The sequence below is a fragment of the Bufo gargarizans genome, chromosome 6 (genome assembly GCF_014858855.1).
Source record: "Bufo gargarizans isolate SCDJY-AF-19 chromosome 6, ASM1485885v1, whole genome shotgun sequence".
Classification (NCBI taxonomy): domain Eukaryota; kingdom Metazoa; phylum Chordata; class Amphibia; order Anura; family Bufonidae; genus Bufo; species Bufo gargarizans.
The window spans coordinates 254,792,384-254,936,562 of NC_058085.1; the positions used below are offsets into that span (position 1 = coordinate 254,792,384).

The 144,179-nt window shown below is 44.7% G+C and overlaps 1 protein-coding gene across 1 annotated transcript; it reads right to left on the minus strand.

The window, feature by feature from the left end:
• Window positions 1-14,241: 14,241 nt before the first annotated feature.
• Window positions 14,242-80,963, minus strand: LOC122941843 (opsin-5-like). Its single transcript, XM_044299307.1, has 6 exons — window positions 80,909-80,963; window positions 80,534-80,621; window positions 75,684-75,846; window positions 62,491-62,618; window positions 52,273-52,607; window positions 14,242-15,030 (listed from the first exon to the last, which is right to left on the minus strand). The coding sequence occupies exons 2-6, from the start codon at window positions 80,619-80,621 to the stop codon at window positions 14,458-14,460; spliced, it is 1,287 nt and encodes a 428-aa protein (XP_044155242.1). The 5' UTR covers window positions 80,909-80,963; the 3' UTR covers window positions 14,242-14,457.
• Window positions 80,964-144,179: the final 63,216 nt, after the last annotated feature.

The following is a 144,179-nucleotide window of genomic DNA, read 5'->3' on the forward strand; positions in this document are numbered from 1 at the left end:
TAATCCTACATGGAGGGCTCTCCATTATACCGCGGACTGTATTACCGCTCTGCCAAAAGCCATCTCTCCTGCTTGTCTCATATCCAGCCTGTAGTGCTTCGCAAACGTATTGAATGAGCTCCAGGACGCTGTCTTACAGATCTAGTCTATGGCAACAGATTTCTTCTCTGCCCATGTGGGCTTAGGCACTTCCAAGCGATTCTGCTCATAACAGATAGTGATAGCTTCTCTTATCCATTTGGATATTGAAGCTTTTGTTTATTTTCTTCCCCGAATGGGATATAAACAGGTGGTCTGTCTTCCTAAACTCTTTTGTCCTTTGGACATATATTTTTTATGCTCTTCCTACATCCAGCGAGTGAAGCTTACACTCTTCCTCTGAAGACGGATCCGGGGAAAAAAATTGGCAATTCAATCTGCTGATTTAGATTAGTAAAAGAAGGAACTTCCGGTTAAAAAGAAGGTAGAGTCCTTAGTAATACTCTAACCTGAAGAAAAATTGTGTAAGGTTCAGCACATGCCAAGGCCTGGATCTCACTCACCCGCTTGGCTGACGTGATTGCTACTAGAAAACAGACCTTCATGGACAAAAATTTCATCTCTGCCTCTAGAAGAGGTTCAAAGGGAGCGTTTACATAGCTGCTCTAGAACTACGCAGAGGTCCCATTTTTGACATCTGGTCAATAACTTGCGGCTTAATCCTCTTTACGGCTTTGACAAACCTCTGTATTAGAGGCTCCTGGGATAACCTTTTGCCCAATTAAGCCGATAGGGCTGATATATGGACTTAATCGTACTAGGCGTTAAGCCCTTCTCGAACCCTTGCTGCAGGAAATTCAGGATATCCTGGATTGTAGGGGACTGGGATGCTACTCCATTACTTCCGCACCAGAGATTAAACGCCTTCTTGATTCTTAGGTATACCTTGTTTGTAGAGCGATCTCTGGATTGTAGCAGAGTTCTTACCGCCACCTCAGACAAACCCTGTTCAGTTCAAAGGGGGCAGTCAACATCCAAGCCGTCAGTTGCAGGTGGCGTAACTGCGGACAACATCTGTCACCCTGAGTTACTAAGTGCGAAATCTGTGGTAGCTTCCAGAAAGTGTTCAGCATCAGTGGGGTAAACCATGCCCTTTTAGGCCATTATGGACAGACCTGGTTCAGTTTGATCTTCTGCAAGACCTTTAGGATCATGGGAATGGGCGGAAAAATGTAGGCCAGTGTGAAGTTCCACGGAACTCAGAGCGTCTAGCATCCAGGGGTTGTCCTCCCTTAATAGGGAGCAAAATAGAGGTACTTTCGCATTGTCCCTAGTATCCATTAAATCTATCTGGGGTCGACCCCATGACCCACAAGCTGTGTGAATATTTATGGGTTCAATGACCACTCTCCCGGGAGGGGTAGATCGCTACTTAATCTGTCAGCTACTACGTTGTTCTTTCCTCTGACATGTCAAGCCGATAGCTTTAGAATATTGACCTCCACCCATACAAAGATCCGCTCTGCCTCCTCGAGGAGGGATAAGGATCTGGTACTTCCCTGACGATTCAGGTACGCAACGGTGGTTATGTTGATTTTATTCTTATGGCTTGATCCCGGACCATAGGGTGGAACTGCATTAAGGCATTGTAGACTGCTCTCATTTCTCTGAGATTTGAGGACATCAGCCTCTATAATGGAGTCCAAGTTCCTTTCGCCCTCTGCCTCTTCATGTGCGCACCCCAACCTGAGGCCGAAGCATCGGTTGTAATCTCTGTCCATATGGGAAGGGCGAACGTCCTGCCGTTGTTTAACGCCATCCATCTCCTCAGGGACTCTCTCGTCTTTCTTGAGACTATTGTCATCTGATCTAGAGAACTGTTGTCTCGGTCTCATTTCTGTAATACAGTATTTTCCACTGTAACTGCCTTGTGTGCCAGTTCGCCCACGGAATCACCTGGCTGGCAGCACTCATGAGACCGAGTGTCTTTATCATCTGACGAAGGGAAACCGGTCTGGTCTGTCTCAACAACTGTATATTCTGTCTCAAAATATTTATCCTCTTCATTGGAAGGGACATTGTCATTGTTCTGGTGACCAGGATGAATCCCAGAAACAGTTTGTGTTGTGCTGGTCTGATACTGGATTTTTCTGCATTGACCATCCAGCCATAAAGACTGAATACTGTCGAATATCAACTGGAGATGTGAGTTGAGAATCTCCACGCTCAACGCTTTCACCAGCCAGTCGTCCAAATATGGGATTATCGCTATCCCCTGTTCTCTGAGGTCGGCTACTACAGCCGCTATCACTTTCATAAACGTGAATGGGGCTGCCGAAATTCCAAATGGGAGTGCCGTAAACTGCAGGTGATTTAGTTGCTCCTGTAAAGAAATTGCAATGTGAAGGAATCTCCGGTGACCTCTGTGAATAGGAATGTGCAAATACGTGTCTTTTAGATCTATCGTAGCAAGGTAGTCTCCTGGCTCTATAAGACTTAGTGCGGACTGAACTGTCTCCATACGGAAAACTCTTCTTGCGTATGAATTTGTTCAGATATCTTAGATCTGCAATAGTCCTCCACCCCCTTTGAGGTTTTGGGACCAGAAACACCTTTGAATATGCTCCGTGAAAGACTTCTCTTTCCGGAACAGGCTCTAGAACATTCATCTGAATTAACTCTTTTATAGCCTGCTCTACTAGGCCTTGTTTCTGACCTTGTAATTTTTGTGTTCTGACATACTTGTCTGGGGGTCTGGCTTGCAACTCGATACGATTTTTTTTATGGTATCTATGACCCATAGATCTTTCACCACCTTCTCCCATTCCACATGGAAATGAGTCAGTCTCCCTCCTATAGGCATACCTCTGGCGTCAGAACTCCAGCTTGGATTTGGAGGGCGTCCCTCCTCTTCCATGGCCCCTGCATCACTGTGTAGAAGATCCTCTGGAGATACCCCTTCTTGAGCCGGATGTCTCTGCTCCGTCTGTTCTTCTGTGTTTCGTGCCTCTATTAGCTGTGCGAAAGGAAGAAAACCACTTCATAGTAGCATAAGGAAGGGACTTACCCTTTTTATCTGACAAGCTTTCCATGAGTGTGTCTAGCTCAGGTCCAAAGAGTCTTTTCGGACGGTGTTCCATGGCACACAGTGTGTTCTTGGAGTGGGCATCTGCCTCCCAAGGTTTTATCCACAGGGACCCTCTGCCTGCGGTAGACAATGCCATGGACCGTGCAGCAGACCTCGCTTGTTGCACTGACACATCACAGAGAAAATCAGAAGCCAGAGCAATCCTTTTAAAAGATGGCAAGATGTCATCTCTGGGCACACCTTTATCTATATCCTTCTCCATCTGGAGAAGCCATGATCTAAGGTTCTTAGCGACAGTATAATAAGCTAATGCTGCTTTTGATTGGCCTAAGGCTGAGAGGTAACTCCGGTGCAGGGCATTATCAATTCTTCTATCCATTGGGTCTGTAAAATTAGATCCATCTCCGCTTGGAACCAGTGTGCGCTTGAACAACTTTGAAATGGCCATATCTACTTTGGGGGGGGTTCTCCCCACTGTCTTTCTTCCTCTTGATCTATTAAGCACATGGTTTTAAACCTTTTGTTGAATAGCGGACCCTTATCTGGTGTCTTCCACTAATTGATCATGAGACTCTTCACTAAGTGGTCAACTTTAAACACCCTAGATTTTTTAGGGATATCAGCATTGCCTATTATTTCCGTCTGTACTACACACTCCCAGCGGACTTTCTTGCAGTGGAGCCTCTATCCTCAGAAGCCTGAGACATTGTTCTACAATAGAGCAGAGCAAGACTCAGATTAGTCTGTCCATTGTGACCAATACCCCTAATAGCTGCCAGCTAACGTACTAATAATAATATTTATATATTTATAACATATACTCTCAGAAGATGAGGCAAAATATAGCTAATAGTGGTAATACGAAAAAATAGCCACTAGATGGCAGCAGAATGCTGAACAAGAAACTTATTCATAGACTCATAAAGCATCGGTTGCACAGAACCAAAGCTTCAACAAGAAAGCCTGACAAAACTTGCAAAAAACTCTACAAGAGGGAGATCCCCTCATCTTAGCTGTAAACCCTTTTTACCTGTTAGGAGCTTGGCAGGACCCCGGCAGAGCGGTGTGGATGACTGACGCCGGCTGTTTTTATCCCTCCCCCAGCGAGGCGGCGTACGTGCAGTCCCATGCACGCAGCGCTGGCCGGGGAGAGGCGGAAGCACCAGAGGGATGCGTCGCCATCAGCCAAGGTAACCCCTGGTCTCCTAAAGAGACACGGGTCAAGATACCGGAGCTAATCCTGCATATTATTGTGGCTTGCTGAAGCAAGCGCCGTATAATAATATAACAAGCATGCTTAAGGCTGCTAACTCTCAGCCTCTAGTGCGAACGGAGGGAACAATATAATAGAGAAATAATAAATGAATACTTCCCAACATCTCCACCTTCACCAGAAGGAAGTCCTTTCCAAGGAAGGACAGAAAACCCCAAAATAGGAGGACCTAAGTTAGGCAGTTTTATAGGATCTGCATTGTAATTGATTAATTGACATCTCCTGTCCTATGCTTTCAGGAGGATTAGAAATCCCTGTGGGTGCTGCTGCTGTAGGACGACAAGGAAACTGTTGACACCTGACATAAAGGGGTCGTCAATTCATGCTGATTGTGCCAAATTCTAACCCTTCCATCAGTGTGACGCAGCAGAAATCTGGATTCATCTGCCCAGGCAATGTTTTTCCACTTCCCAGTGAACCAATTTTTGCACTCTTTCGCCCACTGAAGCTTTGCCTTTCTATTTCCCTGAGACAGTAATGTTGTTCAGATTGGTTATGTGCCCATCCATGCTAAGGAATGACAGGTTGTTCTTTAGGACACAGTCATTGAAGCACAAGCGTTGTATTTAGCTGTGCACCTCCTGTTCGTCAGCCTGATTCCTCTGACCCCTTCCGTCATTGAGTTGTTTATGACCACAGGATCATCTTTCGCTGGATGTTTTTCCTCGATCACATCATTCTCAGTATACTATCGAGCGAACACCACAAAGTTGGCAGTTTTTGAAATACTAGCTCACCTAATCTAGCATTGATCTTCCAATTCACACAGGCATGTCTGTTTTGCAGTCTTGGCTTTGGTTTGGCTTTAATGGGTCCGTGATCCGCAAGTTGCTGCCAAAGGTAGTACATGTCCCATTTCTTGTGGCACTACCGTAGAGATCCGGAAGCACATGGAAGCCCTTCTGCGGTTTGCAGTCCGCTAGATGGATTTGACCATGTGAATGCACCATAAGGCAGCAGTTTATAGAGCAGGAAAAGCTGAGCAGATTGATATATATATATAGTCTTGTGGGGAAAAATTCTGTATAACTTGTAATTTATTAATTAAAGGGCTGCCTCACTTCACCTAGTGGCATTTATCGTATAGATAAAGTTAATAGAAGGCACTTACTAATGTATTGTGATTGTCCATATTGCTTCCTTTGCTGGCTGGATTCATTTTTCCATCACATTTTACACTGCTCATTTCCCTGGTTACGACCACCCTGCAGTCCAGCAGCTGTGGTCGGGCTTGCACACTATAGGAAAAAGTGCCAGCCCCTCTGGTGACTGGGACCGTGGGAGCTCACATATGTCAATGCTTTTTCCTATAGTGTACAAGCACGACCACACTGATGAATTGCAGGTGGTCGTAACCCCTGGATACAGGCAACGTTTAATGCAATGAAAAAATGAATGAAGCCAGCAAAGGAGAGAATATGGACAATCACAACACATTAGTAAGTGCCTTTTATTTACTTTCTCTGTATGACAAATGCCATTTGGTGAAGTGACACAATCCCTTTATTATCCATGCTCATTTTGGGCTTGAAGTCAAGGAGGCCGTCCTATGAGTGACTGACAGCCTGCTCTCTATGACTGTGCATAGAGAAATAGCTGTCAATTACAGATGAGACCGCCTCCTTGACTTCAAAGTTTAAAATGAGCAGGAATTGCATTGAATGAAATATAAATTAGGGTGCATTCACACAATCATATGTATTTTGTGGTCTGCAAAACATAGATTTGCAAAAAATATGGATGACACCGGTGTTGCATCAGTTTTATTATATAATAATGCCTATTCTTGTCCGTAAAACGGACATCTTTTTTGTGGCACTGCGGAACAGATATTTGGATGCGGATAGCACAAAGTGTGCTGTCCGAATTTTGACACCCCATTGAAATGAATGGGTCTGCAATCAATCAGCAAAAAATGCAAATCGGATGCGGACCAAAAATACGTTCATGTAAATGGGGCCTTATACTGAATATTTTTCCACAAATCTATATATCAGTCTGCTCAGCTCCTCCTGCTCTATAACAAGCTGCCTGCAGCTTATTTCTCATTTTCACGATGACAGGTGTAAGCAACAAGGGAACTGTGCAGCATAACTGTATTGGAAGTTTCTTCAAACTGGGAAAAGGTCATGGTTTCCTAGAGTTGAGGGAGAGAAGAGCAGGTTCCCAACAGGTTTAATGGCTGAGCTCTTATTATTGAATTGGGGTAGTTTTCTACTCCACCCTCTCTGTAAAAAAATAAAAATAATATATATATATATATACAGTGGGATGCGAAAGTTTGGGCAACCTTGTTAATCGTCAGGATTTTCCTGTATAAATCGTTGGTTGTTACGATAAAAAATGTCAGTTAAATATATCATATAGGAGACACATACTGTGATATTTGAGAAGTGAAATAAAGTTTATTGGATTTACAGAAAGTGTGCTATAATTGTTTAAACAAAATTAGGCAGGTGCATAAATTTGGGCACCACAAATTTTGCTGAAATTACAGCCTCTAAACGCCTCCTTTAAGTTCCAATGAGAATCTGGATTCTGGCTAAAAGGTATTTTGGACCATTCCTCTTTACAAAACATCTTTAGTTCATTCAGGTTTGATGGCTTCCGAGCATGGACAGCTCTCTTTAAGTCACACCACAGATTTTCAATTATATTCAGGTCTGGGGACTGAGATGGCCATTCCAGAACCTTGTACTTGTTCCTCTGCATAAATGCCTTAGTGGATTTTGAGCAGTGTTTAGGGTCGTTGTCTTGTTGAAAGATCCAGCCCCGGCGCAGCTTCAGCTTTGTCACTGATTCCTGGACATTGGTCTCCAGAATCTGCTGATACTGAGTGGAATCCATGCGTCCCTCAACTTTGACAAGATTCCCAGTCCCTGCACTGGCCACACAGCCCCACAGCATGATGGAACCACCACCATATTTTACTGTAGGTAGCAGGTGTTTTTCTTGGAATGCTGTGTTCTTTTTTCTCCATGCATAACGCCCCTTGTTATGGCCAAATAACTCAATTTTAGTTTCATCAGTCCACAGCACCTTATTCCAAAATGAAGCTGGCTTGTCCAAATGTGCTTTAGCCCACCTCAAGCGGCACTTTGTGCTGTGGGTGGAGAAAAGGCTTCCTCTGCATCACTCTCGCATACAGCATCTCCTTGTGTAAAGTGCGCTGAATGGTTGAACGATGCACAGTGACTCCATCTGCAGCAAGATGATGTTGTAGGTCTCTGGTGCTGGTCTGTGGGTTGGCTCTGACTGTTCTCACCATTCGTCGCTTCTGCCTATCCGAGATTTTTCTTGGTCTGCCACTTCGAGCCTTAACTTGAACTGAGCCTGGGGTCTTCCGTTTCCTCAATATGTTCCTAACTGTGGAAACAGACAGTTGAAATCTCTGAGACAGCTTTCTGTATCCTTCCCCTAAACCATGATGGTGAACATTCTTTGTCTTCAGGTCATTTGAGAGTTGTTTTGAGACCCCCATGTTGCTACTCTTCAGAGAAAATTAAAAGAGGAGGGAAACTTACATTTGACCCCCTTAACCCCTTAAGGACTCAGCCCTATTTCACCTTAAGGACTTGGCCATTTTTTGCAAATCTGACCAGTGTCACTTTAAGTGCTCATAACTTTAAAACGCTTTGACTTACCCAGGCCGTTCTGAGATTGTTTTTTCGTCACATATTGTACTTCATGACACTGGTAAAATTGGGTCAAAAAAGTTCATTTTTTTTTGCATAAAAAAATACCATATTTACCAAAAGATTTTAAAAATTAGTAAATTTCAAAGTTTCAGTTTCTCTACTTCTGTAATACATAGTAATATCCCCCAAAATTGTGATGACTTTACATTCCCCATATGTCTACTTCATGTTTGTAGCATTTTGGGAATGATTTTTTGAGGATGTTACAAGGCTTAGAAGTTTAGAAGCAAATTTTGAAATTTTTCAGAAATCTTCAAAATCCCACTTTTTATGGACCAGTTCAGGTTTGAAGTCATATTGTGAGGCTTAGATAATAGAAACCTCCAAAAATTACCCCATTCTAGAAACTACACCCCTCAAGGTATTCAAAACAGTTTTTTAACTTTATTAACCCTTTAGGTCTTCCACAAGAGTTAATGGCAGATTGAGAAACAATTTCAAAATTTCTATTTTTGGGAAAATTTTCAAATATAATCAATATTTTCCAGGAATAAAACAAGGGTTAACTGCCAAACAAAACTTAAAATGGGTTGCCCTGATTCTGTAGTTTGTAGAAACACCCCGTATGTGGTCGTTAACTACTGTTTGGCCAAACGGGAGCACATAGGAGGGGAACACCATATGGGTTTTGGAAGGCAGATTTTGCAGGACTGGTTTTGTTTATACCATGTCCCATTTGAAGCCCCCTGTTGCACCCCTAGAATAGAAATTTCAAAAAAGTGACTCCATCTAAGAAAGTACACCCCTCAAGGTATTCAAAACTGGGTTTACAAACTTTGTTAACCCTTAAGGTGTTCCACAAGAGTTAATGGCAGATGGAGAAACAATTTAGAAATGTATATTTTTGGGAAAATCTTCCATTTTAACCCTTACTTTATTACTGGAAAAAATGGGTTAACAGCCAAACAAAATGGGTTGCCCTGATTCTGTAGTTTTCAGAAACACCCCATATGTGGTTGTAAACTACTATTTGGCTAAACGGCAGGACATAGAAGAAGGGGAACGCCATATGGTTTTTGGAAGGCAGATTTTGCTGGACTCGTTTATTTACACCATGTACCCTTTCAAGCCCCCTGATGCACCCCTAGAGTAGAAACTCCATAAAAGTGACCCCATCTAGGAAACTACGGGATAAGGTGGTTGTTGTTTTGGGACTATTTTAGGGGTAAATATGATTTTTGGTTGCTCTATATTACACTTTTTTGAGGCAAGGTAACAAAAAATGTTAATTCTAAAATTGTTTCTACATTCGCAATTTAGTTTTGTGGAACACCTAAAGGGTTAACATAGTTTGTAAAGTAACTTTTGAATACCTTGAGGGGTGTAGTTTCTTAGATGGGGTCACTTTTTTGGAGTTTCTAGTCTAGGCTACATCAGGGGGGGCTTCTAATGGGACATGGTGTAAAAAAAAAAAAACAGTCCATCAAAATCTGCCTTCCAGAAACCGTATGGAGTTCCCTTCGTTCTATGCCCTGCCGTGCGGCTATATAGCCATTTACGACCACATATGGGGTGTTTCTGCAAACTACAGAATCAGGGCAAGAAATTTTTTTGGCACCGTTTTTATTTTATTTTTTTAACACCGTTCATCCGAGCCGTTTGGTCAAAAGTTATTTATATAGCGACGACTTTTACGCACGCGACGATGCCCAATATGTATGGCTCTCAGACTTAGGAGACACTAAGCAGGCATCCTAAAACTGCGGCCCTCCAGATGTTGTAAAACTACAATTCCCACCATGCCCTGCTGATGGCTGTAGGTGGTCTGGGCATGCTGGGAGTTATAGTTTTACAACATCTGGAGGGCCGCAGTTTGAGGATGCCTGCTCTAAAACTAATATTTTTTTGGGGAAAAAAATTGTTTCCGTGTCTCCAAAGTCTGAGATCCATAGTTTTTTATGTTCTCTAGTGGACTGTTGGGGATTATACAAATTTAGTACTCCATGGAAGTGTGATACTCTCTGAAGCAATCGATAACGCAGAGGCCCGGATGATCGGGGCATGTGTCGCACTGAGTGGTGGTGTCCTTCCGTATCCCCCTCTTGTGACACACTCTGCATCTTTTTTGGGTTCGTCCCTTCTTTCCAGTATCGGGGACCACACCTGGAAAGTGTTGGCCAGGGACGATCCTGGCGCCTCCAGTTCCCGAGGTACTCCGGCCTGCTCTTTCCCGGTCTGAAAAGATCAGGGCCTTGAGGACTGCCTCATAGAACTGGAGGAATGTCCCTGTGCTGCCAGCGCTTTGGGATAGTACAAAAGAGTTGTACGTGGTAACCTGTACCAAGTAGATTGCAACTTTTTTGTACCATGCCCGGGTTTTGCGCATGGCATTATATGGCTTGAGGACTTGATCAGAGAGATCAACTGCTCCCATATACCGATTGTAGTCGACGATACAATCGGACTTGAGGACCGTTGCCGTGGTACCGTGCACAGAGACTGGGGTGGTGCTGTTACCTTGGATTGTGGACAGCTGGTGGGGGGGGGGGGGGGTAAGTTTAGGGTAAAAGTTCTTTTTTTTTTTTTTTTTCCTAACTAACTTTTCCCTTCTTTCCCTTCCTAATGGTGCCTCTCCCTCACTGACCCTAACCTACCTGGATGGCGATGGGTGCAGGAGGGGGATGGATGCCGATTTAGGGGGACGCAGGAGCTGGTGCTGAACGGTGCTGCACGGTGAGGGTGCTGGACAGGAAGAGGAAGGGAGAGAGGAGCGCAGGAAGTTTGAATCTCGCGCCTCTCTCCCCTGCACCAATCAGCACCCTGGACAGCGGTGTTCAGCACCAGGGCCAGCACCGCCTCTCCAAATCTTCGTACTGCGATTAGTGGTGTGTGATCACGCCACCGATCGCAGTCTTTTTCCGGTTCATCGGGTCACCGGAGACCCGAATGGACCAGAAATGCAGAAAACCGCAGGTCTGGATTGACCTGCGGTTTTCTGCGATCACCGATACGGGGGCGATTAACCCCCGTGGCACCGGAATCGCGAATTAAAGCCATGACGTACTGGTACGTCATGGGTCCTTAAGGACTCGGGATCCATGCCGTACTGGTACGTCATGGGTCCCTAAGGGGTTAAATACTCTTTCTCATAATTGGATTCACCTGTGTATGTAGGTCAGGGGTCACTGAGCTTACCAAGCCAATTTGAGTTCCAATAATTAGTTCTAAAGGTTTTGGAATCAATAAAATGACAACAGTGCCCAGATGTATGCACCTGCCTAATTTTGTTTAAACAATTATAGCACACTTTTTGTAAATCCAATAAACTTCATTTCACTTCTCAAATATCACTGTGTGTGTCTCCTATATGATATATTTAACTGACATTTTTTATCGTAACAACCAACGATTTATACAGGAAAATCATGACGATTAACAAGGTTGCCCAAACGTTCGCATCCCACTGTATATATAGTATTGGTCATTGTAATCCTGCCTGTGATGATAATTAGATGAATGCAGAAACATGATCTGTACAGAACAGGTAATGTCAGCTTATTATTAGGCTTAGTGGCCAGTGTGAAAATTTGAGTACGGTACTTTAGGGATTTTCTGAATATGGCAAGCGACATGAAAATAAAAAAAAATTCCCCAAAAACATATTAAACATGTGTAACATAAAAACTTAAATCTAGAGAGAGCTGTGATATGCAGGGCCAAGAAAGGTTTTTAGACTTTAAATGCAAACAAGATTGTTTTATTCACTGACAGCAAGCGGAAATCTTGAAAATGATGATGAATTGAAATAGTTAAAAATTTGCAGAGCTTTTTAGTATATGGTGATTTATTTGCATAACATCAAACCAGCCCTTAAAGGGGTTCTGCAGTTTGTTTTAACTGGATAGATCATCAGCATCTGACCGGCGGGGGTCCGACACCTGGGACCCCCGCCGATCAGCTGTTTGAGAAGGCAGCAGCGCTCCAGCAGCACTGTTTACCGCTGGCCCAGTGACGTCACGACTAGTATCAACAGGCCCGGGCGGGGCTAAGCTCCGTTCACTTGGATGGGTCCGCGATCCAGCCGTTCCGCAAAAAGATAGGACATGTTCTATCTTTTTGCAGAACGGAAGTACGGGACGAAACCCCACGGAAGCACTCCATAGTGCTTCCGTAGGGTTCCGTTCCGTGGTTCCGTTCCGCATCTCTGGATTGATGCGGAATGCACACGGAACGCCACCCGTGTATTGCGGATCCGCAAATGCGGTCCGCAATACGACAACGGGCTGCACACGCCAGTGTGAAAGAGGCCTTAACTTTAGTAACAATCTGTGCAACAATACAAACTACTGAAAAATATAATGCTGGCTATTATAGAATTGGACCAGATGGGCTAACCTTCACACGCCATACATATGGATGAGCCTTGTTGGACATGACCCTATTGCCAGTTCACTGGGTACCCTTCATTGGGCCACTTTTGCTAGGTACTAACCACTCCACAAGACCTGCTGTTTTGGAGATGCTCTGAACCAGTCGCCCAGCTATCACAGTTTGGTCCCTCTGAAAGTCACTCAGATCCTTGCACTTGCCCATGTTCCTGTTTCCCACTCATCAACTTGAAGAACTGATTGTTCACTTGCTGTTAAAAATATCATTATTTTAAGGCGCCAATAATTCCAGGATTCTGTACATATAAAATAGGTTTACATACATAACATAATATAAAAACAAGTACAATAAATACAAACTGAGTGACAAGACGGGTGCAGAGGGGGAGAGGACTCTGCACACAAGAGCAATGGCAGAAGAAAGTAGGTGAGGCAGAGTTATTCAAGGCTGTAGGCTTTACTGAAGGGGTGGGTCTTCAGGTTGCTATTAGAAGTTTTCATGGTGGGGTACACTCTGTGTATTGGGTGTGTTGGGGTAGCACTCGGTGTGTTGGGGTAGCAAGTTCTACGGTATGGGGTAGTTACAGAAGAAATCTTGGAGATGATTGTGCGAGGAGGAGACAAAGAGAGCAAAAAAAAGAGGTCTTCGGGAAGATCAGAGATGGTGTATTTTAAAGGGGTTTTCCAGGATTGTCATATTGATTGCCTATCCTCAGGATATCCAGAAGTAGAGCAGCGCATGCACAGTCAGAACCTGCAGGTTGATTTTGGCTCAACACTAGTCACACACAAATCAGCACCAAGCTCTGTTAGGCCTCTTAAGTTTTTTTTTTCCATTTCCGTTCCATTTTTTGCGTTTGGTATACGGACCGTGTACGGAACCATTCATTTCAATGGATAAGCAAAAAAACGGAAGGTACTCCATATGCCTTCTGCTTTCGTATTTCCTTTTTTCTGTTCCGTTCAAAGATAGAACATGTCCTATTATTGTCCGCATAACGAACAAGGATAGGACTGTTCTATCAGGGGCCAGCTGTTCCAATCTGCAAAAAAACTGAAGGCACACGGACAGCATCTGTATTTTATACGGATCCGTTTTTTGCGGACCGCAAAATACTGAAAAAGGCCTCCTGCACACGAACATGTGCGCCCCGTGGCCGTGCTATGGGCCGCAATGCACGAACACAGACCGTGGGCAGCCACAGCGGATCGTGGACCCATTCACTTTAATGGGTCCGCGATCCGCCCGTTCCGCAAAAAGATAGGACATGTTTTATCTTTTTGCGGAACAGAAGTACAGGACGAAACCCCACGGAAGCACTCTGTAGTTCCGCACCATTCTGCATCTCCGGATTTGCAGAGTGCCCATGGAACAGCGTCCGTGTATTGTGGATCTGCAAATGCGGTCCAGAATACGGCAACAGGCAGCACACGTTCGTGTGTAGGAGGCCTTTCTTTAAGGCCTCTTGCACACGAATGTGTTTTCTTTCCGTGTCCGTTCCACTTTTTTTGCGGACCGTATGCGGAACCGTTCACTTCAATGGGTCAGCGAAAAAAACTGAAGTTACTCCATGTGCATTGTGTTTCCGTATGTCCGTATTTCTGTTCCGCCCAAAAAAATATAGAACATGTCCTATTATTGTCCGCATCTATGAAGGGCCAGCTGTTCCATTCCGCAAAATATGGAATGCACATGGATGTCATCAGGTTTTTTTTGTGGACCGCAAAATACATACGGTCATGTGCAAGAGGCCTAAGGGTGCTTCACATGACCGTATGTGTGCTGTGGTCCGCAAAACGCCGATCTGCAAAAAATACAGATGACGTCCGTGTTGCATCCATTTTTTTTTGCGGACCCATTATAACAATGGCAAGTCCTATATTTTTTACGGGACTGTGGAACGGACATACGGATGCGGACAGCATACAGTGTGCTATCCGTTTTTTTTTTGGACCCATAGAAGTGAATTGGTCAGTGTGCAATCTGCAAAAAATGCGGATCGGATGCATACCAAAAAATGGTAGTGTGAATGGGGCCTAATATTGTGACAGCAAAACACAACAGGAACAATGAAAACTTAGAACCACGCATTAGAGAAAGTCTTTCATGCAGTCCAGCTGCTCTGCCCCAACCATGACATCCATGGACTTTGTTCTTGAGGAATAAACCACAAGATGCACTGAGGTCGGTATTTCCACGTTTACTGCAGAACTCTTTACCAGAGAGAAGTTCTCCGGTTGGTTGGCGTTTATAGGGTCCAAACTGAAGCATTGCGGGTAATTACTAAAACACTCAAAAGCGTCTACACAGCTCCGGCACATTTCCGGCCTCCCCGTGAATGGGCCAGAGAGCTTTGTCTGAGGCATTGCCCTGGCATTGTCCTGTAAACACTGCGCCCTCTTGCCCGGTGTCCTGCAGCTGCTACACACCACTGCACACACGGCCTGAAACACAGACAAGTCTTTGGTTACCACAGTCAGGAAGTTCGGCTTCAGGAGCAGATACACCATGGGGTTGTAGAAAGTAGAGGACTTGGCAAACATGGCTGCCAAGGCAAATGCTATAGGCGGCAAATCCCTGGCATTGCCAAAAGTCGCCAGCATTGCAACCACAGCATATGGTGTCCAAGCCACGAGGAACCCAATGCAGACGGCAACACTGAGCTGCAAAGACAAAGATGAATATTCCATATTATTATATATTTACTATGTCAGATGACTGTACAGTGTCTGGTATAATTTACAAATAGCAAATGCTGGCAGCTGCAGAATAGCGAGTGCAGCTCCGGAGTATAATACACGATGTAACTCAGGATCAGTACAGGATAAGGAATGTAATGTATGTAAACAGTGACTTCACCAGCAGAATAGCGAGTGCAGCTCTGGAGTATAATACACAATGTAACTCAGGATAAGTACAGGATAAGTAATGTATGTAAACAGTGACTTCACCAGCAGAATAGTGAGTGCAGCTCTGGAGTATAATACACAATGTAACTCAGGATCAGTACAGGATAAGTAATGTAATGTATGTACACAGTGAAACCACCGGCAGAATTGTGAGTGCAGCTCTGGATTTTCAAAGTTACAGTCAAAAACAGGTATTGTGATAAAAGAAGCATACTCAACATTTTAATAACCCTCTGTTTCAACCATTGGTCCTCTGGGCTTTATCTCAGCGATATAAGGCACAAGGCCACTAGTAGTCATGTGGAATATTGTATCACTGAGGGCAAGGACCTAAAACTTAACTTTTATTTATAGTCACAATAAAATAAAACCATCCAAATTGGTGCGTAGAAAGCTATCAACGAAGGGGGTAAACGAAGGGCGGTAAGAGGGTGAGAAACTGGGATACAGGGAATAACTATCCCTAAACTTTCCCTCCACAGCTGCTTAGCCCAGAGATACACCTTAATGGTAGGTGTACTCTGCCTGCGTACCTAGGACTGAACTGTCCTTGAAAAGACCCCATTACAAGATGTAATTACAAGATGTATCCCAATTTCACAGGTCCCAACACGTTTCCCCCTCTTAATGCAGAGAGCTCATCAGGGGACAATACCTTAATGGGTCAATACAGAAAAAGTGTGCGGTCTCTTAATGGACTAACAGCGCATTGATATAGGGGGCAAAGTGCACAAAAATGGAACCAGCGGGACACACATGTACTCCTAAGATACAGAGTAGATAGAAACATGTGGTATACCTCCAGGCAGGCACAGGAACTGCATTACTCACCCAACTGGTCCTTCTGTTGTTCCAGAGTTCTGGACAGGCTTGCCATCTTCTGCCAACCAGCGGTTCCACACCCAATGACCGTTACAGCAGCGATAGATTCAATTGGTTAGTACAAATTCATATTTAATTTTACCACAATTTCTGGATTTCAGCTACTTTTTGAATTGCCCATTTAAAGTTCTATACATAATATACTTTCTGTATCAATTTTTCTATTTTTAAGATCTCTGCTTGGTGTCATTCAATAGGCATTTTGATTGTTTACTTCCAATGGATAAAAAATAAGTTGGGTATGTGACAGAAATAGAGGTCTATGGCTTATCACTGAACACTAATCACACATTTCCTGAAAGTAAGGCATAAAGGATCCTATTGAATGACAGCAAGCAGAGATCTTAAAAACTGTGAGGAATTGATACAAGTACCATATTTTTCACCCTATAAGATGCACTTTTTCCCTCAAACGTGGGGGAAAATGTCAGTGTGTCTTATGCCTCCTGCACACAACCGTAGGTGTCCCCACATATGCGAATTCGCAATACATGGGCACCGTTCCGTGTGCATTCTGCAATTGATTTGAATGGGTCCGCAAATCCTGAGAGACATCAGACCCACTGGATCTTCAAGGACCAAGTGGGTCTAAGTAAAAAAAGTGAAAGAAAATAAAAAGTAAAAAAAAATCTAACTTCTTCCTATATCCACACATATAATTGGTTAAGAATGTAAAAGATAAAAAACACTAAACATGTTTGGTATCTTCGCGTCCGTATCGACATGATCTATAAAAGGTGAACGCCATAAAAAAAAGAAAAGAAAAACTATGATGGAATTGCAATTTTGCCCACCGCACTTCCCACAAAATAGTATAAAAAGTGATCAGAAGAGTCATATGTATCCCAATATGTACACCAATCAGTCATCTCATCCCCCAAAAAATGAGCCCCTACCTAAGATAATTGCCCAAAAAATAAAAACTATATGGCTTTCAGAAAATGGAAACACTAAAACATTATTGCTCTTATTGTGTGAAACCAAAATATATATATAAAAAAATACAGACATATTAGGTATCACCTCTTCCATAACAACCTGCTCTATAAAAATATCACATGCGCTAACCCGTCTGGTGAACGCCGTAAAAAATAAAAAATGTGCCAATTTTTTTTTTTTTATCATCTTACATCACAAAAAGTATAATACCAAGCGATCAAAAATTCATATGTGCCCCAAAATGGTACCAATCAAACCATCATCTCTTCAAGCAAAAAATGAGACCCTACCACAATCGCCCAAAAAATAAATATGGCTTTCAGAAAATGGAAACACAAAACATATTTTTTTTTTCAAAAAATATTTTATTGTGTAAATCCAATATTTTTTTAAAAAAATAGACATATTAGGTATCGCCGCATCGTTACGACCTGCTCTATAAAAATATCACATTATTTGCTCTGTCAGGTGAACATTGTAAATAACAAAAAATAAAAACTGCTTGAACAGCCATTTTTTGGTTACCTTGCCTCAAAGAGTAATATACTGTATATACACACACACATTGCACAACTACCTCTAGCAAAAGATTTATATTCTGCAGGACTAACCCTAATATATATATACATATATATATACATACATATATATATATATATATATATATATATATATATATAAAACAATGGCAGCACATCAGGCCAAATATCAATATGGAGGTGCAGGCCAATGGATTCAGCAACAAATCCAGGACAATATAAGAATTTAAAAAAATGGCAGCACTCTCACAAAAAATAGTGAAAAGAAAAACACTTTATTCACCCCTGTGGTCGCAACTAGGGATGAGGAAACTTGTATTTCAAGTTTGGCATACAAGGTTTGGGTTCAGTTTATGTAAGAATTCCGTCATGGATTCTGCTACTATGGACCATAACTAAGGGTCCATGCACACGTCCGTATAATGGGTTTGCATCTGTTCCAAAATTTTGCGGAAGGGGTGCGGACCCATTCATTTTCAATGGGGCAGCAAAAGATGCAGACAGTACCATGTGGTGTCCGCATCTGCACTTCCGTTCCGCGGCCTTGCAAAAAAAAATAGAGCATGTCCTATTCTTGTCCGCAGTCACGGACAAGAATAGGCATTTCTATCATAGTGCCAAGCCATGTGCGTTCTGCAAGATGCGGAACACACATGGCCGTTGTCCGTGTTTTGCGGATACGCAAAACAGTTGCGGACGTGTGAATGGACCCTTTTGGTCTGTGGTAGCGAAATCCATAACGGAATCCTTAGATAAACAAACCTTGTACGCCGAACTTGAAACACAAGTTCACTCAACACTAGTCCCAACATTTTAGCTCATAGCTTGAAAAGAGACTCTGTGAATGAGCTAAAAACAGTGCGACCACAGGGGTTAATAAAGTGTTTGAGAGTGCGGACATTTTTTTCATATATACAGTACAGACCAAAAGTTTGGACACACCTTCTCATTCAAAGAGTTTTCTTTATTTTTATGACTATGAAAATTGTAGATTCACACTGAAGGCATCAAAACTATGAATTAACACATGTGGAATTATATACATAACAAAAAATTGTGAAACAACTGAAAATATGTCATATTCTAGGTTCTTCAAAGTAGCCACCTTTTGCTTTGATTACTGCTTTGCACACTCTTGGCATTCTCTTGATGAGCTTCAAGACGTAGTCACCTGAAATGGTCTTCCAACAGTCTTGAAGGAGTTCCCAGAGATGCTTAGCACTTGTTGGCCCTTTTGCCTTCACTCTGCGGTCCAGCTCACCCTAAACCATCTCGATTGGGTTCAGGTCCGGTGACTGTGGAGGCCAGGTCATCTGGCGCAGCACCCCATCACTCTCCTTCATGGTCAAATAGCCCTTAGACAGCCTGGAGGTGTGTTTGGGGTCATTGTCCTGTTGAAAAATAAATGATGGTCCAACTAAACGCAAACCGGATGGAATAGCATGCCGCTGCAAGATGCTGTGGTAGCCATGCTGGTTCAGTATACCTTCAATTTTGAATAAATCCCCAACAGTGTCACCAGCAAAGCACCCCCACACCATCACACCTCCTCCTCCATGCTTCACAGTGGGAACCAGGCATGTAGAGTCCATCCGTTCACCTTTTATGCGTCGCACAAAGACACGGTGGTTGGAACCAACGATCTCAAATTTGGACTCATCAGACCAAAGCACAGATTTCCACTGGTCTAATGTCCATTCCTTGTGTTCTTTAGCCCAAACGAGTCTCTTCTGTTTGTTGCCTGTCCTTAGCAGTGGTTTCCTAGCAGATATTCTACCATGAAGACCTGAGTCACACAGTCTCCTCTTAACAGTTGTTCTAGAGATGTGTCTGCTGCTAGAACTCTGTGTGACATTGACCTGCTCTCTAATCTGAGCTGCTGTTAACCTGCGATTTCTGAGGCTGGTGACTCGGATGAACTTATCCTCCGCAGCAGAGGTGACTCTTGGTCTTCCTTTCCAGGGGCAGTCCGCATGTGAGCCAGTTTCTTTGGAGCGCTTGATGGTTTTTGTGACTGCACTTGGGGACACTTTGAAAGTTTTCCCAATTTTTCGGACTGACTGACCTTAATTTCTTAAAGTAATAATGGCCACTCGTTTTTCTTTACTTAGCTGCTTTTTTCTTGCCATAATACAAATTCTAACAGTCTATTCAGTAGGACTATCAGCTGTGTATCCACCTGACTTCTTCACAACGCAACTGATGGTCCCAACCCCATTTATAACGCAAGAAATCCCACTTATTAAACCTGACAGGGCACACCTGTGGAGTGAAAACCATTTCAGGTGACTACCTCTTGAAGCTCATCAAGAGAATGCCAAGAGTGTGCAAAGCAGTAATCAAAGCAAAAGGTGGCTACTTTGAAGGACCTAGAATATGACATATTTTCTGGTGTTTCACAGTTTTCTGTTACTTATATAATTCCACATGTGTTAAGTCATAGTTTTGATGCCTTCAGTGTGAATCTACAATTTTCATAGTCATGAAAATAAAGAAAACTCTTTGAATGAGAAGGTGTGTCCAAACTTTTGGTCTGTACTGTATATATATCATTTATCAGACTGGTGTAAAGTAGAACTGGCTTAGTTGCCCATAGCAACCAATCAGATTCCACCTTTCATTTTTCACAACTTCATTACACCAGTTTTGATAAATTTACCCCACTGTGTACTTATCTGTGTACATAGCATTGTGTTGTCACAGTATACTAATCTGTGTGGGACAATTGACAGTTCACTGTGCGGACTGCACACAATACTGTATTCAGAAGAGAGTGCATGTAGTGAGACCTGTCAGTAAGGAGATCTATATCCTGCTTATAACGCCATGGTTCTGACTGTAGATCGCTGCACTAAGGTTACCAGCAGAAATATCTATTGTGTCTACAAATAATGGACTTTCTACAGAATGGAAAGTGAAAAATAGATCTGCCGATTACAAGCTGTAGCATACTATAAGACTCACCATGTTGTGGATTGGAATGAAATCTTGGTAGTTCCAGCAGCCTATATGTAAGTGGCTGCTAGCTGTGCTGTGTAACAGGATGTGGGGGCAGGGCAACAGAGCTTGTGCTGGTGCATGTGAAATCCACAGGAACGCCCACAGATTCTCACAGGAGATGACAACATGTTGACAGCATGTTTTTTGCTCTCTTTAAAATCATAGTTTAATAGCGTTGCTGCAAGTTTATCACATTTTGCTAAATCTATAATTACAGTGAAATTCTTTCATTACATTTCCATGTTGTGCACGGCAGAGACATAGATTGCAGACGCTTTTGTTGGTTTAATTATTTTTTGCTGTAATTCTAATGAGATCTGAACTGTGAGCGAAACGTTATAATTACAAGTTCTGGGTCAGATGCAGGCTGTGTCTTCTCATTATAAGATATAAAAGAGTTAAGCAAACAAAACGAAAATGCAAAATAAACCTTTTTTCATTATTGCATTTTTGTTTCTGAAGCCGAATGCACACGGCAGTGGTATCCCAGCCTGGATTTCTGTTGACAGCAGGAATCCAGGCCGGGTTACTACGGACCGCTCACGGCCGTGAAACACGGCCGTGTGCATTCGGCTTAACTCCCTGTTTTCCCGGAGCCTTGCCCTTTTTTTTTCCTATAATATATAATGGCTTGTACTTTTTATTGGTGCCATTTATTATTGCATATAATGTAGTGGGAAGCTGGAAAAAATTCCAAATGGGGTGGAATTGGAAAAATAAAACGCAATTCTGCCACAGTTTTATAGGTTTTGTTTTTACATCATTCCTTACGCAGAAAAAATTACCTGTTACTAGGGGTGAGCGAATCGCGATTCAGATCCAAGATTTGTTCCTCATCATTGTTTTACTGCTGTACGGAGACCTGGCTCTGTACAGAATTAAAATGAATGTGCTGCACGGAGGCAAAATTTGTGAAGTCCGAAGTCGACTTTGGTGCAGAACTTCAGGCTACGATTCTACAACTTTAAAAACATTTTAAAACAGCATTCCGAAGTCGGCTTTGTTACCAAGGTGCCACCTTCGCATTGCTGTCTTAGGCTACTTTTACACTAGCGTTAATATTTTCAGGTATTGATATCCTTCATAGGGTCTCGATACCGGAAAAAAACGCTTCCAGAAACTGGCAGTAGGACTGGGAGTTGAGCTTGACTCCATCCTCAACCCGAAAAGGCCCCACAAGCTCATCTTTGATGATACCAGCCCAAACCAGTACTCCACCTCCACCTTGCTGGCGTCTGAGTCGGACTGGAGCTCTCTGCCCTTTACCAATCCAGCCACGGGCCCATCCATCTGGCCCATCAAGACTCACTCTCATTTCATCAGTCCATAAAACCGTAGAAAAATCAGTCTTGAGATATTTCTTGGCCCAGTCTTGACGTTTCAGCTTGTGTGTCTTGTTCAGTGGTGGTCGTCTTTCAGCCTTTCTTACCTTGGCCATGTCTCTGAGTATTGCACACCTTGTGCTTTTGGGCACTCCAGTGATGTTGCAGCTCTGAAATATGGCCAAACTGGTGGCAAGTGGCATCTTGGCAGCTGCACGCTTGACTTTTCTCAGTTCATGGGCAGTTATTTTGCGCCTTGGTTTTTCCACACGCTTCTTGCAACCCTGTTGACTATTTTGAATGAAACGCTTGATTGTTCGATGATCACGCTTCAGAAGCTTTGCAATTTTAAGAGTGCTGCATCCCTCTGCAAGATATCACACTATTTTTGACTTTTCTGAGCCTGTCAAGTCCTTCTTTTGACCCATTTTGCCAAAGGAAAGGAAGTTGCCTAATAATTATGCACACCTGATATAGGGTGTTGATGTCATTAGACCACACCCCTTCTAATTACAGAGATGCACATCACCTAATATGCTTAATTGGTAGTAGGCTTTCGAGCCTATAAAGCTTGGAGTAAGACAACATGCATAAAGAGGATGATGTGGTCAAATACTCATTTGCACTCCCTGTAGCATAAGATGCATATATGTGTCATCCACAGATCCCCCCCATAACAGTGTCACCCACAGATCCCCCATAACAATGTGTCATCCATAGATCCCCATAACAGTGTCACCTACAGATCCTCCATAACAGTGTCACCCACAGATCCCCCATAACAGTGTCACCCACAGATCCCCCATAACAGTGTCACCCACAGATCCCCCATAACAGTGTCACCCACAGATCCCCCATAACAGTGTCACCCACAGATCCCCCATAGCAGTGTCACCCACAGATCCCCCATAACAGCGTCACCCACAGATCCCCCATAACAGTGCGCCATCCACAGACCCCCATAACAGTGCGCCATCCACAGATCCCCCATAATAGTGTCATCCACAGACCACCATTAGTTCAAAACCCACCAAAAGCACACCTTTTGGTTCAAATTTTTTTATCTCTTATTTTCCTCCTCAAAATTATCTTAATCTTATGGGCCGGTGCATCTTATAGGGCGAAAAATACGGTAATTGCTCCACCTTTTAATCATGTAATCAATATACATGGTAATGTTAAAAATCACCATAATACATAATAAATTCAAGTGAAGAACAACAAAATGCGATACATGATTAGAGTCACAAAGATATAATTGCATATGAAATGAATTAACAGCGAATATACCTACAAAAATCGATGTAATCGATAAGTGAAACCAATTAGACACAGGTGCTGTGTATCATAATAATGATAATAAGATGACAGTGGGTGGGACATTGGAATTGCGATCGGCCGCCACACTCGGCGTGTGATAACTTACAATGCGCAGGCGCCAGGTTGCGTCAGGAGTATGTGACTCGCTGCCGTCAGTGGAGCATGCGTGTTGCTCGCCTTCCCCTCCTCCGGCCATAACGCAGCAAGTCACAAGAAGTAAATCATAGAGCGCATGCCCATGTGATGTCATAACAGACAGCGCCATATTGGATATTGGCAAGATTGCCCAGAGTTATTTTACAATATGATAACGACATGCAGGAGGACAAAGGTAGGGAGGGGATACTCCTTGTCAGGGCAGTACACCCTCCTCCTCAATGGGCATGCAATGTAAGCACGATCGGCACTGCCATGCAAATCGTGCAATACAAAACCGCCCCATATAAACCTCCTAATGCAGCCAGAAACAGAGATCTCCTGGAAACTCTGGGACATTATAATAGATGCACAATGACACAACCTGGAAATTAACAAAAATAAAACAATCCAATCATGATAGCATGGGAACACAATATTATTCCGCAGGGCATGCATATTCCTTTTCCATATGGCTCCACCTCATTCATCCAAAATTCTGTAAAAACAAGGAAAAAAACTAAAATATATGTTAATATGGCTTACTTGTGTTCAAAAAGCATCCACCCACTCAAGATGTAGAAAAACATATACGCATTGCCATCATGGGGTTATAGTCAATGTTAAGATCATTGGATTTAAGGCAATTCAACGTATGAATCCAAAACGGCTCCTTTTCTTTAATAGCAAAATTCTATTACCTCCTCTCCTAGGTGGGGGGATGTGATCAATAATCCAGCATTTCAACTCACTCTGAATAATAAAAATCTGAAAAATATTTGGGAATGGGCAAATCTTGAAGTTTTTTCCTGATTGTATAACGATGGTTATTGAGGCTAGTCTTCTGATCTGTAGATCTCTCGCCCACATACAGTAGTTTGCAAGGACAGGTAAAAACATAAATAACAAAGTTGGAATTGCACATAAGATAAAAAAGTATAGAATACCTAATATCTGTCACTCGATGTATGAAAAATCTGCCCTTGCAAATATGTCTACAGTTGAGACAAGGAAAACTGCCCTCACTCCGCTGGGTCAATGTGCTCTGTGTCACTCTAGGACCAGGGCCGATGTCTGTTCTCACCAATTGATCACGCAGATTTCTTGATCTGCCATAAGAAAAAAGGGGTGGGGACCTAAATTCAGGAATTTTACCAAGGCGCCCTCCCAAAATGCCCCAATGTTTCTTAATGATGCGGTTAATTAATATAGTTATGTCATTGATAGTAACATCCGTAATAAATTAAGTAAAAGGCCTCATGCACACGACCGTTGTGTGCATCCGTGGCCGTTTTCCGTTTTTTTCGCGGACCCATTGACTTTCAATGGGTCCGTGGAAAAATCGGAAAATGCACCGTTTTGCAGCCGAGACCGTGATCCGTGTATCCTGTCCGTCAAAAAAATAAGACCTGTCCTATTTTTTTGACGGACAACGGTTCACGGACCCATTCAAGTCAATGGGTCCGTGAAAGAACACGGATGCACACAAGATTGGCATCCGTGTCCGTGATCCGTAGGTTACTTTCATACAGACGGATCCAAAGATCCGTCTCATAAAAGCTTTTTCAGATCTAAGTTTTCACTTCGTGAAAACTCATATCCGACAGTATATTCTAACACAGAGGCGTTCCCATGGTGATGGGGACGCTTCTAGTTAGAATACACTACAAACTGTGTACAAGACTGCCCCCTGCTGCCTGGCAGCACCCGATCTCTTACAGGGGGCTGTGATCAGCACAATTAACTGAAGGTGTTAATTGTACTCATATCCCCCTGTAAGAGATCAGGGCTGCCAGGCAGCAGGGGGCAGACCCCTCCCCCCTCCCCTGTTTGAATATCATTGGTGGCCAGTGCGCCCCCCCCCTCCTTCCCTCTATTGTAATAATTTGCTGGTGGCACAGTGTGCACCCCCCATCGGCCCCACCCTTCCTCCCTGTATTGTAATAATTATTTGTTGGTGGCACAGTGTGCGCCCCCCATCGCCCCCCCCCCCCCCCCGATCATTGGTGGTAGCGGAGTTCCGATCGGAGTCCCAGTTTAATCGCTGGGGCTCCGATCGGTAACCATGGCAACCAGGACGCTACTGCAGCCCTGGTTTCCATGGTTACCTAGCAATAGTACAATAGTAAAAGATTCATACTTACCTGGGAGCTGTGATGTCTGTGTCCGGCCGGGAGCTCCACCTACTGGTAAGTGACAGCAATGCGCCGCACAGACCTGTCACTTACCAGTAGGAGGAGCTCCCGGCCGGACACAGACATCGTAGCTCCCAGGTAAGTATGAATCTTTTACTATTGTACTATTGCTAAATAACCATGGCAACCAGGGCTGCAGTAGGGTCCTGGTTGCCATGGTTACCGATCAGAGCCCCAGCGATTAAACTGGGACTCCGATCGGAACTCCGCTGCCACCAATGATGGGGGGGAGATGGGAGGCCGCACACTGGCCACCAATGTTGTTAATGCTATAGAGGGAGGGGGGCCGATGGGGGACGCACACTGTGCCACCAACGAATAATTATTACAATACAGGGAGGAAGGGGGGGCCGATGGGGGCGCACACTGTGCCACCAACGAATAATTATTACAATACAGGGAGGAAGGGGGGGCGATGGGGGGCGCACACTGTGCCACCAACGAATAATTATTACAATACAGGGAGGAAGGGGGGCCGATGGGGGGCGCACACTGTGCCACCAACGAATAATTATTACAATACAAGGAGGAAGGGGGGGCGATGGGGGGGCGCACACTGTTCCACCAACAAATAATTATTACAATACAGGGAGGAAGGGGGGGGCGATGGGGGGCGCACACTGTGCCACCAACGAATAATTATTACAATACAGGGAGGAAGGGGGGGCCGATGGGGGGTTCACACTGTGCCACCAACAAATAATTATTACAATACAGGGAGGAAGGGGGGCGGGCGCACACTGTGCCACCAACAAATTATTACAATAGAGGGAGGGAGGGGGGGCCGCACTGGCCACCAATGATATTCAAACTGGGGGGGGGGGTCTGCCCCCTGCTGCCTGGCAGCCCTGATCTCTTACAGGGGGATATGATAGTACAATTAACCCCTTCAGGTGCGGCACCTGAGGGGTTAATTGTGCTGATCACGGCCCCCTGTAAGAGATCGGGTGCTGCCAGGCAGCAGGGGGCAGTCATGTACACAGTTTGTAGTATATTCTAACTAGAAGCGTCCCCATCACCATAGTTTTCACGATCTAACTCATATCCGACAGTATATTCTAACATAGAGCTGTTCCCATGGTGATGGGGATGCTTCAAGTTAAAATATACCATCGGATTGGAGAAAACTCCGATCAGATGGTATAAAAGGGACTCCAGACTTTACATTGAAAGTCAATGGGGACGAATCCGTTTGAAATGGCACCATATTGTGTCAACGTCAAACGGATCCGTCCCCATTGACTTGCATTGTAATTCAGGACGGATCCGTTTGGCTCCGCACGGCCGTGGATCCTCCAAAAATCAAGGAAGACCCACGGACGAAAAAACGGTCACGGATCACGGACCTACGGACCCCGTTTTTGCGGACCGTGAAAAAATACTGTCGTGTGCATGAGGCCAAAGGCAGTCATACAATTAACAGGTTCAGGACCTTGGACGAGAATGCTAGTCCTAATTTGCAGGTACTTAACGCACTAGGATGAGCATTCTCGCCCTAGGGTTAACGCATTGCCCCACAACTGCTGCCGCGATCAGCAGCAGGGGCCCGGCTGATACTGACAGCCGGGCTCCTGCTGTATCTGCCAGCATCGGTGAAACCATGCAGACTGCAACATACAGGGGGTTTGCGGCAGCTTGTACATCCCCATCGGGTCCCTGTGCTGCGGTGACGGGGAACCGAGGGTTGCTATGGCAGCCCCGATGCCTTGATCAGGCGTCGGGACTGCCAGCTATGGAAGCCCAGGAGATCCCGCCCCAGGGCTGGGTCTCCTAGGCAACTGTTAGCGTCTTACTGTGTAAGACACTGACAGTTCAATACAGCACAATACAGATGTATTGTGCTGTATTGAAACAGGGATCAGACTCTGTCCCATTGAGGGACAAAAAATAAAGTTTAAAAAAAGTAAAAAAAAAAAAAAGTTTTACAAAAAAATGTTACGTTTCAAGTAAAAAAAAAAACAGTCATTTTCCCCAAATAAAGTAAAAAAGAATAGGGGAAAAAAAGAAAAGTAGACATATTAGGTATTGCCGCATCCGTATCGACTGGCTCTATAAACATATCACATGACCTAACCCCACATGAACACCATAAAAATAAAAAAATAAAAACTGTGCTAAACAAACCATTTCTTTTTTGTCTCCTTACATCACTAAAAGTACAACACCAAGTGATCAAAGAGGCGTATGCCCGCCAAAATAGTACCAATCTAACCGTCACCTCATCCTGCAAAAAATGAGCCCCTACCTAAGACAATCGTCCCAAAAAAAAAAAAAAAATATGGCTCAGAATATGGAGACACTAAAACATCATTTTTTTTGTTCTAAAAATGCTGTTATTGTGTAAAGCTTAAGTAAATTTCAAAAATTGGTATTGCCGCATCCGTAATAACCTGCTCTATAAAAATACCACATGACCTAACCCCTCAGGTAAACACCGTAAAAAATTTTTTTTTAATAAAAACTGTGTAAAAAAAAAGCTATTTTTTGGTCACCTTACATCACAAAAAGTGTAATAGCAAGCGATCAAAAAGTCATACGCACCCCAAATTAGTGCCAATCAATCTTAAGGCTCCATTCACACGTCCGCAATTTCGTTTGCGGAATGGAATTGCGGACCCATTCATTCCTATGGGGCAGCATGATGTGCTGCCTGGACACGGAATTGCGGACCCGCACTTCCGGGTCCGCAATTCCGTTCCCGAAAAAAATAGAACATGTCCTATTCTTGTCCGCAATTGTGGACAAGAATAGGCATATTCTATAGTGCCGGCAATGTGCGGTCCGCAAAATGCTGAACACACATTGCCGCTGTCAGTGTTTTGCGGATCCACGGCTGCATGGATCCGCAAAACACGTTGCGGACGTGTGAATGGAGCCTAACCCTGCAAAAATCATACCCTACCTATGACATTCTCCCAAAAACTGAAAAAACTATGGCTTTCAGACTATGGAGACACTAAAGCATGATTTTTTCCATTTCATCCACCATGACGGCCCACAATGAGATTGACCCTTGATCTCTGTAGGGGCAGGAACACATAGAGAGTTTAAATTCCCCCCACCCCTCCACCTCCTCAGTGCTTTCCTGCCCCTACAGGGGCTAACATGTGGAGAGAGCCCTCCTATCAGGGGGGTAGTAACTTTATTGTTTTACAGGAATCTCCTGCTGTCCTCCCGCGGCATGGGCTAAGGCTGGACAGCATGGAGCAACAAGGACCCTCGTCTCGGCTCATGCTGAGGCCTGCGGTCCTTCCTTACCTTTGGACCTCCTTCCTTCCTTCAGGAAGCCATCTGGGGTGCCGGCTTCACGAGGTGTCTCGCGCGCTGCGCTTGGCGTCCTCCTTCACTGTGGAGCAGGTGACCGGCCAGGGGAGTAGGTGTGGCGCATGGAGCGTATTAGGAGGCGGGCCATGCGGCGCACATACCTTTTTAAAAGGGCTGGTGCGGCGCAGGCACACGCCGTCAACCCGGGGCGCTGCTGGATGATGTCAGACGCTGGGGTAGATTCAAAAAGAATCGCAGTTCCAGTCAGCTCTCGCCTGCAAGCACCACGATGTCTGAGACACCTACTTCCCGCCAGGAAGGCTCCGATCCTTCGGCCATCAGTACCGTGAGTCCCCTCCAGGGGGGTTGTATTTCAGATTTTATATTCTTAAAGTTTGGGTACTAATTGCGCTATATCTGCTTGCTTCCTCCCTTCCAGGGCAGTAAAGAGCCTAAAACTAAAGTAAAACTCTTAAAATGCAGTGCGTGCTCCAAAAGGCTCCCGAAAATTACAGGAAAAGGCTGTGCAGATCCTGCACGGCAGAAATCTGGAAAGAAGAGCAACCAGATATTCTTTCAGAAATGAAATCTTTCATTGTGGACGAGATCAAAACTTTGGCCACTATGTCAGCTCCCGCCAGTAACCCTCCCAAGAAACGCACACTATCCGTCATCTCCTCCTCTGATGCCGAGGATGTAGAAGAAGCCTCCGTCACATCTAGACAGATACCTAACGAAGATCCCTTGTCAGAAGGGGAGATTATTGAGGAAGATAAAAAATACTTTTTCTCCTGAGATGAAATGGAGGAATTACTAAGAGCTGTCAGGTCCACAATGGGAATTGAGGATACCCCTAAGCCCTGTACTGTCCAAGATGAAATGTTCAGGGGTCTTAGATCAAAAACTTCCATTGTCTTTCCCATAAACAAAAACATACGGGATATGATCATGGAGGAATGGTCGGATCCAGAGAAGAGGCTAGGGGTCCCCAAAGAGTATAGGAATAGACTCTGCTTTGATCCAACTGAATGTAAATTATATAATGAGACCCCTAAGGTGGACATACAGGTAGCCAAGGTGGTAAAGAAAACCGCTCTACCTTTTGAGGACTCCTCTCAGTTGGGTGATCCAATTGATCAAAAAGCGGACAGGCTCCTGAAAAGATCCTGGGAGTCAGCGATGTTCGGAGTTAAAACAAATATTGCAGCAACATCCGTAGCCAGGGCTATGTATATATGGCTAGGGCAACTCGACGAACACCTAAAAAATAAAACTGCCAGAGAAGAGATCAGGGATTCTATCCCACTCCTTTGATCTGCCACAGGATTCTTAGCAGATGCTTCTGCGGAATCCATCCGGTTTTCAGCCAAAGACGCTGCTCTCTCTAATGCAGCCCGGCGAGCACTATGGATGAAAGCCTGGTCAGGGGACAAAGCATCCAAAGCCAAACTCTGCTCTATCCCATTTTCAGGGGAATTTGTTTTCGGACCCATTCTAGATAAAATTCTAGAAAGAGCAGCGGATAAAAAGAAAGGGTTTCCGGAAGACAGGGAAACTAAAAAGAAGCCCTTTTGTCAGTTTCAACCCCAGCAAAGATCTTACAGGGGTAAATGAAAAACCGGCAGAGGGAGCTACCCTAAAGGGGGAAGAGGAAGAGGCTTCAGCCTCAATCCCCAAAACAGACATAATAATAAACAATGACACCAGAGTAGGGGGCAGACTGATAGGTTTTTTATCTTCATGGGAACAAATCGCCTCAAATCCCTGGGTTCTAAACGTAATCTCCCAAGGTTACAAGATAGAATTCACATCAGTCCCCCCAGAACAGAACAGAACTTCCAAAGATATGGCAGGGCGTCCGAGATCTTCTAGATCTAGACGTAATTCAAAAGGTCCCAGTACTAGAAGAGAGGAGAGGATTCTATTCCAACCTCTTTTTGGTAAAAAAAAAAACAGACCAGTCCCTTCGAACAATTATAAGCTTAAAAGCTTTAAACAGATCCATTCTATACAGAAAATTCAGGATGGAAACCATCCCATCCACAATTCCTCTGATCCAGAAAGGGGCGTTTATGTCATCAATCGACCTCAAAGACGCATATTACCATATCCCTATTCATCATATCTCTCAAAAGTACTTAAAGAGGACCTTTCACTAGTATACAAGCTAAAAACTAACTCTATCTGTGGGCAGAGCGGCGCCCAGGGGTCCCCCTGCACTTACTAGTATGCCTGGGCGCCGCTCCGTTCGCCCGGTATAGGCTCCGGTGTCTCAGCTCCGTCTGTTGTACTGTACAGATTTTTTTGTAGGAGGCGTGTCCCTTGCTGCAGTGCTGGCTAATCGCAGCGCACAGCTCATAGCCTGGCTATGAGCTGTGCGCTGCGATTGGCCAACTTGGGACTTAACCCCTTAAGGACTCAGCCCTATTTCACCTTAAGGACTTGGCCATTTTCTGCAAATCTGACCAGTGTCACTTTAAGTGCTGATAACTTTAAAACACTTTGACTTATCCAGGCTATTCTGAGATTGTTTTTTCATCACATATTGTACTTCATGACACTGGTAAAATTAATACAATATCTAATTTACCAAAATTTGGAAAAATTTGCAAATTTCAAAGTTTCAGTTTCTCTACTTCTGTAATACATAGTAATACCCCCAAAAATTGTGATGACTTAACATTCCCCATATGTCTACTTCATGTTTGAATTGTTTTGGGAATGATATTTTATTTTTTGGGGATGTTACAAGGCTTAGAAGTTTAGAAGCAAATCTTGAAATTTTTCAGAAATTTACAAAAAAACAATTTTTAGGGACCACTACAGGTCTGAAGTCACTTTGCAAAGCTTACATAAGAAGAAACCACCCAAAAATAACCCCATTCTATAAACTACACCCCTCAAGGTATTCAAAACTGATTTTTACAAACCTAGTTAACCCTTTAGGTGTTGCACAAGAGTTATTGGAAAATGGGGATGAAATTTGAGAATTTCATTTTTTTGCCTAATTTTCCATTTTAACCCATTTTCTCCACTAACAAAGCAAGGGTTAACAGCCAAACAAGACTGTATCTTTATTGCCCTGACTCTGCCGTTTACAGAAACACCCCATATGTGGCTGTAAACTACTGTACGGCCACACAGCGGGGCGTAGAGTGAAAGGTGCGCCGTATGGTTTTTGGAAGCCAGATTTTGCTGGACTGTTTTTTTGACACCATGTCCCATTTGAAGCCCCCTGATGCACCCCTAGAGTAGAAACTCCATAAAAGTGACCCCATCTAAGAAACTACACCCCTCAAGGTATTCAAAACTGATTTTACAAACTTTGTTAACCGTTTAGGCGTTGCACAAGATTTAATGGAAAATCGAGATACAATTTCAAAATTTCACTTTTTTGGCAGATTTTCCATTTTAATATTTTTTTTCCAGTTACAAAGCAAGGGTTAACAGCCAAACAAAACTCATAATTTATGGCCCTGATTCTGTAGTTTACAGAAACACCCCATATGTGGTCGTAAACTGCTGTACGGGCACACGGCAGGGCGCAGAAGGAAAGGAATGCCATACGGTTTTTGAAAGGCAGATTTTGCTGGACTAATTTTTTTTTACACCATGTCCCATTTGAAGCCCCCCTGTTGCACCCCTAGAGTAGAAACTCCCAAAAAGTGACCCCATTTTAGAAAGTACGGAATAGGGTGGCAGTATTGTTGGTACTAGTTTAGGGTACATATGATTTTTGGTTGCTCTATATTACACTTTTTGTGCGGCAAGGTAACAAGAAATAGTTTTTTTGGCATTTTTGTTGTTGTTATTTACAACATTCATCTGACAGGTTATATCAGGTGGTAATTTTATAGAGAAGGTTGTCACGAACGCGGCGATACCTAATATGTATACCATTTTTTTTATTTATGTAAGTTTTATACAATAACTTCATTTTTAAAACCAAAAAAATGTTTTAGTGTCTCCATAGTCTAAGAGCATAGTTTTTTCAGTTTTTGGGCGATTATCTTGAGTAGGGTCTCATTTTTTGCGGGATGAGATGATGGTTTGATTGGCACTATTTTGGGGTGCATATGACTTTTTGATCGCTTGCTATTACACTTTTTGTGACGTAAGATGACAAACATTTGCTTTTTTTACACCGTTTTTATTTTTATATTTTTACGGCGGTCACCTGAGGGATTAGGTCATGTGATATTTTTATAGAGCCGGTCGATACGGACGCAGTGATACCTAATATGTATACTTTATTTTTATTTATGTAAGTTTTACACAATGATGGATGAAATAGAAAACTCTTTGAATGAGAAGGTGTGTCCAAACTTTTGGTCTGTGCTGTATATATATATATATATATATATATATATATATATGTGTATATAAAAATTTAAAAAACTGAGGCGTGTGTGTATATAATATCACACGGGAAAAAATAAATAAAAAATATATGTGTTAAGGGGTATGAATCAATATCCTTTTAAATTTTGTTCCACCTTTCGGGTAATTTGTAAAGCACTGAGGAGGTGGAGGGGTGGGGGGAATTTATACTCTATGTGTTCCTGCCCCTACAGAGGTCAAGGGTCAATCTCATTGTGGGCCGTCATGGTGGATTCAAGGAAAGTGAATTACTGGTAAGTCTAATTGCGTTTTTTTTGTTTAAAAAAAAGAAATCATTGTGTAAAACTTACATAAATAAAAAAAGTTGTCATATTTGGTATTGTCGCGTCCGTGACAACCTGCTCTATAAAAATACCACATGATCTAACCTGTCAGATGAATGTTGTAAATAACAAAATTAAGAACGGTGCCAAAACAGCTATTTCTTGTTACCTTGCCTCACAAAAAGTGTAATACAGAGCAACCAAAAATCATATGTACCCTAAAACAGTACCAACAAAACTGCCACCTTATCCTGTTGTTTTTCAAAAATTGGGTAACTTTTTTGGAGTTTCTACTAGCGGGGCTTCAAATGGGACATGGTGTCAAAAAACCAGTCCAGCAAAATCTGCCTTCCAAAAACCATATGGCATTCTTTTCCTTCTGCGCCCTGCCGTGTGCCCGTACAGCAGTTTACGACCACATATGGGGTGTTTCTGTAAACTACAGAATCATGGCCATAAATATTGAGCTTTGTTTGGCTGTTAATCCTTGATTTGTAACTGGAAAAATTTGATTCAAATGGAAAATTTGCCAAAAAAGTGAAATTTTATATCTATTTTCCATTAATTGTTGTGGAACACCTAAAGGGTTACCAAAGTTTGTAAAATCAGTTTTTAATACCTTGAGGGGTGTCGTTTGTAAAATGGGGTCATTTTTGGGTGGTTTCTATTTTGTAAGCCTCACAGAGTGACTTCAGACCTGAACTGGTCCTGAAAAAGTGGGTTTTAGAAATTTTCTGAAAAATTTCAAGATTTGCTTCTAAACTTTTAAGCCTTCTAACGTGCCCAAAAAATAAATGGCATTCACAAAATGAAGTGGACAAATGGGAAATGTAAAGTAATAACTATTTTTGGAGGTATTACTACCTATTATAAAAGTAGAGAAATTGAAATTTGGAAATTTGCTAATTTTTCTATTTATTTTGTAAATTTTGATTTTTTTATAAATAAAAATTCATTTTTTAAAATAAATTTTATCACTGTCATGAAGTACAATATGTGACGAGAAAGCAATCTCAGAATGGCCTGGATAAGTAAAAGCGTTTTAGCGTTATCACCACATAAAGTGACACATGTCAGATTTGGTAAAAATGGCCTGGTCCTTAAGGTGAAAAATGGCAGGGTCCTTAAGGGGTTAATAATATATAAGCCGATAATCTGATAATACAAATATAATATAACTAGTAGATGGCCTGTCCTAGGACAGTGACTGTACTAGAAAATTCAACCACCTAAGGGCAGAGTTCTTGTTCCAGAATGAATGCAATCAATATATAGAAATATCCATGCTACCAAAAATTAGGAATAATAATTGTAATGCAAAAGCATCAGCTATTTCCAATACATAAAATACCCAGGACAAACCAACCTGGAGGTCCCTTCGTGTGTTTTGCCCACTGGCCTACTTTCGTAGACAAGTGGTGGAATGAATAAACCTGTACATTCCTGTACAGTGCTTTTGGGTGCTGACTGTGAGTGTAGCAGGAGACTGTCTTTAATACACTGGTTAGGGGGTGGTGCGGCATCATTCTCCCTCAACCCCCCCCCCCCCCAACTGGTGAATGTGGGCCACAGTGTCCTCTACAGTAGTGTTCCTCATCTCCAGTCCTCAGGGCCTACCTGCTGGTTACATTTTCAGGATTGCCTTAGTATTGGGCAGGTGATATAATTAGTGTCAGTGCATCGGGACTTACCACAGTTATTCATTCTGTGGGATCTTTTCAAATCATGACTATCAGGTGGGCCCTGAGGACTGGAGTTGAGAAACACTACGCTACAGTATAAACAATTATGTGTCAAGTCCTTCTCTGTGGACCCATATATATCTTATTTTCCAGACTGTAAGATGAACTTAAGTCCTCTTGCACACGAAAGTGTGCGCCCCGTGGCCGTGCTGCACGAACACCCACCGTGGGGCAGCCGCAGCGGATCGCGAACCCATTCACTTTAATAGATCCGCGATCCGGCCGTTCTGCAAAAAGATAGGACATGTTCTATCTTTTTGCGGAACAGAAGTACGGGACAAAACCCCATGTAAGCACCCCGCAGTGCTTCCGCAGGGTTCCGTTCCGTGCTTCCGTTCCGCACCATTCTGCATCTCCGGATTTGTGGACCCATCGAAGTGAATGCACACTGAACGGTGCCCGTGTATTGCGGATCCACAAATGCGGTCCACAATACGGCCTTGGAGCGCACACGTTCGTGTGCAATAAGCCTAACTAATGTGCACCTCAGGTTTAGGCCTCTTGCACACAAGTTTTTTTTTTTTTTTTAGTTTTTTTCGTTCCGTATACGGAACCATTCATGTCAATGGATCCGCAAAAAAAGCGGAAGGTACTCCATATGCCTTCCATTTCCGTATTTTCATATTTACATTCCGCTCAAACATAGAACATGTCCTATTATTGTCCGCATAACAGACAAGGATAGTACTGTTCTGTTAGGGGCCAGATGCACACGGATGTCATCCTGTCTACTACACAGCTGACATTAACATACTACATTTGATAATGGAGCCCATAAAGTGCTATTATTGAAAAAAGAAATGACAGTGACAAAAGGTGAAAATAATATAATTATTAAAGTGCAAGTGATAAAGTGCATAAATTACAGAAAAGTCCACATAAAGTATATAAAATTAACAAGCTATGTGAGATTGCCTACTGAGACTAAGAATTAATAAATAATTCATAATTTATGTATGTGAATATAGTAAATTAAATATTGATTTGCGATTATAAAAAATGCACAAAAAACAAATAATAATATAAACACGATAAAAAATATACAAATCATAAAAAAGACAATAATAAATTTTGCTTTGTGCTACTGGACTCTGGACAATTGAAGCAAAGGAGGGGACCTACATGCTGTGCCATGGTGTATCTTCTTTTATAAAAGTGTGGGATTACAAAATCTATTAGAAGTTACTGCTGCATTAGATTTCACGCCACTTTGGGGGAATGTTCACTTGGGTGAGTTTTTTATTATTACAAGATAAGTTTTGGACAAAGTCGGGTATTAATTAAATTTCTCAACTTTTCAGGGAGTGGGTTATTCTTACATTAGATGCGATTTCCTATTCAGAAGGTATTAGGCCTAGTTCACACGAACGTTTTTTTTGCGGGTGTACGGGCCGTTTTTTTGTGTTCCGTATACGGTCCGTATACGGAACCATTCATTTCAATGGTTCCGCAAAAAAACGGAATGTGTTCCGTATGCATTCCGTTTCCGTATTTCCGTTTTTCCGTTCCGTTGAAAGATAGAGCTTGTCCTATATTTGGCCGTAAATCACGGGTCGTGGCTCCATTCAAGTCAATGGGTCCGCAAAAAAAACGGAACACATACGGAAATGCATCCGTATGTCTTCCGTTTCCGTTCCGTTTTTTCTGAATCATCTATTGAAAATGTTATGCCCAGCCCAATTTTTTCTATGTAATTACTGTATACTGTATATGCCATACGGAAAAACGGAATGGAAAAACGGAAAGGAAACGGAAACACAACGGAACTTAAAAACGGAACAACGGATCCGTGAAAAACGGACCGCAAAAAACAATAAAAGCCATACGGTCGTGTGAACTAGGCCTTAGTAAGATTAATTGGTTTAGATATAGACAATTTCACACTGCTTATACTCTCACAGGCCAATGTTTATTATTTACAGTAGAATATAATAGTTTAACAGAAATATTGACCAAAACACAGGGGGTGAAGATTAAACTATCACATACATATAGGGCATTGATCCATGGCATGGCAGGTAGGGTGTCATTTCCTAGTAGGGCGAGATGGAGACGTGAGGCCCCTGGACTAGCACAGACAGATTGTGACAGGATTTATAGGAATATGAGCAGAAGTTCAATAAACACTAATTATACTGTAATACAGTTTCATTTCGTACACTGGCTATATCTGTCCCCCGCTCGAATAGCAAGGATGCATGGGGGGCCCAACTCGGGTTGCCCTAGGGTGAACCACGAGTTCGCCGACTTCATGCATCTTTGCTGGTATTGTAGACATGTTCAGGTATTTTGGCAGGGAGTGCATGGAATTGTCGAAAATAGGATGGGGGTACAATTGCCTTTTACTGTTCAAGTGGCTATATTAGGGGATATAGAGAAAGAACAGGGTTCAGTCCATAGTTTCAAGCTTATCTCCTTGGTGTTTATGTTGGCCAGAGTGATTATAGCATGAGGGTGGATGGCCAGAGCTGCTCCTGATATTAACAATTGGCTCAGCTTGGTGAAGGCATATGAAAAGATCAGATATACTTCCCAAAAATAAACCAGAAGTATGGTCTAAAGTGTGGTCTTTATGGTAGGTGGTTGCAGGAGTTGTTTTTTGTGTGTACTTTGCTCCACTAGGGGTACTATGGGGTTTATGTTTTATGTTGTGGTTTTACTTGACAGGGGTTTATATTGAGTAATCAAAAATCAGATGTTTATTGCAATTGATATGGTTGTCATTTTTGTTGTTATAAATAAAAAGATTATAAAAAAATGTTTTTGTGATTTGTAGGCAAATTATTACTATCAACAGAATGTTATGTTATTGATAATAGTGTATTTTGTCTCAAAATTAATATAATGTTATGTTATTGTTAGTAATATGATAATGTGGCTAAAAAGAAAAGTTAATTATTAATGTATTTTATATGATATGTATTTTTTATTTGTTGTTTTTGTACACATTTTTTATGATCGTATATAGGTATTTAATACATCATATTCACATATATGAATTATTTATCAATCGCTACTAGACAATTATATATATATATATATATATATATATACACCCACCTAAAGAATTATTAGGAACACCATACTAATACGGTGTTGGACTCCCTTTTGCCTTCAGAACTGCCTTAATTCTACGTGGCATTGATTCAACAAGGTGCTGATAGCATTCTTTAGAAATGTTGGCCCATATTGATAGGATAGCATCTTGCAGTTGATGGAGATTTGAGGGATGCACATCCAGGGCACGAAGCTCCCGTTCCACCACATCCCAAAGATGCTCTATTGGGTTGAGATCTGGTGACTGTGGGGGCCATTTTAGTACAGTGAACTCATTGTCATGTTCAAGAAACCAATTTAAAATGATTCAAGCTTTGTGACATGGTGCATTACCTGCTGGAAGTAGCCATCAGAGGATGGGTACATGGTGGTCATGAAGGGATGGACATGGTCAGAAACAATGCTCAGGTAGCCCGTGGCATTTAAACGATGGCCAATTGTCACTAAGGGGCCTAAAGTGTGCTCAGAAAACATCCCCCACACCATTACACCACCACCACCAGCCTGCACAGGCATGATGGATACATGTTCTCATTCTGTTTACGCCAAATTCGGACTCTACCATTTGAATGTCTCAACAGAAATCGAGACTCATCAGACCAGGCAACATTTTTCCAGTCTTCAACAGTCCAATTTTGGTGAGCTCGTGCAAATTGTAGCCTCTTTTTCCTATTTGTAGTGGAGATGAGTGGTACCCGGTGCGGTCTTCTGCTGTTGTAGCCCATCCGCCTCAAGGTTGTGTGTGTTGTGGCTTCACAAATGCTTTGCTGCATACCTCGGTTGTAACGAGTGGTTATTTCAGTCAACGTTGCTCTTCTATCAGCTTGAATCAGTCGGCCCATTCTCCTCTGACCTCTAGCATCAACAAGGCATTTTCGCCCACAGGACTGCCGCATACTGGATGTTTTTCCCTTTTCACACCATTCTTTGTAAACCCTTGAAATGGTTGTGCGTGAAAATCCCAGTAACTGAGCAGATTGTGAAATACTCAGACCGACCTGTCTGGCACCAACAACCATGCCACGCTCAAAATTGCTTAAATCACCTTTCTTTCCCATTCTGACATTCAGTTTGGAGTTCAGGAGATTGTCTTGACCAGGACCACAACCCTACATGCATTGAAACAACTGCCATGTGATTGGTTGACTAGATAATCACATTAATGAGAAATAGAACAGGTGAAACTAATAATTCTTTAGGTGAGTATATATATATATATATATATATATATATATATTTAGTAAGAATCTCTTATGTGGACTTGCGTAATCTATGTACTTTATCACCTGCACTTTGGGGAGCACTATTGCACATTAATAGTTATTACACACAGTCAAGTCCCATTATTCTGATGCGAGAGATGAATGTCAGCTATGAAGGTGAACCAACACACTACAATGGAGTTGTACCAGACGTGTGTCTAAAACAGTAGTTTAGCAAACCCTACTGTGTATAGGGTTCTGAAGCAGATTGATTGTCACTGCACCTCTGCTAACGAAGATGCATTGGCAGTATCGGAATTGGACTCTCGTGGATTGGCAGAGGATTGCCTTCTCCGATGAGTCACGTTTTCTGCTTCATGGAACGGATGGACGTTGGTGTGTCAGGCGAGAAACATCAGAGAACAAACCATTACTGGGAGAACACAAGCTGGTGGTGGCAGCATTATGGTCTGGGGAATGTTTTTGTGGCGTTGTCTGGGTCCACTCATCCTCGTGGAAGGCACTCTCAACCAATTTGGGTATGAATCCATCCTGGCAGATCACATACACCAGGGATGCCCAGCCTGCGGCCCTCCAGCTGTTGAAAAACTACAATTCCCAGTAGCCTACAGCTACTAGGGCATTCTGGGAGTTGCAGTTTTGAAACAGCTGGAGGGCTGCAGGTTGAGCATCCATGACATACACCCATACATGCTCATCTTCTTCCCTGTGGCAGATGAGATCTTCCAGCAAGACAATGCGAAATGTCACACAGTTAGGAATGTCCAATATTGATTGGAAGAACATGACCAAAGCTTCCAAGTACTACCCTTGCCTCCTAATTTTGCAGACTTGAACCCAATTGAGCATCTGTGGGACCACATTAATTGTCATGTTCGTCCTATGGATCCTCCTCCCCTCTGTGGGATGCACTGCAGTCAGCATAGCTCCAGATACCTGTCTATTATTTCTCTATTACTTTTATCTTTTGGTCAGTTCCCATTTATTTAATTTTTATAAATCTATATGGGCTCCATTTTTAGTGAATTATTATTTTAGGCTACTTTAGCATTATTTTTTTCCGGTATTGAAATCCGGTAAAGAGTCTCAATACTGGAAAAATGCATCCGTTTTGTATTAATGCATTCTGAATGGAAAGCAATCCGTTCAGTATGCCTCAGGATGTCTTCCGTTCCATCCTTTGTACAATATTTGAGCTGATTTTTTTTTTCGGCTAAAATTCCGGAACAATACCACACTTGCTGGATCCGGCGTTAATTTCCATTGAGATGTATATTGAGATGTATTAATGCCGGATCCGGTTTTCCGATCTGCGCCTGCGCTTGGATATAGGATGAGATGGTTTCACAGCTTCCTGTTTGCTCCTTATTGCGCCAGCCTGTGAGGGAGTCGGCAGCACGCCATTGAAGGTGAATATAATTTTTATTTTTATTGTGCAGCAATAAAAAACTATTATAAGCAATCTCCTATGTACTTATACATAGCAGCTGTATTTTATAAGTACATAGGTGATGCTAGAAATAGTAGTACCTAGGACTGCAACTCCTAGCATCCCCTATGTACTTATACTACCTGCAGTCCCTTTGTACATAGGGACTGCTGGTAGTATAAGTACATAGGGGATGCTAGGAGTAGTAGAACCCAGGACTGCAACTCCTAGCATCCCCTATGTACTTATACTACCAGCAGTCCTTATGCAAAAGTACATAGGGACTGCAGGTAGTATAAGTACATAGGGGATGCTAGCAGTAGTAGTACCTAGTACTACTGGGGGTGGAGGACTGCAAATGGTAGGTGTTTACTTTTCTATTTTTCCTCCCAAAAAATACATGTTGTTGTATGTTCTCAAATCATATATTTTTTTATATTTTACAGCCATCTTGTCCCGTTGCCTATCAGAAAGGTCCTCGAGCCTCCGCCAGAGGAAGTCAGGGAGCGCGTGGCGGTCGGGGTTGTGTGAGTATTTGCAATCAAAGTCTTACTTTTTTTTTTTTTAGGGTTCCAGAGTCTCCACCAGAATGGATGGGGAGGACGTCAGCTTATTTTTTAATAGATAATAACCTCCTTATCCAGATGGTGGAGGCGCATCCAGTGTGGTGGGACCACACCGACCGCGCAGACCACATCGCAACCCAGCTCCTCTGGCACGAAATTGGTGAGGCAATTGTGCCAAATTGGGAGGACCTCGGAAACAGGCAACGGGAGCAGTGCCGTAAGTATACCGTTTTTTTATTTGTAGATTGCATACACGCATGTTTTATTGCTCAAAAGTGGTTTACCGTCAAGTTGATGTGGGTCACTGCCACCGATAGTCGACCTGTCATTGGCTATAGCAAAATAAAGTGAAGGTTCTGGAGTGGCCATCTCAGTCTCCAGACCTCAATATCATTGAGCCACTCTGGGGAGACCTCAAACGTGCAATTCATGCCAAGACAGACCAAGAATTTAGGGGAGCTGGAGGCTTTTTGTCAGGAAGAATGAGCAGCTTTACCATCTGAGAAGATAGAGAGCCTCATCCACATCTACCACAAAAGACTTAAAGTTGTCATTGATGTTAAAGGGGGCAATACAGGGTATTAAGAACTGGGGTAGGTAAACTTTTGATCAGGGTCATTTGGGTAGTTTGTGTTGTGACTATGATTTAAAAAGAGTAAATACAGTTGTTTGACAATAAATGGCTTCTGCCAACCACTAACCATGAGTGAAAGAAAAGTTTTTGTGTTATCATTCATATTCTCTGAACAATGGTTAAGAAATCATAAATTCTGCAAGGGTATGTAAACTTATGAGCACAAATGTATTTTCATTGTCGTTGTGGCTAGATCAATTAAATAGTAAACCATTTTTGATGTCGCAAAATCATGTATTTTAAAGACTAACCTTTTTTTTTTTTCAGGGGCAACAATCATGGTTCGGTGGCGGTCCATCAGGGAGTGCTATAAGAAAGATTACAACGAGGAACATCGGGCCCCAAGTGGTTTGGGAGCAACCTCAAGGCAGGAATATGGCTATCATTCTGCCTTGGGGTTCCTACGAAGAACCCTAGAGCTGCGAAGGTAAGAGATTATGTTGATAGAGATTCTGAATTATGTTATCCAATCTATGTGTATGGCCCAGGCAGACTGTCATTTGGCACTCTATCTTGGACATCTACATAGTATTTTATGGAGTAGAGATAAGCGAAGCGTGCTTCAGATTATACATCTGAAGTTGCTTTCCCGAAGAAAATTCATACTGTACATAGATACTTCTCTGTACACTAATAGAATGTATGGGCTTTATGTACAGTATTTGCATGAAATGTTTTTGCAATGCAACTTCCTATGTAGCATCAGAAGTCGCTTTGCTCACCTCTATTCCAGAGGTTCTCCACTGAAATCCAATTGCTAATTGTGTTTTTTTTTCTTTGCTTTACAAAACATCAAGCAGTACTCGTGCGCCCAGAGTTCCTCAGGAGGCGGTCCCTGATGAGCCGGCCACTGCTGGCCCCTCTCGTCCTGCTCAAGCAACTGATCAGGACTCTCATGTTTTTCCCTACCTCCGCGTCCTGGCGACACAACGATGGCCCAATTAGCCCCATTATTTAAGGCCATCGTGCATCGCCAGAGGGCTGGTAGGAGCCGTCAGGCGAATTAAGAGGATCTCACGAGGCTCGTTTACGAGTCCTTGATGGGATTCACAAATAGAGTTGCCAGATTGGAGGATAATTTGCGTCGTCTTCAGGAGGGGGCGGTGTTGACATTGCAAATGAGTCCGGTGCAACTGTATTTTAATTCGTTAGTCCCCGTGATGGAATAGTTTACGCCCGACCAGTTGTTTGAGGCTAGAAGAATAGTGGACTGCGCCTTCTGGTAGGTGCAACACCTCCCCACATGCTTTCCCTAGCCCTATCCCTCTTCCCAGCTGCCCCATCCCTCTTCCGAGCTGCCCTATACCAGTCCCAAACCCTTGAGTTATTTTTTCACCTTTTTTCTCCTTCTCATTACTATCCTCCAACCTCTTTCTTTACTCCCTCTTCCCTAGCTCAGCAAACTCCATCTCCTGGCCCATCCTCCACTTTACATACTCCCACTTGCCCCATAGTATTTGTCGCTACTCCAGCATGGGGAGAGTATGTTAAAAAGAGAAGACTAGTGTGGAGAAGAGAGGCCTGACATGATCTCCCAACGCTGGCGGAGCGGCACAAGTATTTGTCGCTCCTCCAGCGTGGGGAGATCAATATATGCATAAAGACTCAATATATGGTATAAAAAGGTTTATTAAACTGAAACTAACTTTACAAAACAGGTTTTAAAAAATCAATAAACACACTACTGTATCCACCCACCCACATAACCACGCAACCAAACTACATCTAGAATATATTCAAATCACAAATTTTTCATGAAAACCCCCCCACAAATAATTTACATCATTTGGTCCTGCCAGTCCACTCTTCCTGCAGCAGAGCAGAAATATTTAGCAAAGGAGTCTCTCATCCTGGAAACTGCTACAGTGGTCAGCGGTCCAAAATTTTCAATATTGGCCAAATCGCTGTCTTCAGGGATCTGTTCGACATGTAGTGGTTCTTTTATGAGGAAGTAGTTGTCTAACACCAGACATGTCTTTACTACCTCATCAACAGTTTCTATTTTGAGTCAAATGGGTTTGGTGAAAATACGCCATTTAGCCACCAGAATGCTGAGTGCGCATTCCACCATTCTTCTGTCCCTGGTCAGGCGGTAGTCATGCGTTTTCTTCGGGTTTAATCCGCGGGTGCAATAAGGTTTAATTAGATTGCCACACATCTGAAACGCTTGTTCACCAACCAACACGAAGTGCATGGGGAGAGCATCAGTACCTGGTAGAGGTCAAGGAGGTGGAAAATCAAATTGTCTATTGCATACCCTTCGCCTCATGTCAGAATTTTTGAAGACTATTGAATTATTGGTTCGACCTTAAGCCCCAACATCTATTGCCACAAATCGGTTCTGGGCATCAGCGATGGCCATTACCCCTTAAGGACATAGGGCGTACAGGTACGCCCTTGTGTCCTGGTACTTAAGGACACAGGGCGTACATGTACACCCTGTGTATTTTCGATCACCGCCGTGCGGCGGGCGGTGATCGGAACCCCGTGCCTGCTCAAATCATTGAGCAGGCACTTGGGGCAAACGCGCCGGGGGGTCCTGTGACCCCCCCCCATGTATGCGATCGCAGAAAACCGCAGGTCAATTCAGACCTGCGGTTTTCTGCGTTTCCGAGTTATTCGGGTCTCTGAAGACCCGATAACCCGGAACAGGATGGTGATGGTGGTGTGATTTCACCCCACCAATCACCATCCAGCGATCCTGAGTGGTGATGGTGACATCACCACTCAGGATCGCTTCTGATTGGTCTGTGGGCGGTCCGGCGGCAGATTCCAAAGAGGCAGGCGCGCCTTTTGTGTTCCGGAGCCGGAGGAGCTGCCTGCAGGTGTCCGCTGTCGCTGCCAGCAGCACCCGATCTGTGCCCCCAGCACCCCCCATCAGGTACATAGGGAAAGCATAGGAAAAGTTTGGGTTAGGCAGGGAAAAAAAAGGGAAAGTTAGTTTGTAAACTTTTATTGCATCACCCTATTGCATCACATTTTTTGCCCTTTTTTTAGTTAGTTTATTATTATTTTTTTCTGTTAGTTTTAGGGTTAAGTCCGCGAACACCCGTGCCCCCACACACACGCACACCAAATAAAGATTTCCACACACGCACATACACACGCAGACATGCACTCCCTTATGGCCCACCGGACGTTCTCGGCCGAGGAGGCATACGCCCAGCTTGCCTCCGACTCCGAGAGTCCCAGTGAGGACGAGGGTGAACCCACATTCCTGTTGTCATCCACGTCCTCCTCATCATCTAGCGATGATGATGATGATGAGCCCCCAAGGCGGCAGAGACGCCGCCAGGCGGAGCAAGGGGACCGCCATGTTAGGGACCCTGTGGCCCACACTAGTACGAGCAGCTCTGGGGCTCATACTGGTTTCCTGGCCCACCAGTTAAATCCACCGGAGCACCCTGCCGGTGAACTAGTCTGGTGTAGCCCACAGCGATACGAGCCTGTGATTCCTGATTTTGTAGGCCAATCAGGAATCCAGATTTCCATAGTGGGCTACACTGAATGTGACTTTTTTTGTCATTTTTTCAGTGACCCACTGGTAAATCTGATGGTGGAGCAGACGAACCTGTACGCCCAACAGTTCGTTGCTCAACACCCGGGCTCCTTTTTGGCCAGGGCCGGTCCCTGGACGCCGGTCAGTGCAGCCGAAATGAGGACATTTTGGGGCCTCGTGCTGCATATGGGCCTGGTCAAGAAACCCAGTGCCAGGCTGTACTGGAGTGGGGACGTCCTATACCAGACCCCACTTTACAGTACGGCCATGACACGCTCCCGGTTGGAGGCCACCGGGAAATGTCTGCATTATTCCGATAAGGCAGCATGTCCCCCCCCCCCCCCCGAGGTGATCCTGCCCATGACCGTCTGTAAAAGATACGGCCGGTCATCGATCACTTTGGGGCCAAATTCATGGAGGCCTATGTACCTGGAAGGGAGGTCGTGGTTGATGAGTCTCTCATTGCGTTCAAGGGGAGACTCATTTTCCACCAGTATATGCCCTCCAAGCGGGCGAGGTATGGCGTGAAGCTATACAAAATTTGTGAGAGTACCTCGGGGTACACTTACAAATTTCGTGTATACGAGGGGCAAGATTCCCGGATTCAACCCCCAGAATGTCCCCCCCACTCTGGGTGTTACCGGGAAACTTGTGTGGGACCTTATGTACCCACTGCTGGATAAGGGTTACCACCTTTACGTGGATAACTTTTATACCAGTATCCCCTTGTTCCAGTCCCTTGCCGCCAGATCCACGTCCGCTTGTGGGACCGTGCGGAAAAATCAACGCGGCCTCCCTGCCCACCCCCTCCAGGTACCTATCTCCAGGGGTGAGACCCATGCCTTTACCACTGGAAACCTGTTGCTGGTCAGGTATAAGGACAAGAGGGATGTCCTTATGCTGTCCACAATTCATGGTAACGGCATCACCCCTGTCCCTGTGCGAGGTACCGCGGCAACGGTCCTCAAGCCCGATTGTATCGTCGACTACAATCGGTATATGGGAGGAGTTGATCTCTCGGATCAAGTCCTCAAGCCATATAACGCCATGCACAAAACCCGGGCATGGTACAAAAAAGTTGTGGTCTACTTGGTACAGGTTGCCATGTACAACTCTTTTGTACTATCCCGAAGCGCTGGCAGCACAGGGACATTCCTCCAGTTCTATGAGGCAGTCCTCAGGGCCCTGATCTTTTTCGGACCGGGAAAGAGCAGGCCGGAGTAAAAAAAAAAAACTGGTTCTCAGACTTGAGACACCCAAAAAAACTAAAATAATTTATTAAAAGTAGACATATTAGGTTTCGCCGCATCGGTAATAATCTCCTCTATAAAAATACCCCATGAGTCTTGACCTAACCCCCCAGATTAACACGGTCCAGAAAAAAAATATGGTTTTGTCACCTTACATAATAAAAAGTTTAATAGCAAGCGATCAAAAAGTCATATAGCCACCAAAATAGTGCCAACAAAACCGTAGTCTCATCCCGCAAAAAATGAGCCCCCACATAAGATAATTGGATAAAAAATAAAAAATAAAATGACACTTAGACTTTAGAGATACCCAAAAAAAAAATTGTATCAAAAAGGATAATATAGTCAAAAACCTAAATAATTGTATAAAAAAAAGTAGACTTATTAGGTATCGCCGCGTCCGTAAGAATCTCCTCTATAAAAATATCCCATGACCTAACCCCCCAGATTAACACTGCTATTTTTGGCACTTTTCCATTTCAATCCGTTTTTTCCGGTAACAAAACAAGGGTTAACAACCAAACAAAAGTTAAAATTTATTACCCTGATACTGCAGTTTACAGAAACGCCACATTTGTGGTCGTAAACTGCTGTATCAGTAAAAGGGAGGCCGCAAAAGGAAAGGACCGACATGGTTTCTGGAAAGCCGATTTTGATGGCCTTTTTTTATTGACACCATGTCCCTCTTGAAGCCCCCCTAATGCCCCCCTAGAGTAAAAACTCCCTAAAAGTGACCCCATCTAAGAAACTACACCCCTCAAGGTATTCAAAACTGATTATACAAACTTTATTAACCCTTTAGGTGTTCCTCAACAGCTAATGGCAAATGGAGATTACATTTCAGAATTTCAATTTTGGTAACCTTGCCTCACAAAAAATGTAATATAGAGCAACCAAAAATCATTTTTACCCTAAAAATAGTCCCCAAGAAAATGCTGTAGTTTCCAAAATGGGGTCACTTTTAGAGAGTTTCTACTCCAGGGGTGCATCAGGGGGGTTGAAACAGGACACGGTGTAAATAAACCAGTCCATATAAATCAGCCTTCCAAAAACCAAACGGCGCACCTTTCACTCTACGCCCCGCTGTGTGGCCGTACAGTAGTTTACGGACACATATTGGGTGTTTCTGTAAATGGCAGAGTTAGGGCAATAAAGATACAGTCTTGTTTGGCTGTTAACCCTTGCTTTGTTAGTGGAAAAAATGGGTTAAATTGGAAAATTAGACAAAAAAATGTAATTCTCAAATTTCATCCCCATATGCCAATAACTCTTGTGCAACACCTAAAGGGTTAACGACGTATGTAAAATCAGTTTTGAATACCTTGGAGGGGTGTAGTTTCTTAGATGGGGTCATTTTTGGGTGGTTTCTATTATGTAAGCCTCGCAATGTGACTTCAGACCTGAACCGGTCCCTAAAAATTTAGTTTTTGTAAATTTCTGAAAAATTTCAAGACTTGCTTCTAAACTTCTAAGCCTTATAACATCCCCAAAAAATAAAATATTATTCCCAAAATAATTCAAACATGAAGTAGACATATGGGGAATGTAAAGTCATCACAATTTTGGGGGGTATTACTATGTATTACAGAAGTAGAGAAACAAACTTTGAAATTTGCAAATTTTTCCAAATTGTTGTTAAATTAGGTATTTTTTGTGCAAAAAAAAAAAATTTGTGGACTTCATTTTACCAGTGTCATGAAGTACAATATGTGACGAAAAAACAATCTCAGAATGGCCTGGATAAGTCAAAGCGTTTTAAAGTTATCAGCACTTAAAGTCACACTGGTCAGATTTGCAAAAAATGGCCTGGTCCTAAGGTGAAATAAGGCTGTGTCCTTAAGGGGTTAATATAATGGAAAAATATTTTTTGTAATTAAGGTACTCAAAACCAGTGCCTTGGGGCTTGATAATACGTACATGTTTCCCGTCCACAGCCCCAAGACAGTTAGGAAACTGGCACACCTCCCAAGATTTTTCAGAAATTTCGATCCACTGTTGCCTACTTAGATGAGGTGTAAACTCTGCATGCAACTGCTCCCACAAAGCACGGCAGGTATCTATAACAATCAAGGAAACTGTAGATATTTCTAGTCGAAACTGATAATGGAGAGACGTCAAACTCTCTCCTGTTGCCTGAAATCTATCAGAAGAAAATAAAAAAAAGAGTGTAAATAAAAATGAGCAAATATGTAAAAAAAAAAGCCCCCCAAAAAACAATACAAGCTATATAATTTGGTTGGCCTTGTTTAGGACTTAAACTGGCCATACCACCGTTAAATGCTCAAATGCTTTCCATTGTTCTGTGGTCATTTTCACAGGGCAAAGGACATTTTTGGGAAATCCAGTGATGGAACGGGCTCTCCATCCATGGAAAACGATAGGTGTATGCTTCTGGCTAGCATTGCTAATAGTGAAGTCAACGTCTCTAATGGTCAAGATAGGGGTAAAGCCTGACCATAGGAGCCGGTGAAGTCACAGTGAACAATACTAATGCTGAGCCTCCAAAGTCCTTGGCCTGCACAATCAAGTACAGTATCAAATACAGAAATTTTTTGTACCATGGGGATAGGGAAATATGTCTGGGTTCAGCTTTGAACCCGAAAAAGTATACAAAAATAACATTTACTAGCAAAATATAAAAAATTTAAAAAATGTATAATTACCTCATGGTAAGCATTAACTGTTCTGCAGGTGAAATACTTTGACGGAAAATGGTGTCCTGTCTTTCGATGCGATGAGAGACCCTTTGTAGCAGATCGTCAAAACTGGTGACGCTCATCCGTAGGTAGGTAAGAAACTTGTTAGTTCCAGCAACGGAACTGCCTGTTGGATTCTAGCAACGCTAGTGTGAAAGTAGCCTAAGTATGTTAATTTACTAGGAATTGGACATTATATAATACTTTCCCACAAGTAAGATGGCGCTGATTGCTGCGTGCACCTGGGAGGCCTAGTGTCATGATGTACGGGATTAGGGGTGTGCGCTGAGGCAGAACTGTGCATTTTGCGCTAATCCCACCAATGCCATGCCTTCTTCCAGCCTTCATTGACGTGCACGCCATTATCAGGCACAATTTTGTAAGTAGCACCTGCAACTTTTTCTTTTATATGACCATCTATATATGAGCCTACACTTTATAGTTTACTCAGGACCTCCAGAAGAAGCTGCACAGTGAAACGCATAGACTTCTGAGTGGGCTCGCACTTCCAGAATGTGCCATTAGTTGGTTGGTTATCATACCTATTGTATTTGTATTATCAGAATATTGGCTTAAATATCATTATTAATTGTATGGCTGCCTTTTACTTAATTTATTATGGATATAATGACATAAGGGCTATTTATATATTGATATTGTATGTATCATGTAAACTATTTATTCATTCATTGTGGCGATTGGTTCCTCTTGAAATATTTTTAGATTGTTTTTAGTTATGTTATACCAATAAAATTATATATATATATATATATATATATACATATATTATATTTAGTGTAGAGTCTCTCTGCAAATAAGAGGGGTGTATCTAATATGTAGAAGTTAATGGTGTAAATTCAGCCTGATCCCAAAATGTATATGTGGACTGTGGGCTGGAGATATCCTATAGTTACCGAGGTCTCCTTTTATTATAGCATGTGTCCAACTGTGAAAACTATTTTACATAGCTACTCAATTAAAGGGGTTGTGCCAAGCTTTGAAGTTATACCATATCCACAAGATAGAGGATAACTACCCTATTTTTCGCGTTATAAGACACAACTGATAAGACGCACCAAGAATTTAGAGGCGGAAAATAAGAAAAAATTTCATCAAACCTCACATCAGACCCCCAAATCAGGAACTCAGTTCAGACTTCCATGTCAAATTCTCATCAGACCTCCATGTCAGACCCCCATGTCAGATCCCCATCAGACCTCAGATCAGACTTCCATGCCAGACCACCATCAGACCTCATATCAGACTTCTATGCCAGAACCATATGAGACTTCCATGCCAGACCCCCATCAGACCTCAGATCAGAGATAAAATAAAACATTTTACTTCTCCTGCTACGCCACTCCTCTCCAAGTCTGGCAATCGCTCCTGTAGTCGCAATCCCTTGTCTTTTCCGTCCCGCACTGCACTGTCACCAACAGCGTCGGGTCACAGTATGCACACTGCGTGCTGACGCTGTACATGGTCAGGACCTGCACTGCAGCGTGGCTCCCAAGAAGAAGACTAGGGAGGGTGAGTACCGGCAGCGCTCATAGCGATTCCCCCGCTCCCTGCACCTAATGCATACTAGAGAGTTCTTCCATATTGGAAGCGCTCACTAGTATTCACTTTATAAGACGCACAGACATTTCCCCCCAACTTTTGGGGGGGAAAAGTGCGTCTTATGAAGCAAAAATTAGGTAAGTGATAGTGAGGATCCTATCGCTGGGAACCTCACCAATCATGACTATGGCGAGTAAAGCGCTCAGCTATTTTTTGTGTTCTTATAAAAAATGAATGGAAGGGCAGGGGCATGCTCCGCCTGCCACTCCATTAGATCGGGGGACCAGGATCGCCATTCTTGGCATTGGTGGGAGTCCCAGTGATCAGACCCGCACGGATCAGTCAGTTATTCCCTATCTTGTGGATTGAGTTGCAGTCACGGTTTTGTTGGTGGAATCACTTTGTACATACATTACTTATCATGTATTGATTCTGAATTACAGCATAGGTTATACTAGGGCAGAACGGGCTCAGTGGTTAGCACTGGTGCCTCGCAGCCCTGGGGTCCTAGGTTCGAATCTGACCAAGGACAACGTCTGCATGGAGTTTGTATGTTCTCCCCGTGTTTGCGTTGTTTTCCTCTGGGTACTCCGGTTTTTCTGAGCCCCATTGGGGACAACTTGATGCTGTCTGTAAAGTCCTGCGGAATATGTCAGTGCTATATAAGTGCGTAAAATAAATACTCCAGAGCTGCACTTACTGTTCTGCTGATGGAGTCACTGTGTACAGTACATACATTACTGATCTTGAGTTACATCCTGTGTTAACCTCCAGAGCTGCATTCTCTATTCTGCTGCTGGAGACACTGTGGGAGATGTATCAAACTGGTGTAAAGTAGAACTGGATTAGTTGCCTGTAGCAACCAATTAGATTCCACCTTTCATGTTTCACAGCTCCTTTGGAAAATGAATCTGGTTGCTATGGGCAGTTCTACTTTACAGTAATTTGATAACTCTTCCCCACTGTTTGCATGCATTCCATACTTATTCTGCAGCTTTGAAGTATAATGCAGGATGTGTGTATACAATGAGCTCATTATGTAGGTTTATATTTTATGTAAAATCTTCTATGATCTTTCACCTTAATTATGAGCCTGTGGACGCTGCTTCCTTTATTTTGCGGGGACAAGTGCTGTTGTACGGCTTTTCTCGCCCCTTTCACAGTGAGCAAAATGAGGGTGTAGGAGATTAGGATTAACGTGCAGGGAATAATGTAGCAGAAGACAAACAGAGACACGATGTAGGAGATGGCTCTGTGCTCTTGGTTGGCCGCCTTCCAGTCTATACAGCAGGCAGTTCCATATGGTTCAGGACCATAACTTCCCCAGTCTGCCAAGGGAGCACTAGCAAACACAAAGGCGTAAGCCCAGACACAGAGCAGCAAGGCACAAGAATGGGATGAAGAAAATTTATTACCTGGAAAAAGAGAAGAAACACAGATCAAGTCTACTATCACACATAAAACACACGTCGGGGCAGAAAACCATACGGGCAACCTGTGCAGTTACGCGGGGGCCCAATATGTATGGGGAGTGATGCTCAATTTGAGAGACAGGGGCCGATATACTGTTTCTGCACAGGGGCCTCTGTTTGTCTGCCCCTGATGCATACATTGCAGGGTTGGGGGTGGGGGTATAGCCCAAAGTTGATAAATATGGGGCATATTACTCGAGCACAAACACAATCTGCACCATTGGAGCAGCTAGAAAGCCACTGCATAAATGTAATGTTACTACAAGAAAAAATGGGGCAGGAGTTGGCAGTGGAAAGACATAGGATGGTTGCATTACATGGAACAACACTGATCTTTGCGGCTGGGATTTTTAACCCCTTCAACCCCGGGCCTGTTTTCACCTTCCTGCCCAGGCCATTTTTTGCAAATCTGACACATGTCACTTTATGTGGTAATAGCTTTGGAACACTTTTACTTATCCAAGCCATTCTGAGATAGTTTTCTCATGACACATTGTACTTAATGTTAGTCATAAATTTGAGTCGATATATTTCACCTTTATTTGTGAAAAAATCCCAAATTGACCTAAAATTTTGAAAGATTCCCCAATTTAAATTTCTCTACTTTTATAATAGATAGCGATACCTCATATAATAGTTATTACTTTACATTTCCCATATGTCTACTTCATGTTTGGATCATTTTGAAAATTAAATTTGATTTTTTGGGGGGCGTTAGAAGGCTTAGAAGTTTGGAAGCAAATCTTGAAATTTTTGGGAAAATTTCCAAAACCTACGTTTTTCAGGACCAGTTCAGGTCTGAAGTCACTTTGTGAGGCTTACATAATAGAAACCACCTAAAAATTGTTAACCCTTTAGGTGTTCCACAAGAATTAATGGAAAATGGAGATGAGATTTCAGAATTTAACTTTTTGGGCAGATTTTACATTTTACTCAATTTTTTCCAGTAGCAAAGCAAGGGTAACAGCCAATTAAAACTAAATATTTATTACCCTGATTCTGCTGTTTACAGAAACACCACACATGTGGTCATAAACTGATGTAAGAGCACACGGCAGGGCGCAGTCGGAAAGGAAAGCCATATGGTTTTTGGAAGGCAGATTTAGGCTACTTTCACATTAGCGTTCGGGGCTCCGCTTGTGAGTTCCGTTTAAAGGCTCTCACAAGCGGCCCCGAAAGGATCCGTCCAGCCCTAATGCATTCTGAGTGGATGCGGATCCGCTCAGAATGCATCAGTCTGGCAGCGTTTGGCCTCCGCTCCGCTCAGCAGGCGGACACCTGAATGTATCCATAGTCTGAGAGCCATAGCTTCTTTATTTTTTGACCAATTGTCTTAGGTAAGAAAGCATTTTTTGCGGGATGAGGTGACTGTTTGATTGGTACTATTTTGGGGGGTATATGCCTTTTTGGTCGCTTGGTGTTGCAATTTTTGTGATGTAAGGTGACAAAAATGGCTTTTTTCTTTACACAGTTTTTATTTTTTTACGGTGTTCACCTGAGGGGTTAGGTTATGTGATATTTTTATAGAGCTGGTTGTTACGAATGTGGCGATACCTAATATGTATACTTTTTTTTTATTTCACTTTAGCACAATAATAGCAGTTTTGAAACACAAAAATGATGTTTTAGTGTCTCTATGTTCTAAGAGCTATATATATATATTTTTTGGACGATTATGTTAGGTAGGGGCAAATTTTTCGTGGGATGAGGTGACAGTTTTATTGATAACATTTTGTGGGACATACGCCTTTTTGATCGCTTGATGTAGCACCTTTTGTGATTTAAGGTGACAAAAATGTCACGGTTTTTATTTTAATTTTTTATGGTGTTTATCGGACAGGGTGGATCATGTGATATATTTATAGAGCCGGTCATTATGGACGCAGCGATACCTTTTTTTATTTTATTTTTTTATTATAAAATATGAGGAAAGGGGCGTTTTTTTTCCGTTTTTTTTACTTTATTAATGGTATTACTTTATTAATTTTATCAAACACTTTTTTTTTACTTTTTCTTTCTTTACTTTATTACTGATGTTTACTTTTGGGGGTCCTATCCCCTCTGCAATGCATTGCAATACATCCGGGATCAAGATATTTTTTTAAAAAACTGTTAAATCAATAGATGTTTTTAGGTATTTTTACACTTCAGCAGGGCTCCTACAGTCCCCCACTGATTGTTTACCTCTCTGTTTGTGTGCCGTAACTTCCTGCGTCAATGCTTTCTGGGTCCCAGCGCAGCGCAGCATCGTGTTGTTTCGAGTGTGTGCCTGCTCCTCCATGCAGCCACCCCCCCTAATTCATATGCTGCCTCCTGCCGCAACTATTCCTCCGCCTTAGTCATGCCCCTAAACGCCTCCTTCCTTGCTAAGAATGCGCCCTGCCCGGTGACGTCACCGGACCAGAGGGGCGTGGCTTAGCGCAGTCTGTTGCCGCCTAGTTACTGCCCCTCCATGCGCTTGGAATAATTAGAGGCTGACTGTGACGTCACCGGGCTCCTTGTGAAGCAGAAGAAGAGGCTTCGCTATGCAGAAAGGGACCTGGTACGTCACTGACGGTGATAGAAACTGCACTTCCGGCTGAAAATTTGTGAAGTGAAAAAGGGCCATCAGAAATGTCTGGTAAGGGAAGGACAGGCATGAATGTAATATTTAGGGGACCATTGTACATGTACACCCATGTCCCCAATCCCGGACAACCCCTTTAACATATACATTGGGGGGGAAAAAACTGAAACTACAGGGAGTGCAGAATTATTAGGCAAGTTGTATTTTTGAGGATTCATTTTATTATTGAACAACAACCATGTTCTCAATGAACCCAAAAAACTCATTAATATCAAAGCTGAATATTCTTGGAAGTAGTTTTTAGTTTGTTTTTAGTTTTAGATATTTTAGGGGGATATCTGTGTGTGCAGGTGACTATTACTGTGCATAATTATTAGGCAACTTAACAAAAAACAAATATATACCCATTTCAATTATTTATTTTTACCAGTGAAACCAATATAACATCTCAACATTCACAAATATACATTTCTGACATTCAAAAACAAAACAAAAACAAATCAGTGACCAATATAGCCACCTTTCTTTGCAAGGACACTCAAAAGCCTTCCATCCATGGATTCTGTCAGTGTTTTGATCTGTTCACCATCAACATTGTGTGCAGCAGCAACCACAGCCTCCCAGACACTGTTCAGAGAGGTTTACTGTTTTCCCTCCTTGTAAATCTCACATTTGATGATGGACCACAGGTTCTCAATGGGGTTCAGATCAGGTGAACAAGGAGGCCATGTCATTAGATTTTCTTCTTTTATACCCTTTCTTGTCAGCCACGCTGTGGAGTACTTGGACGCGTGTGATGGAGCATTGTCCTGCATGAAAATCATGTTTTTCTTGAAGGATGCAGACTTCTTCCTGTACCCCTGCTTGAAGAAGGTGTCTTCCAGAAACTGGCAGTAGGACTGGGGGTTGAGCTTGACTCCATCCTCAACCCGAAAAGGCCCCACAAGCTCATCTTTGATGATACCAGCCCAAACCAGTACTCCACCTCCACCTTGCTGGCGTCTGAGTCGGACTGGAGCTCTCTGCCCTTTACCAATCCAGCCACGGGCCCATCCATCTGGCCCATCAAGACTCACTCTCATTTCATCAGTCCATAAAACCTTAGAAAAATCAGTCTTGAGATATTTCTTGGCCCAGTCTTGACGTTTCAGCTTGTGTGTCTTGTTCAGTGGTGGTCGTCTTTTAGCCTTTCTTACCTTGGCCATGTCTCTGAGTATTGCACACCTTGTGCTTTTGGGCACTCCAGTGATATTGCAGCTCTGAAATATGGCCAAACTGGTGGCAAGTGGCATCTTGGCAGCTGCACGCTTGACTTTTCTCAGTTCATAGGCAGTTATTTTGCGCCTTGGTTTTTCCACACGCTTCTTGCGACCCTGTTGACTATTTCGAATGAAACGCTTGATTGTTCGATGATCACGCTTCAGAAGCTTTCCAATTTTAAGAGTGCTGCATCCCTCTGCAAGATATCTCACTATTTTTGACTTTTCTGAGCCTGTCAAGTCCTTCTTTTGACCCATTTTGCCAAAGGAAAGGAAGTTGCCTAATAATTATGCACACCTGATATAGGGTGTTGATGTCATTAGACCACACCCCTTCTCATTACAGAGATGCACATCACCTAATATGCTTAATTGGTAGTAGGCTTTCGAGCCTATACAGCTTGGAGTAAGACAACATGCATAAAGAGGATGATGTGGTCAAAATACTCATTTGCCTAATAATTCTGCACTCCCTGTATATGGTGATGGATGTCATTGTATGGCATCTGTCTGAGGCATCCGTTTAACGTTTAAAGAGGATATCCAATCCCTATAATGACCCCCAACTAGACCATACTTAGCTGCTCCCTAACACCCGTGTCCCCCCGGATCTCTGCACGGCCGCCACTGCATCTCTCCGGGGGGGGGGGGGGGGGGGTTGCAAAGCAAATAGCAGGCCACGATGTTCCCCAGCCTCCTTCGGATTGCGGGTGACATATTCTGGTGGTCATTATAGGGATTAGATAACCGTGTTATCTTATCCCTGACAACAGACAGTGTTCTGCAAGTTAGGTGGAAGTGAGACCCCTAGGGGCCATGACTTTTTTCAGGTAGATGCAGGCATATTTTTATAAATTAAGTGATTTAAGGGTACTTTCACACTAGCATTAGTGTGATCCGGCATGCAGTTTCGTCGTCTGAGCTGCCTGCCGGATCCGCCGATCAGTGTGACAACTGACAGCATTTGTAGACAGATCTGGGTGCGGATCAGTCTACAAATGCATTGCAAGAACGGATTCGTCTCTCCGCTTGTCATGCGGATGGACGGATCCGTCCTTCAGTTGTATTGCAATGCTGGATCCGGCACTAATGCAAGTCAATGGGAATTAATTCCGACGACTGATCAGGCATTTTGGACGGACATAATAATGCAGAATGCTGCGGTATTATGTCCGGCCAAAACGCCTGACAGTGACTGAACGGAAGGCATACTGATGCAAACTGAATGGATTTCTATCCATTTAGAATGCATGGGTATATGCCTGATCAGTTCTTTTCCGCCATAGAGCCCTTTTGATGGAACTCTATGCCGGAAAAGAATACGTTTCCTAGTTACACCATTCTCTATTAAATGAAATGACATTGTGTGAAAGTACAGCGACTGTTTAAAAAGGGTTGTCTGACTTCAGCAAGTGGCATTTATCATGTAGACAATGTTAATACAAGCCACTTACTAATGTATTGTCATTGTCCATATTGCCTCTTTTGCTGGCTCGAATCAGTTTTCCATCACATTATACATGGCTCATTTCTAGGGATAACAGCCATTGCTGCAGCACTGACATGAGGTGGCCAGAATGGGAGCTTCTGCGCATGCGTGCCTGTGTGCACTCCTACGGTCCCGGGCACGAGAAAGGACGGCACTTTTTCCTGTAGTGTGCAATCACGACCACTACTGCTGGATTGCTGGGTGGTCGTGACCCCTGGATACAGGCAGTGTATAATGTGATGAAAAAATGAATCAAGCCAGCAAAGCAGGAAATATGGACAATGAAAATACACTAGTAAGTGCTAGTGTTGGGCGCAAATATTTAAATCGCAAATTTAAATCGCGAATATCGCCACTTCAAGAATTCGCGAAGATTTAGAATATAGTGCTATATATTCGTATTCACGAATATTCTAGTTTTTTATTTTCATTTGAACCCATGATCCCTCCCTGCTTCTTGCTTGTGGGCCAATGAGAAGGCTGCAATGTCTCTTTGTCTGAGCTTAGCAACCAATAGGAAAGTTGTCTACCCCTTACTATATAAGAACCTCCCCAGCAGCCATTTCTGTAGTTGTATGGAGTTCTGAGAGAGAGAACAGTGCCATTGCTGTGCTCTGTGCTTTGCTGTGTCATTACATTAGATAGTTAGTGGGTTATGTCCTGATATAGTGTAGCTGACATGCTACATACATGCTACTACATACATGCTACAGACATAGTTCTGTGATATCACAAGTTCACAACAATATTTAGTGTACCAATCAGTAATATTTAGTCAAATTAGCAAATTTATGACAAATATTCACCCAAATATTGGCAAAATATTGCAAATTCAAATATTGCCCCGGCCGATCATCACTAGTAAGTGCCTTCATGGGCGTAGCTATAGGGGGTGCAGAGGTAGCTGTCGCTACCAGGCCCAGGAGCCTAAGGGGGCCCAAAGACCCTTGTGCCACATAAGAAGACACACAACACACTGAGGAAAGGGGGGCCCAAAGTGAACTCTTGCACCAGGGCCCATGAGCCGTTAGCTACGCCCCTGAGTGCCTTGTATTAAAGGGGTTTTCCCAGATATCCCGGATAGTTAATCAGTATCTGATCGATGGGGTTCCTACACCCGGGACCACCACCAATCATCTGCTTGAAAAGCCACAATGTTTTTGCAGCTTAGCCTAGGCCAGTGACGTCACGTACTTCGGTCTCATGGCCTACGCACAGCTCAGCCCCATTGAAGTGAATGGAGCTGAGCTGCACTTCCAAGCACAGCCGCTGTACAATGTATGATGCTGTGCTTGATGGGCTGAGAGAAGCCCTGGAGTCTTCTCAAACAGCTGATCAGTGGGGTTTCTTGGTGTCCCAGACGCCCAGATTCTTATGACCTATCCAGAGGATAGGTCATCAGTAAAAAAAAAAAAAAAAAGTCTTAGAAACCTCTTTAACTTTGTCTACATGATAAATGCCATTTGCTGAAGTGAGACAGCCCATTTAACTATGGGAAAGCTTCCACAACCCTCTAATAAACTTTCTGTAATTTTTTTCCACAGATTTCAAGATCTCTGCTTGCTCTAAGCAAATAATATTATCCGGAGGCTGCAAACCTGTACTAACTAGATACTTCTGACAGCTGAGGGTTTGTTACAATTGTATCCAGTCTCAATAATGCTTTGTCATCTAAACAGCTGAGACACTAGTCTACACTGAAACAATGTACAGTCGTGGCCAAAAGTTTTGAGAATGACACAAATATTAGTTTTCACAAAGTTTGCTGCTAAACTGCTTTTAGATCTTTGTTTCAGTTGTTTCTGTGATGTAGTGAAATATAATTACACGCACTTCATACGTTTCAAAGGCTTTTATCGACAATTACATGACATGTAAAAGAGTCAGTATTTGCAGTGTTGGCCCTTCTTTTTCAGGACCTCTGCAATTCGACTGGGCATGCTCTCAATCAACTTCTGGGCCAATTCCTGACTGATAGCAACTCATTCTTTCATAATCACTTCTTGGAGTTTGTCAGAATTAGTGAGTTTTTGTTTGTCCACCTGCCTCTTGAGGATTGACCACAAGTTCTCAATGGGATTAAGATCCGGGGAGTTTCCAGGCCATGGACCCAAAATGTCAACGTTTTGGTCCCTGAGCCACTTAGTTATCACTTTTGCCTTATGGCACGGTGCTCCATCGTGCTGGAAAATGCATTGTTCTTCCAACAATCCAACAACAGTTTGGTGAAGAAGTTGCTGTTGGAGGGTGTTTTGGTACCATTCTTTATTCATGGCTGTGGGGTTTGGGGCAAAATTGTGAGTGAGCCCACTCCCTTGGACGAGAAGCAACCCCACACATGAATGGTCTCAGGATGCTTTACTGTTGGCATGACACAGGACTGATGGTAGCGCTCACCTTTTCTTCTCCAGACAACCCTTTTTCCTGATGCCCCAAACAATCGGAAAGAGGCTTCATCGGAAAATATGACTTTGCCCCAGACCTCAGCAGTCCATTCACCATATTTTCAGCAGAAGATCAATCTGTCCCTGATGTTTTCTTTGGAGAGAAGTGGCTTATTTGCTGCCCTTCTTGACACCAGGCCATCTTCCAAAAGTCTTCGCCTCACTGTGCGTGCAGATGCGCTCAGACCTGCCTGCTGCCATTCCTGAGCAAGCTCTGCACTGGTGGCACTACGATCCCGCAGCTGAATCCTCTTTAGGAGACGATCCTGGCGCTTGCTGGACTTTCTTGGACGCCCTGAAGCCTTCTTAACAAGAATTGAATCTCTTTCCTTGAAGTTCTTGATGATCCTATAAATTGTTGATTGAGGTGCAATCTTAGTAGCCACAATATCCTTGCCTGTGAAGCCATTTTTATGCAACGCAATGATGGCTGCATGCGTTTCTTTGCAGGTCACCATGGTTAACAATGGAAGAACAATGATTTCAAGCATCACCCTCCTTTTAACAGGTCAAGTCTGACATTTTAACCCAATCAGCCTGACATAATGATCTCCAGCCTTGTGCTCGTTAACATTCTCACCTGAGTTAACAAGACGATTACTGAAATGATCTCAGCAGGTCCTTTAATGACAGCAATGAAATGCAGTGGAAAGGTTTTTTGGGGATTAAGTTCATTTTCATGGCAAAGAAGGACTATGCAATTCATCTGATCACTCTTCATAACATTCTGGAGTATATGTAAATTGCTATTATAAAAACTTAAGCAGCAACTTTTCCAATTTTCAATATTTATGTAATTCTCAAAACTTTTGGCGACGACTGTAGAGAGATTTCTGCCTCTGATGTATTTAGCTCACAGACCGTTGTTAGGCCTTGTTCACATTTCCGTTTTTCACTGACGCGGACCGTACATGTACCTATTGATTTGAATGTGTCTGTTCACATATCAGTATGTTGTTTTACTGATCGGGGATTCACGGAGACATGCCTTACTTTGATGTGGACCAAACATTCCCATTGATGTCTACAAGTCTGTGAAAATCACAGACACAACATGGATCACATCCGTGTTGTGTCTGTTTTTCATCGACGACTGATAGGAGATCCTCTGGAATATAATTCTCAGCTGAGCAGCATGCGTGGAATACACGGAAGGTTAAAAAAACAGACACATGAACCAAACACAGATGCACACAGACATCTTCACAGATGTAACACGGACTGATTTTTTTCATGGAAGTGAAACAGATAAGAAAATGTGAACGAGGCCTTAATCCTCATTCACACGTGTTAGTGCTCAAATACATGAGAAGATGGTCAGTGAGGCATTCGTGAAGAATCCGTGTTGGGTCCGTGGGTCCGTTTTTTGCTGTCCGTGTGCCATCCGTGTTTCACTGACTCTGAACAGCTGAAAAATAATTTTCAAAGCATCTCTTGGTTTTTACGGACCCATAGACTATAATGGACGTGATGGATCCGTGAACACGGACAAAATAGAGCATGCATCCGTCCTAAAATCACTGACCGACGGATTGTGCTAAAACACTGTTGTCTGAATACACACATTAAGGGTCCATTCACACATCTGTGTGTGTTTTGCGGATCCGCAGATCCGCAAAACACGGACAGCGTCAATGTGCGTTCCGCATTTTGCGGACTGCACATTGCCAGCACTAAGAGAATGTGCCTATTCTTGTCCGCTATTGCGGTCAAGAATAGGACATGTTCTATTTTTTTCAGGATCAGAATTGCGGACCCGGGAGTGCGGGTCCGCAATTCGGCCCCATAGAAATGTATGGGTCCGCAATTCCGTTCCGCGGATGTGTGAATGGAGCCTGAAATAAATGGGACGTGTGCTGTCCATGGAGAACACGAACAGCACACGTCCGTGAAACACTGACGTGTGAATAAGGCTTTAGACTGGATACAAGGAATAGAAACACAAAATATAGAAAAACAAGGGTAAGATTATTAATACATCTGGAACAATGGGAAGACATTGAAGTTGGCAGCGTACACATCTGATCTACCAACAGTACAAACTGATGAAACCTGTGCAGTCACTCACCATATTGGGGGTAACAGACCTTCATGCAGCAGACGGAGCTCAGAACTGTCAAATTCGTCAGGCTGCAGAGACCAAACAGAACTCCACAAAATGCATAATATTTGCAGGTCAGTCTGTCAAATAGCCACCTGAGGAGAGGAGGAAGCGTTGTAATTCTGTGGAATATGAGAAAAACTGTGAAATAATTGTGGGGAGACCATCTAAATGACAGGTGCTGGCCTGTGGCCCCTGCTGATAGTAGCACAGGCGGTGTCAATATGTGGGCTGCTGGATTCAGTGCTCACTGGTTAGTACATTGCAGTTCTACTTGTGACCAGCAGGAGTCATGACTGTGCTGTATCTGTTATGTAGAACAGACCACACCAGCTTGTATAATTCACATGTCGGTCACCATTAATTCACATTCTGACCACAGAGGTACAATACAGCAGCAAGCAGCCTGCAATATTACATTGTGGGAAATGGAATATTAAAATAAGTTCTGTGAACATATCTTAAAGGACAATGACAAACATTTGTAATCAGGGCCGTCTTTAACGCGGAGCAAAAGGGGCAGCTGCCTCTTGAGCCCCACTGGCCACTGGTGATGTGGGGGACTGTGGCAGGGCACAGGGAGATGAGCACTTCCATTGTGGAAGCGCTCATCTCCATAGTCATCTGTATCGCAGTCTTCAGGACAGCGATACAGATGGAAGTGCTGCGGCGGGGCAGGGGAGGGAGAGGCGTCTTTCTTCCCAGTTATTCTGCCTAGTGCCTGCAGCCTATCAGAGGCCGCTGCAGCCGGCGCAATGATGTCATCACGCCGCCTGAGCCGTACAGCGCAGGACACAGACCAGAAGAGGCCTGCATTGCATCGCTGTCAGCCTGATAGAGGTAAGTATAAGTGTTTATTTTTTGTATATGGTACTACTACTGGCACATGATTGGGGGGCATCTATGGGGGCACCTGTTACTGGCACATGAATGTGGGGCATCTCTGGGGGCACCTGTTACTGGCACATGATTGGGGGGCATCTATGGGGCACCTGTTACTGGCACATGAATGTGGGGCATCTCTGGGGGCACCTGTTACTGGCACATGATTGGGGGGCATCTATGGGGCACCTGTTACTGGCACATGATTGGGGGGCATCTATGGGGCACCTGTTACTGGAACACGATTGGGGGCACCTGTTACTGGCAAATGATTGGGGGGCATCTATGTGGGCACTTGTTATTGGCACATGATTGGGGAGCATCTATGGGGTACTTGTTACTGGCACATGATTGGTGGGCATCTATGGGGGTACTTGTTACTGGCACATGATTGGGGGGCATCTATGGGGGCACTTGTTATTGGCACATGATTGGGGGCATCTATGGGGCACCTGTTACTGGCACATGATTGGGGACACCTGTTACTGGCACATGATTGAGGGGCATCTATGGGGGCACTATATTGGGGTATTTTATACTGGCACATTATGGGGGCACTATAGGGACATTAGCTCAACTGGGGGCATTAAAAGGGGGTATTTTTTGCAATGGCACATTATAAGGAGGATTATTACTACTGGGGGCATTATGATGGGCTTTATTACTACTGGGGGTCTATGGGCAACATGATTACTAGTATGGCACTATGGGAGCATTATTACTTCTGGGGCACAGTGGGTACATGTTGGGGGCACTGTAGGAGCACTAATACTACCATGTGTGCTCTAGCAGAGAATTATTCCTATTGGTGGGACTTTTGGGAGCACTATTACTGTGGGGGCACCTTGGCACACTATGAGCTTACCACAATTATTTTTGGGGGATGGTATGTTTACACTATTAGTGTCAGGGGCACTTTTGCTGGGCGCAGTTATTTTAGGGTACTGTGTGCCAATAATTATTGAAGGGCACTATCTGCATGATACTACTATTATCAGGGGTTTTATCTGTTTCTGCAGTATAGTATTGGGGAGCACAGCGGCACAGTATTGAGGGTGGTAGGATGATGGAAAAGTAGTAAACTAAGATTTTGTCTGTCAAACTGCAGAGACGAGAAATGGCTGAAAAATTGTGGTCTGGTCTGAAGGTCTGAAAGGAGAAGATGAGGAAAGAGAACATCTACATCAAATATATAAACACACAGCCTTATTTGGCTTATAATCACTCTTGTCCCAGACACTAAGGCCTCGCGTGTGAGGGCCGGATAGGATGCGGGTGCATCGCAGGAAAATCGTGCGATTTTGCCTGCGAGTGCGGTGAGTTTTGTATGCGATTGTGTTGCATTCTTCAGTTTTTTTTCTGCGCGAGTGCAATGCATTTTGCACGCGCATGAGAAAAAAATGAATGCGGTACCCATAACCGAACCCAAACTTCTTCACTGAAGTTCGGCTTTGGGTTAGGTATTCTGTAGATTTTAATATTTTCCCTTATAACATGGTTATAAAGGAAAATAATAGCATTCTTAATACAGAATGCTAAGTAAATTAGGGAAGGAGGGGTTAAAAAAAAATAATATTAAACTCACCTAATCCACTTGTTCGCGCTGCCCGTCTCGTCTTCTTTCTTCTTCTTTGATGACCTGGGAGGAAAAGGACCTTTGGTGACGTCACTGAGCTCATCACATGGTCCATCACCATGGTGATGGACCATGTGATGAGTGCAGTGACGTCACCAAAGTGTCACGGTAGGTAAGATGAGGGAAGGAAACAGAACACGGCAAAGCAAACAAAACAACTGACTAGGCCCCAAATGCTAGGGAACAAAGGGGTCACCTCCTAGCAATCCCTAAAACACTTTCCCTAAGCTGCTATGCCCATGTGCATATCTCGATGGTAGATATGCACATGCCGACGTACCTAAGACTATAACACACTGAACCAAACCCTAAGCTGTAGGGAAGATGGAAAGAGGCACCCAGCTCCTTCAACAACCGAAGGAGCTAGCGTCACCCTAGAGGCCTAGTCAAAACAGACACAGAAGGAAAAAGGGAAAATGACTTATCTAGAGATGTGTTGGAGAAGACGATCCACCAAACTTCCAGAGCTCACACAAAGCAGAACTATAACCCACAAAGGCTATAGGGAGAGGGAGGAATAAATAGCCTCACCAATTACCTAAAGAGCAACACATCGGAGAAGGTGGGATTCTGCTCAAACCAACAACAAAACAAACTGTCAGATTGAGTCACGTGCAGCAACTCTGACAGATCTCCTCAGAACACAAACAGGGCAGGGCGTGACAGTGCCCCCACTTTACGGGTGACCTCCAGACACCCAGGCCCAACTTTATCCGGGTGTGCCCTGTCAAAGGCATTCACAAGGCGGCTAGCATTAACATCGGTAGCCGGAACCCACATTCTTTTCTCGGGAACGTATCCCCTCCAATGCACCAGGTACTGAAGGGAACCCCGAAGAACACCCCGAGAATTCTAGAGATCTGAAACTCCAGATTACCATCAACCAAAACAGGAGGAAGAGGCAAAGGAGATGGTTCCGCAGGTTCCACATATTTCTTCAACAAGGACCTGTGACACACATTATGGATCTTCCAGGCCTGCTGAAGTTCCAGACGAAACGCCACCGGATTGACAATGGCCGAGATTTTGTAAGGGCCAATAAATCTTGGACCCAATTTCCAAGAGGGTACCTTCCGCTTAATGTTTTTAGTGGACAACCACACCAAATCACCCACACACAGGTCCGGACCAGTCATATGTCTCTTGTCTTGCCATCCGTTTATATCTTTCACCCATTTGTTTTAAATTAACTTGAATGTTCCGCCAGATAGATGACAAAGAGGAAGAGAATCTCTCCTCTTCTGGTATCCCAGAAGATTCGGTCCCAGAAAAAGTACTAAACTGAGGGTGAAAACCATATGCGCCAAAGAATGGTGACTTATCAGTTGACTCCTGCCTACAGTTAATCAAGGCAAACTCAGCTAAAGACAAGAACGAGGACCACTCATCCTGATTCTCAGCGACAAAACACCTCAAATAGGTCTCCAGGTTTTGGTTAGTGCGCTCAGTTTGACCATTCCACTGAGGATGAAAAGCCAAAGAGAAAGACAACTGAATACCCAGGCGAGAACAAAACACCCTCCAAAACCTAGAAAAAAATTGTGTCCCCCTATCAGACACCACATCAGAAGGAATGCCATGTAATTTCACAATGTTATCAATAAAAACCTGAGCAAGAGTTTTCGCATTGAGCAAACCGGATAATGGTACAAAGTGAGCCATCTTGCTGAAGAGGTCCACTACCACCAAAATTACAGTTTTCCCAGAGGAACTCAGCAAACCAGTAATGAAGTCCATGGACAAATGCGTCCTAGGACGAGATGGGATGGACAAAGGAAGAAGAGATCCTGATGGCTGAGTGTGAGCCACCTTAGCGCATGCACAGGTCTCACAAGCTGCTACATAACCCTCAACACCTTTACGCAACCCTGGCCACCAGAATCTCCGGGAAATAAGATCTATAGTGGATCTACTTCCAGGACGTACCGCAAGGGCAGTATTGTGATGTTCCTTGAACACCTTGTATCGCAGTTCAGAAGGAACAAACAACTTGCCTGGAGGACAAGAATCAGGAGCCTCCTTTTGAGCCCCCAACACTTCCATCTCCAGCTCGGGGTAAAGAGCGGAAACCACCACCCCATCAGCCAGAATCAGAGCGGGATCCTCCGAATATCCCCCCCCAGGAAAGCTACGTGACAACGCATCTGCTTTAACATTTTTAATTCCAGGGCGATAGGTGACCAAAAAATTTAACCTGGTAAAAAACAATGACCATCTAGCCTGCCTAGGATTTAAACGCTTTGCAGATTGGAGGTAAGCCAGATTCTTATGATCAGTAAATACCGTAATCGGATGAGTAGCCACTTCTAGCCAATGATGCCACTCTTCAAAGGCCAACTTGATGGCCAACAACTCTCTATTCCCAACATCATAATTTCTTTTGGTCGGCCGAGAGTTTCTTGGAGAAAAAAGCACACGGGCGCCATTTTCTAGGAGAGGGACCCTGCGACAAGACTGCTCCAACTCCCACTTCTGACGCATCAACCTCCACAATGAAGGGTTGAGACACATCAGGTTGCATCAGAATGGGAGCAGAAGCAAAACCTTTCTTAATAGCAGAAAAAGCCTGTAATGCCTCATCTGACCAGACAGAGAAGACAGGGCCCTTCCTAGTCATATCTGTCAAAGGTTTGACAATGGTAGAATAATTCAGGATGAATTTTCTGTAGCAATTAGTAAATCCTAAAAACCGCATCAGAGCTTTCTGATTCTCCGGCCGGTCCCATTCCAGTACCGTGCTGACTTTTTCGGTATCCATACGAAAACCGGAGGCAGAAAGCAAGTACCCCAAATCGGCAGCTCATGAACAGCAAACACACATTTTTCCAACTTAGCATTCAATTTATTGTCCCGAAGGATCAATAACACTTGTCTTAAATGATCCTGATGAGTCTTCATATCGGGTGAGTAAATTAGTATGTCATCGAGGTAAATAACAAAGAACCTCCCCACCAAATGATGAAAAATGTTGATAAAGCGCTGAAAGACTGAGATTAGTTAAACTCAAAGGGCATGACTAAGTTCTCGAAGTGACCCTTGGGGTTATTGAAGGCCGTTTTCCATGCATCTCCTTCCCTTATTCTGATCAGATTATAAGCTCCTCTTAAATCCAGCTTAGAAAACACCTTGGCACCAACAATCTTATCAAATAGATCCAGAATCAAGGGAAGGGTATAAGGATCACGGAGAGTAATGAGATTCAGTTCCCAGAAATCTAGGCACGGTCTAAGGGATCCATCCTTCTTCTTTACGAAAAAGAAGCCAGCAGCCATAGGAGATGGTTTAATATGTCCCTTTGCCAAACTCTCAGCAATATACCCCTGCATAGCTACTCTTTCGGGTTGAGAAAAATGATATAACTGAGATTTTGGCAATTTTGCTCCGGGGATAAGACTGACTGGACAATCATACTCTCGGTGAGGGGGCAACTCCTGAGCTCCACCCTCCGAGAATACGTTGGAAAGAAACTGAGGCAACACCTTAGTGGACACCCCCGAAATAGAGGCACTAAGACAGTTGTTCATACAAAATTCACTCCAATTACTGATTTGTCTTATTTGCCAGTCAATGGTAGGGTTATGTTTTATCAACCATGATAAACCCAGAACCATCGGAGCAGGCAAACCTTTCATAACAAAACAAGAAATGAACTCAACATGAGAATCACCCACCCTCAAATGAATATCCTGAACAATATGAGTTAGACATCTTTGCGAGAGGTTGGCGGAATCTATAGCAAACACTGGTATCTCTTTGCTTAATGTGCTAGTTTTAAAACCATGACTCTGAAGAAATTGAAAATCAATAAGATTAACCCCTGCGCCACTGTCAATAAATACCTTTAACTCAAAATTTCCAGAGTCTAGCACCACCATGGCAGGAGGAATCGGGTACTACAGGTAGGATACGAATATGGGCATCTTTTAATCTCTCAGATAGCCCCTGACAGAACTGACTACGGAGTGCAGGATCATTCCACTCCGAGTCAGTCGCCCATCTTCTAAATTCAGCACAATACGATTCAGCAGTACGTTCTCCCTGGCACAAGCTGCGCAACTTAGATTCAGCCATAGATACCCGGTCTGGGTCATCATAAATCAGGCCCAGGGCTCCGAAAAATTCATCCACCGACTGGAGGGAATGTGAACCGGTCAGCAGAGAAAAAACCTAAGACTGAGCTTCACCTTTTCGCAGAGAAATAATAATCCCTACTCTTTGGTTTTCGTCTCCAGATGAAATCGGACGCAGACAAAAATACAATTTACCGGACTCCCTGAACCGAATAAAGTTATCACTTCCACCGGAAAACCTATCAGGGGGAGCGACCTTAGGTTCCAGGCAGACCTGGTTTCCCCCGGCTGTGCCAGACGACAAAGTACTCTGACACCGTGCAACTGAATTGCGGAGGTCAGCTACCTCCAAAAACAATCCCTGCATGCGATCAACCAAAGCATCAATAGTTTCCATTTTTCAAACAGCAAGGGATAAAAAAATGACGGTATGGCGGGTTATAATGTCACAGTAGGTAAGATGAGGGAAGGAAACAGAACATGGCAAAGCAAACAAAACAACTGACTAGGCCCCAAATGCTAGGGAACAAAGGGGTCACCTCCTAGCAATCCCTAAAACACTTTCCCTAAGCTGCTATGCCCATGTGCATATCTCGATAGTAGATATGCACATGCCCACATACCTAAGACTATAACACACTGAACCAAACCCTCAGTTGTAGGGAAGAGGGAAAGAGGTACCCAGCTCCTTCAACACCCGAAGGAGCTAGCATCACCCTAGAGGCCTAATCAAAATAGACACAGAAGGAATAAGGGAAAAGGACTTATCTAGAGAGGTGTTCGAGCAGACGATCCACCAAACTTCCAGAGCTCACACAAGGCAGAACTATAACCTGCAAAGGCTATAGGGAGAGGAAAAAATAAATAGCCTCACCAATTACCTAAAGAGCAACACCTGGGAGGAGGTGGGATTCTGCTCAAACCCTCAACAAAACAAACTGTCAAATTGAGTCACGTGTAGCAACTCTGACAGATCTCCTCAGAACACCCACAGGGCAGGGCGTGACACAAAGGTCTTTTTTTTCCCAGGTCATCAAAGAAGAAGAAAGAAGACGAGCCGAGCAGCGCGAACAAGTGGATGAGGTGAGTTTCATAATTTCTTTTTTAACCCCTCCATCCCTAATTTACTTAGCATTCTGTATTAAGAATGCTATTATTAAGTTTGCTCACTTTTTACAAACATGCTTCAGCTATGAGCTATCTTCTTTACATCATTATAATGCCGCCCCCTGGTGTTTAATCCAACCTACTGAGCTGGATGATCATGGTTGCAAGTGCTCATTTCCATCCTTGAACTGCCACCAGCCATATCTACTGTTATATAAAAGCAGTGGTAGTTACAGGAAATAGCTGCAGCAGAAAGGACATGTCCCTTGTGCTGTTATAGGGAGAGCTGCAGCAGAAAGGACATGCCCCCCGAGCTGTGATAGGGAGAGAGCTGCAAGAGAAAGGACACACCTCCTGAGCTGTCAGCTTGAACGCATTGAACCTGCACTGAATCCAGACCCATTCACTTCTTTGGGGCTGTGCAGATGTGTGATGATATTCACGCATCACTTGTGCGTTGCGTGAAAATCGCAGCATGCTCTATATTATCACGCAACGCAGGCCCCATAGAAATGAATGGGGCTGCGTGAAAATCGCAAGCATTCACAAGCAAGTGCGGATGCGGTGCGATTTTCACGCACAGTTGCTAGGAGACTATCGGGATGGAGACCCGATCATTATTATTTTCCCTAATGACATGGTTATAAGGGAAAATAATAGCATTTTTAATACAGAATGCATAGTACAATAGGGCTGGAGGGGTTAAAAAATAAATAAAAAATAATATAACTCACCTTAATCCACTTGATCGCGCAGCCCGGCTTCTCTTCTGTCTTCTTCTTTGCACAGGAAAAGGACCTGTGGTGACGTCACTGGGCTCATCACATGGTCCGTCATATGATCCATCACCATGGTAAAAGATCATGTGATGAGCGCAGTGATATCAAAGGTCCTATTCCTCAAAGAAGAAGACAGAAGAGAAGCCGGGCTGCGCTATTATTTTCCCTTATAACCATGTTATAAGGGAAAATAATAAAATCTACACAACATCTAACCCAAACCCGAACTTCTGTGAAAAAGTCCGGGTTCGGGTCTAGGTACCAAACATGCTGATTTTTCTCACGCGCGTGCAAAACGCATTACAATGTTTTGCACCCGCTGGGGAAAAATGCAAACATGGAACGCAATCACAGTGAAAACTGACTTGTTTTAGTGTCAAAATGGCACCATTTACCCTGAACACACCCGGCTCCAATCCGCAACGCCCATGTGAAAGAGGCCTTACAGCAGTTTGTGACTAATTGCAACAATGTACTGTTTATACAATATGAGGACAGCTAGTGTCCCTCAGGTAACGCAGTGCAGGAAGATGCACCCCCGCCTGTATCTGTGTAGGTGCTTCCCTGGATTACAGCACTCATAGGGTATCAGATAGGTTTAACCCTTTAAGTTTGCTCACGTTTTCAAATTATTTTAACAAATGGATTAAAGGTTACGTTTTAGTGTCTGGGACAAGAGCGATTATAAGCCAAATAAGGCTGTGTGTTTATATATATTGTAAATCCTTCCCAGGCAGGGTCCCCCTGTGTGCGATATTAAGCATCTACATCAAAGAGACGTCACTGGGTGTAAGAGGTATGTTGCGCTGTATTACCCTGTATGTAGGGGTGGATGGAGGGGTTAGTAGTACAATACTATCTGTACATTGTAAGAAAAAAAAAAAAGGCAAAATACTATTTGTGTCAGAAGTTGTGCTTTTTTAATTTTTAGAATAATGATACAGCCATTTTATTTGATACTTTTGTGCTGATTCTCTCTATATTAAAGGGATTCTGTCACCTCTTTTTACCCTATAGAGATGCGAATATGCACTGCTAGACCGCTAGCATGTCTTCAATATACCTGTCCCATATCTCTGTGTGGTTTTATTAAGTGTAAAAAATCATTATATATATATATATATATATGCAGAGAATCGGACAGCACTCCAAGACTTGAAAAAAGTAGAAATCTTTATTCACCCATGTGAAAAATAATTGCAATTATTTTTCACATGGATGAATAAAGATTTCTACTTTTTTCAAGTCTTAGAGTGCTGTCCGATTCTCTGCATATATTACAAGGTGGAAAGCTCATTCCTTTGGACATAGCACCTGAGCCAACAGACTGGTGCCGCCAAATCTTCTTTTCTGCTATATATATATATATATATATATAAATCAGCCTGGTAAGGAGCCCAAGGGGCCCAAACACGCCCCCCAGTGAAGGAGCCCAGCACCGCCTGTATCCACGAATGTCCTTCTTGCTCACGAAGTCAGATCGCGTAATCTTGCGGTGCGCGAGCTCGCACATGTGCAGTTCCTTCCCTGAGGCTGATGCCAGCACAGGGAAGGAACACTATACCGGCACTGCGCATCTGCGAGCATGGCCCTTCAGTGCATTAACAATGTGTAGAAATATTGTGTGATTACTGTGTGTACAATAACTCCATTCATTGCTCTAATACTCTGCTAGTAATTTTTCAAGCTGACAGCTCAGGAGGTGTATCCTTTCTCCTGCAGCTCTCTCCCTATCACAGCTCGAGGGGCATGTCCTTTCTGCTGCAGCTCTTCCTATAACAGCACAAGGGACATGTCCTTTCTGCTGCAGCTATTCCCTGTAACTACCACAGCTTTTATATAACAGTAGATATGGCTGGTGGAAGTTCAATAAATTTTAATGTTGGCACAACCACTTTAATACATTATTATATTTTTTTTTTGCTGTGGTGTGTCCATTTTAGGCCTCATGCACACGACAGTTGTTTTTCTCGGCCTCCGTTCCGTTTTTTGGGCGGATAGGATGCGGACCTATTCATTTCAATGGGTCAGCAAAAAAATGCTGATAGTTCATCCGATTGTGTTCCGCGTCTGTTGTCAGTGTTTCCCTTCAGCAAAAAAAATTGTGCATGTCCTACTTTTTTCACATTTGCGGACAAGGATAGGCATTTATTACAAGGGATCTGTGAAAAAAAATGGATCGTCCCAAAAAATAAATAAACGGATGCCGCATCCTTTTTTTTGCGGACGCACAATTTGCAGACGCAAAAAACAACTGTCATGTGCATGAGGCTGTGGATCAGTATGCCATTACCAAATGCATTTAGTTTTTATTTAAAGGGGTTTTCTGAAACTTTTTACCACTGGATAGGTCATCAGTATCTGATTGGTGGGGATCCAACACTGGGACCCCCACCACTCAGCTGTTTGAGAAGGCACCGGCACTCCTGCTTGGTATTGCAGCTCAGCCCCATTCACTGAGCTGCGCCTAGGCCATATGACCGATAAACATGATGTCATATGGCCTAGGGAAAACTGCAATAAGGCTGAGGTGCTTACAGGAGCACCAGTGCCTTCTCAAACAGCTGATTGCCAGTGGTCCCGGGTGTCAGTTCCCCACCGATCAGATACTAGGTCACCAGTTAAAAAGTCTCGTAAAATCCCTTTAATGTATTTTTTTTTACTTTTACACAGTATAATCTCTCTCTTAAGCCCTTTCCGGCAGAGTCCAGTGATGCCAGCAAGGGACCGATCAGAGTGGTCCCTTGCCGGCGATGTGCAGACTAACCAATCGGATCACTGCAGTATAAAAGTGCCAGTTTCAGGCTCAGATCTGCACTCTGCAGATTGGAGCCTGAAATCAGGCACTGGCTGCTGTGTGCCCTCAATATGTGCACCCCAATCTGTGCCCCCCTCTGTGCGCTCTGCCTCCAAATTTGCTGCGCGCTCTGTTAGCGGCATCCAAGGGGTTAACAGAGGGAGGGGCTCCCCCTCTCAGCCATCTGTCAGTGTAAGGGATCATGCACAGGACCGTTTGCTCTCTGAGACATACGGTCCGTGAACGGGCCATATGTCCCAGAGCGACATACATTGTGCGCACGGGAGCGCACAGCATCATAGGTTACTATGATACTGTGTGCATTGGCCCGCCCGCGGGACTATAGTCCTCCACTCATATGGTCGTGTGCATGAGCCCAAAAACGTATAGTATTATACTTAAAAAAATAAAAAAAACACTGGCAGAATTGCAATATCAGCCACTTCACCTCATAAAAAATTTAATAAAAAGTGATCAAAAAGTCATATGTACCCAAAAATGTTACCATTAAAAACTAAAGCTTACCCTGTAAAAACTTAGTCCCCACACAGCTCAGTCAACAAAAAATAAAAAAGTTATGGCCCTTAAAATCTATTTCAGCAAATTTCATGTTAGAAAATGCAGATGCCACTCTTTTACTTTTGACTTCTGCCACCTGCTCATACAGCAATTTACAACCACATATGGGGTGTTGTCATATTCAGGAGAAAATGGGTAACAAATTATGGGGTGCATTTTCTCATGTTATCCCTTGTTAAATGTGAAGAAATTGGGCTTTTTGGTGAATTTTTCTTGTAAAAAATATAATTTTTAATTTTTACAGCCATGTCTTTCTAAATATTATGAAATGCTTCTGAGGAAAAGTTGTCAGTAAACCCCTCAATGAGTTATTTGAGGGGTGTAGTTTCGAAAATGGAGTCACTTTTGGACGCTTTCTACTGTAGAGGTGCCTTATTGTGCCTTTAAATATGACACAACACTCAAAAGCTATTCCAGCAAATCTGCTCTCCAAAAAACCATATGTTGCTCCGTTCCTTCTGAACCCTGCTGTGTGCCCATAAATCTGTTTACGAACATGAACGGGGTGTTTCTGTAAACTGTAGAATCAGGGTTATAAATATTAAGGTTCATTTTGCTGTTAACCCTTGATGTGTTATCGAACAAAAAATTGGATTAAAATTAAAAATCTGCACAAAAACTGAAAATTGTCAATTTCACCTCCATTTTCCTTTAATTCTTGTGGGACACCTAAAGGGTTAACATAGTTTGTAAAACCAGTTTGAAGTAAGTTGAGGGGTGTAGTTTCTAAAATGCAGTAATTTATAGGTGATTTCTATTATGTAAGGACCTCAAAGTGACTTCAGAACTGAATTGGTCCATGAAAAAGCTGGTTTTGAAAATTTTATAGAAAAGTTTAAAAATTGCTTCTTAAATTCAAAGTCTTCTAACGTCCTAAAAAAATAAAATGTGATTTTCAAAATGATGCCAACATAAAGTAGATATATAGAGAATCTTAAGTAAAAACTATCTAATGAGGTATCACTATCTGATTTTAATGCGTAAAAATTCAAATTTAGAAAATTAATTTTTTCCCCAAATTTTCTGTACATTTTGGATTTTTTATAATATAAAGGTAAAATCTATTGACCCAAATTTACCCCTAACATTAAGTATGAGATGTCAGGAGAAAACAATCTCAGAATGGCTTGGATAAATAAAAGCATTTTAAAGTTATTAGCGCATAAAGTGACACGTCAGATTTGCAAGATCAAGCCTGGCCACGAAGGTGAAAAATGGCTTGGTCTTGAAAGGGTTAAAAATACAGATTTTTATTTATTTATTTATTTTTATGTGTGTCGCTGTATTCAAAGACAAATAACACATCTTACCTGTGAGCAAACAGCGATGGGATGGCCAAAGGGAAGAGTGTCCCTGTCATGCACAGGTCACTAATCGCAAGGTTTACAATGAAGAATTCAGCCGGCTTAAGCATGGAACGTTTCTGATAAGCCACCACCAGCAGCACCGAGTTCCCAGAGAGGGAGAAGAATCCTACAAAGAGGAGACATGGAAGAATCAACGACAAGTCCTGCACCATCTTCATGAGTTGCATTTACCATGGATTTTCCAAACAGTGAACTCAGATGAAAATCTGAAATATATATTGAAATGCTGTGAATTTCTAATCCAGTTCCAGAGGTTTTTTTTTCTTTGCTGCTAATGCATTGTGCTGCGGACTTTCTGCAAAATCCAAATTAAAAATCTGCATCTTATCCACTCCATGTTAAAAATGACCTAAAGCAGTTTTGCTAAAGGATAAGTAATAAATGTATGATCACGAGGGCCTCCACAAAAACAAGAATGGGTGTTCTGAGTCCCCATTCCTCCTTACTGCATGATTGCAGTGGAGTTTGAATGGAGCAGGAGTAAAGTATGCATGGTTTTGCTCCATTCAAAGTCTATAGGACTGACTGAGATAGCTGAGCACACTGTGATAGAAAACAGAGGGTGGTTATTAACGGTACACACTCAGATTGGGTCACTGTCACTAGTGGGGTACCACAGGGGTCAGTATTGGGCCCTATTCTCTTCAATATATGTGTTAATTATCTTGTAGAAGGCTTGCACAGTAAAATATCAATTTTTGCAGATTACACTAAACTGTGTAAAGTAATTGACACTGAAGAGGATAGTATACTGCTACAGAGGGATTTGGATAGCTTGGAGGCTTGGGCAGATAAGTGGCAGATGAGGTTTAACACTGACAAATGTAAGGTTATGCACATGGGAAGGAATAATACAAGTCACCCGTACATACTAAATGGTAAAGCACTGAGTAACACTGACATGGAAAAGGACCTAGGAATTTTAGTGGACAGCAAACTAAGCTGCAAAAACCAGTGTCAGGCAGCTGCTGCCAAGGCCAATAAGATAATGGGTTGCATCAAAAGGGGCATAGATGCCCGTGATAAGAACATAGTCCTGCCAGTTTACAAATTACTAGTGAGACCACACATGGAGTACTGTGTACAGTTCTGGTCTCCTGTGAACAAGGCAGACATAGCAGAGCTGGAGAGGGTTCAGAGGAGGGCAACTAAAGTAATAACTGGAATGGGTGGACTACAGTACCCAGAAAGATTATAAAAAATAAGGTTATTCATTTTAGAAAAAAGACGACTGAGGGGAGATCTAATTACTATGTATAAATATATCAGGGGTCAGTACAGAGATCTATCCCATCAGCTATTTATCCCCAGGATGGTGACTGTGACGAGGGGACATCCTCTGCGTCTGGAGGAAAGAAGGTTTGTACACAACCATAGAAGAGGATTATTTACGGTAAGAGCAGTGGGACTATGGAACTCTCTGCCTGAGGAGGTGGTGATGGTGAGTACAATAAAGGAATTCAAGAGGGGCCTGGATGTATTTCTGGAGTGCAATAATATTACAGGCTATAGCTACTAAAGATAGGTCGTTAATCCAGGGAGTTAGGGCTCGTTCACACAAACTTTTTTTGTGTTCCATATATGGGCCATTTTTTGAGTTCCGTATACGGAACCATTCATTTCAATGGTTCCGCAAAAAAAACGGAATGTACTCCGTATGTATTCCGTTTCCGTTCCGAACATTTTAGTTTAGAACATGTCCTATTATTGCCCGCAAATCATGTTCTGTGGCTCCATTCAAGTCAATGGTTCCGCAAAAAAAACGGAACACATATGGAACGTACTCCTTATGTCTTCTGTATCTGTTCCATTTTTGAGGAACCATATATTGAAAATGTTATGCACAGCCCATTTATTTCTATGTAATTACTGTATATGGTAAATGCCATACAGAAAAAAACGGAACGGAAAAACGGAATGGAACCGGAAACACTACTGAAACAAAAAACGGATCTGTTAAGAGGGCCCGCAAAACATTGAAAAAGCCATATGGTCATGTGAACAAGCCCTTATTCTGATTGCCTGATTGGAGTCGGGAAGGAATTTTTTCCCCTTAAGTGAGGAAAATTACTGACCCGAAACACACAGCCGGGGCAACTTAGGAGTGGCTCTGTAAGGCCTCCTGCACACAACCGTAGGTGTCCCGTTGCCGTATTGCGAACCGCATTTGCGGATCCGCAATACACGGGCACCGTTATTCACTTCAATGGGTGCACAAATCTGGAGATGTAGAATGGTGCGGAACGGAAGCATGGGACAGAACCCTACGGAAGCACTACAAAGTGCTTCCGTGGGGTTTCGTCCCATACTTCCGTTCCGCAAAAAGATAGAACATGTCCTATCTTTTTGCAGAACGGAAGGATCGCGGACCCATTAAAGTGAATGGGTCCGCGATCCGTTGTGGATGCCCCACAACAGGTGTTCGTGCATTGCGTCCCGCATTTTGCGGGCCACAGCACGACCACGGGGCGCACACGTTCGTGTGCAGGAGGCCTAAGAAGTATTTCAAGGTCCTGGAGTGGCTTAGCCTGTCTCCAGACCTGAACCCAAGACCTGATCCGCCCAAAAAATGGAAGGTACTCCGTATGCCTTCTGTTTCCGTATTTCCGTTTTTCCATTCAAAAATAGAGCATGTCTTGATATTGTCCGCAAAACGGACAAGGATAGTACTGTTCTATCAGAGGCCAGCTGTTACGTTCCGCAAAAAACGGAGTGCACACAGACGTATTTTTTGTGGATCCGTTTTTTGCGGATCGTAAAATACTGAAAAAGCCATACGATCATGTGCAAGAGGCCTAAGTGATGGAAATAATTGACCAAATAACTGAAGTGAAAACTCATCCTAATTATCTCCATCAATCTAAGGGCTCATGCACATGAACGTTTTTTGCGTTCTGTATACGGACCGTATTTTGATTCCGTATTAATTTCAATGGGTCTGCAAAAGATGCGGACAGCACTCTGTGTGCTGTCCGCATCCGTTGCTCCGTTCCGTGACCCCGCAAAAATTATGAGACATGTCCTATTCTTGTCCGTTTTGTGGACAAGAATAGGCATTTCTACATTGCGGAAGTCACACGGGTGGCATCAGTTTTTCTGCAGATCCGCAATTTGCAGACCGCACAAAGCGGCACGGTCGTGTGCATGAGCCCTTATAGACTTTGAATGGAGAGGCACAGTGCATGTTTGACCACTACTCAATTAAAATGGGGCTCCTGTTCTGGTGATTAGTTTGGACCCCAGCTATCAGTCATCACCAGTAGAGATGAGCGAATTTCCGCTTATGAAATTTGTTTGCGATTCGTTTACTGGTAAAAGCAGAATTGCGTTATTGATTCCGTTACCACGGACCATAACGCAATTCTATGACGGAATGCATTACGGTATGCATTTAGAGGCATTCCATTATTCATTCCGTCATAATAGAAGTCTATGGGCTGCATAACGGATCCGTCCCATTTCCGTTATGCAGGGGAGTCTTCTCCTGCATAATGAAAACAGGAAGGATCCGTTATGCAGCCCATAGACTTCTATTATGACTGAACGAATAATGGGATGCCTCTAAAGGCATTCCGTTATTCCGTTATGCATTCCGTCATAGAATTGCGTTATGGTCAGTGGTAACGGAATCCATAATGCAATTCTGCTTTTACAAGTAAACGAATCGCAAACGAATTTTAAAATCAGAAATTCGCTCATCTCTAATCACCAGTCTTGTGTGAGAAGTGATAATGTTGATTGTTAGACAACCCCTTTAAGCAATGCATGGTGAATGCTCAGAGGTCAACAACTGAAAGATGCGGAATGCACACGGACGCCATCCGTGTTTTGCGGATCCGCAATTTGCGGAACGCAAAACACACAACGGTCGTGTGCATGAGGCCTAAGTTGAAGTCACCCTTAGGCCAGATTCACACTTCAGTTATTTACATCAGTTAGGGTCCATTCACACGTCCGTAGCGTGTTTTGTGAATCCGCAAAACACGGACACCTGCAATGTGCTTTCCACATTTTGCAGACCGCACATCGCCGGCACTAATAGAATATGCCTATTCTTGTCTGCAATTGCGGACAAGAATAGGACATATTCTATTTTTTTCGGGAACGGAAAATGAATGGGTCCGCAATTCCGTTCTGCAAAATGCGGAATGAAATTACAAACGTGTGAATGGGGCCTTATTGTGAGCCAAAACCAGGTGCGGGTCAAAAACACAGAAGAGGTGCAGATCTTTCCATTATACCTTATTTCTGAGTAGGCCTAACTGACCAAAAACTGAAATGTGAACTTGGCCTTAACCCTAATGCACATGGCCGTCAGTGCTTTGCAGTCTGCAAATCGTGCATCCCAGCTGTGAGCATGCTACCTTTTTTTTCCCCATCTAGAGAAAAGTCCTATTCTTCTCCGTGGGGCTGCCGAATGGACTTACGGGCAGCGGCCTTCTCCCAGCTTACCAAGCACAGCACAGTACATTGTATAATGAACGAGGCTGAGTGCAATACCAAGCACAGCCGCTATACAATGTACAGCTCTGTGCTTGGTAAGCACGGAGAAGGCTGTGGTGCTCACGGGACTGCTGACGCCTTCTCAAACAGCTGATTGGGGGAGGTCCCAGGTGTTGGACCCCCACCGATCAGATACTGATGACCTATAGGTCATCAGTATTAAAGTCCTGGAAAACCCCTTTAACCTTGAAAATTGTGTCAATAAAAAAAAAAAGCTGCAAAAATTGTGTACAGGCTTCCCAACCACAAAATAAGGAAGGAAATAAAGCAAGGAGCAGAGGATACTTTACCAAACAGCGAGTACACGACTCCCAAAATGTGGTCGCTGTTTTTTGATATTGAAGAATGAAATTCTGATGCGTCGGATCCATTTTCCATCTGCAAAGTAGAAGAAAGCAAGAATTAGACAGAAATGATAAATGATGGGGAGCTGAGCTCCATGATATAGGAAGAATCACTGGGTGTTTAAAGAGGACCTTTCACCGATTATGACAATGTGAACTAAGTATACAGACATGGAGAGCGGCGCCCGGGGATCTCACTGCACTTACTATTATCCCCGGGTACCGCTCCGTTCTCCCACTATGCCCTCCGGTCAGGGCCGGTGCAAGGATTTTTACCAACACAAGCGAAGCTACATTTTGGCGCACCCCCTCACAGCTCACCTGGCCCTGGTCCCGTCTGCAGCAGCTGGATACCACTCCTCTGTGTGGTCCTGGTATCTTCTCTCTGGTATAGACAATCGCTAGTTTGAGGACCGTATTTTTCGCCCTCTAAGACACACCTAGGTTTTAGAGGAGGATAATAAGAAAAAAATATTTTCCATTACACCTCAGGTCAGACCAACAATCAGACCCCAATGTTAATCAGACCTCAGATCAGACCACCAATGCCTCAGATCAGACCCCCATGTCAGACATCAGCCCCCCACGTCAGCCATCATGCCCCCATGTAAGCCATCATGCCCCCATGTAAGCCATCATGCCCCCATGTAAGCCATCAAGCCCCCATGTAAGCCATCAAGCCCCCATGTCAGCCATCAGCCCCACATGTCACATTTCTCCCCCTCCATATCAAATCACCCCCCTATGTCACATCAGCCCTCCATGTCACATTTCTCCCCCTCCATGTCACATTTTTCTGCCCTCCCCCAGGTTGCGCCCTAAGGCAGCCACTTGGTCTGCCTTATGGTAGCACCGGCCCTGCCTCCAGTATCTTCGGTCACAAAGTTATGGTAGGCGGAGTCTGCCCTTGTTCTGCTGTAGCGCTGGCCAATCGCATTGCAGAGCTCACAGCCTGGGAGAAAATAACCTCCCAGGCTGTGAGCTCTGCGCTGCGATTGGCCAGCGCTAGAGCAGAACAAGGGCAGACTCCGCCTACCATAACTTAGTGACTGAAATCTCCGCCTACTATAACTTAGTGACCGGAGATACCGGAGGGCATAGTGGCTGATTTACTAGAGTTGAGCGAACACCTGGATAATCGGGTTCGAGACGTTCGGCCAAACTTCCCGAAAATGTTCGGGTTCGGGATCCGAACTCGACCCGAACTTCAGCCCGAACCCGAACCCCATTGAAGTCAATGGGGACCCAAACTTTTCGGCACTAAAAAGGCTGTAAATAGCCCAGGAAAGGGCTAGAGGGCTGCAAAAGGCAGCAAAATGTAGGTAAATCCCCTGCAAACAAATGTGGATAGGGAAATTAATTAAAATAAAATAAATAAAAATTTACCAATATCAATTGGAGAGAGGTCCCATAGCAGAGAATTAGGCTTCATGTCACCCACCAATGGAGAAGGCCACTTCTACTTGTTTAGGCCCCAGCACCCAGACTGAGGAGAGAGGTCCCATAGCAGAGAATCAGGCTTCATGTCACCCACCGATGGAGAAGGCCACTTTTACTTATTTAGGCCCCTGACACCCAGACAGAGGAGAGAGGTCGCATAGCAGAGAATCAGGCTTCATGTCACCCACCGATGGAGAAGGCCACTTTTACTTATTTAGGCCCCTGACACCCAGACAGAGGAGAGAAGTCCCATAGCAGAGAATCAGGCTTCATGTCACCCACCGATGGAGAAGGCCACTTTTACTTATTTAGGCCCCTGACACCCAGACAGAGGAGAGAGGTCGCATAGCAGAGAATCAGGCTTCATGTCACCCACCACTGGAACAGGCCACTTTCAGATATTTAGGCCCAGGCACCCAGACGGAGGAGAGGTTCATTCAACTTTGGGTTGCCCCGCAATATAATGGTAAAAATAAAAAAAGAGGATTGAATGAAGAAGTGCCCTGAAGTACAAGAATATACGGTTAAGGGGGAGGTAGTTATAAATGTCTAATCTGGACAAGGGACGGACAGGTCCTGTGGGATCCATGCCTGGTTCATTTCTATGAACGTCAGCTTGTCCACATTGGCTGTGGACAGGCGGCTGCGTTTGTCTGTAATGACGCCCCCTGCCGTGCTGAATACATGTTCAGACAAAACGCTGGCCGTCGGGCAGGCCTGCACCTCCAAGGCATAAAAGGCTAGCTCTGGCCACGTGGACAATTTAGAGACCCAGAAGTTGAATGGGGCCGAACCATCAGTCAGTACGTGGAGGGGTGTGCACACGTACTGTTCCACCATGTTAGTGAAATGTTGCCTCCTGCTAACACGTTCCGTATCAGGTGGTGGTGCAGTTAGCTGTGGCGTGGTGACAAAACTTTTCCACATCTCTGCCATGCTAACCCTGCCCTCAGAGGAGCTGGCCGTGACACAGCTGCGTTGGCGACCTCTTGCTCCTCCTCTGCCTTCGCCTTGGGCTTCCACTTGTTCCCCTGTGACATTTGGGAATGCTCTCAGTAGCGCATCTATCAACGTGCGCTTGTACTCGCGCATCTTCCTATCACGCTCCAGTGCAGGAAATAAGGTGGGCACACAGAGGCGTAGCTAGAGTTCTATGGGCCCCGGGGCAAACTGGCATGGCATCAAATCCTTCATAGAGGCCCGGCCTCGGGGGCAAAATCATGAAATATATACAGAGCGGGCAAAAAATGTAATATATACACAGGAGACAAATGTAATATATACAGAGGGGGCAAAATGTATATATATACCCTCTGCGCCTGCGATCGTTACGCCCCTGCCTTTATATAAATCCATTTTGCCCCCTCTGTATATATTACATTTGTCCCCTGTGTATATATTACATTTTTTGCCCGCTCTGTATATATTTCAATTTTTTTCACTTTGCCCCTATATATGTCATTATTTTGTCCCCCAGGCTGGGCCCCTATGAAGGATTTGCTGCCATGCCAGTCCCCTGTGTATTACCACTGTGCCATGCTGCCAGGTGCCCCTCTGTGAGTTATGAAGCCAGCGGTGTGTGCACATTTACACACCTTCTCTGAGGAGACTTCTCCACTCCCGTCATCCGGCGTGCGCCGCGGGCCCGAGGGATCCGGCGAGATTACAGCAAGAAAGCAGCGCCGGATTGGTGGAGGCGGGGCCGGGGGTGGGGCGGGATGTAATTCACTGTGAGAGCGCAGCGCTGTGCCGCCGGTCAGGCATGACCTGACTGGCCATTATTAAAGTAAGATTAAAAAATGTTAAATCACTTGCGTGCGGGGCTGTGGAGACCGCGATCATTAGGACTTGCAAGGGGGGGCCCTCTGGGCCCCCCTGGCTTAGGGGCCCGGTCACAACTGCGACCGCTGCGACCCCCATAGTTACGCCACTGTGGGCACATTGTCTTTGTACCGGGGATCCAGCAGGGTGGCAACCCAGTAGCCCGCACACGTTAAAATGTGGGCAACTCTGCTGTCGTTGCGCAGGCACTGCAGCATGTAGTCGCTCATGTGTGCGAGGCTGCCCAGAGGTAAGGACAAGCTGTCCTCTGTGGGAGGCGTATCGTCATCGTCCTGCGTTTCCCCCCAGCCACGCACCAGTGATGGGCCCGAGCTGCGTTGGGTGCCACCCCGCTGTGAACATGCTTCATCCTCATCCTCCTCCACCTCCTCCTCATCCTCGTCCTCCAGTAGTGGGCCCTGGCTGGCCACATTTGTACCTGGCCTCTGCTGTTGCAAAAAAACTCCCTCTGAGTCACTTCTAAGAGACTGGCCTGAAAGTGCTAAAAATGACCCCTCTTCCTCCTCCTCCTGGGCCACCTCCTCTTCCATCATCGCCCTAAAAGTTTTCTCAAGGAGACATAGAAGTGGTATTGTAACTATGAGATGCACAATAGTGCGTGCAAATTTAAAGGATTATGCTTTCAGCAAATGTAATTTAACACTTTGTGTAATATACCCTTTTACGGAAGGAAATACACTTGGCCTGCAACAGCAGAAACCACTGATTTAGGGTGTTGCTATTTTGGCAATTGAATTTCACCCCAGAACAAAAGCTATCCTTTGACGGACACTATGAAACTTGTCCAGCCACAGCTGGAACACCAGATTTACGGTATTGCTATTTTGGCAATTGAATTTCAACCCAGAACAAAAGCTATCCTTTTACGGACACTATGAAACTTGTGCAGCCACAGCTGGAATACCAGATTTACGGTATTGCTATTTTGGCAATTGAATTTCAACCCAGAACAAAAGCTATTCTTCTACGGACACTATGAAACTTGTCCAGCCACAGCAGAAACCACTGATTTAGGGTATTGCTATTATGGCAATTGAACTTGACCCCAGAAAAAAAGCTATGCTTTGACGGACCCTATAAAACTTGTCCTGCCACAGCTGGAACACCAGATTTAGGTTATTGCTATTTTGGCAATTGAATTTCAACCCAGAACAAAAGCTATCCTTTTTACGGTGTTCCATGAAACTTGTCCAGCCACAGCTGGAATACCAGATTTACGGTATTGCTATTTTGGCAATTTAATTTCAACCCAGAACAAAAGCTATTCTTTGAAGGGTGAACAACCAGTAATCGGTGTTGGCCAAAATGCGTATAACGCGAGAGTCACGGGAAAGGCAGCATAACATAAAGTCAGCCATGTGTGCCAAAATCCCAACAGACAAGACTTCGCTGTCCTCATCAGGAGGATGACTCTCAATATCCTCATCCTCTTTGGCTCATCCACGCTGAACAGATGGAATAAACCTGCTATCTGTACTACCCTCTGTAGCAGAGGCAAACGTCTCCTGCTCCTCCTCCTCATCTAATTCGCGCTGAGAAGATGAACTGAGGGTGGTCTGGCTATCACCCTGTGTACTGTCTTCCCCCATTTCCAGCTCTTCCACATGCAAAGCATCCGCCTTCATTGTGAGCAGCGAGCGTTTCAGTAGACACAGAAGTGTCGCCGCTCACCATCTGTGTTGATTCCTCAAAGTTGCGTAAAACCTCACAGAGGTCAGACATCCATGCCCACTCATCGCTTGTGAAGAGCGGAAGCTGACTGGAAAGGAGACGATCATGTTGCATCTGGTATTCCACCACTGCCCTCTGCTGTTCACAAAGCCTGGCCAACATGTGAAACGTGGAGTTCCAGCGCATGCTCACGTCGCGCAACAGTCGGTGAGCAGGCAATTGCAAGCGCTGCTGCAGCGTTGCCAGACCGGCGGCAGCTGTAGATGACTTTCGGAAATGGGCACACATGCAGCGCACCTTCCCCAGTAGCTCAGGCAGTTTGGGGTAGGTTTTGAGAAACCGCTGAACCACTAAGAGGCATGGTAAGTGTGTGAGCTTGCCGAGCTCCATAGCCGCCACTAAGTTACGGCCATTATCAGACACAACCATGCCTGGTTGTAGGTTGAGTGGCGAGAGCCACAGCTCATTCTGGTCCCTTATACCCTGCCACAGTTCTGCAGCAGTGTGCTGTTTGTTACCTAAGCAAATTAGTTTCAGCACGGCCTGTTGCCATTTCCCCAATGCAGTGCTAAACTGCTTACAGCTACTGACTGATGGCTGACTGGTGCTGCAAGATGAGAATTCAAAGGTGGAAGTGGAGGAGGAAGTGGAGAAGGGGGGGTTGCAGACACTAATGTAGGTGGTGGCGGAAATATGGATGGAAGTAGGGCCCGCAATCCTTGGCTTCGGTAGCACCAGTGCCATCCCAGGGTATGACTCGCTCCCGGCCTCCACAACGTTCACCCAGTGTGCCGTCAGGGAAATGTAGCATCCCTGGCCAAAAGCATTTGTCTATGTGTCAGTCGTTAAGTGGACCTTCCCAATAACTGTGTTGGTCAGGGCATGGGTGATGTTACGGGACACATGCTGGTGTAAGGCGGGGACGGCACACCGGGAAAAATAGTGGCGGCTGGGGACTGAGTAACGAAGGATAGCCGCTGCCATCAGGCTGCAGAAATCCTCAGTGCCCACAAGCCAAAATGACAACATTTTCAGGGCCAGCAATTTGTAAAGGTGCGCATTTAGTGCTATGGCCTGTTTGGGTATTCGCACTTTCGTTCAAAGGCCTGGTTTATGGACATCTGTATGCTGCGCTGGAACACACAAGTGGATGTGCTAGCTGATGGCGCTTGCCAAGGTCCAGGTGCAGGGTGGGAGGCATCCGGGCCTGCGTCTTGGACAGGGGATTGACTTGCACGTAACACAGGGGAAGAGGAGGCAGTGGTGTGACCTGCAGACACTGATTGTTGACCCAGGTGTTCGGCTCCACTATTAGGGTGCTTTGATGCCATGTGGCAGATCATGCTGGTGGTGGTGAGGTTGCCCCTGCTCATTTTGGTACGGCACAGGTTGTAAATGACAATTCTTTTATCGTCTGCACTTTCCTCAAAAAGCGCCAGACTGCGGAACACCTACCCCATGGCAAGGGAGATTGCCGCAAGGAGATGCTCTGGGGAACAGTTGTGGGCCTGTTTTGTGTGGCCCGCCTTCTCCCTTTTGCCACCCCACTGCCTCTTCCAGCCTGTTGCGGATCTGTCCCCGGATCTGTCCCCCTCTGTAATGCTGTCGTCGCTCGGCTTGCCACCTTCCCAGATTGGGCCAGTGATTTCATCATCCACCACCTCCTCTTCCGCTTCCTCACTCTAGTCATCCTCCTGATTTGTCTACCTAACAAGAACCTCACTTATTGAACACTGTGTCTCATCCTCATCATGAACCTCTTGAGACACTAATTGCCGTTGACTTATTGGCAATTGTGTCTCATAATCATCATCCACCTTGTTAAACACTAATTGCCGTTCCCCACCATCATATTTTTCTGACTTTGGATGCTCAAGAGTTTGGGTATCAGTGCACAAGATCTCCTCATGTCCCTCTTCAAGCGGGCTTGGCGAGAGGGCCAAATCAAGGAATGGCGATGAAAAGAGCTCCTCGGAATATCCGAGTGTGGGATCACGTGTTTGCCAAGACTCTCCATGGTGGGAGGAAGGAGGATAAGGGTGAGGATTCTGTTGACCAGACTCTTGGCTACTGAGACTGGAATTTGTGGAAGACAGGGTGGTGCTTAACCAACTGAAAGCATTATCTGCTGCAATCTAACCGACCACCTTGTCGCACTGGTGTGACTTCGAGAGTGGTGTCCTGCGCCGCTCTGCAAACTGGGACATGAAGCTACGTATTGTGGATGAATATTTCTTGTGCTCTGGCAGCAGACAAAATTTCACCGCGCCCAGGGTCAAGGCCTCTGTATGCACCATCAGCTGCACGGCCACTTCCCCATCCCTTAGTGCTCGCCTTGAGCATATTAAATGGTATATATGCTTGCAAGTATGTCACACGTACAGAAGCGCAGTGTATGATAAATAAATTACATTGAATGTAACAGATGTTTAGGATGCGCAAATGTTACACAGGAGATGTAGTTGTCGCTGTCAACAGCGGCGAAAGAAAAAATTACACAGTATGTCAAAGATATTTAGGATGCGAAAACGTTATATAGAAGATGTAGCACAGGTAATGTCGCTGTCACCAGCGGCAAAAAAATATAACTGAATGTGAAAGATATTTAGGATGCGCAAACTTTATACAGGAGATGTAGCGCAGGTAATGTCGCTGTCACCAGCAGCCAAAAAATTAAGCGGAATGTTACAGATATTTAGGATGCGCAAACGTTATACATGAGATGTAGCGCAGGTAATGTCGATGTCACCAGCGGCAAAAAAAATTACACAGAATTTCACAGATATTTAGCATGCGCAAACATTATACACGAGATGTAACGCAGGTAATGTCGCTGTCACCAGGGGTGAAAAAAATACACTGAATGCAAAGATATTTAGGATGCGCAAACGTTATACAGGAGATGTAGCGCAGGTAATGTCGCTGTCACCAGCGGCAAAAAAATGACACAGAATGAAAAGATATTTAGGATGTACAAACGTTATACAGGAGATGTAGCTGTCACGACCTTGGTTGTGGTCGTGACTCCTTGGTTCGCATGCTGTTGTCAGCGGTTTGTCTTATGTTGTCTTCCACAGGTGTGGGCTCTGTATCTTGCCTCACGTGTGGTTGCCGCTGGCAACATAAGGTTGTTGGCAGTGGAGCGGCCTGAGCGGTTGCTAGGCGCTCGCTGTCACAGCATGCGGTTGCCTCTGGCAACGTGTGGTTTTAGTGTTCACTTTTTATGTTTAGTGAAAGGGAGTTTGATGTCTGTACACTTCCCCTTTAAGTGACACTTACCTGGTTTGGTGATGGAAGGGTTAAACTCCTTTCCTAGTGTGTGTGTGTGTGGGTGTGGCCGCTTGGGTTATTTAGCTTCCTGCTGGATGGCAGAAGCTTGAGGGGTACTCCAGGCGTGTTGCTGGAGTCGTCCTCCTGGTATCCTGTTACCATCCTTCCAGTAAGGGCCACCCTTCCGGTCATAAATCCAAATCCCTGATGTTTAGTTGATGTCCTATGCTTTTGGTTTTTATTGCAGCTATGGATGTCCTGGTTCCTGTTCTTATGTGTGTGCTGTTTGTCTAATGTTTGTGTGGACAGCGTTTCTGAGCACGGGTTCCAGTCAGCAAGGCTGTAGCAGGTTAATGTGGAACTGTTTGGTTCACCTGTCATATTCATAGGTCTGTTCTTGTTCCTCTTCTCCCTGCTGCTTGGCCAGTGAGACTCCTGTTCCTCTGTGCCTAGGAGGAATAGGTAGTCTTACCCTCCTCCTAGTTCAAGGCCAGCCTGAGGGCTTCTAGGGACTATTAGGTTCCAGAGTATGAGCCCTCCTACCATCGGGGTTGGCTCATACGGCTAGGAGACAGGGTCAGTGTTAGAGACGCAATAGGAGGTGACCTGCTCCCTAATTCTGTCGTCCTGGCCGTGTAGCGACCGGACATCTTCAGAGCATCGCACGGCTGAGGGTTTCTCCCATCCTCAGTCATGACAGTAGCGCAGCTAATGTCGCTGTCACCAGCGGCGAAAAAATTAAACTGAATGTCACAGATATTTAGGATGCGCAAATGTTATACAGAAGATGTAGCACAGGTAATGTCGCTGTAACCAGCGACAAAAAAAACGACACTGAATGTCAAAGATATTAAGGATGCGCAAACGTTACACAGGAGATGTAGTGCAGGTAATGTCAGTGTCACCAGCGGGGAAAAAATGACACTGAATTTCACAGATATTTAGGATGTGCGAACGTTATACAGGAGATGTAGCGCAGGTAATGTCGCTGTCACCAGCGGCGAATAAATAAAAACTGAATGTCATAGATATTTAGGATGCGCAAACGTTGCACAGGAGATGTAGCGCAGGTAATGTCACTGTCACCAGCGGCGAAAAAATTACACTGAATGCCAAAGATATTTAGGATGTGCAAACGTTACACAGGAGATGTAGCGCAGGTAATGTCGCTGTCACCAGCGGCAAAAAAATTACACTGAATGTCAAAGATATTTAGGATGCGCAAACGTTACACAGAAGATGTAGCTGCCATCAGCGGCGAAAAAATTTAACTGAATGTCACAGATATTTAGGAGGCGCAAACGTTACACAGGAGATGTAGCGCAGGTAATGACGCTGTCACCAGAGGTGAAAAAAATTAAACTGAATGTTACAGCTATTTAGGATGTGCAAACGTTATACAGGAGATGTAGTGCAGGTAATGTTGCTGTCACCAGCGGCTAAGAAAAAATTACAATGAATCTCACTGATATTTAGGATGCGCATACGTTATACAGGAGATGTAGCATAGGTAATGTCGCTGTCAGCAGCGGCCAAACAATTGCGCTGAATGTCTTTTAGGATGCGCAAATGTAACACAACAGATGTAGCAGAGCTTGTGTCACTGTCAGCAGCGGCCAAACAATTGCACGCAATGACGCGTTCCGGCCAGCCAATCACTGTAATACCGGTAACCAACATGGCTACGGCATTACAGTAAGTGCCAGTACTTTCCCGCACGTTTATTGGCTGCTACGCAGCCAACAAACTTGCATAGAGGAGACTTGAGTCAAAATGGTGTTTGGCCGAGCATGCTCGCCCAACACTATTTACTACTTATTTAGGCAGGTCAGACATTCAGGATGCTAGAAAGTTAGGGCTCTATCATGAGTTATTATGACTCAAAACCCAGAAGTAAAGTCAAAAACAGGGGAATCCAAACAATACATTGTAGTATTACCCTTGGTGCTAGATATCATGTGAGTCATAGTGCCAGTGACATACTTTACTGCAAATGTTACAGGGGGCTCAGTTCCCAGCTGTGATGTACCAGTAATATCAGTGACAATGATTTTTCCACAAAGTTCTGAATGATAGAAACTCCCACCCCCACCTGAAGAGCCAGTGCTTTCCCAGGAGACTTCACAAGATGCTCCATCTGTACGTTCTAATATATAACTCATGAAAAGAGCCGCAGTACACAGACATTGTGCACCTGAAAGCGTACACACAAAATGGAGACTATGTATTAGGGATCATGCCTACGAGCGTAAGCGCTCAGTGCCCGTGCTGCGGACCGCAAATTGCAGTCCGCAATGCATGGGTACGACCGTGGGGCAGCTTCATGCAGTTCGCGAACCTATTCACTTGAATAGGGTCCGCAATCCGCATCCGACGGTCCACACGCACTATTTTTTTGTGGAACGGAAGCAGGAACTGAACCCCACGGAAGCACTCCATGGTTCCATTCCACTCCGCATCTCCGGATTTGCGGACCCATTTAAGTGAATGGGTCCACATCCGTGATGTGGAATGCACACGGCCGGTGCCCCGTGTATTGTGGACCCACCGCATGCCACGGCGGGGCAATGGTCATTAGCATGAGCCCTTAGTCTCTGTTCACACCAGTGTCCAGCACTACATTTTCATCAGGTTTCTGTTTTTATAAAATTCTTTGATTCTGCAGTCACCAGTAGGAGGAGCTATAATATATACAGTGTTCACTGAACTCAATAATAAATAGGTATACAGTCCACTCATTCAAAGGGGTGGTAAAATTACAAACACGTATTCCCTATCCACAGCGGTCATGCTTATGCTTTGCTGCTCCATTCAAACTGAACTTCCAGAGATTGCCGAGTACAAGTCCATAAAGTTGAATGGAATGGCAGAGTGCATGTGCAGTGTCCCAGGGGGTCAGTAGTGTAGCCTCTGGGTATGCTGGGCTTTGTAGTGCAGAGTAACCCACTAACCTGGGATTCACTGTCGTCTTCAATCAGGGCAAATACTGGAACAGGCAGGTATTTAATGTTCGTGACGCCAGTGTCAATTAAACGGTGACACGCCGTGTAAAGTAATGTGGAATAACGGAACAACCACGGGATAGCCAACCAAAACTGGAACTTTACTGAATGTCAGTGAGAATCATGCATGGACGCAGTTGGAAGCGCAGTTCCATGGAAGACAGTTGGTTTGCATTTGAATACAGTTGGTTCTTAGAAGTTACAGACTGGCCGGTTATAGCAATGTTCTTTACAGAGTGTTAATCACAGGAGTTGCAGTACAGGCGGCTTGCACTCTATTCCTGACTGGTCCTGAAACATGTGACTTATTCTCCAAGGTCTAATGCCCTATCTCTGGCGTATCCTTGAATCTGTCTTTATCTAGTACCTCCTCTGTTATCTTGAGTACCTCTTGCTTTATCAGATTGGCCTCTGTTGTATTCTGTGTCCCGGCTGGTTGATTAGGATGTTTCGACTAAAACGGATGAGGACTCAGGAGGGGAACCTTTTCCTTGGATCCGGAACCCGGTTACAGGGCCTATACTACCCTCTCCTAGTCGGCAGGCTTCAGGCCTGCTCTACTCTCACAGGCCCATGGCCTGGGCTTGACTCAGACACAGGATCATCTCTGACTCCATTCTCCCACTGTCTGCCTGCTTACTACTTCCTGACTGGGCCTTATATAAACTAGGGTTCCCTAGCTCCCTCTAGTGACTCAGAGCTGGAATGACACCCTAGCCGGCCTGCACATGCACATTTCACAGTAACAGGAAGTACATAGCATTACATTAACAAGATGTTTTATACCAACCTCCCCATAAATACAGGGGGAACGACAGTACCCGAGTGACCCTTCTGTAGTGACGGGGTATTACTCTCCCGTACACTACATACCCCGCTGCTTTAAGCTGAGTACGACCTCGTACTCCATCAGGGCCCGCCCAACTGGAATCATTACCTGAAATAGAGAAAGACACATGCATGCATACATATATGTCAATTACACTCATATCAGACCCAATTGGCAAAGGTGAAGTGCGGTGACAAGGGGCGTCGGTCTCTTCTCTCAGGATAGTGAGTGGAACGGGGGCGCTGACCTGGCACAGCGGATGTTTAAAGAACCAGGATAGTCCATGACAATAAATAAGTCCATAATAAAACCAACCTCTCAGAGGCTTGCACATAGGAAGTCCATCTCTGGGCACATAGACGTAAACAAAAAACGGTTATTAAATACAGTCAGCAGCACACATACAAAATGACAATACAGGACTCTGACAATACCAGGGCCATGTTATCCTGGCAAGTCCTGCTTACCCTTTAAAATAGTGCTGACATAAAAATGTCTTTTCAACCTGAAAGGGGGTTAAAAGGGGAAAAATGGTGCAAAACTTAAGGCACAACCGGGATATTGTAGCAGCAGGCCGGGTGTCCCAAACACAACATGGGCAGGCTGGGAGCTGTGGTACATAGTGGCACTTTCTCTTGGTCATCATGCCACCGGCCGTGTAAAACTGGCAGCGAGCTTCACCAGCTTTGCCAAACGGAGGGACAACTCGGCCATTATGGAAGTAAACATATAGCGAGGCCTACTCACAGACGAGTGTCATACTCCTCATCTGATGAAGACTCAGCAAAAGGGTCTTGCAGCAGCTGTTCTGGCCTAGCAGGCCATATCTGGAACCCATCCCCTCTGATGATCTTTAAAGGAGGAGGCTTGTCTTTCATTGCCTCCATCTCTGCATCGGTTCTGGGAAACGGGACCCACTGGCATCCGGCGTACCCGAGGTCCTCCACCCAGTAGATCCTCTTGCGCAGGGCCTCAATGTCTGCCTTGGTGCTGGTCAGCGGTTCTACCGGGGGTCCGGTAACAGTGGCCTCTAGTGTAATTGCGGCAGCTGCCGCCAAACGCCGGGCCTCAGCGCAGTCCTCCGATCGCTGGTAGCTATCTTGTCTCTCTTCCGCTGTGTTCAGAGTCCACACTGGCTCCTCCCTTGGACTGGGCCGGTCTACCTCCATCTGAGGCCCGCCTCCCAGGCGTAACTCTCCAGGGAAGTCAGCCGCATCATCACTCCTCAAGGTGGGTGGCGCTCCAGGGCATTCTCCTCCTCCTTCTTGGAGGGTTTTGGCGCCAAATATTCGCGCCTCTGTACATCGTGATGGCGCAGTAAAAAGCTCCATGACGTCGGCGGCCATCTTGGGTGTCCTGATGCCGCAATTCACTGACAGCAAGCAGGTTGATGAAAAGTCCAATAAGTCACAGTCCACAAATACGATTTTCTCTCTGGGGGTAGCGCAACACAGTACAGCGCTTCCGATTCCTCCCAGGCACAATTGTAATCCACAGATTTAGAAATAAAGGTTACAGTCTTTGCAATACGGTGATGGAATAGTTAAAGCACACAGTTCACACTTCTCTGCACTTCAGAAGTATGCGGATCCTGTTCATGACGCCAAAAAGAGCGATGCAGTGTCCCAGGGGGTCAGTAGTGTAGCCTCTGGGTATGCTGGGCTTTGTAGTGCAGAGTAACCCACTAACCTGGGATTCACTGTCGTCTTCAATCAGGGCAAATACTGGAACAGGCAGGTATTTAATGTTCGTGACGCCAGTGTCAATTAAACGGTGACACGCCGTGTAAAGTAATGTGGAATAACGGAACAACCACGGGATAGCCAACCAAAACTGGAACTTTACTGAATGTCAGTGAGAATCATGCATGAACGCAGTTGGAAGCGCAGTTCCATGGAAGACAGTTGGTTTGCATTTGAATACAGTTGGTTCTTAGAAGTACAGACTGGCCGGTTATAGCAATGTTCTTTACAGAGTGTTAATCACAGGAGTTGCAGTACAGGAGGCTTGCACTCTATTCCTGACTGGTCCTGAAACATGTGACTTATTCTCCAAGGTCTAATGCCCTATCTCTGGCGTATCCTTGAATCTGTCTTTATCTAGTACCTCCTCTGTTATCTTGAGTACCTCTTGCTTTATCAGATTGGCCTCTGTTGTATTCTGTGTCCCGGCTGGTTGATTAGGATGTTTCGACTAAAACGGATGATGACTCAGGAGGGGAACCTTTTCCTTGGATCCGGAACCCGGTTACAGGGCCTATACTACCCTCTCCTAGTCGGCAGGCTTCAGGCCTGCTCTACTCTCACAGGCCCATGGCCTGGGCTTGACTCAGACACAGGATCATCTCTGACTCCATTCTCCCACTGTCTGCCTGCTTACTACTTCCTGACTGGGCCTTATGTAGTGTACGGGAGAGTAATACCCCGTCACTACAGAAGGGTCACTTGGGTACTGTCGTTCCCCCCTGTATTTATGGGGAGGTTGGTATAAAACATCTTGTTAAATGTAATGCTATGTACTTCCTGTTACTGTGAAATGTGCATGTGCAGGCCGGCTAGGGTGTCATTCCAGCTCTGAGTCACTAGAGGGAGCTAGGGAACCCTAGTTTATATAAGGCCCAGTCAGGAAGTAGTAGGCAGGCAGACAGTGGGAAAAGGAGTCAGAGATGATCCTGTGTCTGAGTCAAGGCCAGGCTATGGGCCTGTGAGAGCAGAGCAGGCCTGAAGCCTGCCGACTAGGAGAGGGTAGTAAAGGCCCTGTAACCGGGTTCCGGATCCAAGGAAAAGGTTCCCCTCCTGAGTCATCATCCGTTTTAGCTGAAACATCATAAGCAACCAGCCGGGACACAGAATACAACAGAGGCCAATCTGATAAAGCAAGAGGTACTCAAGATAACAGAGGAGGTACTAGATAAGGACAGCTTCAAGGATACGCCAGATATAGGGCATTAGACCTTGGAGAATAAGTCACATGTTTCAGGACCAGTCAGGAATAGTGTGCAAGCCGCCTGTACTGCAACTCCTGTAATTAACACTCTGTAAAGAACATTGCTATAACCGGCCAGTCTGTACTTCTAGGAACCAACTGTATTCAAATAGAAACCAACTGTCTTCCATGGAACTGCGCTTCCAACTGCGTCCATGTATGATTATCACTGACATTCAGTAAAGTTCCAGTTTTGGTTGGCTACCCCGTGGTTGCTTCATTCTTCTACATTACTATACACGGCGTGTCACCGTTTAATTGACACTGGCGTCACGAACATTAAATACCTGCCTGTTCCAGTATTTGCCCCGATTGAAGACGACAGTGGATCCCAGGTTAGTGGGTTAATCTGCACTACAAAGCCCAGCATACACTACTGACCCCCCTGGGATGCTGCACTTATATAAACTAGGGTTCCCTAGCTCCCTCTAGTGACTCAGAGCTGGAATGACACCCTAGCCGGCCTGCACATGCACATTTCACAGTAACAGGAAGTACATAGCATTACATTAACAAGATGTTTTATACCAACCTCCCCATAAATACAGGGGGAACGACAGTACCCGAGTGACCCTTCTGTAGTGACGGGGTATTACTCTCCCGTACACTACACATGCATGACCACTGGTAAATTCAAACAGGGGTACAAAAGCCCCAGCAACTGGACCCCCACTTATCAGACACATCCCTTATCTTGTGGATATGGAATAGGTGTTTCTAATGGAACAACCCATTTAAACTGTTGTCAGTGCAGGCAATTTGTCTCAGAAAAATTAGATCTGAATGCTATATAGGTATAATATGAAATTAATAAGGAGCTCTGGACTTTATATGAGGCACTATATGTTTAGGACAAACTGCAGATGCCCTCTATCGACTACAGTCTAGAGAACATCATGACTGGAAAACGTTACTTAGCTGTTTCTATGAAATTCAGCCGGCCGACCAGAATCATACACGTTCTGCAGTCAAGGAAAATGTCCAGAATGAAGGAAATCTCCATAAATATACAGTGCTGCTTTCCACTTAATACTGGGAACATGTATTTGCAGCTTAGAACACACTGTACATTTTATTTTAGGATTTTGTGATCAGTCCTGAAGCTGTAGGAAAATCTCAGATGGGTCCATAACGCTCTGATCCAGGGGCGGATTAAGTGCATAATAGGCCCGGGGCTGTCTACCCAACTCTGTATGAAGAGACTGCGGTGGCCTAGAAAGTCTCTTTCTAGGCCATATGACATCGTTCACATGGTCTTGGGGCAGCTCTGTCCCATGAGAGTGATTGGGGCTGAGCTGCAGTACCAAGCACAGTGCTATCAAAGCGACAGCACTGTGCTTGGTAAGTAGCAAAGAGGCTGAGGCGCTCACTGGGGGACATCGCGGTCTCCTCAAACAGCACATTGGCGGGGGTTCCAGGAGTCGGACCCCCACCATCTCATACCTCTCTGAGTACAGATGTCATAGATGTTACCTGCAGTCCTATGCAACAACCCACATAGCACAGTGAACTATTGTGTTATGTGGGGTGTTACATAGGACTGCATGGAACATCTACTACATTATCTGCACACAGAAAGTTATCACAGTTTACTGGGCTGTTACATAGGACTGCAGGTGACAAATTAAAATTTTAGTTGCCAAATTTAAAATACACATGATTATGATTAAAAAAAGACTTAGAGGAGAAGATAAGACGCAGTTCACAGTAGTGAGCCAGCTCTACATATAGGGGAATACAACATCACATACCTGTTACAACCAGTGACATCTCCTGTCATGTAGACCTTCTCTTTCCTCTTCTCCTCCATCTGACCCAGACCGCCATGACAAATTCTTTCAGCCGCTTCTCGTCTCTAGAGAGTTTGTTACACAGACATGTTAGAGTTCTCATAAATGGGGTCATTTATCAAACTGGTGTAAAGTAGAATTGGCTTAGGTGCCCATAGCAATCAATCAGATTCCACCTTTAATTTTCCAAAGGAGCTGTGAAAAATGAAAGGTGAAATCTGTTGCTATGAGTAACTAACCCAGTTCTAATTTACACCGGTTTTATAAATTACCCCAAATGTCCCTATAGTGTCTACAGCAATTATAATGTCCCCTAGAGTGCCCCCAGTAATGATAACACCCTATATTGTGCTCCAGGTAATAATGCCTGTATAGTGTCCCCAAAAATAATGTCCCCTAATAGAAACACCTCCACACTACCCCCATATAGCAATTTTCCCCACACTGCCCCATATAGTAATTTCCCCCACCCTACCCCCATATAGTAATTTCCCCCACACTACCCCATATATTAATTCCCCCCACACTATCCCCATATAGTAATTTCCCCCACACTGCACTCCCATGAAATAATTTGCCCTCACACTGCACTCCCATGAAATAATTTGCCCTCACACTGCACTCCCATGAAATAATTTATCCCCACACTGCACTCCCATGAAATAATTTGCCCCCACACTGCCCCCATGAAGTAATTTGCCCCCACATTGCACTCCCATTAAATAATTTGCCCTCACACTGCACTCCCATGAAATAATTTGCCCCCACACTGCACTCCCATGAAATAATTTGCCCCCACACTGCCCCATTAAGTAATTTCCCCCACACTGCACTCCCATGAAATAATTTGCCCCCACACTGCCCCCATTAAGTAATTTCCCCCACACTGCACTCCCATGAAATAATTTGCCCTCACACTGCACTCCCATGAAATAATTTGCCCCCACACTGCACTCCCATGAAACTATTTGCCCCCACACTGCCCCCATGAAGTAATTTGCCCCACACTGCCCCCATTAAGTAATTTGCCCCCACACTGCATCACCTGAAATATTTTGCCCCCACACTGCACCCCTTAAGTAATTTGGTGTCACACTGCCCACCATAAAGAATTTGTCCCCACACTGCACCCCCCTGAAGTGATTTCCCCCCACACTGCCCCCATGAAGTAATTTGCCCCCAAGTAATAATCTGCCCCGCATGAAGTGATTTTCCCCCATCTAATAATCTGCCCCCCCAACTGATTTGCTACCACACTGCCAGCTAATACTTACCTGTGTCCGGCATGGTGAGGCAGGCGCGTATTCTTCATTGTCCTGTGTCCCTCCAGACACAGGCACGCAATGAAGTCATCATGCACGCCTGCGCTGGGATTTCACTACCGCATAGGCCTCGGGCCTACTAGGCCTGAAGCCTATGGCGGAGATCGGCGGCGGGGCAGGGAACTATTCGCTCCCGTGCCCCGCCACAGTATGTGGGCGTCGGGTCGGCGTTGGGCCCCCCAGGGATGTCGGGCCCGGGGCTACCGACCCGAACGACCCTATTACATATATATATATAATCCGCCACTGCTCTGATCAGAGGCAGTCAACGTCTGAACACAATTTTCATTTAAATTATCTAGAAGATAAGGATCCCACACACAGAAATACTAACTTGTTTAGTTAATTTATATTAGACAAAATATACGCATCCTGCTTTAATACTTTCCTTTCACTTGTTCCCACGACGAGTTGGTTTTTCTTTTCATAAATGCGACTTTTTGACAAAAAGTCACATCTTTATTCCATAAATGCGATATATTTTTTTACAGAAAACATCATCACATAAGCTGGCTTTATTGTCAGCAACAATTTGAGCAATTTCTGTCAATAACAGAATCATAAATGAGGCGTAATATACCCCAATTTTATAGCCCCGCCAACTTTGATATTTATAATTATTTTCTGGCGTTATGCATCCTTTATGGTGAAAATTCGGAAAAAAACTGATATATTTGGCGCAAATCAAAACGCCATTCTTTTTGGCGCATTTTATGCCATAATTCTGGTGCAACATGCTTAGTAAATGTCCCCCACAGAAGTCTGTACTGGATATACAATCCTCTATCCACAGGATCTCCAGCATCTCACCGATATTTCCCACTCCCTGAGACATATCAATAATCTTTGTTAGGCCTCTTTCACACTACCATATGGCTATTTCAGTGTTTTTCATGGATCCGTTGTTCTATTTTTTTTTTTCAGTTGTGTTTCCGTTTCGGTTCCGTTTTTCCATTCCGTTTTTTCCGTATGGCATATACAGTATACAGTAATTACATAGAACAAATTAGGCTGGGCATAACATTTTCAATAGATGGTTCCGCAAAAAACGGAACAGATACGGAAGACATACGGATGCATTTCCGTATGCATTCAGTTTTTTTTTGGCGGACCCATTGACTTTAATGGAGCCACGGAACGTGATTTGCAACCAAATATAGGACATGTTCTATCTTTGCACGGAACGGAGATACGGAAACACGGAATACATACGGAGTACATTCCGTTTTTTTGGCGGAATCATTGAAATAAATGGTTCCGTTTACGGAACGCAAAAAACGGCCCGCAAAACGGGAAACAAAACGGTAGTGTGAAAGAGGCCTTATGCAGAGTTACATTCCTCAATTGTTCTCTCCATTCTACTGCCCTATGTGTCAGTCTTCACTGTAATTTTAGTATGCTAGTCATGATCCAGGCGGCTTAGGATGATGAACAGGTCTTTCCCAGATAAGGCAGATCATAAAGTTCTAAGAGGACTAGCAACGATTGTATATTGTAGGCGATTAGGTTTGTCGCAGTGCTTCCCTTTCTGGGCTGAGATAATGATTAATATGGAAGGACTCTGTACCACAAATTCTGGTTAGACCCACAGCTGATGTAATGACTGGATCATACCAATCACAGGACACAGGGAATTATATCTGACCACAGAACACATGATATTAGTAACAAGATCATATTCACAACAGTGGTCATTACCCCTAAATAAAAGCGAAAGCAGAGGAGCAATAAAATAGGTTGTCCAAAAATAAGAAGGTGGTATCTACTTCATTTCTTCAGAACAGTGCCCCTTCTGTCCAAGAGACGTAACTGGTATTCAAGTGATTAAAGCCCAACTGCAATGCCAGACACAACCATGGCCTGGAGGGGCGCTCATTAATCACCTTGACTGACCTTATAGTTCCAGTGACTTTACATGATGACGGTCTGCTTAGACTCTACATACATTATAACACCTATACATAGGGGGTCGCTCCATCTGGCAGAACCTGCTAATAATGCAGCTTTCTCACATGCATTGCAGGACTACAGAGAGAAGTGGAGGAGAGCAGGAGACCCCTGGGAGGCTGCTCCACCATGTGCCAGGATGCCGCCTTATGGACAGGAGCAATCATCCGCTCCCTCATGTGGCACTGGGATTTATACTATAAAGACCTCAGTCTCTGTCAGACAATGGCTCCAATCACGAGGAATCTTCATCAGTTTATTCCCACAGCCCAGGGCTAAGAATACTGGGGAGAAATCCAGACAGCAGGAAAGTACATCACCAGACGTTTGACTGCACAGGACACATCATAAACAATCACTGACCAATATATACTGTATAACCCATATTATTCCCAGTCAGCACACAGCAGGCAAAGTTTGGGGTCCCAACCAAGACAGAGCAGTAAGGCTACCTGTCCACGTTGCGAATTATCATGCAGGAAAACCGCAATGTATTACAGTACCAGCATAATGTATGAGGTTTAACAAACCTTGTGTACACTTTGCTTTTGTATTCAGCACCAAAACTGACCTGCCGTGCAGGTTTTTAAATCTGCAGCATGTCAATTCTTTGTGCGGATTTTTCCTTTTTCAATGCAAGGGTGGAATCTGCACCCAAAATGAACACAAGCTGTTTTTGGTGCTGATAAACAAAGAAATCCGCACGGAAATTCCTGTGGAATTTCTGCAAGACAGCCTGCACCCCTGTACAGAGGGTTCCTGAAGACACATTATATAACGGGTCCTTTTACCGTTTAAAGGGAACCTGTCACCATGAAAATGCAGTGTAAGGGCTCATGCACAGGACCATGTGGCTTTTTCAGTGTTTTGCGGGCCATTTTTAACGGATACGTTTTTTGTTTCAGTAATGGTTCCGGTTCCGTTCCGTTTTTCCATATGGCATATACAGTATATAGTAATTACATAGAAAAAATTGGGCTGGGCATAAAATTTCCAATAGATGGTTCCGTAAAAACGGAACGGATACGGAACACATACAGAATACTTCCGTATGTGTTCCGGATTTTTTTGTGGACCCATTGACTTGAATGGAGCCACGGAACCTGATTTGTGGGCAATAATAGGACATGTTCTATCTTTGAACGGAACGGAAATACGGAAACGGAAGGCATACGGAGCAGGACTTGTAATGTATAAATTACAGTTCCACTAAATCTTTCCCTTCAAAACTATATATCAATCTTCTCAGCTCCTCCTGCTCTATAACATGCTGCCTGTAGCTCAGACACCATCTTCAACATGACAGGTTCCCTTTAACCTTTCTCCTACCAACTGCTGTAGATAATGTTTGATGACTTATTGATCCCCTTTCCAACAGCAACCAATAAACCATATCACTACACCCCCATGCACAGGAGGTGACCTACCACAGAAGTCACAAAAATATACCTCTTCTATCAAAAGTAGGACTCTGATTCATAGGGAGTCACATCCAAAAGGAGATGGTAACGAGACGGTTCACTTTCTCTGGGAGAGACTGGTTTGGACATTTCACAGCAGAACACAGGGCAGGGATTAACACTTGTTAACTCCATATGATAAAATGGGGAAGACTTTATGTGGAGTATTTTCTGGTGGATTTTTCCACCACGTGTGAAGGCACCCCGAGTTAGATCTATCCAGCCATGAAGCAGCAGCTGGTACACGGGGAGGCCATCATCAGAATACAGTCTAACAACGTTAGAAGAGCACAGGCTTCCCAAAACAGCAAGCTATATACTGTGCAGGGTCAAGACGAGATCTATTGGTTTCCAAGACAGACCAAGAATCAAAACCCCCACCAGCCAACCCACGTAATACTACTACTACTCATATCACCCAAACACTGCCAGCTGCATCTGTGCCCACAGAATTCATACTATCTATATTAGGGACTAAAATTACAACCCAGCTTTATCAGTGCGCACATAATACTACCAGCAACATCAATGTCTATAGATAATTGGCATCATTGTCCCAGCTCTACTAATTCCATATTAATGCTCATATTACCAGTAGCACTTCCAGGTATGCCATCTATAATATTCTTATCCATGGTGCTCATATATTAGTGAGAGCTGCAGAATAGCAATGATCTGCGGCAGCGCAGAATAGCAATGATCTGTGGGAGCGCAGAATAGCAATGATCTGTGGGAGCGCAGAATAGCAATGATCTGCGGGAGCGCAGAATAGCAATGATCTGTGGGAGCGCAGAATAGCAATGATCTGTGGGAGCGCAGAATAGCAATGATCTGTGGGAGCGCAGAATAGCAATGATCTGTGGGAGCGCAGAATAGCAATGATCTGTGGGAGCGCAGAATAGCAATGATCTGTGGGAGCGCAGAATAGCAATGATCTGTGGGAGCGCAGAATAGCAATGATCTGTGGGAGCGCAGAATAGCAATGATCTGTGGGAGCGCAGAATAGCAATAATCTGTGGGAGCGCAGAATAGCAATGATCTGTGGGAGCGCAGAATAGCAATGATCTGTGGGAGCGCAGAATAGCAATGATCTGTGGGAGCGCAGAATAGCAATGATCTGTGGGAGCGCAGAATAGCAATAATCTGTGGGAGCGCAGAATAGCAATAATCTGTGGGAGCGCAGAATAGAAATAATCTGCGGGAGCGCAGAATAGCAATAATCTGTGGGAGCGCAGAATAGCAATAATCTGCGGGAGCGCAGAATAGCAATAATCTGCGGGAGCGCAGAATAGCAATAATCTGCGGGAGCGCTGAATAGCAATAATCTACGGGAGCGCAGAATAGCAATAATCTGCGGGAGCGCAGAATAGCAATGATCTGCGGGAGCGCAGAATAGCAATGATCTGCGGGAGCGCAGAATAGCAATAATCTGCAGGAGTGCAGAATAGCAATAATCTGTGGGAGCGCAGAATAGCAATGATCTGCGGGATTGCTTATGATCAAGTCAATAGGGGGTTTTCCACTGTGACCCCCTTGATGAGGACGATAGTCTAGTTCTAGGCTGCCCCTCATCCTATGGACTCTGCCAAAGCTTGCAGGGGAGAAGTGCTGCCCTGCAATAATATTAGGTCCCTCTCATTCATAAAATCAATGATTCTGACACTTGAAGCATATTAGGGATTTGCTGTGCATGCTTTTTCCCTATATACCAGTGCAGGTTTCTCCCTGACTCACTGAAGGTGACACTCACTGCAGGATTCTGCATCTTAGGGAGCTAAATACAGACAATATCCGGGAGTTACCTTCTCGAATGGAGGTCCAGGGTCATGGGAGGTACAGTCTCAGAAGTTTAAGTCTCCATCTGGAAGCTCACTTGTGAAAGGTCAGTGTCTTGTGTGGAGTCGATCCTTGTCTCACAACTGCTGTGTCCTGGAGCTGGGAGGCTGCTGGATTGGCTTATCTCCATTGGAAGGAGTGCAGCAGTAGAGCAGGGTCACATTGCAGAATGTGCAGGGAGTGTCACACAACAGCCTGCTCCTCTGTAAGAAAAGAGGCAATCACCTTCTGCACGGCTGATTCACTTCTGCGCTGTCAGATGCTCATCTGGGAGAAAGCAACAGTAGCACCACACAGAGAGGGAGGAGCTGACCTGCTGCTGCAGAACGTCTTGTTTATCCACTGACCACAGTGGACGGCATAATTTATCAGTAAATGTGATCAACCTCTACAAAATTAAAATATATTTCTCAAAAAATCACTACCTGAACTCTTAGAGATTTCACAGTCCTGGTAAACAATACTATAGTAAATATAACAGCATTATTTTATACCCAGTAATCCTGAATAATTGATAATTCAGTCAGACCCCACATACAGTTACAAGAAAAAGTATGTGAACCCTTTGGAATTATATGGATTTCTGCAATAATTGGTCATAAAATGTGATCTGATCTTCATCTAAGTCACAACAATAGACAATCACAGTCTGCTTAAACTAATAACACACAAAGAATTAAATGTTACCATGTTTTTATTGAACACACCATGTAAACATTCACAGTGCAGGTGGAAAAAGTATGTGAACCCCTAGACTAATGACATCTCCAAGAGTTAATTGGAGTGAGGTGTCAGCCAACTGGAGTCCAATCAATGAGATGAGATTGGAGGTGCTAGTTACAGCTGCCCTGCCCTATAAAAAAACACACACCAGTTCTGGGTTTGCTTTTCACAAGAAGCATTGCCTGATGTGAATGATGCCTCGCACAAAAGAGCTCTCAGAAGACCTACGATTAAGAATTGTTGACTTGCATAAAGCTGGAAAGGGTCATAAAAGTATCTCCAAAAGCCTTGCTGTTCATCAGTCCACGGTAAGACAAATTGTCTATAAATGGAGAAAGTTCAGCACTGCTGCTACTCTCCCTAGGAGTGGCCGTCCTGTAAAGATGACTGCAAGAGCACAGCGCAGACTGCTCAATGAGGTGAAGAAGAATCCTAGAGTGTCAGCTAGGTTAAATGTCTCTGGCATATGCTAACATCCCTGTTAGCAAATCTACGATACGTAAAACACTAAACAAGAATGGATTTCATGGGCGGATACCACAGAGGAAGCCACTGCTGTCCCAAAGAAACATTGCTGCACGTTTACAGTTTGCACAAGAGCACCTGGATGTTCCACAGCAGTACTGGCAAAATATTCTGTGGACAGATCAAACCAAAGATCAGAAAAAGAGGCACAGCACACCAACATCAAAACCTCATCCCAACTGTGAAGTATGGTGGTGGGGGCATCATGGTTTGGGGCTGCTTTTCTGTGTCAGGGCCTGAACGGATTGCTATCATCGAAGGAAAAATGAATTCCCAAGTGGATTAAGACATTTTGCAGGAAAACTTAAGGCCATCTTCCACCAGCTGAAGCTCAACAGAAGATGGGTGTTGCAACAGGACAACGACCCAAAGCATAGAAGTAAATCAACAACAGAATGGCTTAAAACAGAAGAAAATACGCCTTCTGGAGTGGCCCAGTCAGAGTCCTGACCTCCACCCGATCGAGATGCTGTGGCATGACCTCAAGAAAGCGATTCATACCAGATATCCCGAGAATATTGCTGAACTGAAACAGTTCTGTAAAGAGGAATGGTCAAGAATTACTCCTGACCTTTGTGCACGTCTGATCTGCAACTACAGGAAACGTTTGGTTGAAGTTATTGCTGCCAAAGGAGGTTCAACCAGTTATTAAATCCAAGGGTTCACATACTTTTTCCACCTGCACTGTGTGTTTACATGGTGTGTTCAATAAAAACATGGTAACATTTAATTCTTTGTGTGTTATTAGTTTAAGCTGACTGTGATTGTCTATTGTTGTGACTTAGATGAAGATCAGATCACATTTTATGACCAATTTGTGCAGAAATCCATATCATTCCAAAGGGTTCACATACTTTTTCTTGCAACTGTATGTCTCATAGACAGGAATCTACCGGGAAGGTCAGCATCCACATGAATGATCAAGGCTGCAGACTGAGAAGGGTGGGTTCACACTAGCGTTAGGGATCCCGTTATGGCTTTCCGTTATAACATGGTTATAACGGAATGCCCAGACAGAACGCAAAACGGAAACCTTTAAAAGGCATTCTGTTTGCTTTCCGTCCTAATAAAAGTCTATGGGAAAGCATAACGGATCCGTCTGGGTCCCGTTATGCAAGACGGAAAACAAAGTCCTGTTGACACGACTTTGTTTTCCGTCTTGCATAACGGGACCCAGACGGATCCGTTATGCTTTCCCATAGACTTTTATTAGGACGGAAAGCAAACAGAATGCCTTTTAAAGGTTTCCGTTTTGCATTCCGTCATAATACAAGTCTATAGGCATAAGAACGGATCCGTCCTTCTGTCTTATGGATTCCATTATTTTCCACTATAACCATGTTATAACGGAAAGGCATAACTGAGTCCCTAACGCTAGTGTGAACCCACCCTAAGTCACGTGTGGTTGTCATATCCTCTAATTTCTGTACATTTCTTCTTATAGCTAGTGTTTTGTATGGAGAAGGGCTCCTCACATGGGGGTACCAGGGTTGCCAACCAGAATTTTTCTTTTTTCTGGACAACTTATCCCAAAATCACAGACAGCCAACATTTCTATGGACATATTGGAAAACCATAATGAATGATAAAGATTATAAGTAATGCCTGTCTATAGCTTAATATACTGATAAGAACTCATTACCAGCATTTACTGGAAGCTGTAAAATTATGATAAATACAACCAAAATAATCTAGTCATGAACCACCAGCCTAAAAAAAAAAAGTCATGTGAACCCTGATTACATCACTGCTGATCACAACATAATGGCCCAGATTTACTAATGTGTCTCCGCCAAAAATCTGTCTAAAAAGTGGTGCAATTTTGTGCATCTAGGGTTTGTGGGGGGTTAGCTCTTTTTCGGGGGTTGTAACCACACACGTCTTCACGGACACCAAGTTTTAAGGTCCAAACATTGCTTTTATTTGGCACCTCAACAAAAACAAAACTTAATACAAAACAAACACCTGACCCGCTGGGCTCTAACTAAACATATAATAACCTGACTCACCTAAAGAGTACCTCATAGTTCACACACTGTTTCAGGTGTGGCTTTCTTAGCCAGTAGTCCAGCTCACTTCCAGGCTGTAACAAAGTCAGTCTAGGCTATCTCCCAGCCTCTTGGTCCCTCAGCCTTGCCCAGCTGAGACCACATTCACAGAGCCTCCAGGCCTCTGTCCACGGGTAACACACTCCCCCCTTTCTGACACCCTGGGAGGTGCTTTATGCCAGCCCGAGTACCTCCAGCTGGTCTCACCTGTGGTGAAATTAGTTAACGCCACAGTAAATAGCGAGGGCGTTTTTGACTGCAGATACTGTTGGCAGCTCATGTGTTAAATCTCTCATGTCTTCTGCCGGCATTGTGGTTTCTCCTGAAGAGGTGGGGGGCGTTTCCTTTAGCACTGTGCCTGCCTTTTTGAGTATTTGGTTCACTCCCTTATTCCCCCCTCCTTTTTCTCAGGTTCAGATCAGATGGTCTCTCCTGTCCCTCCCCCTAGAGTTAATAAATAGGAGGGCTTATCACATCTCTGTCTCTTTTCACCGGCACCTTCAACAGGAATTTTCTCCTGCAGGTATGGCTGACGAAAAGGCAGTTTTGGCAGCATTTCTGCCAAGCTTCAATCTGAGGGACCAGGTTTCTTGTCCCTCTTGTGGGCTGGATTGCGGGAGCCCCATCCTGCTTCACCAGCATCCTCCTTGGCGAGGTGCAGGGCGTACTCGCCCTCCATGTCACCTAAGCCCCAGCCATATTACCCCCCTTTCCTCCCTCAATACATTAACTCGTGGGTGCAAGCGGGGGGGCGCTGTATCCAGTGTGACTGCTGGGACCTCAGCGGTCCTGCCTGCAGCTCGTCCTGTGGCCCCGCCCCCTGCTACTGTAGCATGCACTCCCGTCCCGGCACACATTGTAGTCAGTGTCCTGGCCGGTATCTCTACCCCTGCCACCACAAGCAGCATCACTCACCCCTGCTGGAAACTCTGCTTCCCTTCCAGCAGCCTGTTCTGTGCCCTCCCTTGTGTGCTCCTGCTCTGGCACACTCTGCAAGCAATACCCCAACAATTAACTTTACTGTTTTCCCTTCATATATCCACAGCCTCCTCCTCTGCTGAGGAGCTCTCAGTTAACCCTTCCCAGGGTTTGCTGAATGCTGAGCAACTATCACCAATGTACTTGTCCGAACTCCTCTGCCCCCACCCCAGGTCCTGTGTCTCAGCAGCCTGAGGCCCCTGCTGTCCTCATTCTCCCTGGGCAGCCAGCTCAGCTTAACCCATTAAGGCACTCTCCCTCCAACTCTCCTGGGTGATGCTCCTACCGCCACTCTTGGCACAGGTCGGTATCAGATCGGCATAGCTGTTCCCGTCACCACTCACGACCCTGGTGGCGGATCCGCAGAAATGTCCACTCCAGGTCCTCTCGTCAGCGGTCGCCTTCTTCATCGGAGGTTAGCTCCTGCAGTACTAGTTCTGGCAGGTCACATTGACGCCGGAGGCGGAGAGCCACTCACTCGGCCAAAAGGTCGTCCCGTGGGGCCAGTCGGGCCTGCGCGGTCCAGGAGTCGGATCCTCCAGTCGTTCCTGCGAAGTCTCCTTCTACTTCTACTGGTGGCAAGTTTAATTTTACGGGGGCCTGGGGTTCTGCATATATGGGTCAGCAGCTAGTTTCGGTCCTTAAGGTATTGCTGTCACAACTGCACCCAAGGGGGGGGGGGGGGGGTTCTCATACGCCCTCAAGCCTACTGCTGTCTAAACAAATAGAATAGTGGTTTAGATGACTGCTTATCAGGCAGTGTTCTTGGGTTCAGAACCCATATCAGTCTGTAAAGTTTTTCCTGGTATTCCTTCCTAGGGCCAGCGATCACAAAGAATCCTTATTTGCGGCCTCTCCCCTCTGGGAGTGCGTTTAGATATTGATACTAAAGATAAAATTTGGAACAACCAGTATGTCGATATTTGACCCGTTGTTCACAATTTGTCCCCCCCAGACCCTCTAGAGGGAAAGACCCCAGTAAGGCTGGTTGCGATGTCCCTATGGCTCAACTAATACCCCATTAAAAGTGCTGCAGCTCAGCAGCGATTTGGCTTTTCGTTACGGTTTTTTATCCCTTTGTATTTTTGATATTTACCTTCTGCCAGGCGCTACCCAGATGTTTTGTGAGATGAAATTCGCAAGGAGGTAGAATTGGGTAGAATAGTTGGCCCATTTACTTTGCCCCCCCCCCTCTCCCTCCTCTTGCAACATCCGAGTTTCTCCTTGGGACTTGTTCCCAGGCGGGAGTCCGGGGTGTTTTTTCCTGATTCACCATCTCTCCTTCCCTAAGGGTGCCTCGGTTAACGACTGTATCTCAAAAGACGATGCCTCTGTTTCCTACGTTCCTTATGATAGGGCGGTTACTTTAGTTCAGGATTAAGCTGGCAGGGGGGAATTGATGGCAAACTCGGACAATTAAGCTGATGCCCAATTATGCCCATGGCAGGGTCTTCTCATGACGCTTATCCATGGCAACACGAGGTGTCTCTAACGTCCATCACCACATCCGTTTAACCCTGCCATTGAAGCTTGACCTATATGGGTGGCGTGACTTCCTCCAGTGTATAAACAGCCACGCGTTGGCAGCTTCCTGTAATCTTAACCCCCGACCTGTTCCTCTGGTTCCTGTTCCATTTTAGGCACGGACTGGTGAGCTGCCCCTGGCCATCCCACTGGCGCACCGCCAATCTTTGCTCTAACATTACTTTATTAGATCCATTTCCCATTATAGTCGCGTTGAATTATGGGGTTTCAAATTCCAAAACGGGCGTGTTTGTTTTGGCCTGATAATATGGCGGTTGTACAAATTGTACATTGTACATTAACAAATTGTCCTCTTCTTCTCTCCCAGTTTTGTCTGTTACGTCACCTTGTACTTAGATGTTTGCAATTAAACATTTATTTGGGCCTCACATGTTCCGGGTGTTGTCAATGTTGCTGCCGATGCTCTCTCACGTTTTCGTTGGCAGGAATTCCAGAAATTGGTGCCAAACACGGCACCGGAGGGTTTTTCAGTGCTCTACTCACCTGTGGCACATACCAATGAACAGCTGATGCCCCTTATTCAAGATTCAGTGGCGCCGTGGACCTGGTCTGGTTATGGTAAGGCTTGGGCGGACTGGCAGCGTTGTCAGCTGACCATCCAGTTCACACTTCTGTTGCCAATAGGCTTCAAGTTATTATTGATTATATGTTGCAATTACGGGCCGCAGGGGTTTCAGCGGTGGTTGCCCAGCGCAGGTTGTCGGGTATTGGTTTTCACTTTAGTTTTCGGGGCTGGTCGGGCGTCACAACATTTTCATAGTTTGCCAAGCCCTTAGAGGGTGGGGGAAAGAATATGTTAGTAAGGAACGCAAGGCTCCCCGTTTCTTATCAGCTTCTCACCCAGTTAGTCCAGTCATTAGTCAAGGTCTGCTCCTCTCCTGCTGAGGTTTTTCTTTTCATGCTGCTTTCTGCCTCGCCTTTTTTCGGTGCGTTTAGAATTGGCGAGTTGAGGTACCGCCCAGGTGGCCTTGCTCTTGCTGATGTCTCTTTTTCCGATTCGTCTGTGTGAGTTTGTATCAGTCGTTGTCACGGCTGAGGATGGGGGAAACCCTCAGCCGTGTGATGCCCGATGGTGTTATGGCTGGTCGGCCAGGAGAACAGGATAGGGAGCAGGTCACCTCCTACAGCGTCCCTAACCTGACCCTAACTCCTACCTACATGGGCTGACCTTTAAGGTAGGAGGACCCATGCGCAGGAACCTCGGAGCCCTGACTTACCCTCCGCAGATCCCTGAGCTAGGAGCTGGGTAAGACGACCTACTCCTCCTAGGCACGGAGGAGCAGGAGTCTCAATGGCCAAGCTGTTGGGAAAAGGGGAACTCATACAGCCTTACGGGAATGACAGGCGAACTATTAGTTCCACCAACCTGTCACAGCCTTGCTGACTGGATCCCTGCGCAAACAGGAATCCAGAACCGTAAGCTTCACCAAAACACATAGGAAGGTCCCAACAGAACATCACATACCACATCACACACAGCAAGACATAAACATAAAGACATTATGTTTATGACCACAGGGGTGGCTCTCACTGGCAGGTAATATGCACAGGAGGCTGCTCCAGCCAAGCATGACTGAAGCAACCTCCTGAGCCATGCCAAACACCAAGGCTATATAGGCCAAGAAGCCACGCCCCACAGTCGGACACACCCAGTGACATCACACACACACTGGGAAGGGAGTTAACCCTTCCAACACCACAGAAGGGAAACACACATAAAGGGGCAGTGACCAAACTAAGATCACACTGTGGCTGTTGCCGCAGGCAACGACATGGGTGGCAGCCGTTCTGGGAGACAGCCCAAAGGCCGGGACACTGCCACCACATGTACAACATACCAAACGTTGCCACGGGCAGCCACAGTGAAGGGAAAGTGTCAAAGTGCACACCAGACAACACAAAGTGCACACCAGACATACAAACGTGCATACACACACGCACACAACTCCCAGGGAACCGCACACATCACTGTTGTCCGTGGCAACCGCACTTGAGGCAAAAAACAACATGCCTCAAGCTGTGGTTGAAACAACTACCCAAACCGCGGGCAACTGTATGCGGCTCCCAAGGAGTCACGGCCATAACCGTGGCCGTGACAGTCGTTCAGAAACCAATGTTTTTGCTCATGGGCCGGGTTTTCTTTGCACTGTATTTCGGATCCAGTTTGCCCTGTCCGTGCTGTTGCAGATTTCATTGCTCCCGTGTAGACAGCACTCCGTTTTTATGCCATGCCTCCCCCCATTTCCAGTTTTGCTCAGTTTTCCGCCGTTGCCTCAAATCATTGGGCATGCCTGTCGCAGTGTATGGCTCTCATTGGTTTCGTATTGGGGCAGCCATGGAGGCTGCCAGGGCGGCTTTACCGGATTCTGAGGTACAATGGATTGGTAAGTGGAAGTCAGCATGCTTTGTCTATTATATTTGCCCTGAGATATTATAGTTATTTTCTTCAGATTCTCATAGCCACGTGGTTTGTTTTCTGGGGCATTCCTACATTCGCTGGGCTGGGCAGAGTGGAGTTCAGGCCTGGTGGACAAAGCCTGGTTTCCCGGCTGTTTGAGGTCATGTGGCGTGGCATTCGCGGTCTTCGTTGGTCGCCAGTGCTGCTGGAGGCTGTTAATGTCAGTACAGTGATACGATCCCTGGTTGTTTTAGTAACTCACGCTGGGGTAAATGACCTCTGCATGCTCACGGTGGCAGAGCTCATAACCCTCATTAGAGACAATCGGGAAAGATTCCCTACTTTCTTTCAGGAAGCTATTCTGGTCTGGTCTGAGATGATCTATAGAGTTACTTGGCAGGGTACCAGAGACCGAGGTGCTAATGAGAGGGTATGGCACACAGTTCATGCGAGGATCTCTCACTTTGTTCGTTATGTGGTAATGATATAATTCGGTGGTGTGTGGTTTTATCATCAGCTGGAAGGACGACCAACACCTTATGCAACCTGAATTGGTCTGGACATTTTTCTTTCCAGACTTCAAAAAGCTATGGAACTGGCCTTGTTTTGTTGGGTGGGGGTCGGAGTGCCGTGTAGAAGTACACGGGCTCCTCCGTGGAGGTCGGTGGAAATAAATTACTAAGACTGGAGGAGAGGGCGGACTTGCCCACTGTGGTTTTCGTGGGGCATATCGCTTCTCATACTCCTGGAAGTGGTTTCTAGTGATAAGAGTTTGGTGTTTTTGGTGAAGAAAATTGTTAAAAAAGATAAATAAAGCTGTGACCGATCCTCACGCCACAAAACATGTGCTTCTGTCGTTATTTGGTTTAGGCGGGGAAGACATGTTAAGCGGTTGGGTTTTAGTTATCTGCAGTCTAGTTAACGCCACAGCATATAGCGAGGGCGTTTTTGACTGTAGATACTGTTGGCAGCTCATGTGTTAAATCTCTCATGTCTTCTGCCGGCATTGTGGTTTCTCCTGAAGAGGGGGGGGGGGGGGGGCGTTTCCTTTAGCACTGTGCCTGCCTGTTTGAGTATTTGGTTCACTCCCTTATTCCCCCCTCCTTTTTCTCAGGTTCAGATCAGATGGTCTCTCCTGTCCCTCCCCCTAGAGTTAATAAATAGGAGGGCTTATCACATCTCTGTCTCTTTTCACCGACACCTTCAACAGGAATTTTCCCGCCCCTTTTATTGTTTTCTCTATGATGGTTTTTCTTACATTTCTTTCTGTTACAGTTGTCATGGTTTAAGTCACAGCTGGAGGTCGGTGGAAATAAATTACTAAGACCGGAGGAGAAGGTGGACTTGCCCACTGTGGTTTTTGTGGGGCATATCGCTTCTCATACTCCTGGAAGTGGTTTCTGGTGATAAAGGTTTGGTGTTTTTGGTGAAGAAAATGGTTAAAAAAGATAAATAAAGCTGTGACCGATCCTAACTCCACAAAACATGTGCCTCTGTCGTTATTTGGTTTAGGCGGGGAAGACATGTTAAGCGGTTGGGTTTTAGTTATCTGCAGTCAGGGGTGTGGATCACACTATCCACCCCTTCCTTGCCTCTAACCTGTGTGAGATCTGTCACTGTCTCACATCCCCCCCCCCCCTCCTTTTTGTTCAAGCCCGTGAGGGTGAACACATGCATAACGACAGGAGGCTGGTGAGAGGGCATCCACCTGGGCTATAACCTTCCCTTTGTTCTGCCAGACCCACGCCAGCAGAGCTTGGTTTATCACCAAAACTGACATCTTGCCCAATAGAAACTGCCTAAAGGCCTCATGTGCCCAGCTCATGGCCATTTCCTACTCTTTCCCGGGTGATGATGATGCGCTTTCGCACTCTTTGATCTCTCTCTCTTTTTAGATCCTCTGGCTCCCACACATGCGCCTCATGTCCTTTCTTGGACTGCTGCAGCTCTTGACTGAACTGTTCCCAGTCATGGTCATGTCCAGACACTTTCTCCTTTGCTTTGCGGGGCTCCTTCAGCAGAGCATGCTTGCCCCTGCTCGCTTCTTTTACGTGCATCTGGTTCACTTCTTCCTTCTTTCCAGCAGTAGTTTCCCCAGCTACAGTGGCAGTTTCAGAGACCTTCTTTAGTGGCTTTTTCCACTTCGGCTGCCGCTCCCTTTGTCTTAACTTTGGTCTCTGCAGCACCTGGGGACTTCACGTCAACCAACACATCGGCCTTAACTTCTTCAGCCTTTGTCTTTTTTTGTGATGTTCACCATTTTGCGCCACAATTCTGGAGTGAAAATCAGTCTCAACGTAAGCCAACAAATAGTTGGTATAGTCAGAGAAATGTTTCTATCCATGCACCAAATGTATCACCTAAACTTAGCCCCTGTGAAATCTGGTGCAGGTCTAGACAGCCTGTCCAAGCTTATGCCATCTTTACAATTAGTAAAACTGGACCCACGTGGTCATAACAGACATGTTACAGGGCATACATACATTTCCTGTGTCAGATTCTGGCAGCTCCAGGTCTCCCCATCCTCTTCAGCGTAGAATAAACTGTGTCAGCAGGAGTCCCACAGTTTGCCGCAATCAACAACAAAAATATTTGTATAAAGCAGAATCCAAAACTGGAACATTAGTAGTTACTGTACATCTACAGACTGAAAACCTGTTCAGACCTAAGGGTGCTATTACTACAGAAAATCCCCATTGATCAGATGCTTGAGAAGGCCGCAGCACTCCTGTGAGCACCACAGCCTTTTCACAGCTTTCTCTAGGCCAGTAAGGTCAGGGGTGCACCATCAATGAGGCCAAGTGAGACGATAGCCTCACCAGCACCAGGTTTTTGCCTCAGGCAGCAGAAAGGCTAAGTGCACCCCTGAGTGAGGTCTTGTTCTTTGGTCACATGGCCCATGAGCAGCTTGGCCCAATTGACTTTAACAAGGCAGTTGAGAGTCCCTGCACTGCTAAGGAGTCCCCTGCTTGACTCGATATATCGGTAATTCCATGTATGGAGTCACTGCTCTGGGAGTCCCATGTTCTCCATATATGGCTATTTCCATATACAGAGGCATCCCTGTGGGTACTTAGGATTTAGTATTTAGCATTCTGACAGTGTATGGGGATACTCCTGTACATTTGAAATTTTGTCAGCCTCTCCCTTTAAATTGTTGCCATCGGGTTTCAAACTCACAACCTTCTGTATGGGAGACTGAAGCCTTACCAGTGTTCTACGCAGCACGCTGCTGACCATGAATTTCTCTAACTAAAATCCTTTATTATTATTAGTCATGTACAATGCACTGGTATCTACAGATACATCTCTATATACTAGGATACTGGGTTAACAGCAAAAGTTTTATTTATATATATTTATTTGTTTTTACTCCATCACATTTTGGTGATTACTTAATAAATTGGACTTTTGTGGTTATCCCAGGATTCAAACTCACAACCTCCTATGGAAAGACTAACACCTGACCAGTGTGCTACAGGGTACACTGCCATTTATGAAAAGAATCTGTCTAACTAAAAACCGTCACTAGCATTCATGTACAATGCACTGGTATCTAAAGAAACATCTCTGTACACCAGAACATTTTAGTTAGAAAAATTAATTCCGTTGATCACAGTGTACTCTGTACTGTATATACTGGTATGGTTTCAGTCTTCCATATAGACCTCATCAGTTCAGTCCTGGGATAACAAATGTAATGGAGCACAATAACTGACAAACATTTTTATAGATATACAGATTTCTCTCCTATATGGAATAATATTAATCTTATAGAAATACAAAAAATCTAAGATTATTTAAATTGGGGGAATAAGGGCATTTGTTGGTTATCTAAATTATTTGAGGGGGATTTATTAAAAGATTTTGAAACCCTTAAAAAGAGTTTGGGATTCCGAATAAAGAATTTTTCAGATATTTACAGTTGAATAAACTCATCATCAGCAGACTCCCTGAAATATAAAAAGGCCCCTATGGAGAATATTAATACATTTTTTGATAATAGAAAGGAAAAAGGTGGCGTTTCAAGAAGATATACATATGTTATTGTTGAAAATTAAAATGAAAGAAAAGCAAGATTATTATTGTGGCCAAAGAGAAATGGAAAAAAGATCTAGGTGAGATATCTGAAAAACTGTGGGAGGAAGTATTGAAGAATAGATCTATGGTCTCAATGAAGGCCTCCCATGGGGTTTCTCAATTTTTCATTATCCATAGGTTGTATCGATCACCGTTAGTGTTCAAAAGAATGGGAATAAAATCCACAGATGAATGTCCTAGATGTGGTAGGAAGCAAGCCGGCCTTTTTTACTTGGTTTGGAGATGTCCAAAATTGTTCCGTTAGGGGGCGTGGCTTACCGCTGAGCAGAGCAAACTGCTTCCACCGCATCTCCCGGCATACAGCCTACAACTGCAACCATCCAGCCAATTTTACCCCACAAGCAGACTTGATTTGATGGCCGCTGCATTCTCCTTCCCACCTCCAGCGAGGGGACCCCTCTCCCGCCCACCGGGACCCTCCGGATCGAGACTTTAGATTGGGGCCTACTGTCTACCCTTCACTGTTTAAAGGGGTTGTCCGGGTTCAGACATACCCTTATTTTCACCCAGACAGACTCCCTGAGGCTAGCGCTCCCTTGCCCTGCGCTAGATCGCCAAACTTTCAACCCAAGCGAAGTCACACAAATTTATAAATTTGGCCCCTCCAGATGCATCACACTACAGGAAATTAACTATAAATTGATGTCCCGCTGGTATAAAACCCCTGTTGTTGGGGGGCGGAGCTTGCCAATGGCCGAGTGAGCAGCGTGCGCTCAGAGCTCCTGACCATCTCCGGCAGTTTTACAGAACCCAGGTCACAAACGACTCACCTACCAGCATGAAAAGCAGAGGGAAAAGGACCTCGTCCACGCCAGCTCCGGTGGACAGAAAATCAGGCGCCATGGAGCGATATTTAGCATCCAGCTCCCAGCCGGCGAGTGTCGCCAAGACGGCTGCGCGACCCAAGATGGCGGACGCACCTCATGGTGAGATGATAGCGGAGCCGACCGCTGCAGCAGCAGCCCCTGATCCCAGCAGATCACCGCCTGATGCACCGATTATACGGTCATATGCAGGAGCGGTCCACAGCCCGTCCTCGGCGGCTCCATCCTCACCTGCCATGACGGAGAGCAGGCTCTCCTCGCCCGGCTCCTCACCTCAGTCTTACCGCTCACCGGGGCGTCCAGGCGCTGACACACAGGCGATACCGTCCTCACAGGAGGAGGAGTGGGACTGGAAGGTCCATCTTAAAGCTTTGCCCACAAAACATGAGCTGAATGCTCTTTTCACTAAGCTTGAAGCGTCGCATAAGCAAGATATTGCTGGCTTGCATACAGATATCAAGCAAGTGGGCCATAGAGTGGAAGATGTGGAAGCCGTTCAAGAACAGACCCTCCAGACATTGGTGTCTCACCAGCAGATCCTGCAAGATCATACAGGTCAGATCCAGGACATACTAAGTCATCTTGATGACATTGAAAACAGAAACAGGAGAAATAATCTCCGCATACGGGGAGTCCTAGAATCGGTTCTCCCACAGGACCTGGAACATTGGGCTCAAGATCTATTTGTCAAGCTAATTAACAGAAGCCCAGATACTCCGGTCGAAATTGACAGAATTCACAGAACCCTGGGTCCGAAACTTTCAGATCCAGCTCGCACGCGTGATATAGTGTGCAGAATTCATTTCTTCAAGGAGAAGGAAGAGATCCTTAAAGCCTCAAGAAATATGTCGTCGAGTCTTCCGGATTATCCTGGAGTGCTCATTCTACCAGATCTGGCTCGGCGTACACTCATGCTGAGGAAAGCCCTCAAACCTTTATTGATCCTCCTTAAGGACAATGATGTTGTCTACCGCTGGGGCTATCCCTTCCAGCTATTCGCCAGAAAAGATGGGAAATCTGCCACTTTCAAGAACATCACTGATCTACAGAAGATGTTGGACATTTTCAACTTGCCGACTGTCAGCCTTCCGGATTGGCCCAGACAAAGGGACTTGGTTCCTGTTCCACGCTAAGACCCCTGGCAGACGGCGCTCCCAAAACAGCAGAGACCACCTAGAAGTTCTCGTTCACCTACTGACTGAACTGTCTAGTTAATGAGAGGTCCCAGCCTCTAGTTACGATTTCTTTTTCTCTTTCAGGAAGCCTAGTTGCACAGGCCCTTTAGAAAGCTCCTAATATTTTACCAAATGTTCTGACAGTTTAATTGTGACCTGTTATAACCACTTACTCCATTACTTACCCGGAGACGAGTCGGGCAGCCGTGATGCCCTTGTCTTCTCTTACCCCCACTAGATTCTACAACACCTACTGAGTGTTGTATATGACGAATAGTCATTACTTAGCACCCGTTGAACCGATTGTTTGGTTCCTGTTACCTCGTAGATTGTCATTATCCGTTCACTGAAACCTCAGTGTTCCCTAATTGTATAGTCTGTGTGTCCTACGTCTTTCCCCTGCTTCTCCCCTACGTGTAGTTTTTCCTTGCATCCTTAACCCTTACTCCTTCCATTCATCATGACGGGATTGTTATCGTTTAGCTCCTTTAATGCCAGGGGCCTTAACAAGCCTGAGAAACGCAGTCAAATCTTGTACCGATTTCATAAAAAAAGGATTATGATAGCGATGATCCAAGAGACCCATTTCAAGAACTCATCCGTCCCAAATTGCAGAAATAGGTACTACCAAACCTGGTTCCATAGTCCACATCCAGATAAAAAAGCAGGTGGAGTCTCCATAGCTTTCCACAAAGCCTTCCAACCCAAGGTCTTAGCCACTGACATTGACACTGAGGGGCGCTATATATTTCTTAAACTTGCACTTAATGATCAAGTATTTACTGTTGCTAACATGTATTTTCCTAACCAGGGCCAGGCCTTCTTTGGTATCAAGCTGCTGAGAAGATTAGCTGGCTTCGCCGAGGGTTCCCGTATTATTCTGGGAGGTGACCTCAACATGACCATGAACCCCGAGCTTGATTCTTCGGTGGGTAAGTCCACGATCTCTCTCGATGCATTGCGTAAGTTCAGAACAGCACTCACTTCCCTCAGGTTGGTTGATCTGTGGAGGATCTTGCATCCGGGTGTCAGAGATTACAGCCACTACTCTGCGGCACATAACACATACAGCAGACTGGACCATCTCTTCGTATCGCAGAGCTTCTTGGACCTTGATCCCCGATGCTCGATCGATTCTATGATATGGTCGGATCATGCCCCGGTATTTGGACTCTTGTCACCAACTCACACATCTCCCCGCTCATTCACTTGGAGACTAAATGATAATTTATTAAATGATGCGGTTTGCTCGGCATCTATAAAGACAGCCATCGCTGACTTTGTTGCTGACCATCGATCAGATACCACTGCTTCTCCTCTAAAATGGGAGGCACTCAAATGTGTGGTTAGAGGCATATTTCTATCCCACGGGTCACGGCTTAAAAGAGAGAGGACGCATAAGCTAGCTGCTCTTTTTACAGAGCTTGAAGCCAAGGAGTCCATTAATAAAGCCTCTGCGTCAGATTCTCTTAAAGCTGAACTTTCCTCCATTAGGCAGCAGATATTAAAAATCCTGGATCAGAAATCTCTTTGTATGAGAGATAAAATTAAGCAAGGTTATTATGAGTTTGGCGACAAATGTGGTAAATGGCTGGCGAAAGCTTTACATCCACGTGCTCCTCTCACGCATATCCCCTCCTTGAACATAGGCTCGAGGGGCCAGATACATGCCCCGCTTGAAATTGCCCGTGAGTTTCGGTCATATTACTCGGACCTATATAATTTAGATCACACACATACAGCTGTCCGGAGTTCGTCATCCCAAGACGTGCAAAATTATCTATCTCAATTTGGTCCCCCGACTCTCCCGGACGATGCATCTACTGGTATGGAGGAGGATTTTTCTTCATCAGAGCTTCTATGTGTCATTAAGGATCTCAAAAATGGGAAGAGCCCCGGCCCGGATGGGTTGTCCGCACGTTTCTATAAATACTTTTTGGAGGATCTGGCCCCCATACTCCTAGATGCATTTAATTCCATATCCGCCACATGCCCTTTCCCCTCTCAAGCCCTACAAGCACATATTTCGGTCATTCCCAAACCAGACAGGGACCATTCCCTTTGCTTCAATTACAGGCCCATCTCCCTTCTTAATATCGACCTGAAAATATTTGCCAAAATACTGGCCTTAAGATTACACCCTCACATACCGAAATGTATTCATAGAGAACAAGTGGGATTTGTTCCAGGACGAGAAGCCCGTGACAACACCATCAAATCTATAAGTCTGATCTCTAAAGCTAAACAACTAAAGATCTCCATGTGTCTTCTCTCAGTGGATGCGGAGAAGGCATTCGACAGGGTCAGTTGGCACTTCCTGGAAAGGACTCTGATTCATATTGGGATGGGTCCCAAGATGATAAATAGAATCATGGCCTTATACTCTGGCCCTACTGCTCGGGTGCGTGTCAATGGTGTCCTGTCGGATGCCTTCCCTATATCAAATGGAACGCGGCAGGGATGCCCTCTCTCCCCGTTTCTCTACATTCTTGTTATGGAATCCCTAGCGAATGCCTTACGAGCCAATGATGCAATTAGATGCCTGCACATTGGCAACATAGAACATAAACTGTCACTGTTTGCTGACGATCTCTTGATGTACTTAACAGCCCCTAGAATTGGTCTCCCCTCGGTATTGAAGGAATTTCGGATTTTTGGGACGTTATCCAACTTCAAGGTCAATGTCCAAAAGTCTGAACTTTTAAATATCTCCCTCCCCTCTCGAGAGGTTACTGCACTCAAAGACGCATTCGCTTTTAAATGGGCCCCAAGTAAGCTTAAACACCTGGGAACTTATGTCTCATCTGACACTTCCCACTTGTTCAAGCTCAACTACCTCCCTATACTTCGCACCATTGAAGATAACTTACAAACTTGGTCAGCTTTAAATATTTCGTGGTTCGGTAGAATAAACGCCTTAAAAATGGACGTCCTGCCCAGACTTCTTTATTTATTCCAGACAATACCCTGTCGGATCCCAGCCTCTTACTTTGCACGTCTTAGGAAACTCGCCTCCCGTTTTATATGGGGTAGATCCAAAGCTAGGTTGAGCTACAATCTTATGGTCAGGTCCAGGGAACATGGAGGCACGGGTTTGCCTGACTTCCTATCGTACTATAGAGCGGCGGTCGCCAATTGCGTAATTGACCTAACCCATAATCTCGAGGGAAAGCTCTGGGTTGAATTGGAACACGCTCTAGCTCCTGGCCTTATCCCAAGCGTTTTCTGGTTTCCGACAAATACACTGACCCGGATACCTATTCAAAGGTTATCACCTTTCCTATCTTCTCTAGTACACGTTTGGACCAAGTTTGCCTCCACAACCCGGTTGGCTACAATCCCTGGCCCTCTCACAAACATATCTGGTCATCCGTTGATGCCGGCCACACTGTTAGCTCTACCGACTCTCGGCTTACACTCTAGGCCCCAGATCAGGGTCAAAGATATATATTTGACCGGAGGGATTAAAGATCTTAAGGATTTAGGCCATATTATCCCTGACTCACCTGGGCGATGGTTTCACTATTCACAATTACGCAGTTTCACTGGATCTCTGGCACCCGGTATGCAACTACAGTCCTCACTATCTGATTTTGAGAAATTATGCCTAGCTACTTCTGCTCCTGGGCATTCTATTTCTCTTATATATGCCATTCTGAACTCGGGAGAGATCGGGGATGACACAGAAGAATTCCCGGCCCCGACTAAGAAAATTATGCTTTCATGGGAATCTGAACTGGGATATCCTCTTACGCCTGATCAATGGAAGAGGTCTCTCCTTTTTATCCATAAGTCTTCGATCTCCTGTAAGATTCAGGAACTCAATTATAAGATCTGGTCTAGGTGGTATAGGACTCCGGTCAAACTTAACCAGTTCTATCCCTCGGTGTCAGACACGTGCTGGAGGTGCTCGAAAGATAGGGGCACTATGTTGCACATCTGGTGGGAGTGTACGGGAGTAGCAACTCTATGGAACGACATCTTTAAGCTATACGAATATCTATACAAAATCCATGTTCCTATGTCGCCCCAGATAGCTCTCCTTTCAGTTTTCCCGGGCAGAATTAGGATATTTAGGAAGGGTATCCTTAGATTTTTTGTCATAGCAATGCGCCAAATAATTCCCAGAGCTTGGAGATCTTCAGATAGCCCCCTCAGAGTCACTTGGGTGGGTGCTTTAGATTCCTTGGCACGCCTGGAAGAGCTGGGTGCAGAAGACCAGGGTCTTGGAGTTGCTCACTTTAAACAATGGGAGGCCTGGTACCAGTTCCGTGCATCTCCAGGTTTCTCGGTTTGGTTGTCCTCAGGTCATGCTACTTAAAGTATCCTGTCTAATCTGACTGCAATTGTATCGTGTATGGATTACTAGAACGATCCCTTCCCCTACCCCCTCCTTCCCTCCTCTCCCTCCCCCCTGGATCCTTTGTCTTGTCTCCCCCCCCCTCTCAACCCATTCATCTGGTATTGATGAGTGTGGAACCTATTTTCGTTATGCTGATGTAATATGTAATTTTGTAATTTTCGCATATTGCATATGCCCAATGTAACTTTCTCATGTTGCGTATATCCAAATGCATATGGTTTTCAATAAAAACAAATTGAACCATAAAACCCCTGTTGTTGTTCATACGATCAACAACTCTATCTCCAACCTCTGCTGGCACTGTATCTTGCACGTGGGCACCTATGCTCACATTTGGTGGGAATGCGACCTTACTAAACCATTCTGGAAGAGAGTTTTAATATAGAAAAAAATTGCCCAGAAGCCCCACACCTGTCCCCAAGAATCATTTTTCTCGGCTTTCCCCCGACATTCCCTCCCAGTTTTAGCAGACAACTTTGGAACACATAATTGCGGCAAAAGCACTGATCCCCCTTCATTGGAGGACACCACCACCCCATCGGTTTCCCAGTGGATTTCCAAAGTGGCTCAAATCTCCCACATGGAGGAGCTTTGTTACATAGAGCTACGCAATTGCCCTAAGTTCCACAGAATCTGGAAACCATGGAGAGATTTCATGTCTACACTAATCCCTGACCACTTGTTTGAACCCTAAATATGGATCGGCGGCGGCGCAGAGCGCTTGCGACACTGACTGACTGCTCAGGGAGCTCGGCAATGAGCCTCTCCGACAGAGACGCTGGTGGTGACCCCTAGACCTCTTTGCTGCCTTTGTTACATTCATCTCTACGGCTTTTTTTGTTATACTTATTTCTGCTACCTTTGTTATAACAATGCTTCCTCCCACTCTGCGGTGGGACAGAGTTGAAATGCACTTAGTATTTGACTTCTCGCTCACCCAGTGGATGGAGAGCAAGTTTATTGATGGCAAATACAGGCCGCTGTTCCGTATAGTTCCATATTTCACTCAATATATGAAACTTGCAAATGTTTGTATGTAACATATATGCAAAAAATTTCAAAGGACCTTTCTTAAGTACTGCTGTATACATTGTCCTTTTATAAATCTAAAATTTGGTCTGAGATAGCGGGTATTATTAAAAATAGCATTGGAATTCAAATAGAAGGAGATCCATTGGTATGTATATTAGGAAGTATGCATTTGCAGATCTATACTAGAACAATGAGAAAATAATATATAATAATAAGGGGAAAAAACAACCTATTTCTTAAACTTTGGAATAACTGGCTGATTAATAATGCATAATATTTTATTTTATTACTCTCTCTCTCGGATACGGGTGGGTTGGGTTTATATTTCGATAATTTGTTGTATCTGAATTTTTATATATTTTGTATGTTAATATTGAATAATAAAAATGATTTATAACAAAAATCAAAAAAACATTTTTATAGCCATTGACAATTTAGATAAAAGCAGAATAAAAGTTTTAAAATACACAGGGGTGTTCTCAAGCACTATTATAATGCCATAGTTATATGGAAAAATGACTTATTTTTATCCTTGACTTCCGCTATACTTATGAAGTGGAAGTCAGGACTTTAAACATGGCGCCCACTCAGTAGCAGAGCGGACGCCATAGCTGCTAGGCTTCTTGACACAGCAGACACCCACGGACATTGGGTAAAGACACCCACGGACAATTGATAAGGCACATACATTCCAAAATTGTATTAATAAAATCAACAGATTGCCCCACAAAAAACCCCACTTACCTGGCTTGGCCACATCTTCTGCCAGTTTTGCTCCGTCTACAACATGGCGCCACTTCTACATTTTTTTTTTTCCAGGGCCACTTTGAGCTCTCAATCCACCCCTGGTCGCATGGCATGTTACACTGGCTGTTCTGTAGTCTAATGACAGATCATATCTGGTTTATAAATATGCAGTGGACTCTATAAGAATTGCAGAAAACATTCATATAACAGGGAAGGGGCAGATCAAGAACAAGACTCTTTTTGGGGATTGTGGATTAAAGTGCATTCCTTATCATGTACCCCCTTGCATTAACCATTATGTAACCATTATGAACGGTTCCTGGCTGTGTCCACAATCCCCCTCCCTGCTACTCAGAATCATTTGGGGTCACCAGTGACGTAATGGAAATCTGTGTTTTGTCTTTGCAAAGGTTTTGTTTTCTGACAAACATCTGACTTTGATATTATACTGGACAATCTTCACAGAGATGATGCTGCTGGTAGCTGCTGACTCCATATACAGTACACTGCCTATCCCCCCAAAAAGTTGCCATCTGGATTTAACTAAGCAAATAGTTATGAGCCTCCTATTGGATAATTACTGCATGGGCGATTATCTTTCAGCTGGCAACAAGTTATTTAACCCCAACTAATGCAATGAGTTGCTTCTCATTTCTTAAACAACCATGTCGAAAGACACATAACGTGGTCGTGGAAAAGATGTTAGTCTGTTTGAGAAGGGTCAAATCATTGTCATGCATCAAGCAGAGAAAACATCTAAGGCGATCATTAAATCAAGGTCCCTATCAGGGGGCCCAATACTAACATGGACAAACACACAAAAAAGAGCTACTGAGGACGAGGCAGAGGGCTAATGCTGATGGATAGAGGTAGGGGCAACACGCATGGATCCATAATGTCTGTCCCTAGGGTGTCCCTCAAAATATCCTCAGCCCAGAGATGCACCTTGATGGTAGGAGCACTCTGTCCACGTGTCTCACATTACTTGTCCCAGCGCGTTTCCCCTTATAATTCTAAAGGTTTGTCAGGGGACACAAGTATAAAAATGTGTGTCACAAATACACAGCAAACACAAAACAAAACAAAACCAAAAACTGGAGCACCCCCAAGCCAACACTTGTCAATGAGGGAGAAACACAATATACGTGTAGTCACTAGATTCAAGTAAAAGAAAACCAGTATGATACTGGTCAGTATCTTCGAATGAGAAGAAATTGTTCGGACCCAGAGAGCTTCCACCATGAATCGAGGAAATTGCAAAACCGCTTCAGAAAGAGGGGCTATCCACAACATGTCCTGAGAGACGCATTTCAAAATGCGGTCTCTTGTGAGCGTAATACCCTTTTGGCACCTAGGGAACCTAGGGGCAAGGATGGGGATATCATCAGGATTATCTCCCCTTCGATGTTAGGAACCAGGAGATCAGGGATATCATTAGTAAATACTGGCCTATCCTCCTGATGGACCCTGGTGTGTCAGATGTACTCCGCTCCCGCCCCAGTATCACCTTCAGACGGGGTAGGTGTCTCCGTGACCGCCTAGTCCATAGTCACTACTCGCGACCAGCCCCAGCGGGCACGTGGCTAGACCGAAAACCACTGGGCACGTTCCGGTGAGGGTCCTGTATGGCATGCAGTTATCTGAAGAACACTAAAACTAACACCTGCTCAGTCACTAGTAAGAACTATGACATCAGAGACTTCATTAATTGTAGAAGCAAGGGGGTGGTATATCTTGCCCAATGTACATGCCCAAGTGACTACGTGGGAAAAACATTTAGGGAGTTCCGGAGACGTATACTTGAACACATTAATGACATTAAAAAGAAAAAAGATACCCCTATAGCGAACCATATGTGGGGATTCCAAAATGGTGACCCCAGATTACTAAAATTTTCAGCCCTGGAAATGATAAGACTTTCCCCCAGGTAAGGCAATTGGGACCGTAGGATCCTACAGAAAGAGACTGAGTGGATCTATCGGTTCCATTCACAGTCACCAGGAGGACTGAATGAAAAATTAACATTTTCTGTTTCACATTTCATGCTTTCTGTAATTCACTATACTCTCTGATCCATAGAGGTAACTCCAAGTATTCGGAATCTTGATCCTCTCTAATTGATAGAATTCGATATCGAAACACATAAAGTGTCATTTTTTTATTGCAGGGCTAGCTTTCTATCTGAGCACCCACCTATTTATTTATTTTTGTATCCTCTTCATGGCCAAGGACAGTGTTGTGTTTTTTAGCACACTTAAAAGTACTGTACCCCTATGGTGCCTCTGTATTTTGAACCCCTCTGTTACAGGTGTCCATGATTGACATGATGAGTTGGCACCAAAAGGGTTAATACGCGGTCCATCGGAGGTCCCAGCCCCTGACCCTGATTGAGTGGAGCAAGATGCGGGATAATCCCTTGCAAGGTGGCATGTAACATAGTAACATAGTACATAAGGCCGAAAAAAGACATTTGTCCATCCAGTTCGGCCTGTCATCCTGCAAGTTGATCCAGAGGAAGGCAAAAAAAAAACTGTGAGGTAGAAGCCAATTTTCCTCACTTTAGGGGAATAAAAATTCCTTCCCGACTCCAATCAGGCAATCAGAATAAATCCCTGGATCAACGACCTCTCTCTAGTAGCTATAGCCTGTAATATTATTACACTCCAGAAATACATCCAGACCCCTCTTGAATTCCTTTATATTGTACTCACCATCACCACCTCTTCAGGCAGAGAGTTCCATAGTCTCACTGCTCTTACCGTAAAGAATCCTCTTCTATGTTTGTGTACAAACCTTCTTTCCTCCAGACGCAGAGGATGTCCCCTCTTCACAGTCACAGTCCTGGGAATGAATAGATGATGGGATAGATCTCTGTACTGACCCCTGATATATTTATACATATTAATTAGATCTCCTCTCAGTCGTCTTTTTTCTAAAGTGATATATGCGCTCTATATAATATGCCTTGCTTTGACAGCGCACCCATGTCATATTCTCTGGAGGCAGGCCACTCATCATAACGGTGAACCGCACGGCCTCTGGTGAGCCGTGATGGAACACACGGACATTCTAACACGCCCCCTGTGTGTTGATGGGCGTGTGCCCAGTCTGACCAATGACATGCACGGCCCTCTACATATCTAAGGTGTGGAACGCACGGCCATCTTGTTGATGGGCGTGCGTCCGGATGCAAGGTTTTATGTACATAGGCCTGCTGACTTTATGCATACCAGGACCCTAGGAGGCCTGTGATCCCAGTAACTGGGAACTGTCATGATGCACTACATGACAGCAGTGAGGGGCAGTGTCATCATCGAACTGTGGTGGAACGCACAGCCATTTGACACGCCCCCTGCGATCCGACTTGCGCGCTCCGTAATGACGTATATGGCCATCCTTGTATCCACTATTGGGTCTTGGTGGAATGCACGGCCATCTTGCTGGTAGGCGTGCGTTCCACCTATAAGGTACGCAATGGTATCCTTCCTTGCATATAGACAGCATCCTACTGTCCGATTAAATAATGGGACCCCTAATAAGCCTGCTATCTATGCATCTAGGAGCTGTAAGAACAAAATAACATATAAATCAGAATCCAAATTTTAGGATGATGTGGGCCAATTAATTTGGTTTTAGGCCAGGCCACATGACAGGTTTTACAGCTCAGGATTGGCTAATAGTACTAAGGACCGCCCCCGTACAGGGTTTAAAAGTGAGTGTGTTTGAATGAACTAGTTGGAGCCACATCATTTTTGCCCCCTGGAGCCCCTCAAGCCAGACACCATTGGTCTCTGAGTGGATTCTGATATTCATCGCCAGATAAGTATCATACTGGTTTTCTTTTACTTGAATCTAGTGACTACACATATATTGTGTTTCTCCCTCATTGACAAGTGTTGGCTTGGGGGTGCTCCAGTTTTTGGTTTTGTTTTGTTTTGTATTTGCTGTGTATTTGTGACACGCATTTTTATACTTGTGTCCCCTGACGAACCTTTAGAATTATAAGGGGAAACGCGTCCGGACAAGTAATGTGATATCAAGTTTTTGATGTGTATCGTATGTAGCAATTAGTGTATACAAGGACCCAGGTATTTGTATGGGTTAATTTACCTTTAGCAAAGGGCGTTAAAAGGACAGGCAATCGAGGCACGTGGACAGAGTGCTCCTACCATCCAGGTGCATCTCTGGGCTGAGGATATTTTGAGGGACACCCTAGGGACAGACATTAGGGATCCATGCGTGTTAGCCCCTACCTCTATCCATCAGCATTAGCCCTCTGCCTCGTCCTCAGTAGCTCTTTTGTGTGTGTTTGTCCATGTTAGTATTGGCCCCCCTGATAGGGACCTTGATTTAATGATTTTCAATAAAAGTTATGTTTTAGGTAGTTGGTTTCAGTGATAGCGATTTTGACTCTACAACTACCCTTCAATTATTTTTTCCTTGATGAGAAAAACATCTAAGGAGATTGCAGAGAGTACTAAAATTGGGTTAAAAACTGTCCAACGCATTATTAAAAACTGGAAGGATAGTGGGGACCCATCGTATTCGAGGAAGAAATGTGGCGGGAAAAGAATCCTGAATGATCGTGATCGGCGATCACTTAAACGTTTGGTAAAATCAAATCAAAGAAAAACAACAGTAGAACTCAGGGCTATGTTTAATAGTGAAAGGAAGATCATTTCCATACGCACAATGCGAAGGGAACTCAAGGGATTGGGACTCAACAGCTGTGTAGCCGTAAGAAAACCACTAATCAGGGAGGGAAACCAGAAAAAAAAAAGCTTCAATTTGCTAGGGAGCATAAAGATTGGACTCTGGAGCAATGGCAGAAGGTCATGTGGTCTGATGAGTCCAGATTTACCCTGTTCCAGAGTGATGGGTGCATCAGGGTAAGAAGACAGGCAGATGAAGTGATGCACCCATCATGCCTAGTGCCTACTGTACAAGCCTGTGGGGGCAGCGCTATGATCTGGGGTTGCTGCAGTTGGTCAGGTCTAGGTTCAGCAACAGTATGTGCTCCAAGAATGAGGTCAGCTGACTACCTGAACATACTGAATGACCAGGTTATTTCATCAATTTTTCTTCCCTGATGGCACGGGCATATTCCAAGGTGACAATGCCAGGATTCATCGGGCTCAAATTGTGAAAGAGTGGTTCAGGGAGCATGAAAGTTGAGCGGACACCTGGATGTTCGGGTTCGAGAAGTTCAGCCGAACTTCCCGGAAATTTTCGGGTTCGGGATCCGAACCCGATCCGAACTTCGTCCCGAACCCGAACCCCATTGAAGTCAATGGGGACCCGAACTTTTCGGCACTAAAAAGGCTGTAAAACAGCCCAGGAAAGGGCTAGAGGGCTGCAAAAGGCAGCAACATGTAGGTAAATCCCCTGCAAACAAATGTGGATAGGGAAATGAATTAAAAATAAAATAAATAAAAATTAACCAATATCAATTGGAGAGAGGTCCCATAGCAGAGAATCAGGCTTCACGTCAGCCACCACTGCAACAGTCCATTGTCAGATATTTAGGCCCAGCACCCAGGCAGAGGAGAGAGGTCCCGTAACAGAGAATCTGGCTTCATGTCAGCAGAGAATCAGTCTGCATGTTATAGCAGAGAATCAGGCTTCACGTCAGCCACCAGTGCAACAGTCCATTGTCATATATTTAGGCCCAGCACCCAGGCAGAGGAGAGAGGTCCCGTAACAGAGGATCTGGCTTCATGTCAGCAGAGAATCAGTCTGCATGTCATAGCAGAGAATCAGGCTTCACGTCAGCCACCACTGCAACAGTCCATTGGTATATATTTAGGCCCAGCACCCAGGCAGAGGAGAGAGGTCCCGTAACAGAGGATCTGGCTTCATGTCAGCAGAGAATCAGTCTGCATGTCATAGCAGAGAATCAGGCTTCACGTCAGCCACCACTGCAACAGTCCATTGGCATATATTTAGGCCCAGCACCCATGCAGAGGAGAGAGGTCCCGTAACAGAGGATCTGGCTTCATGTCAGCAGAGAATCAGTCTGCATGTCATAGCAGAGAATCAGGCTTCACGTCAGCCACCACTGCAACAGTCCATTGGCATATATTTAGGCCCAGCACACAGGCAGAGGAGAGAGGTCCCGTAACAGAGAATCTGTCTTCATGTCAGCAGAGAATTAGTCTGCATGTCATAGCAGAGAATCAGGCTTCACGTCAGCCACCACTGCAACAGTCCATTGTCAGATATTTAGGCCCAGCACCCAGGCAGAGGAGAGAGGTCCCGTAACAGAGAATCTGGCTTCATGGCAGCAGAGAATCAGTCTGCATGTCATAGCAGAGAATCAGACTTCACGTCAGCCACCAGTGCAACAGTCCATTGTCAGATATTTAGGCCCAGCACCCAGTCAGAGGAGAGAGGTCCCGTAACAGAGAATCTGGCTTCATGTCAGTAGAGAATCAGTCTGCATGTTATAGCAGAGAATCAGGCTTCACGTCAGCCACCACTGCAACAGTCCATTGACATATATTTAGGCCCAGCACCCAGGCAGAGGAGAGAGGTCCCGTAACAGAGGATCTAGCTTCATGTCAGCAGAGAATCAGTCTGCATGTCATAGCAGAGAATCAGGCTTCACGTCAGCCACCACTGCAACAGTCCATTGGCATATATTTAGGCCCAGCACCCAGGCAGAGGAGAGAGGTCCCGTAACAGAGAATCTGTCTTCATGCCAGCAGAGAATTAGTCTGCATGTCATAGCAGAGAATCAGGCTTCACGTCAGCCACCACTGCAACAGTCCATTGTCAGATATTTAGGCCCAGCACCCAGGCAGAGGAGAGAGGTCCCGTAACAGAGAATCTGGCTTCATGTCAGTAGAGAATCAGTCTGCATGTTATAGCAGAGAATCAGGCTTCACGTCAGCCACCAGTGCAACAGTCCATTGTCATATATTTAGGCCCAGCACCCAGGCAGAGGAGAGAGGTCCCATAACAGAGGATCTGGCTTCATGTCAGCAGAGAATCAGTCTGCATGTCATAGCAGAGAATCAGGCTTCACGTCAGCCACCACTGCAACAGTCCATTGGCATATATTTAGGCCCAGCACCCAGGCAGAGGAGAGAGGTCCCGTAACAGAGAATCTGTCTTCATGTCAGCAGAGAATCAGTCTGCATGTCATAGCAGAGAATCAGTCTTCACGTCAGCCACCACTGCAACAGTCCATTGTCAGATATTTAGGCCCAGCACCCAGGCAGAGGAGAGAGGTCCCGTAACAGAGAATCTGTCTTCATGTCAGCAGAGAATCAGTCTGCATGTCATAGCAGAGAATCAGGCTTCACGTCAGCCACCAGTGCAACAGTCCATTGTCATATATTTAGGCCCAGCACCCAGGCAGAGGAGAGAGGTCCCGTAACAGAGGATCTGGCTTCATGTCAGCAGAGAATCAGTCTGCATGTCATAGCAGAGAATCAGGCTTCACGTCAGCCACCAGTGCAACAGTCCATTGTCATATATTTAGGCCCAGCACCCAGGCAGAGGAGAGAGGTCCCGTAACAGAGGATTTGGCTTCATGTCAGCAGAGAATCAGTCTGCATGTCATAGCAGAGAATCAGGCTTCACGTCAGCCACCACTGCAACAGTCCATTGGCAAATATTTAGGCCCAGCACCCAGGCAGAGGAGAGAGGTCCCGTAACAGAGGATCTGGCTTCATGTCAGCAGAGAATCAGTCTGCATGTCATAGCAGAGAATCAGGCTTCACGTCACCCAACATTGGAACAGTCCATTGGCATATATTTAGGCCCCGGCACCCAGACAGAGGATAGGTTCATTCAACTTTGAGTAGCCTCGCAATATAATGGTAAAATGAAAATAAAAATAGGATTGAATGAGGAAGTGCCCTGGAGTACAATAATATATGGTTAAGGGGAGGTAGTTAATGTCTAATCTGGACAAGGGACGGACAGGGTCTGTGGGATCCATGCCTGGTTCATTTTTATGAGCGTCAGCTTGTCCACATTGGCTGTAGACAGGCGGCTGCGTTTCTCTGTAATGACGCCCCCTGCCGTGCTGAATACACGTTCAGACAAAACGCTGGCCGCCGGGCAGGCCAGCACCTCCAAGGCATAAAAGGCTAGCTCTGGCCACGTGGACAATTTAGAGACCCAGAAGTTGAATGGGGCCGAACCATCAGTCAGTACGTGGAGGGGTGTGCACACGTACTGTTCCACCATGTTAGTGAAATGTTGCCTCCTGCTAACACGTTGCGTATCAGGTGGTGGTGCAGTTAGCTGTGGCGTGTTGACAAAACTTTTGCACATCTCTGCCATGCTAACCCTGCCCTCAGAGGAGCTGGCCGTGACACAGCTGCCTTGGCGACCTCTTGCTCCTCCTCTGCCTTGGCCTTGGGCTTCCACTTGTTCCCCTGTGACATTTGGGAATGCTCTCAGTAGCGCGTCTACCAACGTGCGCTTGTACTCGCGCATCTTCCTATCACGCTCCAGTGCAGGAAGTAAGGTGGGCACATTGTCTTTGTACCATGGATCCAGCAGGGTGGCAACCCAGTAGTCCGCACACGTTAAAATGTGGGCAACTCTGCTGTCGTTGCGCAGGCACTGCAGCATGTAGTCGCTCATGTGTGCCAGGCTGCCCAGGGGTAAGGACAAGCTGTCCTCTGTGGGAGGCGTATCGTCATCGTCCTGCCTTTCCCCCCAGCCACGCACCAGTGATGGGCCCGAGCTGCGTTGGGTGCCACCCCGCTGTGACCATGCTTCATCCTCATCCTCCTCCACCTCATCCTGTCATCCTGGTCCTCCTCGTCCTCCAGTAGTGGGCCCTGGCTGGCCACATTTGTACCTGGCCTCTGCTGTTGCAAAAAACCTCCCTCTGAGTCACTTCGAAGAGACTGGCCTGAAAGTGCTAAAAATGACCCCTCTTCCTCCTCCTCCTCCTCCTCCTGGGCCACCTCCTCTTCCATCATCGCCCTAAGTGTTTTCTCAAGGAGACATAGAAGTGGTATTGTAACGCTGATAACGGCGTCATCGCCACTGGCCATGTTGGTGGAGTACTCGAAACAGCGCAACAGGGCACACAGGTCTCGCATGGAGGCCCAGTCATTGGTGGTGAAGTGGTGCTGTTCCGCAGTGCGACTGACCCGTGCGTGCTGCAGCTGAAACTCCACTATGGCCTGCTGCTGCTCGCACAGTCTGTCCAGCATGTGCAAGGTGGAGTTCCACCTGGTGGGCACGTCGCATATGAGGCGGTGAGCGGGAAGGCCGAAGTTACGCTGTAGCGCAGACAGGCGAGCAGCGGCAGGATGTGAACGCCGGAAGCGCGAACAGACGGCCCGCACTTTATGCAGCAGCTCTGACATGTCGGGGTAGTTGTGAATGAACTTCTGCACCACCAAATTCAGCACATGCGCCAGGCAAGGGATGTGCGTCAAACCGGCTAGTCCCAGAGCTGCAACGAGATTTCGCCCATTATCGCACACCACCAGGCTGGGCTTGAGGCTCACCAGCAGCAACCACTCGTCGGTCTGTTGTTCTATACCACGCCACAACTCCTGTGCGGTGTGGGGCCTGTCCCCCAAACATATGAGTTTCAGAATGGCCTGCTGACGTTTACCCCGGGCTGTGCTGAAGTTGGTGGTGAAGGTGTGTGGCTGACTGGATGAGCAGGTGGAAGAAGAGGAGGAGGAAGCCGAGAAGGAGGAGGTGGCAACAGGAGGCAAAGAATGTTGCCCTGCGATCCTTGGCGGCGGAAGGACGTGCGCCAAACAGCTCTCCGCCTGGGGCCCAGCTGCCACTACATTTACCCAGTGTGCAGTTAGGGAGATATAGCGTCCCTGGCCGTGCTTACTGGTCCACGTATCTGTGGTTAGGTGGACCTTGCTACAGATGGCGTTGCGCAGTGCACACTTGATTTTATCGGATACTTGGTTGTGCAGGGAAGGCACGGCTCTCTTGGAGAAGTAGTGGCGGCTGGGAACAACATACTGTGGGACAGCAAGCGACATGAGCTGTTTGAAGCTGTCTGTGTCCACCAGCCTAAATGACAGCATTTCATAGGCCAGTAGTTTAGAAATGCTGGCATTCAGGGCCAGGGATCGAGGGTGGCTAGGTGGGAATTTACGCTTTCTCTCAAATGTTTGTGAGATGGAGAGCTGAACGCTGCCGTGTGACATGGTTGAGATGCTTGGTGACGGAGGTGGTGGTGGTGTTGGTGGTACATCCCCTGTTTGCTGGGCGGCAGGTGCCAACATTCCTCCAGAGGCGGAGGAAGAGGCCGAGGCGGCAGCAACAGAAGAGGCCGAGGCGGCAGCAGCAGAAGAGGTAGCAGGGGGAGCCTGAGTGACTTCCTTGTTTTTAAGGTGTTTACTCCACTGCAGTTCATGCTTTGCATGCAGGTGCCTGGTCATGCAGGTTGTGCTAAGGTTCAGAACGTTAATGCCTCGCTTCAGGCTCTGATGGCACAGCGTGCAAACCACTCGGGTCTTGTCGTCAGCACATTGTTTGAAGAAGTGCCATGCCAGGGAACTCCTTGAAGCTGCCTTTGGGGTGCTCGGTCCCAGATGGCGGCGGTCAGTAGCAGGCGGAGTCTCTTGGCGGCGGGTGTTCTGCTTTTGCCCACTGCTCCCTCTTTTGCTACGCTGTTGGCTCGGTCTCACCACTGCCTCTTCCTCCGAACTGTGAAAGTCAGTGGCACGACCTTCATTCCATGTGGGGTCTAGGACCTCATCGTCCCCTGCATCGTCTTCCACCCAGTCTTGATCCCTGACCTCCTGTTCAGTCAGCACAGTGCAGAAAGACGCAGCAGTTGGCACCTGTGTTTCGTCATCATCAGAGACTTGCTGAGGTGGTATTCCCATGTCTTCATCATCAGGAAACATAAGTGGTTGTGCGTCAGTGCATTCTATGACTTCCACCGCTGGGGAAGGGCTAGGTGGATGCCCTTGGGAAACCCTGCCAGCAGAGTCTTCAAACAGCATAAGAGACTGCTGCATAACTTGAGGCTCAGACAGTTTCCCTGATATGCATGGGGGTGATGTGACAGACTGATGGGGTTGGTTTTCAGGCGCCATCTGTGCGCTTTCTGCAGAAGACTGGGTGGGAGATAATGTGAACGTGCTGGATCCACTGTCGGCCACCCAATTGACTAATACCTGTACCTGCTCAGGTCTTACCATCCTTAGAACGGCATTGGGCCCCACCATATATCGCTGTAAATTCTGGCGGCTACTGGGACCTGAGGTAGTTGGTACACTAAGACGTGTGGATGTGGCAGAACGGCCACGTCCTCTCCCAGCACCTGAGGGTCCACTAACACCACCACGACTATGTCCACGTCCGCGTCCCTTACTAGATGTTTTCCTCATTGTTATCGTTCACCACAACAACAAAAATATTATTTGGCCCAATGTATTGTATTCAAATTCAGCTGAATATAAATTTGAGGCCTAGTATTTAGGCACTGGGTGACAGGTATAGGTTTACTGACAGAATTAGACTTGGAAATGCACAGTAGCGTGTGTGTGAAGTTATTCAGAATGACCCTATGTGCACCTTGAATATGATATACCCTTTTAGGGATAGATTTCAAATAGCTCTGATACAGCAGAAACCACTAAATTATGAAATTGCTAAATTGGGAATTGTATTTCAACCCAGAACAAAAACTGTGCTTTGACGGACACTAAATAACTTGCCCAGCCACAACAGTACAGCAGTAACGACAGATTTAGCAGGATATAAATTTGAGGCCTAGTATTTAGGCGCTGGGTGACAGGTATACGTTTACTGACAGAATTAGACTTGGAAATGCACTGTAGCGTGTGTGTGAAGTTATTCAGAATGACCCTATGTGCACCTTGAATCTGATATACCCTTTTAGGGATAGATTTCAAATAGCTCTGATACAGCAGAAACCAATAAATTAGGAAATTGCTAAATTGGGAATTGTATTTCAACCCAGAACAAAAAATGTGCTTTCACGGACACTAAATAACTTGCCCAGCCACAACAGTACAGCAGTAATGACAGATTTAGCAGGATTTAAATTTGAGGCCTAGTATTTAGGCGCTGGGTGACAGGTATAGGTTTACTGACAGAATTAGACTGGGATATGCACAGTAGCGTGTGTGAAGTTATTCAGAATGACCCTATCAGCACCTTGATTCTGATATACCCTTTTAGGGATGTATTTAAAGTAGGCCTGATACAGCAGAAACCACTAAATTATGAAATTGCTAAATTGGGAATTGTATTTCAACCCAGAACAAAAACTGTGCTTTGACGGACACTAAATAACTTGCCCAGCCACAACAGTACAGCAGTAACGACAGATTTAGCAGGATATAAATTTGAGGCCTAGTATTTAGGCGCTGGGTGACAGGTATAGGTTTACTGACAGACTTAGACTGGGATATGCACAGTAGCGTGTTTGTGAAGTTATTCAGAATGACCCTATCAGCAGCTTGATTCTGATATACCCTTTTAGGGATGTATTTAAAGTAGGCCTGATACCGCAGAAACCACTAAATTATGAAATTGGTAAATTGGGAATTGTATTTCAACCCAGAACAAAAACTGTGCTTTGACGGACACTAAATAACTTGCCCAGCCACAACAGTACAGCAGTAACGACAGATTTAGCAGGATATAAATTTGAGGCCTAGTATTTAGGCACTGGGTGACAGGTATATGTTTACTGACAGAATTAGACTTGGAAATGCACTGTAGCGTGTGTGTGAAGTTATTCAGAATGACCCTATGTGCACCTTGAATCTGATATACCCTTTTAGGGATGTATTTAAAGTAGGCCTGATACAGCAGAAACCACTAAATTAGGAAATTGCTAAATTGGGAATTGTATTTCAACCCAGAACAAAAAATGTGCTTTGACGGACACTAAATAACTTGCCCAGCCACAACAGTACAGCAGTAACGACAGATTTAGCAGGATATAAATTTGAGGCCTAGTATTTAGGCGCTGGGTGACAGGTATACGTTTACTGACAGAATTAGACTTAGAAATGCACTGTAGCGTGTGTGTGAAGTTATTCAGAATGACCCTATGTGCACCTTGAATCTGATATACCCTTTTAGGGATAGATTTCAAATAGCTCTGATACAGCAGAAACCAATAAATTAGGAAATTGCTAAATTGGGAATTGTATTTCAACCCAGAACAAAAAATTTGCTTTGACGGACACTAAATAACTTGCCCAGCCACAACAGTACAGCAGTAACGACAGATTTAGCAGGATATAAATTTGAGGCCTAGTATTTAGGCGCTGGGTGACAGGTATAGGTTTACTGACAGAATTAGACTGGGATATGCACAGTAGCGTGTGTGTGAAGTTATTCAGAATGACCCTATCAGCAGCTTGATTCTGATATACCCTTTTAGGGATGTATTTAAAGTAGGCCTGATACCGCAGAAACCACTAAATTATGAAATTGCTAAATTGGGAATTGTATTTCAACCCAGAACAAAAACTGTGCTTTGATGGACACTAAATAACTTGCCCAGCCACAACAGTACAGCAGTAACGGCAGATTTAGCAGGATATAAATTTGAGGCCTAGTATTTAGGCGCTGGGTGACAGGTATAGATTTACTGACAGAATTAGACTTGGAAATGCACTGTAGCGTGTGTGTGAAGTTATTCAGAATGACCCTATGTGCACCTTGAATCTGATATACCCTTTTAGGGATGTATTTAAAGTAGGCCTGATACAGCAGAAACCACTAAATTAGGAAATTGCTAAATTGGAATTGTATTTCAACCCAGAACAAAAAATGTGCTTTGACGGACACTAAATAACTTGCCCAGCCACAACAGTACAGCAGTAACGACAGATTTAGCAGGATATAAATTTGAGGCCTAGTATTTAGGCGCTGGGTGACAGGTATACGTTTACTGACAGAATTAGACTTGGAAATGCACTGTAGCGTGTGTGTGAAGTTATTCAGAATGACCCTATGTGCACCTTGAATCTGATATACCCTTTTAGGGATAGATTTCAAATAGCTCTGATACAGCAGAAACCAATAAATTAGGAAATTGCTAAATTGGGAATTGTATTTCAACCCAGAACAAAAAATGTGCTTTCACGGACACTAAATAACTTGCCCAGCCACAACAGTACAGCAGTAATGACAGATTTAGCAGGATTTAAATTTGAGGCCTAGTATTTAGGCGCTGGGTGACAGGTATAGGTTTACTGACAGAATTAGACTGGGATATGCACAGTAGCGTGTGTGAAGTTATTCAGAATGACCCTATCAGCACCTTGATTCTGATATACCCTTTTAGGGATGTATTTAAAGTAGGCCTGATACAGCAGAAACCACTAAATTATGAAATTGCTAAATTGGGAATTGTATTTCAACCCAGAACAAAAACTGTGCTTTGACGGACACTAAATAACTTGCCCAGCCACAACAGTACAGCAGTAACGACAGATTTAGCAGGATATAAATTTGAGGCCTAGTATTTAGGCGCTGGGTGACAGGTATAGGTTTACTGACAGACTTAGACTGGGATATGCACAGTAGCGTGTTTGTGAAGTTATTCAGAATGACCCTATCAGCAGCTTGATTCTGATATACCCTTTTAGGGATGTATTTAAAGTAGGCCTGATACCGCAGAAACCACTAAATTATGAAATTGGTAAATTGGGAATTGTATTTCAACCCAGAACAAAAACTGTGCTTTGACGGACACTAAATAACTTGCCCAGCCACAACAGTACAGCAGTAACGACAGATTTAGCAGGATATAAATTTGAGGCCTAGTATTTAGGCACTGGGTGACAGGTATATGTTTACTGACAGAATTAGACTTGGAAATGCACTGTAGCGTGTGTGTGAAGTTATTCAGAATGACCCTATGTGCACCTTGAATCTGATATACCCTTTTAGGGATGTATTTAAAGTAGGCCTGATACAGCAGAAACCACTAAATTAGGAAATTGCTAAATTGGGAATTGTATTTCAACCCAGAACAAAAAATGTGCTTTGACGGACACTAAATAACTTGCCCAGCCACAACAGTACAGCAGTAACGACAGATTTAGCAGGATATAAATTTGAGGCCTAGTATTTAGGCGCTGGGTGACAGGTATACGTTTACTGACAGAATTAGACTTAGAAATGCACTGTAGCGTGTGTGTGAAGTTATTCAGAATGACCCTATGTGCACCTTGAATCTGATATACCCTTTTAGGGATAGATTTCAAATAGCTCTGATACAGCAGAAACCAATAAATTAGGAAATTGCTAAATTGGGAATTGTATTTCAACCCAGAACAAAAAATTTGCTTTGACGGACACTAAATAACTTGCCCAGCCACAACAGTACAGCAGTAACGACAGATTTAGCAGGATATAAATTTGAGGCCTAGTATTTAGGCGCTGGGTGACAGGTATAGGTTTACTGACAGAATTAGACTGGGATATGCACAGTAGCGTGTGTGTGAAGTTATTCAGAATGACCCTATCAGCAGCATGATTCTGATATACCCTTTTAGGGATGTATTTAAAGTAGGCCTGATACCGCAGAAACCACTAAATTATGAAATTGCTAAATTGGGAATTGTATTTCAACCCAGAACAAAAACTGTGCTTTGATGGACACTAAATAACTTGCCCAGCCACAACAGTACAGCAGTAACGGCAGATTTAGCAGGATATAAATTTGAGGCCTAGTATTTAGGCGCTGGGTGACAGGTATAGATTTACTGACAGAATTAGACTTGGAAATGCACTGTAGCGTGTGTGTGAAGTTATTCAGAATGACCCTATGTGCACCTTGAATCTGATATACCCTTTTAGGGATGTATTTAAAGTAGGCCTGATACAGCAGAAACCACTAAATTAGGAAATTGCTAAATTGGGAATTGTATTTCAACCCAGAACAAAAAATGTGCTTTGACGGACACTAAATAACTTGCCCAGCCACAACAGTACAGCAGTAACGACAGATTTAGCAGGATATAAATTTGAGGCCTAGTATTTAGGCGCTGGGTGACAGGTATAGGTTTACTGACAGAATTAGACTGGGATATGCACAGTAGCGTGTGTGTGAAGTTATTCAGAATGACCCTATCAGCAGCTTGAATCTGATATACCCTTTTAGGGATGTATTTAAAGTAGGCCTGATACCGCAGAAACCACTAAATTATGAAATTGCTAAATTGGGAATTGTATTTCAACCCAGAACAAAAACTGTGCTTTGACGGACACTAAATAACTTGCCCAGCCACAACAGTACAGCAGTAACGACAGATTTAGCAGGATATAAATTTGAGGCCTAGTATTTAGGCGCTGGGTGACAGGTATACGTTTACTGACAGAATTAGACTTGGAAATGCACTGTAGCGTGTGTGTGAAGTTATTCAGAATGACCCTATGTGCATCTTGAATCTGATATACCCTTTTAGGGATAGATTTCAAATAGCTCTGATACAGCAGAAACCACTAAATTAGGAAATTGCTAAATTGGGAATTGTATTTCAACCCAGAACAAAAACTGTGCTTTGACGGACACTAAATAACTTGACCAGCCACACCAGTAACAACAGATTTAGTTGGATATAAACTTGAGGCCTAGTATTTAGGCGCTGGGTGACAGGTATACATTTACTGACAGAATTAGACTGGGATATGGCCAAAAAATAACCACACTATTGCTGGTTAAATGCACTTGGTGTGACAGCTTGACCAACCACACTACTGAGGGTTAAATGCACTTGGTGACAGGCGCAGCTTGCCCCTGATGTAGTATATGGCCAAAAAATAAACAGACTATTGCTGTTTAAATGCACTTGGTGTGACAGCTTGACCAACCACACTACTGAGGGTTAAATGCACTTGGTGACAGGCGCAGCTTGCCTCTGATGTAGTATATGGCCAAAAAATAAACAGACTATTGCTGGTTAAATGCACTTGGTGTGACAGCTTCACCCTGATGTAGGATTTAGCCAAAAAACAACCACACCATTGAGGGTTAAATGCACTTGGTGACAGGCGCAGCTTGCCCCTGATGTAGTATATGGCCAAAAAATAACCAGACTATTGTTGGTTAAATGCACTTGGTGTGACAGCTTCACACTGATGTAGGAATTAGCCAAAAAACAACCACACCATTAAGGGTTAAATGCACTTGGTGGCAGCTTGTGCTGGCGCACCACAAGACACAAAATGGCCGCCGATCACCCCAGAAAAAAGTGACTGACAAACGGTCTGGGCAGCCTAAAAACAGTGAGCAATTGAATATCAGCAGCTCAATGATCCACAGCTGCAGATCGATCAATTAATCAAGTCCTTTGGAGGAGTTAATCTGCCTAATCTCGCCCTACTGTCGCAGCCGCAACCTCTCTCTATGCTGATCAGAGCAGAGTGACGGGCGGCGCTATGTGACTCCAGCTTAAATAGAGGCTGGGTCACATGGTGCTCTGGCCAATCACAGCCATGCCAATAGTAGGCATGGCTGTGATGGCCTCTTGGGGCAAGTAGTATGACGCTTGTTGATTGGCTGCTTTGCAGCCTTTCAAATAGCGCCAAGAAAGCGACGAACACCGAACCTGAACCCGGACTTTTACGAAAATGTCCGGGTTCGGGTCCGTGTCACGGACACCCCAAAATTCGGTACGAACCCGAACTATACAGTTCGGGTTCGCTCATCCCTACAGATCTTAACCCTATTGAGAATCTTTGGGATGTGCTGGAGAAGGCTTTGCGCAGCAGTCAGACTCTACCATCATCAATGCAAGATCTTGGTGAAAAATGAATGCAACACTGGATAGAAATAAATCTTGTTACATTGCAGAAGCTAAGCGAAAAAATGCCACAGCGAATGCATGCCGTAATCAAAGCTAAAGGCGGTCCAAAGAGTGTGTGACCCTTTTTATTGGACAGGCAGTGTATTAACCCCTTAAGGACTGGGCCCATTTTTGTTTTTTCCTCCCACATTCCAATAGCAATAACTTTTTTAATCTTCTGTTCATATAGTCATATTAGGGCTTATTTTTTGCAGGATAAGTTGTATTTTTTAATGCCACCATTTAATTTACTATGTTTTATATTAGAAAATGGGGAAAAATTCTTTCTGGGGGTGAAATAAAAAACAACAACACAATATTAACAAGGTTTTTGGGGTTTTGATATTATAAAGTCCATTGTGCTCTAAAAATGACATAATGTCCCTATTCTGTCAATACAATTACGGCAATACCAAATTTGTATTTTTCTTTACTACTTAAAAAAATAAAAATCTTTGAAAAAAATCTTTTTTTTTTTGTATCGTCACTTTCTGACAGCCATAACTTTTTTCATATTGTTGTCTATAGAGCTGTATGATGGCTTGTTTTTTGCAGGATGAACTGTAGTTTTTATCAGTGCCATTTTTAGGGTGCACACAACTTTTTAATCACCGTTTTTTATTTTTTTATTTTTTGGGGGGAGGGGGAACATTTTGGACACGGTGACACCATTTTGATATGTAAAATTGGGAGAGGGGGATGATTAGAATTTTTTATATTTTTATGTTTATCTTTTAGCCCTCTTAGGGGGCTAGATCTTGCAATCTTTGCTTGTCCCATAAACCATAACAGAGAACTATTATTGTCTATAGGATTATGATGGTCTGCCTGCTGAGCTGTGCCTTGTGCATGGCTTTACAGGCAGTTTACCATGACAGGCCTGGGAACCTTCAGCAGGCCCCAGGTTGTCATGGTAACGGATCAGAGACCCTTCTCAGAGTAATTTCACTGCTAATGATCTGATCGGAAGGCAAAGGGAGCCCTCTCCCTCTGGCTAACTTCAGAGATGCGCCATCCTAACTGACCATGGCACCTGAGGGGTTAAATGATAGGGTTCGGTGTCATTTTTTATCCCAGTCATTGCAGCAGGGTGCCTGCTGTATTACACAGCCAGCACCCGCCATGTATGGAGTGGGCATAGTGCAGCAGCCAGCTCCATAGATTCCCTCAGCCACAATGACATTGTGGCTGAAGGGGTTAATAACTTGTGCTCCTGATCTGCACCCAGTAAGGGAATTTAATGCAAAGTATATGTTTTGACCACAGTGGAAGCCCCACCGATCCCAAGAATGGAGGTCCTGTGCTCCCATTTTAAAGGAGTGGCAGATCAAATATGCCACTTTATTCATTCTGTATGGGACTGTCAGAGAACAAAAAAAATTGAGATGAGCATCATCCTAAAAAGGGTTTAACAGCTATTTATAATTTTTAAAGGGGTCCCAATCAGCTGTTTGAAGAGGCTCTAGTGAGCACAGTGGCCTCCTTGCAGCTTATCAAGCACAGCCGTCTTTTGGATTACGGCTGTGCTTGGTATTGAAGCTTCGCCCCATTCACTTGAATGGGACTGAGCTGCGCCTAGGCCATGTGACTAATAAAGTGAAATCATTGGCCTAGGAAGAGGCTGTGGCAATCACAGAGTGACGCAGTCTCTTCAGACAGCTGATCAGTGGGGGTGCCAGGAGTCGGACACCCACTGATCAGATACCAATAACCTATCCTGAGGAAAGGCCACCAGTATGAAAAACTCGGGCAACCAGTTTAAAATCTCCCCACCAGACCTGTGGAGTCAAGGATACTTATCTACTCCCAGCCGCTCAGTCAGTGCTCTGTCTCCTTCGGTCCACTGCACTTTTTGCTGAGCTCCTGTCTCCACATACAAACCTCCAGCACGGATGGGGATCAAATGCACTTCTCCAGCCAATGACTGGCGCTCTGAAGAGTGCAATG

Coding starts and splice junctions, on each gene's coding strand:
- LOC122941843 (XM_044299307.1), bottom strand. CDS start 80,621: ATGGAAAATGGATCCGACGCATCAGAATTTCATTCTTCAATATCAAAA. Junction 62,619..75,683: donor CCATCGCTGTTTGCTCACAG/GTAAGATGTGTT, acceptor TCCTCTCCTCAG/GTGGCTATTTGACAGACTGA. Junction 15,031..52,272: donor TCCACAGGCTCATAATTAAG/GTGAAAGATCAT, acceptor TTGTCTTTGCAG/CTCAGTGTTGCCGTCTGCAT.